The sequence below is a fragment of the Neltuma alba genome, unplaced genomic scaffold (assembly GCF_004799145.2).
Source record: "Neltuma alba isolate B1F8T4 unplaced genomic scaffold, ASM479914v2 tig00012507_pilon, whole genome shotgun sequence".
Lineage (NCBI taxonomy): Eukaryota > Viridiplantae > Streptophyta > Magnoliopsida > Fabales > Fabaceae > Neltuma > Neltuma alba.
The window spans coordinates 1-136,169 of NW_021636975.1; the positions used below are offsets into that span (position 1 = coordinate 1).

A 136,169-nucleotide genomic window follows, 5' to 3' on the forward strand; every position below is an offset into this window, starting at 1 on the left:
TATAATAAATGAGAAAAATAATAAAAGAGGATTTGTGAAAAAATGTGATAAAGGAAATTATGGTAAGGAGAAAGAATAAATAATTAGGAAAACAAATTGAAAAAAAAATGCATGAGATAGTTAAAAGAGTACTCCTTTCAATATTAAAACTTATAAATGAAACTAGAGGAAATAGTTATGAGGAAATATGAATCAGCACTTATTTATGAAATGCTTTTTAATGAAATACGAAATAATTAACGAGAGTTTTATCTTTAACTACAGCAACGCACAAGACCCCAAACTATGTTTTTTTGTTTTTTGACCTTAATCTATGTTGCTTTTGGAAAGCACTTCCCATTACTTTTTGCCCTTCAATGTAAAACTCAACACAATATCTGCTTTTTCCACAACACCGCACGGCTTTCAAAGAGTTTACATTCCCTAAAAACTCCTAAGCTCAGTTTGCGTTAAATGTCTGTTCAATATTAAAAAAGTTTTATATGGCCAATATTTTGAGTATAATATTCTCTCAATTCTTCATATAAGAACTTATTATTAGTATAAGTAAATTAAAAATATTAGTTATATTATTTAATATGATATACCTTTCTGGTCCTAAATATAAGGGTCTTATATTTATGACCAGAAGAGTATATATTTTTAAAATACAGTAATTATCTCCCTTAATTATCTTCCTTATTTTCCTATTTAATTATTATTATAAAAATATCAATAGAATTAATTTTTAAAAAATCGATAAAATATGAAATGAGTCTCACGTAGATGACAAATATCAATTCTTCAGTTAGTTCCTACACCTACACATCAAGCATAACGATCTTTCTTCAATTTTTTTAAAATTACAGAAGGTTCCTCTATATTTTTAAAATATGCACATAAGTGAAATAATATTTTTTAAAATTATCAATTTTACTCTCATATTTTAATTATTTGCTCTATGTATTAAATTTAAATATTCTCAAATGATTGAATATGATAATATTTAAATAGCTATTTAAAAAGTATCGAATTAAATCAATAAAGTTTACAGTTAAATAAACACAAAATATATTGTGTTAAATTTGTAATTTATTATTATTTTTGTTATACGTGTTTGAGATATTATTTTGGCTAATTTCTTAACGACATTCATGTTAAATAGACGTTTTTTCTTATCAAAAGATTCGATTTAATAGTGAATCAACAGTTTGGTTAATGGAAAATGAAATTTTAAAAATAAATGAGAGGTCTATATTATACGATTCTTGATTTTAAGAAAGGTTTATATAGATTTTAAAAATAGAAGAAGGTTTCCATAATTAAAACAAAATAGATGAAAGATTAGTGCAGCCTTACAAACATTATGATGGGAAGGGTCCTTCCTAGAGGCCAGTTATATAATTACAAGCTTTTGTTTTTTCCAACTTTTTTTTTTACCTGGATTTTTGCCAACAATTAAAAGCTCTGTGACAAATACTAATTATTCATTAGGTACAGTGCATAATTTTTAAAGGCGTAACACTGTATATAAGATATTTTGCGCTTCAAATTAGCGCCTGACGTACGTTCAATTATTGTTGATGGAAGCGTTGCCTGATGGAGTTTGATTTTAAATTTAACCCTCGATTTATTTTCTTTATCGTGCTTATTATTCTTTTTTAAATTAATTTATTATAAATTGATATACTTTAATTAATATTATATATGAGTATTTAAAAAAGTTTAAATCACACATATTATAATTAACTTTTTTTTTTGGTATTTGTCAATCTATACGATCTATACACATTAGTTAAGCACTCAGCTAGTTCTTTTTTATAAGCTTTAATTTTATGAATGAGTGTGGTTTTCTTCACAGGCAATACTTTGAAAATTTGTGAATATTTAATACATTCTTTCTATTTTCCTCCAAATTAATTATATGTCGGATTTTTTCACTTATTCTCTTTCTCACCCACGCTCCCATAGACAAAGCCATAAAAGTGTTTTGAAAAAAATAAGTCACATAATTTTCTTACATATTTATTATTTTAACTAATTTTTTAATTTGAAATTTATAAAAAAGATGGAATATATTAGGATGCGAGAGAATATTAAGTTCGAAAAATAAAATTAATAGTACTCTAACAAATCAAGTACTAATATTTATATTTTTTGTCATGTATTCCTTCTTGTCTATATTATAAGAAATCTTTTAGAAGATATTTTTGATTATTTTCACAAGACTTTTTATGAGTTTCAATGAGTATTAAATATTTTTTCATACATGCTCTTATTTAATAAAGATAGTAAGGAAGAGTAAAAATCAAGACGATATTAGAATTTGATGTGGTTAACAATAGTAATGTGGGAAACACTTAACTTCTATGATAAATATAATACTTTTAATTATTTTTATTGGTGTATGTGAATTAGTTAGAAATATTTTGTATCATGAAGTGGGGGACTATATTATTGCATTGTTTTTTTTTAAAAAAATAAAGGAGTTATTTAAATCAACTAAAACTATCCATATAATCTATCTCTTATACGCACAATACACAGTCCACGTCTGAACAAAAACATATCAAGCGACAAGCAGACTTCTAAGCATCCCAAAAAAAAAAAAAAAAGAAGCCCCCATAAAATTCATACATCCGTGCATTTGTGTATATCAGCTGATAAAAAAATATAATTGAATTCAGTTAGTTGGTGAGAGGTGAAATCAAGCTAGTCACTGGCAAGGATGATAAGCATCATTATCATGGTGACCCCCTTAAATAGAAACCACGGAGTTTATGGAATTAAGGACTTCTTCAAGTCCTTATCCTTAAATATCATCCAATGGAGTAATCGCCACATTAATTAATTTCCCTCAATTAACCAAAACAACGAAATCAATCATTTATTATCACCATCCAACTAACTCCCTCCACGACATCCCTTGTTCACTTGGATTTTATACCAGGTCTCGATCAGTTATTATCTTTTGATTAAGTTGCTTAATTAACAATTTTTTGAATTATATATGCCCACAATGTTTTTAATTTTGTTTGCCAACATGTACAAACAATTTTTATGACTCTTAAAGAGCCTGACCATGGATCTTTATAATTATGAGTGCCTGACCAGTAACACTATCTCTTATGCTAATTATAAGATCTTGTTTGTAATTTACAAATAAGGTCTCATAAATAGGATCGGAGATAATATATTTTAATAAATTTATGATATCAGAAATTCAGTGAATGAATGAGTAATTAAAAATGTTATTCATTAATATCACTATTTTAATAGTTAATATTAGTTTTTTAACATTAGAGAGTGTTGTTACGATTTTAAACTATCGGAGTAAATTTGCATAAGGAAAAAATTTTTCGAATACCCAGTGTTTCTGAGTAAAAGCTTTGAGGGCAAGTTTGCATCTTAGTATTTTTTTTTATTTACAATTTTACTGAAATATCCACATTGATTACATGTGATAAGTGAGTTTTTATCAATAAGTAGTTTCAACACAAGTCATTTAAAAGGATATTTTAAAAAAAATAATATACATTTTTAATAATAAGTAACTTACTAAATTAAGTTTTAAATATTTACAAATGATTTATATTAGGGAATGAAGGAAGCATGAGATAGATAATGAAGCATTGCATGTGATGATGTGAGGAGAATAATTGATAGAAACACGAAGAAGAAAGAGTCAACGTTTTCCACATTATTCCTGTTAGATTAGATCCGGCCTTCTGTTTCATCCACGCCCCTATGTTTATCCCATTCACACTACTTCCTACCACGTTCTTGTTACCTAGCCACCTTAACTCTTTATGCTCCCACATATTCCGACATTTATTGTATATATGTATTATATAAAACAATGAGCCAGAGTCAAAATTATTGGTGCTTGGATCGGTCCCAAACACTGTAAGAAGACAAACTGAAGAAGAAGAAAATCCCTAAAAAATCAAATCAACCTTAAGTCATTGTCTTGGAAGTGTAATCTTCATGTGTAGTATCATACTTTTTTCATGCTAGGTTTGAATGTTGTAGGCATGCCTCTGCTTCGTATTAGAATGTGCATATTGAATTTTAAAAGTTTCTTCCCCCCTCTTTTTAAATTGGCATTGCATTGAAAATTAGACTAGACTCTTTGGGTTAGACTGACAATCAGTTATCTGACCAGTCCGTTCAACCCATATAAGCCAAAAAATTTGATTCATACCAATCTAAGAGCAACAATCTAATTAACCCGACCATTTTGATAGGTTAATCCAATGGCCGGTCCAATTTTCAGCATCTTGCAAATTGGAGGTTATTTTTGAAAAGAATGAGACATTTTAAGCACAACCCCTCATATTCATTTCTTCTAACCAAATAACAAAATTAAGATTCCTCCCTCACTCGCAGGTTAATAGAATCGCAGTTCATGTATCACTCTTATTGAGATTGGTAAATCAAATTAATAAAATGTCATTGAAACAAACAACAAAGTGATTAGGCGTGTAAAACCTGTTTGTTGTGCAAATATTTCATGCAATGAACTGGCTAAAGAAAAAGGCAAATGTGATACAGTCACGGAAAAATCAGTTACAGAAAGTATTTTATAAAACAACCAACAAAATGATATGAAGTTATAAACAGTGCAGGGTAGAAATCCTAATCACTGATTTGAAAACTCACAAGTCTAATTATACCCAAAATCACAATTATGAACCGCTCTTTTCCCCACCGGTAATTTCACCAGAGATCCCACTTTCTCACCAACTTCTTCCCTTTCGCATTCACTCTCTCTCTTTTATTATATATCCTCCCTGCCACCCCCACTATCAATGCACACTCCTCTCTTTCCTTCTTCAATGGTTCCCGAACCCAGAAATTCCCTTCTTCTTCTCCCCTTCGCCTTCGTCTTCCTCACCCTCTCTTCGGCTACCTCCGACACCCAAACTCTTCCCGTCAAATCCCTCCCTCATCCGCCCACCCTCTCATGGCCCGAATCCGAGCCCGAAGCTCTCCAATCGGATCTGGAATCTTCTCTTCCCATGTCTCTTCAACTACACCATGTAGATGCTCTCAGTTTTAACAAGACCCCCGATCAGCTCTTCAATCTCAGGCTTCAGCGAGATGCTCTCAGAGCCAAATCTCTCATCTCCATGGCTGCCCGAGCGCGTGCCCATAATGGAACCCGTGGTCCTGGGTCGGGTTTTAGTAGCTCCGTGATCTCGGGTCTAGCTCAGGGCAGTGGCGAATACTTCACGCGTATCGGTGTAGGGACGCCTCCGAGGTACATGTACATGGTGCTGGATACCGGAAGCGACATCGTTTGGCTCCAATGTTCTCCCTGTAAGAGATGCTACACTCAGACCGACCCCGTTTTCAACCCCTCCAAATCGAGATCCTTCGCCGGAGTACCTTGTGGGTCCCCGCTCTGCCACCGACTCGACTCTTCTGGGTGTAACAGGAAGAAGAAGGTCTGTATGTACCAAGTTTCATATGGGGATGGTTCGTTCACTGTTGGCGAGTTCGTCACCGAAACACTGACGTTTCGAGGGACGAGGATGGCGCGAGTGGCTCTGGGGTGTGGCCACGATAATCAAGGACTCTTCGTCGGTGCGGCGGGTCTGTTAGGCCTCGGAAGAGGGAGGCTATCGTTCCCGGCTCAAGCTGGCCGTCGGTTCAACCGGAAATTCTCGTATTGCTTGGTGGATCGGTCTGCCTCATCTCGGCCGTCTGCTATTTTGTTCGGTGAATCTGCTGTTTCCCGAACTGCTCGTTTCACTCCTCTTCTCAGAAACCCCAAACTCGATACATTTTACTACGTGGAACTCCTCGGGATGAGCGTGGGCGGGACGCCGGTCCGCGGACTCTCGGCTTCGTTGTTCCGGCTCGATCCAGCTGGGAACGGAGGCGTCATCCTTGACTCGGGCACGTCGGTCACTCGGCTCGCCCAGCCGGCTTACATTGCCCTGAGGGACGCATTCCGAGCGGGAGCGTCCACCCTGAAGCGAGCACCGGAGTTCTCGCTTTTCGACACCTGCTACGACTTGTCAGGGAAGACGGAGGTGAAGGTGCCAACAGTGGTGCTACATTTCCGAGGTGCTGACGTGTCACTTCCAGCGACGAATTACCTGATCCCCGTGGATACCAGTGGGACCTTCTGCTTCGCCTTCGCCGGAACTGCGGGCGGTTTGTCTATAATCGGAAACATCCAGCAGCAAGGGTTTCGAGTGGTGTTCGACTTGGGGAGTTCTCGGGTCGGGTTCTCACCGCGTGGCTGCGCGTGAGGGATCCTGAGATAGTGAGGTGAATTATTTCGTTCCTGTGTTTTCTAATTATTTCGTTTATTTTAGTCTTTTTGAGATCTTGCAGTTTTTTTCCGGAAAAAAAAATGGGGAAAGAGATGATGACCAAATTGGGTAGCATACGAGGATGTCTCTGTCTATGGCTAAGGCAAGTTTGTTTGTTGTATGATTATTAATAATTAATTATGGGATTGTATACTATAATGACTCTTGGTAGGATTACAGAGTTATTTTCTAAGGCAAGTTTGTTTGTTGTATGATTATTAATTATTATGGGATTGTATACTATAATGACTCTTGGTAGGATTCCAGAGTTATTTGCTTCTGTAATTCAGTTTTAGTGTAATGGAAAGCATGGCTATTTTGTTATGAAAAAAAAAAGAAGACTGTTTAATAACCCAATAGTTTATTTTTAAAAATTTAAATATTGTAATTGGTTTTTTTTGGTACTTTTCCAAAAAAAAATTCCAATGTAATAATTCGCAATCACAGGGGGCGTGAAATATATAAGAAATTTAGGTAAAATATGATGATCACTTTATTTGACGGTTCAGATGATTAGGGGAAGATAGGGTTGGCAAAGGCAATCATGGCTAGTGTCCATTGGCCAGGTTGGTTGTGCACTCTTTATGACTTTATAAGTCAACACATGATGGTGGTCATGTGGGAAACATAAAAATAGCATCTTTGGGATTTATCCTTCTGTAACATGAATTTAGTTGCGTGCCTTTTAAGTTTTTGTTTAATCAACATAACAATTAAGTTTTGCGCACACATATGATATGTGTTACCCAGATCCTAATTCAGCGTTATAGCCATAGGCTTTAATTTTTGGTTTACGTGGACGAGATGGGAGGGATAGGGAAATTCTCATAAATATGGGAAGAAAAGAAAAAATTATACCAGAAAGGGAGACGAAAATATGGCTTTGTAACCAAAACAATATAAAAGTCAGAAAGTTCGGGTCGCTTTTTTTGAAAAAAAAAATAAATAATTGGGCCACGCCGTTGTTCATAGGGAGATAGAGATAATGTTAAAATATATTTCACGTAACTTTTTTTTTTTTTTTAAGAAAAAAGGTCAATACCGTCAACGGCCATTGGCCTGGGTGACTGAAGATAATGCCATTTCAATCGCAGAATTTAATTTTAAATGAGAACCTAAGATTTATACGAGTCTTTATAGCATTATTTCTCTTCGGTCGCCCTAGCCTAACATGACATCAATGAATTTAAATCGCTACAAATAAAATAAGATATAAAGCTTTTTTTTTTGTAAGAGTAAATTGGGACGTGAATGATCTGCGGCGTACGGCAGGAAGTGTCCTTTTCTCATTCATATTTCGAATTCCGTACAGCTAAGCATCTTCTTCTTTTTTTTAAAGAAAGTTGCAGCATTACTTTTTCTAATGGCCTTTCCCTCTTTCCCCATCTGTCATAATCTTTTTTTTTCTTCCAATTTTTGTTTCCCTTTTATCATGAATTAAATAAAAAGTTTAGCAAAAGATCCATATTTAAGAAATAATATAGAATAATTTTAAGAATGAGATTTTCTAAATTTAAAATTATCGTTGCTACTTTTTATGTATAAAATGATGTCATCTAGAAACATAAATTTGAGCACTGATATTTTTTCATATACGAAATCCTGCATAGCATTAATAATTTCTGTGTATAAAAACACATTAGTCTTTTTTGACTAATAAAATACATCAAAGCTGGGATTGTTTTCATTGATTTTGCTGAGAAAAGAGGATATAGCTGTGCCTTGGGGAAAAAAACAAGGGCAATTAATGGTAAACTAGTTGTTTTTGAGCCGGTAGTCCCAGTTCTATAAACGGTGGATGTTGTGAGACTTGTTGAGGTTTCCTTAGAGTGTAATTTTGTTAGCATCCAAGGTTTGATCAATTTTATCAATGGTGTGACGAGGAGATAGTGGATCGTGCAAGTTGAGCAGCAACCCTCCTCGACATAGGAAGCATGATCTTCTAGAAATTGGGGAAATGCAAAGTTCACAAAAACTTTATCAATCTTCTTAGGGAGGTATAGCAAATAAAATCCCATGCTTGGAGCTGCAAACTGGGTGAATCTTCACTCAAGTTTAAAAACATGCAAAGTAGATAAACACACTAACCTATTTGGTTGTGTTTGGATTATTAGTAATCTCCTTAATGTCTTTTTTAATTTTTATATTTTAAAAAAGACATTTATTTGTTTTTATAAATATTTTGAATATGAATGTTTACTTTATTCCATTTTTTTGGATATTGTTATTACCCACATACCAAAAGTGGTCCTAGTTTGCCTTGATAACTTGCAACATTCGGATGTATGATTCTTTCTACATGCTAGAATAGGTGGTGAAAATAGGAAGTTCTCAGTTTTTTGTGGTAAGCGTTGTCTGACTATGGAAGAGGTATTGAAGCTCTTTTTAGAGTTAGATCCTAGTGAGGTAACGTCTACACTCTTCTCCCCTGAAACTTGCCACTAGAACTTTTCAAATGCACTAAAAAATTATTTAAGATCATTTTTCCCCCTTTTCTTAGGTGATTTGGCAGCCATACCAAGTTATGGTGCTCCCTAAACCCTATACCCACCAAAGGGCTTTAAGCAGATCGTGGACCACTGTTGTGCTCAAAGAATATGCTGTGCACCATCTCCCACAAATGGCACCTCAACAATATTTTGATGGGGAGCTTGTTATAGAGGAGGATTGGTTGTCAAAGCTTACCGTGGTCCCACTTAAGCGCGAATCAGCCAGCCCCTCTGTTTTGTTTTCGTGTATAACAAGTTCGAATATGAGGTGGGCAAGATTAGTAGATAATCAACTGGTGATGCCTAACACCTCTACGACTTATAGTTTAGAGGCTGTTGCTACACCTGCCAACCAATCAAAGATGCATAACGCTCGTACAACTGATCATTTGGGGTTCTTTGCTCTACCTACCAACTTACCAGAAATGCCTAACATCCTTCCAGCTGATATATCGACCACATTTGATAGCAATGATGGTGATGGTCATAACACCCGCACAACTGATCATTTGGAGATCTTTGCTACACCTACCAACAAACTGGAAATGCCTAACACCGTTGCAATTGATACATCAACCACATTTGATGGTAATGATGGTGATGGTCAGGATGGTGATAGCAATGATAAGAATGATAGGGGTGATAAAAATTTGACAAGAACTTTAAAGACAAAAGTTTTAAAAAGAATAGGAAACACAAATCCATGATACAATGATTTTGATGTGCCACCTATAGTAGGGGCTCCTAAGCGTAGGAGAAAGGTGAGCTAAGAATCAAAATTTGTTATTTCCCATTTATCAAATTTTTTTGACATGAAATTTTGATCAAATTAGGTAAAACTAGACGAGAAAATGTGAGGGCTAGTGTTTTGCCATAGATTTCCTATTGGTACAACCTGGAAAATTATCAATTGGTATGGAAGAATGTAACAAGAATAAATCCTCGGTAGTCTTCCTGACGGAAACCAGGATGTGTGGCATGAAAGATGAATTCTATGTCAAGCCCAGAGGAAGAGGAGTTGGTTTGGCACTATGGCGGACTAGAGAAGTAGTTGTTAATATCTGGCATGGTTCTGGCAATTTAATTCATGCAAGCATGTGTTCTGCAACTCATAGAACTCTAGATTATATCACTTTCGTATATGGAGCCATAACAAATAAGAAAAAGATGATTGTGTGGAAGCTATGCCTTTCCCTCATAAAAAGGTTAAGGAGAAGTGTTAAGGCTGTGTAGAGGAATGTTAGAAAGGGAGGAGGGAGAATTGCTGGAACTCAAAAGAAAGAAAAACTCAATCCTAAGGATCATGAGGAGGAAGTATAGTGGAGGAAAGATGGTAGTGATGGTGTGGGGGAGATGTTGGCCGAAGGTCTTAGTGATTGGCCTTAAATAGCCACCAAGAGGTCATGAAACTCCTACCATAAAACAATCAAGGCTTGGGGAGAGTCTTGACAGTTCTTCCCGAGAGGCCTACAGAGAAAGGTGGTTCTTAAGAACTATTTCGATAAAGACCTTGGTTTTGATTTTGCTAGGATTTCAAAATCTGAAAATACCTTTGTCGTCATACATGAATTCTAATATTCTTTTCATTTTTGATGAAATTAAACCAAACAAAAGAATACAATACTAAAATAGAACTTTGCAAATTTTTTTTTAAAAATTGAGAATTATAACTTGATAGCAACTTGATTCAAGAGTTTTGTAAGCATAAACACAGAAAACATAAAAACAGCAAATGTTCACAATGTATAAATTGAAAAAGAAACTCAATAATCAATTAATGTCATCAAGGCTACTTTGGTGCTGCTCCTCTTCTCCCCTTAGTTGTATAGGGATAAGAGTAGAAGTAGGGGGTTTTGAGGGTTCAAAGGCAGGAGCAGCGGGCTCTGTAGTAGGTAGCTTTGAAGATGGGTGAGAGAGGAGCTCATCAAAAGTAAAAGAAGGTCCTAGAGCAGACGGGTACGTAGTCACTAGTGTTCTGAGGTCTAACATCTGCCTCTCCAATGCATCAAACCTTTCATGGATGTTCTTCTCCAAAACAACCATAGCTTGTTTATGGAGAGTAAGGATGTCGTTGATGCTTCCCAGCTTTTGACCTATTAGTTCCCCAAACTCCTTGGCCATGCCATACAATCTTGCCTGAAATGCTTGTAATTCTGACTGGAACATATTCTGAATTGTTGCACCGAGGAAGGATGGAGTTGTGGATTACACTAGCCCAGCTGAAGATTGTGCCTCATCTTGTGGCTGAGAGTCAATTGTAAGAGGTTGCTTTCTTTTCTCTTTTTCTCTTGGTAATGTTCTTTATGCAGTAGTGAGAGGGAGACAGACGTGTATCTTGTTTAGATGCGCTGTAACAAACATGGGAATTTGTTCTTCCTTGTCTCTAGGCTCAAGATGTTGGATGTCAAGAATGCTAAGAAAGTAGGAGATGAGATGGGGATATGGCATAGGAGTTGATATTGATTTCCTGAGGCAAAATTTTTTCATTTCATTATAAATCAATGCTCTACTATTGATTTTCTCTCCACTCACTATTCTAGCCAACAATATGCAATCTTCTTGATTCAAGTGAGTAAAGCCTCAACCCTTATTTACCATGCATCTCGAGTAGATGTAGTGAATAACCTTGAAGTAATCACACATCTTACTCGAACTAAAACACAATTGGCCGGGATAGATGTTGCTTTCCTTGAGAAGTTTGTAAGCTTTGGCTGAAGTCACTTCTTTCTTAATCTCATGTTCAAGTGTTCCTAAGATGGTGTTGATGATATCAGCATCCAACTTAATGTCCCTTCCTCTTAGCTTAGAAGTTAGATAGCTTTACATAATCCCTCTATTTGAGTCATTTGTGTCATTAATCTCCATATTAAAGTAGAAATATCTCACAATTTTAGGACTATAAGACACATTGATACTCAACCACTTCATATAATATTCCATTGGATTGGTGAGGGCCAACTTAGTTTCCCCATTGTTCTTCAATTCTTCTAGGTTCAAATAAACTATCGGGGAAAAATTCTCTATTAGCAAAGTCAGCCTTATACTTCCCCATATTAGTCCCACTATCTAGGTTTCCTTTTAGAAATTGTCCATGGAAAATATTAGAAGGCGTTGAGGTACTGGAAGGATTACCTTGAGGAGTAGGAGTAGATTGAGAGGTTTCTTGATTCTTCGTTTGCCTCTTTCTCTAGCTTGACCACTGATCCTTTGAATATCCTTGTCCGTGAATCTTGGGTCAGACTCTGTCTCTGATCCTTCAAGGACTACAGGAAGTTTTGAAGTTTCATGGGAAGTGGCAGAGGCTTTACTTTCTCTGATTTTCAGTGTTCTAGGTTTCTTCTTTGTTGGCTCACTGCTTTCTTTTTGGACCTTTAGCCTAAGTCTCTTATTTTGGATGGGATTGGATTGTTATGGATGATTCTGGGAACTATCTCCATCTCCACTCTTGCCTAGGTTCTTAGTTCTCGCCATTTGTGCTAACCAGAGAGTGCGACTTAGGGATTGCAAATTTGATGAGTTCAAATGTGTTTGTAAAAGGTTGGATCAAGGTGGGTAAAAGTGGTTTTGATCAAATTCAAGAGAGTCTCTGAGGTGAAACTAAGAGAAGGAAGCAGATGAACAGCTTAGAAAGAGCCCACGTGCACCATCCTATTCTCGAGAACGTTAGCGAGAAAGTAGATGAGAGTTTTTGGGATATAATGAAACCATATGGCTCTGCGGTATGGGGGCAAGAGAATATCACATTCTGCATAATATTATGTCATTTTCCCATGTCTGGGCAGAGTCGGAAGCGATATTGCATGTGCTACATGACATCATTTTTCCACCACATATTTCTTCTAACAGTAGGTCTAAAATGGGATGAAAATATATGCACACATATATTTACCTAAAAAGAATTCTAGTGGCATATTATATTTCTACAACAATTTAAAGTAACCATCTATAAAAGAATTAATCTTATTTTCCACTAATGTTTCTAGTTTTTGTTTAATTTAAAGGAACCGCGTGCACTATATGACGTCATTTTCCCACCATGTCTCAAGAGGAGATTGAATGACACTACGTGCGATATTGCTTGTGTTACATGACATCATTTTTTCCACCATATCTTTTTACTAAGTGTTTGTCTTAAGAGGAAATTAGATGATACCGCATGCATAATATTATGTTATTTTCCCGGGTCTGGGCAAAGTCAGAAAAGAATCGCATGCGCTACATGACGCATAATTTTTACAAAATTGGATTAAAATATATATTTACATAAAAATAATTCTAATGATATATTACATCTTTTACAACCATTAAAAGTAGCATGTATCAAAAGAATTATGATAATTTTTTTTTATTAATGCTTATATTTTTTTGTTTAATTAATGAAATTAATAAGTCTTTCTTGGTTGCCACATGCGCTAAATGGTACAAATTCTCTCGTCCCCCACACCGCAAAGCCATCTGGTTTCATCATATCCTAAAAACTCTCATTTGTTTTCTCGCTAATGTTCTCGAGAATGGGATGGTGCGCGTATCCTTCTCTCAGTTCACCTCAGAGACTTTCTTGAATTCGATCAAAACCACTTTTACCCACCTTGATCCAACCTTTTACAAACACATTTGAACTCATCAAATTTGCAATCCTTAAGTCGCACTCTCTGGTTAGCACAAATGGCGAGAACTAAGAACCTAGGCAAGAGTGGAGATGGAGATAGTTCCCAGAATCATCCATAACAATCCAATCCCATCCAAAATAAGAGACTTAGGCCAAGGTCCAAAAAGAAAGCAGTGAGCCAACAAAGAAGAAACCTAGAACACTGAAAATCAGAGAAAGTAAAGCCTCTGCCACTTCCCATGAAACTTCAAAACTTCCTGTAGTCCTTGAAGGATCAGAGACAGAGTCTGACCCAAGATTCACGGACAAGGATATTCAAAGGATCAGTAGTCAAGCTAGAGAAAGAGGCAAACGAAGAATCAAGAAACCTCTCAATCTACTCCTACTCCTCAAGGTAATCCTTCGAGTACCTCAATGCCTTCTAATATTTTCCATGGACAATTTCTAGAAGGAAACCTACATAGTGGGACTGATATGGGGAAGTATAAGGCTGACTTTGCTAACAGAAAATTTTGCCCAGTAATTTATTTGAACCTAGAAGAATTGAAGAATAATGGGAAAACTAAGTTGGACCTCACCAATCCAATGGAACATTATACAAAGTAGTTGAGTATGAATATGTCTTATAGTTCTGAAATTGTGAGGCATTTCTACTGCAATATGGAGATTAATGACACAAATGACTCAAATAGAGGGAATGTGGAAAGCTACTTGACTTTTGAGCTGAGAGGAAGGGATATTAAGGTGGATGCTGATATCATCAACACTTTCTTAGGAACACTTGAACATGAGGCTAAGAAAGAAATGATTTCGGCCAAAGCTTACAAAATTCTCAAGCAGAGTAGCACCTATCCTGGCCAATTGTTTTAGTCCGAGTGAGATGTGTGATTACTTCAGGTTTATTCACTACATCTACTCAAGATGCATGGTAAATGAGGGTCAAGGCTTCACTCACTTGAATCAAGAAGATTGCATATTGTTGGCTAGAATAGTGAGTGGAGAGAAAATCAATACTAGAGCACTGATTTATAATGAAATGAAATTTTTTTGCCTAAAGCAATCAGCATCAACTCCTATCCCATATCCCTAGCTCGTCTCCTACTTTCTCAGTATTCATGACGTCCAACATCTTGAGCCCGAAGACAAGGAAGAACAGATTCCCATGTTTGGTATAGCCCATCTGCACAGGATGCATGTTTGTCTCCCTCTCACTACTACACAAAGGACATTACCAAGAGAAAAAAGGAAAAGAAAGCAACCTCTTACAACTGAATCTCAGCCATAAGATAAGGCACAATCTTCAGTTGGGCCAGTACAATCCACAGCTCATCCTTCCTTGGTGCAACAATTCAAAATACGTTTGGTCAGAATTACAAGCATTTCAGGCAAGATTGTATGGCCTGGCCAAGGAGTTTGGGGAACTAACAAACCAAAAGCTTGGAAGCATCAATGACATCCTTACTCTCCATAGACAAGCTATGGTTGTTTTGGAGAAGAACATCAATGAAGGGTTTGATGCATTAGAGAGGCAGATGTTAGATCTCAGAACACTGGTGACTACTTACCTGTCTGTTGCTCCAGGACCAACCTTCACTTTTGATGAGTTCCTCTCTCACCCATCTTTAAAGCTACCTACTACAGAGCCCTCTACTCCTGCCTTTGAACCCTCAGAACCCCCTACTTCTACTCCTATCCCTACGTACCCGGGGGTAGAAGAAGAGTAGCACCGTAGCAGCTCTGACGACATTGATTGATTATTGAGTTTCTTTTTCAATTTATACATTGTGAACGCTTATTGTTTTTATGTTTTCTGTGTTTATACTTACAAAACTCTTAAATCAAGTTGCTATCAAGTTATAATCCTCAAGTCTCTCTCTCGTTTTTTTTAAAAAAAATCTGCAAGGTTTTGTTTTAGTATTGCATTCTTTTGTTTCGTTTAATTTCATCAAAAATGGGAAGAATGTTAGAATTCATGTATGATGATAAAGGTATTTCCAGATTTTGAAATCCTAGCAAAACCAAAACTAAGGTCTTTATCAGAATAGTTCTCGAGAACCACCTTTCTCTATAGGCCTCTCGGGAAGAACTGTCAAGGCTCTCTCCATGCCTTGATAGTTCCATGGTAGGAGCTTCATGATCTCTTGGTGGCTGTTTGAGGCCAGCCACCAAGACCTTCGGCCAACATCTCCTCTGCAACATCACTACCCTCTTTCTGCCACTGTACTTCCTCCTCATGATCCTTAGGATTGAGTTTTTCTTTCTTTTGAGTTCCAGCACTTCTACCTCCTCCCTTTCTAATATGCATCTGCATAGCCTTAACATTTCTCCTTAACCTTTTTATCAGGGAAAGGTATGCCTTCCACACAATCATCTTTCTCTCATCTACTGCAGCTCTATAGATGAAAGTGACATAATCTGGAGTTCTCTGAATTGCAGAACACATGTTGACATGAATTAAATTGCCAGAAGTGTACCAGATATTAACAACTACTTCTCTAGTCCGCCATAGTGCCAAACCACCTCCTCTTCCTCTGGGCTTCACATAGAATTCATCTTCCATACCACACATCCTAGTCTCTATTAGGAAGACTACTAAGGGTTTATTCTTGTTACACTCCTGTTGGTACAACTTGGAAAATACATCAAAACTGGTGCTTTGATTCCCCTTCCCTTATCGTACCTCTACAAGGGCAACTTGTTTACCTGATCATGCATCCATATTGCCTAACAGATGGCTAGTAGGAAATAGATTTTATACTGAAATTTGAATTTGAATTGGAATAATTCAAAAGAAACAAGCCTAAAAATGCATAACAAGAAGGATAACCATGCTTTGGAGTATACCAAAAAAAAAAAAAGAAGAAGAAAGAAAGAAAGGAAATGATGCAGAGGAAGTACTCATGGAAGTACAAGGGAGAATAAAAAGAGTGACAAATTCCTGAATGAATTAGTCCCTCTCAAGTATAGCGTTTATGTGAAATTTCTTCACAAAAAGTAGAATATGTTTCTAATAACCAATAATGTAATTGCCTACAAAATGTCAAATAGCAAAATTTGCTTAATCCTATATCCAGACCTAAACAAAAATTTTGCAGGAAACCAATTATTTTACTGAGTCACTCTTAACTAGGATGGTGCTCATGCTATGTATTGATATTTGACTATGTGCATGCTTGGTGGGGCATTTGAGGAGGCAAAAAATAGTTTGTAAATATGACAAGTGAGTTTGCAAATTTGGTAACTATTTATAACAATTTTTGACCAATTTAACTTATGCGTCAAATTTTTCTTTTTTAATCAGATTGCAAAAGCACCAAAACCTTACTTGTAACTTATGCAAAAACATCTTTTTAAAATTAAAAGATATTTTTACTCTTATATTTATGTTGTTCTTATACTTCTCTCTATATATTTATTGTACTTCCCAATCAATTTTTAGCTAAGTATTTTAAATATTTTCTTAAGTGAAAATAATTTTTTACAATTTTTATAATATTTTTAATTTTTAATATTATTTTTTATTTTATATTTACATAAATTGTGTAGAATATATCGTCCAATTACTTATGTAATATTATTTGGTTTAAAAATTTTCACACTACTATAATTTCTAATTTAAATATATTTTATTTATTAAATATAACTTTTTCCCACTATAATAATTTAAAATCATTATATTTAATACAAGTCATACCCATTTTGATCATTTTACAAACTAAATTTACTTATACAATTATAATTCAAACAACTTTTCTACTTTATAAGCCGATTTTTATAAAAACCAATTCAAGCATAAATCATATTACTCAATCTAACTTCGAATCTCACCTTTCTAAAAATCAGCTTGAAAATAAGTTGTTTTTTCTACTGCTAACCCAAGCAAACCCTATATATTAATTATCGACGAGATCATGCTGCTGAGATCCTCCGACAGCTGCTTTTTATTGTTAATTTTCGGATTATCTGTTTCCATTTTATATTTAAATATTCGGATTCAGATATTAGAATGTCTCAGATTAAGTAATTAGGACAGAATCCCTTGGATATAAAGAGATTTAAATAAACCTAGAGGCTAATGTCAATAAGTGTCCTGTTTACTCATTCACTTTGAATGTAGAACCCAGAGGCTATTGGCACTTTTAAGTCGGTTTTTCTCGACAATTATTAATCATGAAGAGAATATAAATTCATCATCAATGAATAGGCAATAAATTGTATCAAAATGATTAACCGAATTTCAAATAAAAACATATAAATTGCAATCATCTTGCCTTTTTAATGCCAGGGTTTTTAAGAAAAACCAAAATTATAGGCTCAAAGCTAATAAAAACTTCGCTCAAATTAAATTAATATACAAACCAAACCTGACTTGCTTAGTGAGAAAGCCATTAAGAAGGAGTAAATAAACATCTTACCTGATCAATCAATTACATCCAAGAATGAGATACCGATTAAAAAAAAAAATCCTTCAACAATCCATAGCCGTTCACCTACAGGCGTAGTTGTCCAAGCTCCTCAAACCTTTCTACCATGTCATTTCATTATTAATCTTCTATCTATTAGTGGAGAAGACTGAATCATAACACACATTCTGGCTGCTGAGAAAATTTGACAGCAGCGCATCTGCTCACATTTCGTATGGCCACCATAAGTGCACGTTACTTCCACTTGACAGTTCAATCAGATTATCCAATACTGTATCTATCCAAAGACCAAACTCCATATCATTGAGCAGAAGCAAAACGTCTAGATCAAACACAGAAAACTAACCACGTGTCAGAACCAGTCATATGAACTACATACATTTCGCAGAGATAATCCAAACTAATTATAGTCAAGAATTGTTGCAACACAGGAAAAAACCAAATATTAGTAGCCTTCCTTTACCAAAAAATAATGAATGGTAGTAAATGACGTGAAAAACTTTGATTAAGATGAGACTTCCCTCGTCATTACTTCTTCATTTTGTTCATAAATGCGTGCGAATAAGGACAGCTGTATAATTTTATTTCCAAAGGAAAGTAAATTAGAAGCATTTGTAAGAGAACAGGTTCGGAAAGGAACTCAGATTGTAAAGGATTTGCAAGCAGATTTTGCACAAGATTCTTTCTATGGTCACATCAATTCTCTCGTACCATAATTGACAGGAAAGTCATCCCGTGGCTTCACTACCTCCCTCATAATAAAGACCTGCACAATGTCAATAAGAGAAATCAGTCATATCCTCCTCCTTGCAATGCATGTATGAATTTGCACATGCTACAAACATACACAACTAGAGAGCCGATGCAGTTTAGTAGATATAAATACAAATGTACAAAACAAAATCTCGATAGGCTTATGATCTAGCAAGCTTTCCCGGGGGAACGTCAGGAAAATCTTCTCCGTTCAATGGCTCTGAATTGCAATTCATGCTTAACTTGCCTGAGTCATAGATAGGGAGCAGTTCATGAGATTGCTAAGCCTGAAATTTTGAGTAACATGGGTTGCTTGATGGAGTACTCCATTAAAGCGGTTTTCCCACCTCAACAACTGCTTTTTGGAGGAAGGCCATCGTTTAGTACCAGAGTTGGTGGCTTTAATAAGGGTGCTTTTATGAAGGCCATCAATAGAGGTATTTGAATGGTGGAAGACCAAGTGAAGATATACAAAGTGTAGGTGTTGAGACCTCGGTTTTCAAGGAGTCACCAATTAATGAGGACCAAGGTAGCATAGCATGCCAAAATCCACGTCAAATACTATGGATACAGTTTCAACTAGATTTTAAGGGAGAATAGTTCATCTTGCTTGGATGCCTATCACTCATTAATCCCATAATGCTGGTCTTGATTTAACACAGTATCACCGTCTCAAAATTGAGAGCATTTGATAATTTGTATCTCCAAAATACCTCACTTCCAATGAACCCCACTCGCAGGCCCCAAAACAGAAGAACGGAAAATTTTTTAGCTTTGCACATCACATATTTATAACTGACAAGTTCTGATTAGAGGATGAATATTTGACATCTTAGAAATGGTGTTCTATAGCATTTCATACAAAATAATTGGTTGATTTCATCATCTCATATATTCAAAATATACAATTTTGGTTTATAAATCACTTGTTGAACTCTTGGGATTCCGAAAGGCACAGTTCGAACTATCAGAGTATATCCTATTAAAAACTGAGTACAACGAATATTATCAATTCCACCATATTTGACAACAGGACTTACTTACTGCTCCTATGTTAAAATTTACAACAGAGTTGTATCTTAATTAGTCATTGATAACCCATTCACAAATCTTAAATTGCAGAGGTCATGAACAAGAATGCAGAATTATAAATCACCAATGGATAAGATATTAACCTCTCAATATGAAGAATATTAAAGGCACCTCTGGTTCATCAAAACGTCACACTTAGTTCTGAGCATTCTGCTTAAGAGAGAAGGATAGTGAAGGTCCAAAAGAAGATATTCATTCAACATGACCTCTCAGCGTCATTCAATCACTTCTGAGAATTAAGTCCTTGCTTTCCACTCGTCTCAGGCAATCCTGCTTGATGTTTCCGGTATTTTGGTTGTTGTCTCCAGTACTGAAGTAAAAGAGACCTCACTTTCTTAGAATGATACCTACTAAGAGTATATCCAAGAGACTCCATTCTTTTAACAAGAGCAACTGCATATTCCTTATCAGTTGGAGAAGAAAGAAGGCGCAAGAGGAGTTTGTTTTGAATATGTCTACCCAACTTGAAACCTTTGTCCAAAGCGTAATGAAAAACATCTACTGCTTTATCCAGCCTCCGTATATTACAAAGACACTTAATCAAGTGTCCACAACTTGGAGGATTGATATTGATGTTGAACTCATCAAGAACAGAAAAAATTATTAATGCTTCTTTTACTCTGTTTGCCTGACACAAGCCTATAAGTAAAATTGTATATGGAGCTAAACTGAAATCTTTGAACTTAAAGTCCAGTTCTAATAACCTCCGAATTGCTTTTTCCACTTGTCCTTCATTAAAATATCCCTCCAAAACCTTGGTTAAATCATCTACCCGACCACCAGGAAGGTTATTTAAATACTGCAGCCAAACACTGAAAGCCAGTGAAACCCTTTGCTTCCTGCATAACCAAGTCATAAGTGCTTTATAAACCGAACAACTAGGTTCACCTCCTTTTTCCAACATTTGTTCATAAAGCTTTAAGGCATCCACTTCTTTATCAGCCCTATAAAGCCCATCAATGAGCGTCCCATAAGTAACAGAATCTGGGGAGAGCCCCTTGAGCTTTAGGTGCTCAAAGAGTTTAAGTGCACGATCTACATTACCAGCCTTGCAATAAGCATTAATCAGAATGTTGTAAGTTGTTATGTCTGGAACAACCCCACTATCAATTAGCAATTGGTAGGCATTCAAAATTTGTCCTGATTCACACATTTGCTCCACAGTTTTCCGGAGTCCAATGCTGCCTACTGCCCTATTGCTACCTTGAGAAAGCCGAAGAAACAAAAGAGGACTTTTCCCAATCTCCATCTTGCAAAACATAAGGCGTGCCTCCTCAAGCTGGCCAGCCTTGCAAAGTCCACTTATAAGAGCATTGAAGGTAACAATGGAAGGTAAACATCCTAGCTTCTCCATCTGATTAAATATTTGCTGCGCCTCCTCAACTAGCCCATTCCTACACATGCCACAGATGAGAATGGAGTAAGTGCAAGCATTAGGAAATTCACCATGCTCAGAGATCTCAAGTTGAAGAGACAGAGCTCGATCAAGAAGACCAATATCACAGAATGCTTTGATTACTGCATTGTAACAGTAAGCATCAGGAGTAAGTCCACTCTGAACAATCTCATCTAATAACTTAACGGCTTCACCAACCCTACCTTCTTTTGACAACCCATGTATCATAATGGTATATAGGACAATATCAGGCATAATTCCCTCTTTCAACATTTTTGTATACCATGAAAATGCTTCACGATATCTCCTGGCCCTAAATAAGCCATCGATAATACAACTGTAATTATCAACTCCAAGAGAAAACCCGTCCCTCTCTAACAACTGCACCATGGCTAAGGCTTCGTCGAACCTCCCTAGCTTGCAAAACCCATCAAGTAAAACACTGTAAGTTATTAGATCAGGTTGAAACCAATTTCCTTTCACCTTGTTGAACAATCTATATGCATAATCTACTTTCTTTCCCTGACACAGACCAGAAAGAATAGAAGTAAATGCTGTCATGCTTGGCCGTATGTTACTGCGGTCCATGTCTTCAAGAATTTCAATAACTTCATCACTCCTTCCACATTTACAGAATCCATCAATCAACAAAGAGTAAGTATAATCATCAGGACAGCAATTTAACTTTATCATCAGATTATACAGCGCAAACACTAGCAAATACATCTCTTTCTGCAATAGAGGTTTAATAATTGTATTGTATGTATGGGCATCAAACTCACAATATAATTCTCTCATTTGACAGAACACTGTTATGGCGTTCTTCCAGCCTACCCAGTCTTACGTAAGTCCTCAACAAAATACGGTAAGCTTCTGAAGTTAACAAAACCCGGCTTGTTCGAAGTTGTTCAATAGCTTCTGCGTAGAGTGAAAACCAATTGTTTCTAGTGATTGTATCACAGATCAAGTTAAGTATTGGCCGACTTCTAAGCCCTTCAGCCTTCAATGCAAATAAAATGCAAAAACGGATGCCCAACCGCGAATCAGTCAGCTTTTGGGCAGCAGAGCTATCAATTCTAGAGAAGGGGTCTGCTTGATGCAAGTCATTTTCTGCACATGAATGAGTGAGCCATTTTGTTTCTCTCAAACTACTCTGATTTCGCCTGTGACAGACACTAAGTCCCCATGGGATTTCAAATATGTTCCTGAGCTTAGACAATGTAAGCATCAGGTCAGCATCCACAGTGACTTAAATGATCGAATAGGTTGGAAGCAAATCCAAGTAAATAGCCATTTGTTGTATAGCTGCAGGCCGTCCTGCCAACTGAAAATCACAAAGGCAGCAGTTTATCTGCATTTTTTTTTAATTGTCGTTCAGTCAGTTTTGTGTCAATATCATAGGAACAAATCCCCACTAACATACAAGTAATTATTGAGCCCTGACTCGACAAGAAACACCTCTTGATTCATATCTTCTACTTCTGTTGTTTATTAAATAAAAAGATGATATACAATTTGTCAGGATATCAAGGAACAATGTCAAAGACTCTCAACACCTTTTCTTTCACGTATTAAAATAGACATAGGGAAAGAAAGCCACTTGAGATTCTCAATCACAATGTAACTCGGTAATAAGAAAAAGGACCCCATTAACAGGATAGAGAAATAAAATTGACGACGAAGTATCACCAAAAATTTCAAAGAATTACCACTTCCGAGTTCTCTAACTCTCTGTGTCGTATTAATTCATTTTATCATCAAAAAGCAACTGACACTCCATTGTTCATTTTACAATTTGATAAATTGAAAATCTCTCATCTAATCATTATAGTCAACTGGAAAAGCTAACACTGCTCATGTAATTTTTATGGTCGCACAGAATAGTTATTTGACAACTTTAATGATTGATTAACCATAAAAGATCCGTCGAAGGCCTGTAGCTCAAAGGAAAACAGAAGTAGCCCTTCATTTCACTACATACAAACTCAAAGTGCCCCTTGGTTCCGTTTTGACCAGAGTATCTGAAGAAGAAGAAGGAAGACCTTAACGAGTTTGACCCAATGCTTTTAAAACTAAGGATTGAGTCACCGATTCAAGGTTTCTGAAGACGAACCGCATTCGTGATTAAATTAATTCCTTTCTAATTGTATATATTCTAACACATACAAGAGAGAGCAGAGGAGGGAGAGAAGAGAAGGGAGAGGCTTTCTCGGTATTCATTCTTTGCAAAATGTCAGGCGGCAAAAGAGGTTAAGCACCATTCGAAACCAGGGAGTCTTACAGCATTGGGGTGTTGGAGCTGAAGATACAGTTAAAAAAAAAAAGAAAAAGAAAAAGAAAGAACCGATCCAATTGGACAGAAGCACAAACCGGAGCAGTGGGCCCACTACGTTATCACCGGAGCATCGTACACAGCCTAGGCGCCAGAAAAAGAAGGCGGTGACGGCAAGTTTTCACGGCTGGAGGTAATCTGGGAATGGCGACGGGAAAGGCTCCCGGCGCTCCGATCTCCAAGGCAGAATGGTGCCAACTGGTGACGCTCATCTAGAAGAAGAACGGCAGAATGACTTATGAATTTCGGAGTAATATTAGATATTAGATAGATAACAGGTTGCTCTGTCTAGAGGGAAGCTCGCGGGAAGTAAGCGACGGAGGGAGAAGCGGAAGAACGGCGGGAGATGTCCTCAAACTGTCGTTGAAGCTATACTAGGGCTCATTCGAAACTGAGATCGCCGGCGTTCATGAGGTCCACATACCGGCCCAAGCCTATAGAATCATGCCCAACCCAGCCTGAAAAGACAACCCTGGGCTGGTGCAGAGTAATTTTGAAAATTTGTAATAAATTTTGCATTTAAATGATTGCATCAATTTGTATATAGAAAAAACATAATAATTGTCTCAACATGGAGCGAGCTAAGATTCAAATTATATTTCGAGAGAAGTATTTATATTTAGTATCTGATAGCGTTCGAATAGAATTATTTCAATAAGAGACTACATGTGCCCAGTTAAAAAAAAAATTGTCTTAATATGATGAAAATAGTTAATAAGATTTTATGGAAAGGATAAGAAAAGGCAAAAATGTACAACCCCAAATTCTATCTATAGGGATTAAAATGAAAATTTCTAGAGACTACAAATGAATGAAACCTCAGCTTGGTGTTGGGGTCATCATCTCTCTTTACTCTCAAAATGCTAACAAAATCAATTTATTCGGATTGAATTTCGGTGATCAGCACCTAATGTAAATTGTCTAGATTTATTTTCTTTTTATTTTCATTTTTCAGGAACAATATTGTAATAGGTATAAAATACAAATAAAAATAATTTCTTAAATTTTAGTTTCTCAAAATGACTTATTTTTTAAAATTAGTAGTTAAAAATTTTAAAACGTGTGTCTGTTGAAACTATCTTTAGATGGTATAGATCTTATGGTTATGATTATGCTGAACACTGAATTTGGCTCACACAGCCTACAAATTCTCTGCCTGTAAATGCCTCCACTTTGATTTCAAGCCTGTGCCTTTTTTACACTAAATTACGAAGGATGAATTGAGCACACAATTTCCTTTTGGGTTCATCGTGTTCCCTAATAAACACGTCGTATTGGTCTCACTCTTTGCCAAATACATGATACTGACAAGTGAAGCTCCTACCGCATTCTGTCTCCCCTCTAAATATCAACCAGTCTTAGTGAGTTAAGTATTGCTTATAATGGTATATAGATTAGCTGTGATTTACTATTTTTCCTTCTTCTCAGAATATAACGTTAGGATAAAACCATGCAAGAAAATCAAGATAAAGACATGTCAATAAGAATCTAATAGCAGAGTGGTCATAATAAGATGGGGAAGCTAGCATATGCTTTTGTTTGTTCGTTTTTTTTTAATAAACAAAATTTTAGGTGATTTGGGTCTTAAAGATTTACTAGGACTAAAACATATCTCCATGTTTAGAAATTGCTTACAGAAGTATCTATAAATCACTTATCACCAAGGTATTCATATTAGTAGTGGGATTCAAACCATAACCTTGTAAGATATGAGCTAACTTCTTATCAATTAGATCAACTCTTATTGTCATGTACTTTTGTTTGTTTATTGAAAGAATATGATCAAAAGTGACGATTTAGTGACGAATGTTAATTAGGCTTTATAATCTTCTTCTATTGTACCATTAGGAGGATGGTTTACAATTTTCCCCCCGAATAGCTACATAACGCGTTATATATGCAACGACTCATTTTGTTTATATATATATATATATATATGTGTGCGCGCATTTTTCTTTTTAAATGGAGGCAAACTTGATGGTGAATCAAAGGGTCTTGGTTCTTTATTCTCCTCTTGCGTTCATGAATCTAAAATTAATATCAGATAACATACATACATTCTAATATCAAGTGCATGTAAATTATAACGTTTGCCAAGTATTTATACCTCATTAATGTTTTTATAAACATGACCTTGTATTTTAACGATATTTTTATGCAAACTTTATATATGTGTGTGTATGTATACCTTGTCCCATCAAATGATCATATTTACACCCCGTTAATTCCCTCATTTCCAGCTTGTCTGTTCAACTTTCTTTGGTTCACTTGAAACCCAATTCTTTCTTTATTCTGAGAACTAATTGAGATGGAACATCTCACAATGTCTGCTCATGACAAAGAGGAGGATCCCCGAATCGAAGGCATCAAGTCTACGATTCACATCATCCGCGATTTCCCCAAACCCGGTTTGTTTTGTGGTTTCTCTTGTTACTTTAATGTTCATTTTGTTCGTTTTTTCTTTTGGTTGTGTAAATAATGGTTTGCAAACACAGGTGGTGAGTTTTTGGACGTCAATACTCTCTTGCTGAATCCAAAAGCATTCAAAGACGCCATCGACCTGTTCGTGGAACAATATAAAGGCAAACATATTTCTGTCGTTGCAGGTACTTCAGATGTTAAAGGGGTGTTTTCCTTTTCCTTTTCCTTATTTTTTTTTCCACCCTTTGTTTTTCCTTTGCATGCTTAGATTATTCGAAAGGGTGTTTTTAAAAGAATATAGCGTTAGCGAACACAAATAAGAAGAATAATCCATGCAACAAGACATGCACTAAGGGTGTTATTATCTGACTCTGAACACTGAGGCATATGTTCTGTTCGGTTTTTGGTTTGGTTTATTTCAAGTAGTTTTACAGAGGTAAATATGTGAAAATAATTTTACTTCGTAAAGCTTGAAAGTGATTTTTGAGGTGTTTCGTGGTGAAATTGCAGGAGTAGAAGCAAGGGGATTCATATTTGGGGCTCCTATAGCGCTGGGAATAGGAGCCAAGTTTGTGACTTTAAGGAAACCAAACAAGCTGCCAGGCAAAGTGATGAGGACAGAGTATTCTTTGGAGTACGGGAATGACTGTCTGGAAACTCAAGTCGGAGTAATTAATGATGGCGAGCTTGCTTTGCTTGTTGACGACGTCATTGCCACTGGTGGTACCCTTTGTGCAGCTATCAACTTATTAGGTAAATTGCACCATCATTTGGCTTGCCATGGATTTTTTTCAGATTTGTAGAAATATAATTTTATGGGCCATTTTTCTGCATGATGATGGTTGAGATATGTGTCTGGTGTTTTTGTTTCAGAACGTAATGGAGCACAAGTTGTTGAATGTGCTTGCGTGTTTGGGATACGACAATTAAAGGTTAAAAGTAATTTATATGACTGATTCTCATGATCGGTAAAAAGAATACTCTGAATTTAAATTTTGTTCTCACAGGGTCACCAGCGATTGAATGAGCTGGGGAAGCCCCTGTTTGTGCTGGTGGAGATATGACAAAGGGTCCAGAGCGCGCGCACATACACGTGTGTGTGATCACATTTCCGAGAGATCATATTTTAGGATTATGATGATATTTGACATTGGAAGCCTAGCTTTTCCAGTAGAATCCAGATGATAAACACAGTACCATTGCTCTGCATGGTACATAGATTGTCTTCTAAAATATTAGTACTTTATTTATAATTTCACAATTACACATGGGCCCTTTCTTTCTTCCTCCTTCCAACGTTGATTTCAGCATTTTTATTCCGAGAATGCCACATGACATCTGCAAGAAGTTATGAATAATGGCTGCATTATAATAGAGGCTAAACGGTATGTTGTTACTTGCAAATATAATATGATCAAAACTGGTTGAAGATTGATCGGCTCGGTGACCACAACGCAGGCTCCACAGCAGATGAAGGCAACCAGAGTGCCAAGTAGAGCACCAGCAAGAACTTGAGGGAGCATGAGCCAGAAATTCCTTCAGTTTCCTTTCACTCATTAGATGCCCTTGGAACAGGTATGCAACGATCATATTCAGTACCTGTTTCCATGCGCAACAAATTATTTTGCAACATTACTGAAGCTAGAGAATGGGGGGAAATGGACTAACAACAAACGTGTTTTGTTCAGGGATGAACACTAGCACTCACTGATATTTGAAATTTAAAGCTAAATAGACAATCTAGGAACCAAATTGCTAATTTAATCCAAAGAAACCAAATTACCGAAAGGAATGCTGAAGGGATGTCAAGCACAAAGTACACCAAGTAACAGCAGAACCATATAAACATGTCAAATATGTATCTAATTTTCATGTCCTTTCCTGTCTGTCCATTTTTAATTCTTTCACAATCTTTGGAAATCAGGTATATCGGGCAATCTCTATAAAACAGGGACTTCTTCGAATTAAGAACTCATCCTAGATGGTATTATATTTCTAAGGTTATTCAGTTGAAAAGAAATGGGGATTATCATCCCCATGATATTGTTCTTCTGTCTTTATCAGTAAATAGTGCTGCATGAAATCCTTAGATATGAAGTTTCCTATAAAAAGTGTTAGCTGAATGCATTCAGTCAGAGATCAACCTAAACTAAAGAACAGTAGCAATCCAACATTAAAGCCCCACGAGCTTAAAACAATGCAAAAGACACATCTAGGGATAAACATACTTCGCAAAAATAAACAAGAAATAATCAATATAGAACTTGTCTTTCACAGAACACGTGTGGAGAAGTGCAATTACTGAATGATGCATATAAGATTCACCCATCAAAACTAAAAAGAGACCAAATATTTACATCTGAGTGTTGATTTAAGAAAAGAGCGGATTCTGATCATGCTTTCACTTTAGATTTCAATACACACTGAAAGCATTATACCTTATTTTCCAGCTGTCCCCAAATGCATAGCATGCTCCCCCTTCATCTCTATTCCATCAATCCAATCTAGCAAGTCTCAAAATTCAAAATGAGTTGTCATACAAACAACCTAATGACAGAGAAAGATGTTTCTGACAGCATAATAGTCTAGAGCCTGAGCCAGGTTACAGCATTCCGAATATATGGCTTTAAACATCCTAGAAAACCCTTAACTAACAGCTAACGATACAGCCTAAAATCATATATTTGCAGAGCAATATGAGGTTTCTTTCTTTCAGCAGTAAAACTAGAAATTGTCCACAAATAATAAAAGCCCTGCTCAAGAAGGATTTCTCAGAGGTCAAAAATACTAGTACGTACTACCCATCCACTTTAGCTGATATACATCATATTAACGATCCCAGCCAAATAATTCATGGATCGTTTCTCTAACAACAACTCCATTTTATTCCACTATCAACCTAACATTAATATGAATAACTTATAATCCATAAACCTCGAGTAATTTTTTTCCAAAAAAAAATGTAAAAGAGGGGAAGGAAAAAACATCTGCGAATAGGCTAAGAAGCACAGTCGCCCACATAGAGGACATGGCATAAACGGATGCCCAACCGCGAATCAGTCAGCTTTTGGGTAGTAGAGACATCAATTCTAGAGAAGGGGTCTGCTTGATGCAAGTCATTTTCTGCACATGAATGAGTGAGCCATTTTGTTTCTCTCAAACTACTCTGATTTCGCCTGTGACAGACACTAAGTCCCCATGGGGTTTCAAATATGTTCCTGAGCTTAGACAATGTAAGCATCAGGTCAGCATCCACAGTGACTTAAATGATCGAATAGGTTGGAAGCAAATCCATGTAAATAGCCATTTGTTGTATAGCTGCAGTCCTGCCAACTGAAAATCACAAAGGCAGCAGTTTATCTGCATTTTTTTTTTTTTATTGTCGTTCAGTCAGTTTTGTGCTCAATATCATAGGAACAAATCCCCACTATACATACAAGTAATTAGTTGAGCCCTGATTCAACAAGAAACACCTCTTGATTCATATCTTCTGCTTCTGTTTGTTTATTAAATAAAAAAGATGATATACAATTTGTCAAGGATATCAAGGAACAAACATCAAAGACTCCTCAACACCTTTTCTTTCACGTATTAAAATAGACATAGGGAAAGAAAGCCACTTGAGATTCTCAATCACAATGTAACTCGGTAATAAGAAAAAGGATCCCATTAAGAGGATAGAGAAATAAAATTGACGACAAAGTATCACCAAAAATTACAAAGAATTACCACTTCCGAGTTCTCTAACTCTCTGTGTTGTATTAATTCATTTTATCATCAAAAAGCAACTGACACTCCATTGTTCATTTTACAATTTGATAAGTTGAAAATCTCTCATTTAATCATTATAGTCAACTGGAAAAGCTAACACTGATCATGTAATTTTTGTGGTCGCACAGAATAGTTATTTGATAACTTTAATGATTGATTAACCATAAACGATAAGTCGAAGGCCTGTAGCTCAAAGGAAAACAGAAGTCGCCATTCATTTCACTACATACAAACTCAAAGTGCCCCTTGGTTCCGTTTTAACCAGAGTATCTGAAGGAGAAGAAAGACCTTAACGAGTTTGAGCCAATTGCTTTTAAAACTAAGGATTGAGTCACCGATTCAAGGTTTCTGAAGACGAACCGCATTTGAATTACTCGTGATTAAATTAATTCCTTTCTAATTGTATATATTTTAATACACACAAGAGAGAGCAGAGGAGGGAGAGAAGAGAAGGGAGAAGCTTTCTCGGCATTCATTCTTTGCAAAATGCAAGCGGCAAAAGAGGTTAAGCACCATTCGAGACCGGAGAGTTTTACAGCAATGGGGTGTTGGTGCTGAAGATATAGTTAAAAAAGAAAAAGAAAAAGATAAAAAAGAACCGATCCAATTGAACAGAAGCACAAACCGGAGCAGTGGGCCCACTACGTTATCACCGGAGCATCGTACACAGCCTAGAAGGCGGCGAGGGCAAGTTTTCACGGTTGGAGGTAATCTGGGAATGGCGACGGAAAAGGCTTCCGGCTCTCCGATCTCCAGAATGGTGCCGACTGGCGACGCTCATCTAGAAGAAGAACGGCAGAATGACTTGTGAATTTCGGAGTAATATTATATATTAGATAGATAACAGGTTGCTCGGCTCTTGAGGCAAGCTCGAGGGAAGCAAGTGACGGAGGGCGAAGCGGAAGGACGGCGGGAGATGTCCTCAAACTGTCATTGAAGCTATACTAGGGCTCATTCGAAACTGAGATCGCCGGCCTTCATGAAGCTTTGGTTTCAGAAACGAATATGCTAATGCCCATGCCAGCACTCCTGCCCTTCCCCCCCCCCCCCTTCAAATATTTCCTCCTGAGACCATTTCATCTAATCTAACCACCTTAATTGTATCAAATTTATAGGTTTTAACAGCTAACAAAGTCAACAGATCCTCCATGCAGTTAAATTATCACGAAGCCTTGGGCCGGTCCTAGTCAAACAACTTATTCTCTGAATTAATGGTATTTTACGGCAATATGACAGCAACTTGGGGTTGCTCATGGGGTAGAGCATTTCTCTTCGACGCACCGGGTTCGATTCCCCGCTCCCCACATTTTCAGTCCTTGCGGCTTACAGGAACCCAAAATGCACGCAGAAACGAAGAGCTGAAAGAACATTCTAAAATTCAATCTCAATCTCACACACTAGTATTTCCTACATTTTATTACTTGATTTCTGTAATAAAGACCATAAAATAAGGAATTGGATTGATTTGAAGGAGAATTAGCAATGGATATATTTTGGAGTTCTCCATTAACCTGAATATATTGGAACCATCATCACCCATTAAAATGTAGTATGAACATACTCTAGAAGGTAAAATAAAGTGTGCAGCAATATAATGGGGATCATGTTTGAGCTCCTCGCTTCTGGTTGAACGTGCTTCGGGGTTCCTCAGTCCTGATCCATCGGCCTCTTCATGAAACGGTGAGAAGATTCAAGGGAAAATTACACTCAGGTCCCACAGAACACAATTAATATAAAAAAGGTCCCTCGAAATCGCGAAATGATTCCGAAGTCCCCAGGGACCTGTGTGTAATTAATTCTAATTGTGAAATTACGTAGTTACCCTTGTTAATTTGAACCTATTTACAACCTCAACAGTGGCTGTTAACAACCCAAGAAGAGGTGGTTAACAACCTCAACAACGCCCCTGGTATTCCACAGAGTGAGTTGTCATGAGCACTGCCGAGGTTGTCAATCACGTCTTCTCGGGTTGTTAACAGCACTGTTGAGATTGTAAATAAAATTAGAACCTATTTACAACATCAACAGTGGCTGTTAACAACTCGAGAAGAGGTGGTTAACAACCTCAACAACGCCCCTGGCATTCCACAAAGTGAGTTGTCATGAGCACTGCCGAGGTTGTCAATCACGTCTTCTCGGGTTGTTAACAGCCACTGTTGAGATTGTAAACGAATTGTTGCAATAAAATTAACAAGGGTAAGTAGGTAATTTTACAATTAGAATTAATTACACACAGGTCTCTGGGGATTTCAGAATCATTTCTCGATTTTGTAGGACCTTTTTGATATTAATTGTACTCTGTGGGACCTGAGTGTAATTTTCCCAAGATTCAATGTCCAGAGATCATCCTAATAGCCGCTTAGCCACATTCAAAGACTGAAAAGCATAGTACATAAGCGACTAAGGAATTAAAAGAAAAAAATACTGTTAAAAGTGAATGATTATTGGGGCGATGTTGGAGTGAACCCAAATTATGATTTAAAAAATAATTTTATGGTAAACGAAATAAATATATCGAGGAGTTTGTTTTCATACTGAATGTGAAACATTTATTTGAATGGTGAATCTTCCATATATTTAATGTCTGTCTATGTTGGATTTAAAAATAAATGAAAATAAAGAAAGATATAATATGCTCCATATTGTGATATACCCACTTCTTATTATTTGAAAGGCTAAAGTATATTTTAAATCCTTTAACTTTACATAAATTTTTATTTTGATCCTTACTTTAAAAAGTAAACGTTTAGTCTTCTAATCTTAAAACTGTTAACAAAAAATAATAATATTGAGCTCTTGAATATTGATAAAATATTACTAAATACTAACATATTAAATTTAATTTCAAAACAACCATTGTTGTTACAAAAAATCATCATTTAAAATTAAAAATTTTAAGATTAAAGGACTAAAACTATACTTTTTAAAGTTAAATGACCAAATTAAAAATTTATATAAAGTTAAAGGACCAAATTTATACTTTAACTTATTTGAAATAACTGACTTATAAATAACAAAAAATTGGTTAAAGGCAATAAATAGGCAGTAAATATATTTTTGCTTTCAAATGCGTCTTTATAATAAATGAGAAAAAAGATTAAAAAAAAGTATGAGGAAATATAATATGATAGAAACTTAGAGAGTATGGCAAATGAAAGAAAATTAAGGATAAAATTGAAAAAGATACATTAAATACAGAAATAACCCTAAATTGAAACTTACATGTACTCCATCATCTCCAAATTCAAAGCTTATAATTAGGAGTCAGGAGTACAGCAAATTAAATGTAATCTGCATACTCTCTGTAGTCCAATCCACTATACGACACATTTGAGGAAAAATAATGAGGGTCTCGAAGTTACAGGGGATCAACGTAGTCCATAATTTACTCAACAAAATAATGTTCTAGTCCGAATTCAGGGGTTTTGATCCATTTTTTGATGGTTTAATTTAGTTTAATAATCCATTATTACTATAAACTTAGTAAGCATATTAAAACAATAGTAATAATGAGGAATAATATACCCATGTTTTCGGCCACGGCTTTGATTTCCGCGGTTTCACCACGATTTCTTCGTAACCCCACAATAGCAAAACCAAGAAAATATTAAATGTCTTGTGCCCCTGATTCATAGAAAGCCCTCTGGAAAAAAAAATAAATAAATAAAACGAGAAAACGCACATTAAAATCTACAAGCCTTCAGAACAAAGTAACATCACCAGAAACATATAGCCAGCGTGTATGTCATTGTCTTGTATTCGATCCTCAAGTACTTGAAAAGCTTGAAGTTGAAGAATATAAATCTCTCCCATTATTCATTCATTTCTCAGTTTCTTAGAATTTTGGATTTTATCTTTTTCTAATGGAAGAGTGGTCTGCAACTTCTGCTACAAGGGCTTACCTTGATACCCTTCATCTGGTAGTTTGTTTCTTCCTATGCTTTTCCATCTTTTTTGGCCACTGTCGTTTCTGTGCTTTGATTTTTTTGCGGTCATCACACGGTTTTTATGATCAATCTGTTATTTGTGCAATCTTGTTGATCTTGATCAAGGATTCAATTGTACGTACGTATTAATCCCCAACTGGATAGAGAGTTTCCAAAGCTCTTACGCGCATGTTTTTCCATTTCCATTCCTTGTTAGTTGTAGGAAAATATAGGCATGAATTGATGGCTTTGTATGAGAGAAGAAACTTGATTAGTATAAAAGTAAATCAGGGGCCATATTTTGTCTGCTGCTTTGTTACAGAATCAAGTGTTTAGAGCCATCCCAAATGTTCCTCTGTTATTCATTTCTCGAGACATCAGGGGGTGTTTATTTAACAAACAGTAAGCTTGTGTTCTTTCTCTGCATTATGAACTTATGTATATCTTTCAACAAATAGGATATAAGAACACAGCATAATTTCAGCCCAATAACAATATATTCTCATAGTTTCTTACTGATTTGAATCAAAATGAAGAAATTTGGACCACGATGTGTTTGCTTGGGTCTTGAAGCTCTTGGGGTTTAACAGTATTTCTCAGTTCATGTGTCAGACAATTGATAACATCTTAGTCCTCCGGACTTTATTCTACATTTGATGCTCAAGATTCTACTTTGATGATCAAGTAACTAACTTGTCCTTCATTTCTTCTTGACAGTGTAACAAATATGAAAGACAATTTGAACCTCGGAGAATGCTGGAACCTGGAAGTTTTGAATTCGTGTCAGCATTAGCTGCAGGGATGAAAGCAAAACTGATAGTGGAAGTGACATCGCGAACATCGCCATTGACGATAGCCCTCGCAGCAGCAGCAAGGCAAACAGGAGGCAGGCTGGTCTGCATTCTGCCAGAGCTAGTGCTGGATGAATCAAAAGAAGCTATTAGCAGCTCAGGGCTTAAGGACCAAGTAGAGTTTAGAACTGAGGACCCCTCTGAACTATTGCCTAACTACGAAAACATTGATTTCTCACTAGTGGATTGTGAAGATGAAGGTTACGCAAGGCTGCTCAACTTGCTTGATGTTAATCCCACAAGATCAGTGGTTGTGGCTAACAATTTGGCTGGTGATAGAAGAGGGTTGGAAGGCTACGTAAGAGGAAAGGATGAGAATGTAGCAGTAAGATCACTGAACCATCCTATAGGGAAGGGCATGGAAGTTACAATGATTAGCAAACATAATGTCAATGATAGTATGAGATCCCCAGATTACAGAAATCGTTTCAAGAAAAGGAATAAGAGTCGGTGGGTTGCCAAGATTGATGAAGAAAGTGGTGAGGAACATATATTCAGGGTACCTAAAATTGATTGGTATTGGAATTGAAACTACCAACTTTTAACCCCAAAAGAATTGGGTCATTGATAGAGTTGAGCTTTTAACGCAGAAATCCAATAAGATGGATGGCGAAGGCGCATGCGAATTGATCCCAAAAGGGAAAAAGATTGCAGCTGTAATATAACTGCTGAAAAACAAAGATCATTTTGGTCCTATGAGTGCTTCACATGCTGCTGGGGAATGTGTGGCCTGGTCGTCGTTAACATTTTGTCTCCTCTATCAGCGACCAAACAGTGATCCAATTGAAACACTTCCGCACTTGGTGTTCCAGAAAGCTGCCTTACTTGTTACAGCTAATCAAATTAACGGTTGTATTAATTTCCTTCCTATGATAGGTGAAGTCATGTAACTGTTACCTACATATTATAAATAAGAAGTTGGTAAGCTTCAATTTTTAAAATGTTGTCTTCTGAAGTACTACTACAAGAGTTGCACATGGTAATACAAACTTACCTAATACGTCTATGTATATGTATGCATGTTTTTATTCCAAGTTGTTGTTTCTTCTGGCCTGCAAATTTTATTAGATGAACAGACACGAGGGGTTGAAGGCTAGAAGTTTTGATAGGGAACTAGATTTAGCTTAGAGAGCCCGTACCATTGAAGAAAGAACATCAAAACAAGAGGGAGGTGACTGCAACAAGATACACCTAAAAGGCAAACCTCTTCTAGTGGTGTCAACAGAGGCGTCATCTTTCAGAGGCCTGAGCTTTTTAAAATTGCGTCGGGCAAGCAAATAGTTGGGAAGATCCTAATCTAGTTTAGTGTTAACTAATCACTATTTGGATTGAACATGGTAGGCCTTCAGGCCTAGTCCAACGAAACCTCTAGATTCGAGAAAGTATGGAGAGAAATTATAGGGAGGACCTATTCCACTTTTTGATTCCTTTGTACTTGTACCCTTCTATTTCTTGCAGTTTAGGTCGAAACGGTCACTTCCTTTTTGAAGCATAAACTTCGACTGTGAATCAAAATTCTAATGAGCATGGAGATTTTTGAGTGCGTCAATCATTGAATACAGTTCAATATGGAATATTAATTAACGATAGTTATTTAATGCTTGTTGTTGATCGTGTTAAAATCATAATACAGTCGGCATATTAAATATAAGAACTATTCAATAATTGATTGAGGCCATAGAATTGGCTATAACGGTCACCTGTGCTATATAATCCTATTTATAAAGTACTTTCAATATATTTTACATAGACTAAAGAAAACCTTAAACTACATTAACTTTTTATTAAAGCATAACAACTTTCTAACTTTATCTCTATTTAATATATATACCTTTCAAAAAAATAACTATTTATACTATAATAAATGAAGGACAATATAATACATTTATGATAAAAATTTAATGAAGTGACTTATAAATAGGAGAAAAAAAAACTTCTCTCTGTGCCCTATAAATGGGACCAAAAGAGTGTGTCATGGTAACAATTTTGTAAACTTCTAATTCTAGCGGCTAAATGATTTTTAATTATTGAAGTATGTATATTTAAGAAGTAGCTTCCAAGCAAGCTTTACGAATTGGGTTCTAAGTTACTACCTCTGGTCATTAATATAAAAGCTAATTGACTAATTTGAGTGGATTAAAAAAATTAATTAAATTAATTATTTATAATAAATATGTATTGTTTGTTTTAAAATACCTTTGCTAATTAAGCATCATTTAATGAAACATTTGACAAGTACAACTTTTATAACGACTACCTTAAAAAAAATAGAAAAATATAAAAAACAAAGTGGATTGAGATCTTATATTTAAGATTAAATTAAAAATCAAAATAAATTTTATATTAAGAACTGGAGGTAGTACTTTTGCCTTTCTAAGAAATTAGTAATTCATAAATCAAGTTTCCATCGTGCATTTTTTTAATGGGCTGATGAGAACAATTCAAGCATCAGACATCAGGCCCCAGTTGACACTAAAGCTCCCTCTATAAGTGCTGGTCAAAAAAAAAAAGAAAAAGGCTCCATCTATAAGGAGTTTCTTCCCCACCTTAATATTCTCTTTTAATATTAAACAATGAATTACCATTTTTACCAATTTCACCCCAATATTTCTTCTCAAGATTGAGCATGTTAAACCTTCAAACCTACTCCGTTGACACCTCCAGCCATCACAAGAGCTATAAAGAACTGTCTCTTTCAGAAGAAACTGTTCAAGAAAAGTCTCGTTTACCTAATCGAGTGTCTCTCCAGTTCATCTGAGAAGTCAAGGGGGCCACCGTGTTCGGTGATTTGTCTTCATCACCTACCTCCCAAACGAGCATCTTGCACTACTGTTGTCCTCTCTGCCAGCAACTTGCCGACACACAACTGTAATTCACTGTGTCAGTGAACTTAAACCTTAAAGACAGAAACATTTCTCTATTGTTAATAAACACTATATGCCTCATATTTTAGTAAAGGATAATCCAATACTCTGAGATGAATATAAAATTTTAGCGGTTCAACTTGTTCAATTGCAGGACGGAACAAGCAGATCCAGCAACCTTTTTTCCCCCCCCCCTCCCTGGGTCTTCAACTCTTATTTTTCGGTCCTTTTTTATTCTTGAAGCAATCCTCAGGTTATAAACGTGTTATGATTGAAAGTTTTGAACTTTCGAATCATTTAATTTAAATATGAATGACTGTCGCTAATAATAACATCAGTCAGAAGTCCCGGAGAAAGGGCCTGCTGTTGGACGTTGAACTATGAAGTTTACAAGAAGATGGTGGTGATAATGTCCCTGGACCAACCGCTACCTTAGCCAACAACTACCAAATTGGAATCTTCGTACTCAAGAGACTAATGCCTTGGAGCTACCTTATTGTTATTGCTTTCTATTCACATTTTCTTCCTGTTCTTGAGTTTCTTAGCCGGCATTTTTCCCAGCTTTAGTTAGATCTCAGCTGGGACACTGTATGAATGGCAAATTTCAGATCATTTCTCAGTCTCTGTGTTCTGAATCTTGTGTTGAACTTCAAAGTCACAGCATCAGTGGGTGATAATGGCGGGGTTGGTTCTGCAACAGAAAGCAATTGCAAGAACACGAATTATCAAAGCTTTCTCCCTCCACCATATCAGAACATATCTCATATGATATGCAGACCTGTATGGAATACATATGAACTGAGGGTAAGTTCTTCAGGCCGCATCTAGATATGTGTAATAATTGGCTGTCGGTACTGCCATTTTCCCATTAAATATTTCTTATGAAGCTGATATCGTCGAATTCTTTAGCCTGTTCAACGTCAATTATTCTGAAATTACGGCTGCAACTTTCACGTTTTTTTTTAAAACATATTCTGCATCTCATAGCTGTCCGTTCTCTTCAAACTGCACCAGAACTTACAGCACAAATGCTTTTTATGATTTATTTAAAGTTAGTGTATGGAACGGCAACGCACCTGAATTGAGGGTAAATTCAGACAATTCTAACGTTGATTTTGTGTCTTATCCATTTCGAGAATCTATGTACCCCAAGAAGCTAAATTTATAGGAAACATAATCTGTTTAATCGCATTAATTCTAGGATCATGACTAAAATCTTAAGTTTGAGGGACAAGCAGGTTGTTCTAACAAGATTCAAACCCTAAACAAATGTAGATAATTGAAGTTGACCTTTTGTAGCTGATTTGTACGTTTTCGACTGCAGTTCACTCAAAATGATCCTCAGACCACAACTATCATCCTATCTGCCCCCTACACAGTTGGGTGGGTAGGAATTGGGTTTTCAAAAGATGGGATGATGGTTGGTTCAAGTGCAATGGTGGGATGGATTAGCCAACATGGTCATGGAAAAGCTAAACAGTTTTATCTGCGGGGCAGAAAATCATCAGAAGTAATAGCAGACAAAGGAGAAGTGCCTCTCAACAATGTTCCTGCAGCTGTGGCAATTGATGGGGCTCAAATTCACTTGGCATTTCAGTTGCAGACCACATCCCCACTTGGGAGGCAACCAATTTTGCTGGCTTTTGGTGCTAAAACCCCGCAGAATCATCACCTCTCAAAGCATGTTGATAAAACAGCTATTGTATTTGATTTCTCTTCAGGTGCAAAATAATTTCCCCGTGACACTCTTGTGATACAATAATAGACAAGTGTTTGGTTGGCCAAGTTTTTCTAAGGAAATACTCATTTTGAAGAAAGATAACTAGACTATTCCTAGATTTAGTGTTACACATGTGGATGATTTATTTGGTCTGATACCTGAATATAGCTCGAAACATTTTTTATGTAGACTGCATGTTAACTTACTGTGGCTCGAATCAAAACGGTGTTAACTAAGAATGTTTGAGTCATTTGATCAATGAATAGGGCGTTTCAACTGACTTTTTATATCTCAGTCCTTCTTTCAAAGCATACATATAAGCAGATTAGGTGGTAGCACACTTTAGAATAAACTCGCAGCAATTCCTATAACTTTTCCAGGCAGAAATTAGAACAACCCTTCTTTTCCACAGGTTCTCAGGGTTCTGTATCCAATAACTTGAATCAGATGAGGAAGAGCCATGGAATAGTGGGTATAATAGGGTGGGGTCTAATCTTACCTGTTGGGGCAATTGTTGCAAGATACTTCAGGCATAAGGATCCTCTCTGGTTCTATCTGCACTCGGTGATTCAGTTTGTTGGATTTGGATTCGGACTTGCCACAGTCCTTCTCGGGCTACAGCTTTACTCCAAAATGCAAGTTCATATACCAGCTCACAGAGGCATAGGCATCTTTGTCCTTGTGCTAAGCATTCTTCAGGTTTGCAACTCACCCATGTCTCTCACACTGAAATTTTTTTAGTTAGACCCATCGCACTGTTAACAAAAACTCTGACAGAAGCTTTTTATGAGCAAAGGTCTTAGCATTCTTCTTGAGACCAAACAAAGACTCCAAGATCCGCAAGTATTGGAATTGGTATCACAGTTGGTTTGGGAGATTGGCGCTATTCTTTGCAGCCTTGAACATATTGTTGGGGATGCAAGCTGCAGGAGCAGGGAGTGATTGGAGAATAGGCTATGGATTCTTGCTTAGTATAGTAATTGTTGCCGTCATAGTTTTTGAAGTTTTAGCTTACTTGAAGAGGAAAGAGAGGCGTTCTCTACCTCCCAGCATCCAAATGGACCCTAATGGACTTGCTTCAATTCCAAGTAATCTAACCAAAGGTATGTTCTTTCCTAGCCTAGCTTTAACGCTATATTTCAAATGATCTTCTTGTTGTAGAAACACTCTTCTGATCCAGAGATGGTGTTAAAAATTCTCTCAAAAGTATGACTCGCACATTTTGATGGAGCAGGGTGAATGTGAATTGCTGCTAGTTTTGGGCATCCAGACACAGTAACTTGTCAGATTGAATCACGGCTTTCATCAGGCTATTCATTTGAGGCATATGATTGAACCTGAACTTTGACACCGTAGAAGCTATTCTTTGGGTGAGATCATGTAAAGAAGATACTTGTATAGATAACAAATTAAAGCGACAAGGTTGCTAAGTTGGTTTGGCAAATCTCTTCTTTCAGCTTGAGAAAAGGATTGAACACTTTTTTGGCTTCTTTGGTGGGTTTTTGCCGCTTGGGCGGGAATGTAAATGGCTTCTTGTATTGCTTCCTGTTTACATCATCTAAGTCTTGTTTTTCTAGAGACGTGTGTTGACAAAAATAGTGAAAGAGATTGATGTTTTCGCAGAGAAATGCTTCCGTTAATGATTTTATGATTTTTAGGAGTATTGAATCAATACTTATATATGCTTTTATTATTATTATTACGAGAGAAAACAAGCGCCTAGATCCTCAGTTTCATGCAGGAGAAATGGAGAATGATCATTCTTTTTTCTTTGTTTTTCCCCCCAATATGCCTTAGAATAATCATTCCATTGCACGTCAAGAATGACTTTTTGCTTTTTGTTTTTTTTATAGCTTTCACGGTATGAATTTCATTTTTTTTAATTGAGTTCTAAAATGAATATTTTAAGAACAATTATACACTGATATGCATATGCGTCAATGTTTACATGTACACACATTTTGTATGCATAGTATTATAACGTTTAATAGTAAGAGTCAGAGATTGTTTCTGCAGATAATAGTTTTTTCCTTCCTTATATTTTAGGAAAATTGATTCTAAAAAATATTGTTATGTCATTTATATTATTAAAGTATGTTTAATATGTAATTAATATTAATAAATTATAAATTTATGAATATCAATTTTTTTTAGAAAACTGCATGTAATTTTGAATCTAATTTTTAATATAATTAAAATATCTCTTTTTCCCGCAAAAAAGAAAGTCTTTCTGTGCATGGGCCAAGTTATATGACATTGGATCAAACCACCTCCCACATCTAAGCCTGACGGACTTCGCGTGGAATTCAATTGGTCTGGACCTATACCAAACTCAACGGTTGGTTTGATTCTCACCAAAGACCCTTTTTGGACCGAACCTAAAATCAACATTTAACATTTAGGACATGTTTGGATAACATAGAAAACCATGGTTTTGAGATCTAAACTATGGTTTGGGTCCTAGACTTGCCAAACACCCAGGACAAAACAGAAACCATGGTTTTGGATCAAAACCATGGTTTGGAGTTCAAAACCATGGTTTTAAAAGAAGTGAATCCATTCTGCTTCTGGCTCAAATGGGAGAGTATGATTGTGCCTGTAGAGTAGATCTTAATGATAATATGATTTTAACATTCCTCAATTATTTTTTTATAAACATATGTAATCATATTAATTATATTATTTTATATATTATTAATTATGTTGGTAAAAAAAATATTATTAACAATTTTATTTTTTTCAAATTAAAATATATTATAAAATCTATCTTTTATGTAATTATAATATTAACTTATGTTTTTTTTAGTAAAATTTGTACATATAAAAAATTCTTCTGATAACAACTATCCAAACACTCTCATTTATCAGAATCACTTTTTCACAAAACCTATTCTTCACAAAATCTATTTTTTCCAGAATCTATTCTCCAGAAACTATTCTCCAAACCATGGTTTGGTTTCATCCCAATGCATTAACCCACTTCTAATTTCTAACAGGAGATTAGGTTTAACAAAAGAAATTAGTCATTTTATAATATGATGAATGAAGATATAAATTCTTATTAAAAGAGGTATTCACATTTAATATCCAATAACATCTCGAATAAGTTTGTCCCTAATAAAAGGACACTTATGCGTGGTAAAAAAAATATAAACAAAACATTTCTAATTATTTTTCTTGTATTTTGGTCAATTTATAAACCCGTGACTCTGTCATAATTAGAAAAAATACGGTTCAAAACCTGTAATCTTATAATTTTAGGGAAAAATTAATTCCAATGTTATTTTCAAAATCATGTCCATAATTTGCTAACTTTGAATAGGATAAGCTGGACTGAGCAACAATAATTCAAACACTCAAGTAATACTAAATATCCACATGAATGAAGGCAAACAGGCAATGCCATTTAATTTAGTTTTAATTTTTATTATTCTATAAAATAATTGCATGAAATGCCCCAAATTCATATCAAGTCATGTCATGTGAGTTGATACAAAATTATTTTTATATATTTATCTCATATTTCGTAAATTATAATTAAAAAATTAATTATAAACTATTTTAAACAGGCTTACAGCTACTCTAACTCCCTTCCTCTGGACACCACATACATGGAATATTATTTATTGTTTTTGCACCTCTTTTCTTTTTTTTTAATGAGAATTAATTTCATAAAAACCAGGTCTTAGAATTTTTTTGAAAAATAAATTATAAATACTAATTCAAAAAATCAGTTATTAATTAATAATATTATTTATTTTTAAACTAAGATTCTTAAATTTGTAATTATTTAAACCCCTCCTTATAACTTCTTTTTTTCCAAAAAAATTTGTAATTTTAACTGTAAAGCTTTTTTTTTTTTTGGCGCTAACCGTCATTCTCCTTTTCCGCGCTCATCCTCGATCCTTTCTCAAACTGGCAACATAAAAACGAATTTGGAACCCGCCAAAGGGGAACCCAAAATATCGATGTCCCACTTCACTTGCACAGTTGCCTGGGGAATTTTATCCCGCCAAAAATTTTCCCCGCTGGCGCCTTCCTCAAAACAAATGTTCGGCGCCTCCCTCCTCAGCCAAATCCCTCTCCCTCCCTCCACTCCACAGCGATTACTTTCTAGCTTCCTTATGTTTGTGACAGAGAGATTCCATGTTTAGTTGAACACCCACTTAGGCAGTTACAGAACTTGTTATTCCGTATTTGTCGATTCCCAGTGATATTTCTCGGGCAAATTGTCAGTGTTATACGGGATTTCGCTCTTTGTTCTCTTTTACTGGTTCATAGATCGAAATCAACGCTGATCTATCCGAGGTTCTTCTGTGTTTAGCAAAAGGAAAAAAGGCATTCGGTTTTTCTGCATCACTGCCTGGTTGTTGTTTCATTATTCAAAATTTGGACGGTTTTTGCGTTCAAGTTCTGGGGATTTGTGACGCTGTTGGGGCGCCGAGCTTGATGCTGAATTGGATCGATGCTGAGTAGATTGATGCTCGGCTTTGGAGTTTTGTTGCTCACTTGTTGGACTTATGGCTATGGTGCTTCAATGAGAAATCTAGGTCTTTTGGTGTAAAGAGTTTCATAGTACATTTTGTGGTATCGGATAGTCCCAAGATGATACTTAAGCGGAATATGAAAATTGAAATTCCGAACCTGAAGCGATGCCGATTAGAGGAGCTTGATCCTGAAGACAGTATGTGTGCGGCGAATCCCAAGAAACGGAGGGCAAGTTGGTTCTTATCTCCTGGTATGCCCGCTGAGGATGAATATTTGGGCAGGGGTTCTGGATTTCTGTGCAGTAAAGAATCGCATTGCGGTGGTGACTTACGGTCGAACCCAGATTCCACGAAGTCAAATGCTAAAACAGTACTAAAACCGGGCTCAAAAGTGGTTCGGCCTCCATTATTGCGGTCGTCGCGAGGTCGCCAACAGATACTTCCGTCGAGGTTCAGGGATTCGGTTCTTGATTCTTGGAAGAATAAAAGAATCCAAGGGGAGAACACTTATTCCAGCTTTGAAGAAGATAAGTTTTTAGGGGAAGATAAGTCGAAGCTCAGTGGAATGGAATTTGCAAGACAGAGAGATAATGTTGACTCTAATCTGAAAAATTCAATTTATTATTCCCATACTGAAATGGAGAAGGAAAGAGTCTTGGGTGCCTTAGACTCGAGTGATTTCGACGCCGCGGACACGGAGCATGTGAAATCCTTTAGTACCATGAGAACAACAGTTAAAGAAAGTTCATCGTTAGTTAAATCTCAGAATTATGCGCCGGGACTTAATTCTGAATGCGTTAACCCGAAGACTAATGGGAAAGCTGAAAAGAGGGTAGACATTTACAAACTAGAGGATTTTGCTTGCGGTGACATAGTTTGGGCAAAATGCGGGAAGAGGTATCCGGCTTGGCCTGCGGTAGTGATTGATCCCATCTTGCAAGCTCCCAAATCAGTCCTCAACTGTTGTGTTCCAGGTGCAATTTGCGTGATGTTTTTTGGGTACTCAAAAAAAGGAAAGCAAAGGGTAAACTTCTCTTTACGTTTATGGCCTTAAAATTTGAGTTTTAAAATCGTCCACACTTGAAATCTAAAGTAATAATGATCGGCAGGACTATGCATGGGCGAGGCAGGGTATGGTATTCCCCTTCATGGAATTCATGGAGAGGTTTGTATCTAATCGATGATCCAATATAAGTTGACCGTGTCTTGCTAGACTATTCAACATCTACTCTACTAAACTTTATGTAAATTTAGATTTCAGAGGCAGACTCGGCTGTACAGGAGCAAACCAAGTGACTTTCGAATGGCGTTAGAGGAGGCTTTGTTGGCAGAAGATGGTATTCTGGACTCACATTTGGGAGCAGAGATTACTACTAAAAGTAACGTTGAAGCTCATCCCAGTGCAGATATTGAGGTTACGGGTCCATATCATGATCAGGAGGACTACTGCCAGGACCAGGTGAGCTTAATTTCTCTGATTGATCTTTTCTAGGTGATGGAAACATTAATATGCTGCAAAAAACATTACAGTCCTTTCAGAGAATTTATTTTTATTTGAACTTATGAATATGGGAGACGTGAGTAACCCATAGCAAATAGATCATGACCATCCATAGATGCTGGTGAAATTGAATGCTAACAGAGATAACTAGTGCCGGAATCTAAAAATAGCTATTTCTCTAATAACCCAAATGGAGAATCTCGAATACATGACACATAACAATCATAACTTACTCCTACGCAGACCCCACGTCTATTTATTAAGTGAAAATTCATAGCCAAACCCTAACTGAACTAATAGACTCCTAAACACATTATGACAAGCCTGCTATAACTGCAGTCAACTGGCACGATGTGCTTGGTAACTCCCTCACTCTGTCGCTTCTTTTCTCACTATTAGTTTTGTGCTGTTCTGAAATGCCACCTACCCACTACTTGCCCCTGCTCTAGGGTCTAGGCCTTTTATTTCTCCTACTATAGGTAAATGGAGCTGTCCATGCAGAACTCTGTCATGGGCTTTGTGTTTTCATTTTGTTAGCTTATATGTTTCTTTATCCTACAGTTCTAGTCCAAAAGGCAGACTTGAATAATAGCTGACACTAGCAGTGTAGAAATGTGTGCCTTAGAGTCTGGTTGTTTGTAGGTTCTTATCCAGTGAAAAAATTGTGCAGGATGCAAGACTTTGTGCTGGCTGTGGTTTGATGTTACCGTGCAAAACCATGAAGAAGATTAAGGATTCTAGCGCTCAACTCTATTGTAGACATTGCTTGAAGGTTCTGCACAATGGCCATTTATTTGTTGTCTAGATTAATCTGGGAGAATTGCTATCTGCAAACGCTTGTATGAGAAATATCTGATTAAGAAGTATTTACCAAGTGGTCAATGTGTTAATTGCTCTGTTTAATGTTTCCAAAATGGAAATTCTAAGTCAGAGTTTTTTGTATTGTGTTTTTTCTTAATTAATTGTCAGACGAATATAATTTTTAAATAGTTTGGTCCTTTTTTTACAGTTGCAAAAGTCCAAACAATATTGTGGCATTTGCAAAAAGATTTGGCACCATTCAGATGGTGGGAATTGGGTAAGCTTGTGTGCTTATTTGATTTCTTATTCATTTTTTTTTTAATTTCAATGAAACAATCAAAATTTTAAATATTGTGTGGCCTAACTCTGGGAAATAGGTATGTTGTGATGGTTGCAATGTTTGGGTGCATGCAGAATGTGATAATATCTCCGGGAAGCTTTTAAAGGTATAATGGTTAACATAGCTTTACATATATCTCTTCTGTCATATTTGATTTCCCCGGTTTGCAAAGCAGTGGAAGATCATGGACTGGTTTATGGTTGCAGGATCTGGAACTTGTGGATTACTATTGCCCAGATTGTAAAACAAAAGTCAACTGTAAATCAGAAGAATCACGTCCATCCAATTCAAAAATCAAGTATGCAGTAATTATCTCTTGATTTGTTTAGGCTTGTTCAACATTTTGATCTTATCTTAGCACTGAGGATGGCAGTCTTTTAATCTCGTGACATTTTCTTGGGACAGTTCAATTAAAAAAAACGAGGAACATATGATACCTGAGGAGGTAACGGTGGTGTGCAATGGCATGGAAGGAACTTACATTTCAAGTCTTCATTTGTAAGCCTTTACTCTCTATTGTATTATTGAGCTTAATCAGCTCAAAATCTTTTGGACTGCAATCTTTAGAGGAAATAAAATTTATTATAATCTCTCTGTTGTCTTTCATACATCTAACGTGTTCTCTGTTCCTTTTCTTTTTCATGAATTGCCTCAGGGTCTTTCATTTAATTTTATTATGATTTTATAATGAAATAGTATATTAGATGTTATTTAATGTCTTATTGAAAAAAGAAACTACCTTTGTCTAGATATGTGTAGCAATATGACTGGGTTCTATATTTTTTTTATTATACAATTTTTATTCTGAGCACCAATGGAAGACCTTAAGGTAATTATAAATTATCTCCTTCCAGAAGAATTTCAATAAACTGTTTTCCCCCTTTTCTTGCAGAGTTATGTGCAAGTGTGGTTCTTGTGTGCCAAGGAAGCAGACACTAAGTGAATGGGAGCGGCATACAGGTTGCAAAGCCAAAAAATGGAAATTCAGCGTGAAAGTAAAAAGCACAATGCTACCCCTAGAAAAATGGGTTTGTATCAGTTTTGCAATATGAGGGAAATGGCAATTTTTCTGCTGGCATGTGTGGTGGTCTGTGTGTGCGTGTGTTAGCAGTCATGGGATTAGCGACGATAATTATCACTTTAATTTGTATAATAATGCCTTCGCTACTTTTATTTCCAATCACTTCCATAGAGTATGAAAAGGATGCTCATATTTAATTATTTAGATCTTGCCTTTCCTGTTTTTGTTATTGTTGTGTGCTTCTTTCTCATTTCTGAATTATCGTTAATGCTTCAGATTACTGAGAACAATTCTCAAGCTGGAGTTTCCCTACAGTTGGATCAGCAGCAGGTACTTGCCTTTTTGCAAGGTAAATGTGCATTCCATCTAAACTTCCACGCAATGAAGTCTCCTTATCTTTGAGGTGAACAACAGCGCATGACAAACAAAGCCACGTACTTTCTCTTGAATATATCTTTAAGATGGAAACTAATTTTTTATATCATTTTCTTGTCACAGAGAAGTATGAGCCAGTTTATGCAAAATGGACTACAGAAAGGTGTGCCATTTGCAGATGGGTTGAGGACTGGGATGACAACAAGATTATTATATGTAACAGGTGTTACTATTTTTGTTGTTGAATTTGGTCTCACATTTGGATACGTTAAAAGTTTGCTTTCACCTTAAAGGGCTTCGCAGGGAGCAACGTTGATCCCCATTTGGGCACTTGTTCATTATGCAGATGCCAAATTGCAGTCCACCAAGAATGCTATGGGGTGAAGAACGTTAAAGATTTTACTTCTTGGGTCTGTAGAGTATGTGAAACTCCTGACGTTGAGAGAGAGTGTTGCCTCTGTCCAGTGAAAGGCATGTTATCTAAATCATGAATGATCTGACTCGCTTTTATTGTTTCCCCTACGCAATATATTGAGTTCTTTTTGAAAGATGAGTGGTGAATCTAGCATTCGAATTCTCCACTGAGAAAGGGGCTTCTTTTTTTTAATTTTCTTTTCGGTATATGAAGTACTGACATTCTTCATAACATTAAAAAGCTTGCTTGATTTTGGTGGATTTTCAAACTCTTGTCACCGGACCATTCCTTGCATTCAACCTCTTTGTTGGTTTTCAAGTTTTTTAGTAGAATCTGTTTATAAATTTCATTCAAATGCGGTCATGATTACCTATAATTCTGTATGTTGTGCACTAACTGCTTGCGTCTTTTTTCCCCTCTTGTCATGTTTATGCCGTTACCAGTTTTTGTCACCCAGTGGCGATTTGCTTTTAATATGGAAAATTTCTTTGTAGGTGGTGCTCTAAAGCCGACTGATGTTGACATGCTGTGGGTTCATGTGACGTGCGCTTGGTTCCGGCCTGAAATTATTTTCCAAAATCACGAGATGATGGAACCTGCTATTGGAATCCTTAAAATTCCTCCATATGCGTTTTCAAAGGTACATTTTGCGGAAAGTTGTCTTGACATTGTGATACGTTCACCTTTGCTGACCATACCTATAAAAGGAAATCTAGGAGAATGCTTGATAAGGGAAACACACCTTTTGCTGGTTCAGCTAGTTGACTTGGTATTCCTACCATTTTGGAGTAAGGGACGGCATCCTAGGTGGCTGTAGGGTGCTGTTTAGCTGTTACCTTTTACTTTAGGGTTATTTTGGGGACTGTGTAGCATATTTTGTATTAGAGACGTTGGAGGTGCATGGGGGGAAGATATGGATTATTTTTGAGTGCTGTGAAGTGAGGAGGGGACTGGCCTCTCGAAAGCCAGGAGGGAACCATGAGTGTATATTCCTATTTTGCTGCTTTATTGCTTCTCTTATCATAACAGGGGAGCTTATTTTCGAATATTAATCGCAGTCCAGGAGCTTTTATCAGTTTATTTTATCTCAGTACGTATCACATTGACTTATTAATTGGTTTGAGTTACAATATTTTCTCTAGCAACAACCCTAGAAGTAAATCATGTAGTCTTCCCTCTTTGATGCACAGTTAGAAAAAATTCATGTTTCTTGTGGGGAATCTTAGTCTTGCCATATTTAGATGCTCTTTGTTTATATTGACTGCAGGTTTGCGTTATTTGTAAACAAAGCCACGGATCGTGCTTAAGTTGTTGCAAATGTGCTACTTATTTTCATGTGATGTGTGCATCAAAAGCTGGATATAGCATGGAAGTAAGCTTGATAAATTTTTTTAATTTATTATTGTTGTTGTTGGTACTATTATTATGTAAACAGGTCACTCATCATATACACCTTCCCTTTCCTTTCTGAGGGAAGAGGCATCATATATGTTGCCTTCCTAACCAAGTAGTTTTATGAGAATATTTAACCAAATTAGGATTACTCGAGCCTGTGAAACATGTTAAATATATGTTTGAACTTACAGTTGCATTCCACGGAGAAGAATGGGAGTCAGAAAACAACAAAGCTAATATATTGTGCAGTTCATAGGTTTGACTTTTGAGCTCCAGTCACCTGATTGTATTTGATGATAGTTTCTGCTTGTTTTAAAATCAATGTAATCTTATATCTCAATTTCATCGCAGGGCCCCAAAACCAGATTCAGTACTGGTTGTGCACACACCCCTAGGGGTTTTTTCTCCCGGAACTGAACTTCAAAATCGTAAGGGATGCTTCAGGGGATCGAGGCTAGTCTCAACAAAGGACGTAGAACTTTCTGAAGAGTCCTCAAACTCTGAGATTAACAAGTTTGAGCCATCCTCTGCTGCCAGATGTCGTGTTTACAGAAGGCCTCTTAAGAAGGTCGAGTTACTTCTGTTTTTTATTGCACATGAAATGAATGCTATTGTTTCATTTTTATTAAATTTTATTTCACAACTGGTCTTACTTAATACGTTTTTAATGTTTCCAATTTGCCAGAAAGTTGATATGCCAGTAATTCACTTACTGGGTGGACCAAGACATCATTCTTTAAGTGCAATAACTCAATTGAACAGTTATAAGGTGATCTTCGTGTCTCACGGTACTTTGACACTTTTTGAAATAGCTAATCTAGTTTTATTGATTCGTGGTTGTACTGTATGAATAATAAACCTCCTTTCCTTGTTTTATGATAGGATGTTGAGCATTCTGAAGTATTTATTTCACTCAAGGAGCGCCTTTGTCATTTGCAGGTAAAATATACTAAATTTTATCATTTAATCTATGGTTTTAAGTCCTTTCTCATTATCATTTTCTTATTTTACTTTGATGCTTTGGGTTACAGAAAACTGTAAAGCATCAAGTTTGCTTTGGAAAATCTGGTATACATGGATGGGGCCTCTTTGCTCATCGAGATATAGAAGAAGGAGAGATGGTTAGTTACTATGCTAAGAGTGTCACCAAATATGTAAGATTGTTACATGCTTGGAGATTCTGTTGAGGATATTGTGTTTATGTTAGTTATGTCTGTCTGCAGGTTGCTGAATATTGTGGCGAACAGGTAAGACGGAGCATTGCTGATTTAAGGGAAGCTAAGTACCGGTCAGAAGGCAAAGACTGTTACGTAAGCCCCTTGGCTTTTGATACTCTGTTCTGTACTGCCACGTTGCATCTTTACCCCATCATCCAGTGAAATGTATTTTAAACTCGATATAGTTCCATTTGTGATCTTTTGTCGGTTTATGCAGCTGTTCAAGATCAGCGAGGAAGTGGTAATTGATGCAACAGACAAGGGCAACATAACACGCTTAATAAACCATTCTGTAAGTTGTTACTGAGTCTCCTAATCTGAATCTAGTTCGCGTTAGACTGCTAACTGAATCCGATCTAGTTTTTGCAAAATCTGCTTGGTTTCCTTGTAATCTAGTTCCCCCACTTACCCCGTGATGTCACAAGAATGGAAAATTAAGTAAAAAAGGATACTAATGTTTACTCTGGCTTGCTTCAGTGCATGCCGAACTGCTATGCGAGGATTATAAGTTTGGATGATGAGGAGAGCCGAATTGTACTTATCGCCAAGACCAATATATGTGCTGGTGAAGAACTAACGTACGGTTTGTTCTGTTGTATATCTGCTATTGATAATTCTATAGACCGCTCCACTTTATATAAGGTTGAACCTTTTCCCCCATTAAATGCATCTTGACGCTCATTCCAATATTTTTATAAGTTGCGACTCCCAATTCACTTCTTCAGGCAAAAAAAACAAAAAAAAAAAAAAAAAAAAACAAAAGACTCATTCACTTCATGTTAAAATGGTTCAATCTTCAGATGTAGAGGAAGTAGTTTTAATGTGACGAATCTACATGGAGAGGCGGATTTCTTGTTTGCACATGAGAATTTTGATTTGACTTTATTAGGATTAACTCTTTTCATGTCAATGTTGCAACAGGTATGACTACTTGTTCGATCCGGATGAGCTTGATGAACTAAAAGTTCCCTGTCATTGCAATGCCCCAAATTGTAGGAAATTTATGAATTAGGGTTCCAATTTTTTCCCCCCCATTATGAGAGGTGCACATTGCAATTTGCATCTGCCCAACGATAAACATCTTCCCGATTTTTTAAATAATTTTATTTTTTTTGGCGTACAATTTTTAAAATTCTAATTTGTATACAAGTTCAATGTAATTTGTATATTATACGATTATAAATTATAATAAGAAAGCTCCCACCAAGAGCTGGTGGGTTTTGTTGCCAACCTCATCATTCCAGTCTCGGCGGTTGCGTTGGAAATTCCTATGCAATATATCATGTCAAGTTATAATTATAATATAGGGAAAATGACAAAAAAAAGAGGCTGAAATAAAAAATTGCAGATAAAATTTCATGACAATATTAGTATATGTTTTGATAATAATTTTTGTAAATCAGTCTTTATATACAATTTTTTTATTTCATGGTCTTTTTTTATTATTTTCTTTATAATATATGATTTTTATAATTCTTTGTAATTTTACTATTTATGCATTTATGCAGATTTTTTTTAATTATATATTTTAGCCAATTTTTAAAAATTTAGTTTGTTCATTGCGTCAGTTGTATTTCTCTTTTCCTGATTGTTTTACCTTTCATTTGAATTTTCCCATCTCTATATTATATTTTGAATTTGAACAAATTGGGTTTATGGAAACGCATACTACATAAAAGAATTACCTTGCGGCAGGTTACTTTGTATCAAATTAATATTCGATATTGGATCTTTATACTAACATTGTTTATTTTTAAATAAAACTCAAATAAGAAATCTATTTTGTAGATCACAAGTATTGAGTTGTACTATCTACAAAATTCATAATTCACAATTTTTTAAAATATATGGGCCAAATTTAAGGAGGTATTTATAATACAATTTTATTGCATTGTGATTTTCAGGTAATAAAACTTCTGCTTTATCATATTCTTCCTAATTTTTCCAGTCACTAATTAAAAAAAAAAAGGACTTTTTCGCTCGTTATTTATTTATTGTTTTTTCGGTTACCCGGGACCAGTTATTTTATTTGAATCAGAGCTTTTGGCGCGCCTATATAACGACCCTCACAGAACACCTCGCGTTTCAGACTCGCTACCGAATTGGTTCATCCTTTCTCTGCTTTAGCTTCCGAGTTCAGACGGAGTCGTGGAAGAATCCGATCTCAAACATCTCAGGCATGGGAAAGCGCCTTCAAAATGGTGCTGCTTCTGACGGAAATAGATCAGAAAAGCGCATGCGACGGAGCAACTCCATTTGTTCTTGCAACTCTCCTCGTCCTCCCTTTCTCTCTCCACATTCCAATTTCAACTGGTATTCTTTCTTTCCCTTCCTCTCTAACTATAGACAAAATTGATTTAGCTTTCACGAATTACAGTGTTCTGCTTTGCTTTGAACTTCAATGTGATCGTAAGCTTGTTTGTGTTTCTCTGTAACGGATCGAAGTTCGAGTTCAATCTGATTCTCTGCTTCGAAATGAAGTTTAGCTCTATTGCTTATAAATTTTGAATTAAGATTCATGGTTCCGTTGTTTCATTAATTAATGCATGGAAGCGGTGCTTCGTGTGTGACTCTAGCTGATTAGAAAAACATAGCTAAGTGGAAAGACTTCTGTGTTTGAATCTTGCGTTATAGATGTCCTTATTGAATTTCAAAATGCAAATGAATATAGCATCACAAATTTTCAGCTGATCCATGAACTTCAATTCAAATAGCCACAGTTGCTAAGTTCAGAGTCGATCTTATCCTGAAAACATATTCACATCGATCTGCAGAGCAAGCTGAATTACTATGAGGGTAGCTTTTTGACAGCAAGTAAATAAGAAGCTGCATCAGGAGCTAATACATGCTTTGTTTTCTAAGTTAATTTTATTCTGAACGGTAGGATTGATCGCGGAACTTATTGAAAACTCTGCGCGCGCGTGTCCGTGAAACTCTGCGAGCTGTTTCTGTCCGACCTATTATTTGAACTTTTGAACAGCAATATAGCTCTACTCAGTTTAAGTATCTTTCGTAATCAGCAAACTCTGTTTGATTGCCAGCGAAATTGAAAAGCGATGCTCTCTACCATTGATTTACCGAATTTGGCTTGAAAATGCAAATGATGCATTGATGCTCATGAGGCATTTATAACAACATCTGTTTCTCCCTACATATCCATCTTTGAATATATGAATACGCGTTGTATTTTAGTCTGATTACAAATTATTTCTCAATGTTGAATGAGAAGGTACGAAGAGGACATATGGTCAGAGATTGCGAAGTTTCTGGACGGGAAATCTCTGGTGATGCTGGCAGCCACAAACCGATGGTTCCGCCGAGTTATTATGGACGACACTATATGGAAGTTTGTGAGCCTGCGTGATCTTCAGGTCCCGCCTCCTCCTTCACGTGTGGCGTACAGGTGGAACAAACTGTACACTTCAGCATTTGGTAAGGCTCGATGATCCTTTTATATTTTTTTCCACGTGAATGAAGATTGGCAAAGCATGCAACGCACTGCCACGTCCAGTTAATTACAATTGTATAATGAATTTGCAGATGGGAGCCACTCGTTTATGTTTCGCCAGCAGGAGAAACATATAGGTGAGTTGAAGACTAGAAATTTACCTTCGTTAAAAAAAAAAAAAACGCCAGCTACTAACCTTATTCCTTGTGAATGCTTATCCTTTAACCAAACAGTTCTAGCACTAAAAGCCATAATTTGGTTTTCTTCGCTGAACTTTGCACTTCATTTGATTATTTAGCAATTCTCTTGAAGCATTATGCACTAAAATTTATCTAAGCGCTGATTCGTTCTTGTTTCCGCAATGTTGGAATTAAACCACGCCAATAATATCTTACTGCATAGGCAACTTCGCGTAGCATTTGAGCACGTCATTAATGTACAATTGTACATTGGTTTTTCATATGTAACATCAGATTGGATGCGTATTGGTGCCTTTTCCCTCGACTCTTCATTGGCCCTCCTAGCTGAGAGACTAACTTTTCCGAGGAAGATCAGAAAGGAAGAAACGATGGAAAATATGTTGCAGTCTCACGGCTGTTGCATGTTAGACAATGTTAAAAGTGGGATCTGGATTGCCGGTAATTCCCAAATTAACTCTACCTTGGGTTTGTCTTTTTAAAAAGGAATTAAGTCACTGTCTATTTGTTGATATGGTTAATTTTTCAGACCTGCAGCTTGTACGATGTCCAGTTTGTGATCTCAACACATGCGATGGTAAGTTGAATTACTTTTAGACTTCGTTCTTTTCAAGATATCGTAATTAATAAGAATTTAACTTCTACGATTTGATTAAGGGACAAAAGAATTGTACCATTATAATGTGTCTGCTTATTAACGGCCGCGTGTAAAAGAGAATGGCGAACAATGAGTTATTTCATATAGGAATTTCCCAATACTGTGAGGTAAGATGCCAAAATTAACTGGCTTCATTTGACAATTTCCTATTTAATGCAGGAACAATGCAGACTTTAGATGCAAGGCATATAGAACTTTTCCTCTGTGAAGGCTACCAAAATGGGAGCTGGGAATACAAGCTCATAGGATCACATGATATCAAAAAGCGAGCAGACGGAGCGGCTGGGGCCATTTTTGATTTCACACACCTGAAGGATTCTTCAACTTCTGGTAGATCCTGATACTTTAATTCATTTATTGTTTCGGTGAAAGCCCCCATACTTTAGGATAAGCTCCCTGGTGAATACTAGTGTGTAGTGAATTTACTTTCCGTTCTTATGAATGGTTGTTCTTTATGAATAGATGTGATCCCATTCCATTAATCCGAAACTTTAATTCTGTATCTTAAATAAAGTGGTTACCCATTGATCCACTAAACAATTGTAATAAGAAAACTATTTCCACGAAAAATAGCTCAAGTGGCTTCAGCCTTACAGGTGATTGGTATTTCTGCAATTTGCTCCATGATCTAGTACTTTTGGATTGGCATTAAGGCATAAATACAATCTGTTCTAATTTCCTTATTATATGGTAGCGGTATTTGATTACCCGTCATGGATTGGTAGACATAATGATTGGCAACCGAAGGCCAGGATTGCTCCTCATGCGGTTGCTGTTAACACGAATTTACAAGATAATGAAGGTAAGAATATTTCTATTTTTCGGTTATGTTTCAACCCCGGCAATGAATCCCAACAAACTTCAGAATCTCATTCTTCTTATCCAGAATTCCGCAGGCCATAGTGGTTATTGTAGGATCTACTGCCTTCCTTGCCTACACATCTCTATATGATAGTCTTAAAAATTCTATTCCAGTAGAGTTGCTTCTCCCGCATACTTTTGTTTATCTTGTTTCATAATTTTGTTCTGGTGCAATCAGGTCTTCACGTGAAATACCATACTATGAAGGCAGGGAGTGACGGAGAAGTGGTTGCCATTAGAATCTCTCAGCAACTCCTTTGATTCATTTCTGTCGTGTCTCGAAGGGATGCCTATATCCCATTTTTATACAGCACAACACGCTTTCACACCATTGAAAAAGCATTGTAATCCATTTCTTTAAGTTCCAATTATATAGCTTTAGGCAGAAAATTAGGGGATCGGGATAGACACATTTCTCAAAGTGAAAAGTTACCAATTGGCAACGATTACATGCATAGCATTCTTTTGTATGCTAGTATAAAAATGTACCTGAAGATCATGAGTACTATTGTCTAATCTGTTCAAGTTTGGATGAATCGCTGTCTGCTAAAGCTAAACTAAGAAAACTTTTTAGTACCATTTTATTTCCCAAGCAATTGCCCGACATGGCAAAATAAGAATTCTTAGTTTCGTATAATGTGCAATTTTTTGAGAAATTCAATTTATTGGGCTACCATATTGAAAAAAATTCTGTCACCAAGTAAGGTAGGTGGACATTGATGTGCTATTAACTATAACCCATTAACATACTGGAGAAAATAGCCTCTTATATTTTATTCACAAACCCCTCTGTATCTGAATCACTTGAAGCACTCCGGTATTTTAGCCACAAATCTATGGTTAATATATTTATATAAATCTTTTTGAAAGAAAATTATTGTATCATTTCATAAAAGTTCAATGCATTATTTATTCATTTTTTTTCCTGTCATACCCTTTTCATAAATGTAACATTTACTGGTATATCTGTTCTTTATTTATTATGAATTATAAAACATTAAGGACAAATTTAAAAACATAAAAGAAATTCTGCTATCTTAATCATATTTCTTAATCTCTGTATAAAAATTTAGAAAATTTTATATTTAAGGATAATATGTATCTCCATTCGAATTTAACTGGAATGAGCATGAAGTGAGTGATCCCAATAATCTTGATACACCCACATAATCTTTGAATTTTTCACTTACCAGTCCTATAATCTGTCTTTAATTTGGGATTTGAATGATTGAATTTACTTGTAGCTAACAACAATTATCAAATTATCAAATTTAATATAAAAATGATTGAGGATTGTGAAAAGGAGTAAACTAAGTATATAGTCTTAAAACTTATATTTGATGATACGACTAGTAATTTCTATTGGCATTGAAACACATATACAATTTCTATAATGCGTATTTTGAAAAATTCATATATTTCGCTATATAAGATGTTTTACGTATTTTTAAGAGCGTATAATATCTTTTGCTTGAAAAAAAGAGCAATTAATATTTTGTTGTCTATAAAAATATATTAAAATTATTTCCTTCCTTTTAAGGCAACATTGGAAAGAAAAGTAAAATCTTAACTAACGTAACCGTTTATCTAGATGTGTGTTTATACTACTTCCAGTTTCAATTATAAGACCCCGTTTGCTACAAATGAGGTCTTATATTAGGATTGAAAGTAGTACTCCTCTAGTTCTTAATATAGGACCTACTTGCTCAATTGATTTTGATTTTGATTTTAAATATAAGACCTATTTATTATATTTATCAATTTTTTTTTAAATTATCCCTATAGATACTCTCTCAATCATAATCAAATAAAAAAAAAGAGAGGATATTAAGGAAGATATTATAGTGTTTTAGGAAAAATACATCATATTTTTTATAATTAACTAACTTATCTAATTTCTTTAATCTAAGGTCTTATATTAAAAACCAGAGGAGTAGTATATTTATTTTGAATTTTAATATGATAGTACTCCTCGGGCCCTAAATATAAGAATTTTATATACACTAGTATAAGGCTTATATTTAAGATCGGAGGAGTATATTTTAGGAAAAAGGTAATTAAGTAATTTACATTGATTGTTAAGGACTTTGGTATTCTATTGAAATTTTGATTTTTTTTTTGGGTATTAAATTAAACTTAAACCATTGCATTGGCACTGGGGTCTTATTTTCACCAAAACATTAGTTAGGCTCTGGTTTCGTTATTTTTTCCGCCGAAAATCTCGTGAGATTCCGTTTTTCTGTCAGCTGGGAGGCTGGGACAACACTTTGGTGAACTGCGTTAGTTGGTTAACTCCATGAAGCAAAGGCCATAGGCTCATCTCTCTGCGTAGAGATCATAGTCAAGGCGAAGGAGGTAATGGCCGATAAAAGTCGGACCTTTCCGGCGGATCCGAACCTCCCGCGGTGGCTTTGTCAGAACTGCCGCAACTCCCTCTGCATCGTCGGCGTCGATTCTTATGCTGAGAAGTTCTTCAACGACCCCTCTCGCTCTGGTCAGCTAGGGTTTTCTTTTTTTGCAATCGTATTTGATATGGTTTAATTTGAATCGCTTGTTTTGTGTTTCCATACTTCTTATTATGTTTTCATTTCACTGGGGACGTTGCTGTTACATTCGAGTGGATCTCTGAATTTTCTTATTTATGCCCTTTGATGGGACCAGACTGTATTCAGGATATGATTTTTGCTTAAGGATATATCTCGTGACCAGGTTTGAGTTATGCCTTTGCGGAGTACTGGTTTATGACAAGGGAGAATTTCTGTCCAAAATTTGCAATGCTTGCCAGAATTGAGTCAGTTTAGTGAATTTGTTGCACTGTTTTACTTATCTTGAAAATTGTTCCCGGAGAGGGCAGTACGTGTGGTTCGCTTTTCTGCTCTGTTATAATGTGTGTCGATTAATTTAAAGAGATTTGGGGGGTGTTTGGTAATTTGTTGTGATTTATTATAATGAAGAGATGATGCGCATGCAGGAATGCAAGGATCTTCCATTGATGGAGCTAACAGTGTGCTAAGTACTACTAGAATGGACAATTCTTATGTTGTCTTGCCAAAGCAACGACCTCAGGCTCAAGGAAATTCTCCATCTTGCAGTGCAACTGTTAAGCCAGATACAGGCCAACATGGAAAGGCAATGGAAGAGTCATTTGTGGTTGTGCACAAGTCCGAATCCGCTTCTGATGTGAGTGGAACCCATGCATCTCCTGGGGCTGATCCAAATGGTCCATTGCCACCTCACAGCTCTGGTTTTAGTTCCACTATTACTGTGATGAAACGTGCTTTTGAGATCGCCACAACACAGACACAGGTTTACATAAATGGAATCTCTAATTTGTTTCTATACCCAGATGACTTGCTCGCAGCTGGCTCATTATTCATGTGAATCTCTATGCTTTCAGGTTGAACAACCTTTATGCCTTGAGTGCATGTGGGTATTATTAGATAAGCTGAATAAGGATGTTGAAGATGTAAACAGGGATATTGAAGCATATGAAGCCTGTCTTAAACGCTTGGAAGGGGAGGATGGAGATGTGCTTAGTGAAGCTGATTTTCTGAAGGAGAAATTAAAGGTGCATACTTGTTTACTATATCCATTATATTGAGAATCCTCAAACCACAACTTTTCATGGCTATTGTTTAGATCTATAGCCAGTATCAAAGGCGGGATGGAATAGCATATGGAGTTGCATGCCATATTGATTTACTGTGAAATTTATGACGTGAATGGTTGCTTGGCATAGGTTTGATATGGGAATCTATTTTTTTTCCTAGAAAAGATAATTTAATGAATAGAAGAAAATAAAAGAAAATTGAGGACAAGCAGTCCTCTCAAAACAAATAAAATAAAAATCACAGATAACAACGAGATATCCGTAGGGATACCTCCTAGAAAATTTAACTGCTGAAATTTAGAGAGGCCAAGAGAGTGATTCTGTCTTGAATTAGATGTGATGGAAGAAACCTGCCAGTTAAATACTAATGCATTGCTTTCTAACCAAAGACATCACAGCCACCAAGATTGCACACTGCCAAAGAACTTTATACTCCTTTTTCTAGCCAGTGCCAGCGAACTGAGTGGCTAAGAAAGCTTCCAGATTAGCTGGACACCTATTGCTTCTCAAAGATATTGGACAACCTACTTCAAATCTACCATGCCATGTCATAATGCAAAACAGATTATTGTTTCAGAACCACAAAAACACAGATCACAAACATTAGGAGAAATAGTCGTATTGGGCCTTCAAGTATGAAGCAAATGATTTGCGTTAATCTTTTACGAATATGAACCTTAAGATGTTTAACAACACATTCTATCTCGATGGACCTGAGCGTTTCATTAGCCATGATTGAAATTGGATCCACTATATTCATGCATTCATATATTCAAAAAGAGAGTAACACTGGAAAATGTGACTGATTTTTGGGCCCTAATGTCATCTATACTTTCTTAATCTCTTTTATGTCTGTCTCTATATGAATGCACCATATCCATTCACTTTGGGGTCATTTCCAAGATCAATCCTGTCCAATATGGTGCAACGTGTATAACTTCTCTCATTTCTTTTTTCTCTATCTTCCATTGGGGTAATACATGCTTACCAGAAACTAAAAGAGTGGTGACGTTGTTTTTTATTATTTGCAATGTATATATGGCTTTTTTGTTGTTATAATGTGTTTTGTCCTGCAAGTTAATCTGTCACTAAATGGGTAGTGGATGTGGGATTTTATCTGAAGTGTCATTATCTTAGATTTTACAGTTTTGATTAATATGATGTTATTGAGATTGTCATTAAAATTTCTAATAAAGCCTAATGATTGATTTGATTCATGAGTTCTATTAAAGATTGAGGAAGAAGAGAAAAGGCTTGAAGCAGCAAATGAAGAAACAGAAAGACAAAACGCTGAAGTAAATGCTGAACTCAAGGAGCTAGAGTTAAAATCAAGCCGCTTCAAAGAATTGGAGGAGCGGTATATTTACTGTCTTCACCTTTTGTATATGACTTTTATCAACCAACTTTGTCATGTCCGAAAGTGTTCAGATTTTCTTTATCATTATTGTTCTATGGATATAGATGTTTGTATAATTTGTTTCTTCCTAGTGTTTGTGGACCCTTAATGTCATTACTTATTTCATGTCTTTTAATCTGTAACAGGTATTGGCATGAATTCAATAATTTTCAATTTCAATTAATTTCTCATCAGGTTTGTGGCTGTTTATTGTTTTCTTTTGGATTGGTATCTCTATCAGCATACTCTTCTTGGGAAAATTTATTCTCAGAGTTTTCTTGGTTTGTGCTAGCTATGATACTCTTAAATTGGTCTAGGTGGTTTCTGAAGGATCGTTGGTTCGATTGACACTGCATAGGCAATTTCATTGTTTTGGCGTTGTCAACCAGTGATTATACTGCCACTGCCATTTTTGACAGTAAAATATGCTGTTATTGATGGAGTGAAGGAAATAAAACTGATATTATATTACTGTCATTCAAGAATTATGCTTGATATTATGTGAATGGAACATTTTTTTTTAAACTAATTTTGAGAAAGTTGTGAGAAATCCCCCCCTCCAACTCCAATTAAAATACTTTGATTTAACAGGAGGAGAGAGATGCAATTTTGGCCAGGATTGAAGTTTCACAAGCACATTTAGAATTGTTGAAACGAACTAATGTGCTAAATGATGCCTTCCCAATTTCACATGATGGAGAGTTCGGAACAATCAACAATTTCCGACTTGGAAGACTCCCTAAAGTTCCTGTAAGATGTTTAGCATGTTCTTTTCTTCCACATTATCTTGGACTTAATACTTATCACTGGGTTTCGTGCAAGGCAACTTGGAGCATTTTGAATAATTGGTGAATTAACATGGGGTATAGACAAATTTGTTTATAATGTTATTGGTATGATGAGTTCATCAATGTTTTGTTCTTTGATCTGCGTCAATTTTCTAGTCCAAATACCCAGAACATACAGCTGAGACTGAGAATTTTAGTGTGATGAGCGTGTTGTATCTGGTTGTTTTGTTTACTAACAGATTAAGCCTTACTGATAATTTCTTATGTTAGAGTTACTAGGAAGCATAGTTTTGGTGTCTTCTTAAATCTGTATGCATTCTAACTAAGATGACACACAAGCCATTTCTTAGTATACTTCTGGAAGGCAATCTATGGATAATTTGCTGCCAAAGATGTCAAACTTGAATAATAATTTAAGATGATTTAATTGTTTGTGTATACTGGAAATTGAAGCTTATTATTGCATCTGATATCAAGCAAATTCTTTATTTAGCAAAGAAAACGTTCTTCAGGGAAAAATTGAGCTTCTATGACTCAATTGTTTAGAAAGTGATTTTTGTCTAAGACCTCTATGACATAGCACGGATGACTAATGTAAGGTATGACAATATGATTATTTAGATTCTATGGTGTGTAAGGTTGAGTCTTGCTGTACATATACATAAAATTATGAAACGTTGTAGTTGCATGTGGCATTTGCTCATATGATTATCGGAATAGGGCGTAATAATGCACTTTTCTTCTTGGGCATTTTCTTGGCTTGTTTCTGTTCTTCACTTATATAAAGTCCCCTTTTTTTTTTTTTTTTTTTTCCTTTCGTTATGATATTCTCTGTTTTCCATAACGTACAGGTTGAATGGGATGAGATAAATGCTGCTTGGGGCCAAGCTTGCCTTCTCCTTCATACAATGTGCCAGTATTTCCGGCCAAAGTTTCAGTATCTTTTTTGATTAAGACAATAGGATCATTTTGCTTACTGCTATTTTATTTTGGTTAAACTTTTTCCACGTCTTCATATGAGAGCCATTCATAACTCCAGAATACAGTTCCCATACTTCATTCTTGTCGATCAAGCCAAAGTTTGCTATTGCTATGCACTCTCATTTAGACGTACTAGTACGTCATCCTATTTTGCTTTTGTATGTGTCTAGTTCAACATCCGTGTCTTCTAGAATCCACTGAGATATTTTTCGTTGGTGAAAGAGAATCTGATTGCCGAACCTATTTACTTTACAAGGAGGAACTGTGTCATACTTCTTGGTCTTCTTAGAATTGTTGTCTTATTCTGTAAACAGTAGTACAGGTACTGTTGTTGAATTGAAGTCGCATAGCAAACTGGATCATTCGAGCTCCTACTTGCTATTGTGCAATTAGCTTCTATTTTCATATTATTGTCGCTCTGCATTCTTCATCTGATTTATTGCAAATGACTTGTGACGTATCCTTAATTATTCAATCCTCAGATCTAAAGTAAAAATAATTCCTATGGGTAGCTACCCTCGCATCATGGACAGCAACAATAGCACTTTTGAGTTGTGAGTATGCTTTATACTTCTATTATTGTTTGTTTTTTATTGATACATTGTTAAGACCTCTGTTGGTATCTGTTACATCAATGTGAAAGGCTATGAACAAAATTTACAGACAAAAGCCTATCAGCGGTGTAATTTGATGAAACTTCTGCCTTCGGTTTGTTCCCACACTTGTCCACGGGATCATTATTAATGGATGTCGGGATTTTTCAGGTTTGGTCCGGTCAACTTGTTTTGGAGCACCCGCTATGACAAAGCAATGACTTTGTTTTTGGTATGCCTCAAGGAATTTGCAGAATTTGCCAATTCTAAGGATCAGGAGAATAACATTCCACCTGAGAAGTGTTTCAAATTGCCTTATAAGTAAGTTCTACATATGTGGCAATGGATTTTATAATGTGTCTTGGGATATTAAAGTTACAAATAAATAGAAAGATATCATGCATCTTGATTTTAACAGCCAAACCTGTGTTAACACAATTTAGTCCCCACCCCCAAAATAAATAAATCCTTTCCACATCCACTGTTCTTAAGTTCAATACTTTTTCGTGGAGTGCCAAAATCAGTGAAACAATACTGCAGAAAAGCAGGCTCGATGAATAAAGTAGGCAATCTTGGAGGAAGTTAGAACGGATTTCAAAATAGGAGATAATGAGAAGATTTAGACTACGGGATGACAGATTCATAGGTTGTTTTTGTGTTGCTTTCCTTAGTTTTTGGTCTTTCTTAAAATAGAGTTCTTTCCCCTATTATTTGTTCATATATTTAATTATATTTATTGGATAAATGTATAATATGGTTATCATACTGTGGGATTTTGATCAAAGAATGGGTGCTTACTTTCTAATTTTAGTGGAAGAGAATGAAGGAAAGATGGGGAGTGGGGATCTGTTATGATAATTATGCATTTTTTAATGTGTACAACCTTAAAATACTTTGCTTTGATTATAACATATACATTGGCAATTGATGGAACAAACAAGAAACCTTACTTCCTCACGAAACAACAAACTCTTTTTTTCCTTCCCATTACACACAGTGAAACCCCCGGGGGGGCCCAACTTAAAAAAAAAAGAAAAGACATGGGTGTCACCTGGCATACTTTGTATATGTACTTCTGTCACATATAATGGCGAATTGCTAATTGGCAACTCTGAGCCTGACGGTTTAAATACATTTTGGTCCCTTCTGCTGTGTGTGTTGATGAAGTCGATGAAATAATAGACTGTTTTAGTTTTACTTTGTGCTTATCTTAGAGGAAGTGCTCAAAGTCCAAGAATGGCTGAGGAGCTTGAGAAAATATCTAAATAGTCATATTTTGATTCACTAAAGTGCATCAAAAGTTCTTGTGGTTTATATTTGAGCCTGCAAGAAATCAATTGATCGGTACTGGAGTGCCTGCCCCTCTTGCAAAACATGCTTTATAGTTTTAAAATCCGTTTACTTTTCATGGATATAACTGGAATGTGATTTGTAAACCAAATCAGAACATGAAGGGGTGTGTATAAATGTGGTTTATTTGTATACCTTTTTTTTTTCCCCCCAACAGAACTTGTGTACAATCTGTAACCACTTTCCCCTTTTTTCCTTCTCATTTGTTTTGGTTTTTAGAATGACAAATACCATGGGCTGTTGATTTTGTGGGATTGATATTGACAAATTCGGTAACTACCATTTTACCAAAAACAGCTTCAATTGGCAGGAGTCTCAAACTCTCTCTCCCTTCCCTCCTTTTTTCCCCCCCTTATTTTCTTTTACCTTTTTCAACTTTTTATGGATTGCATTGAAACGTAATTAATCAAAAGTGGTTGCTGCATGTGTTGTAGCTTATACACAACCGAGAACCATCATTAGTTATTTTGGGTTAGAATGACAAATGCCCTGGGCTTGTGATTTGTAGGATTGAAAATGACAAGGTGGAAAACTACTCCATCACTCAGAGCTTCAATAAACAAGAAAGTTGGACTAAAGCTCTCAAGTACACTCTCTGCAATTTGAAATGGGCACTCTATTGGTTCGTTGGAAATACGAATTTCCAGCCTCTTTCTGCCACAGTGCCTTCCCGTGCTGAAGTTCCGGCCGTAGGGTCTTTGTACATGAAGCGAGGTAATGAACCGAGGTCCGAATCTCGGAAGTAAATACATGGTAGGATTTTGGCAAAACATAAATCTGTACAGATCAATACGTAGTATTTGCCATGTCTTTGAACATATACCGTTTCAGTTTCCAAACGGAAAGCAGATTTTTCTTTTCTTTTCTTTACTTTTTCTTTTGTTTTTTTTGGGGTTCTATAGGTAAATCTTCTCTAGCTTCCCCACCTTGTCAGCTCTAGTCATATGCTTCTATTTTCTCAGTGCTTCTGCCTAGCTGGCCGTATGGCAGGAGCGAGGGTTGCTGAATGTTTAGATGTTTACTCTGTCTGTAGTTGTTTAATAGAATTAAATTATGCATGAATAATTTCTGCCACCGCTTTACCACACTAACTCGTCAGAGAACCTCATCATCATGTGGTGATTTTGTAGAACCTATAAGGAACCTAGGAATGGCACCATACGACCCAAATACAAAAGATTTGCAAGTAAATCATGACATGGGCATGTGGAAGGTGAATTTCATCAGATATACATGTCCAATGTGAGTGCATGCGTTCTTGAATTTGGTCCTTTTTTTTGTCCCTTAGCATAATCTATACGTAATCTTTTCCCGGGAAAAAAAAAAAGGGATTCACTTTAATATGGCACCTCTCAATTCGCTCTTTTATTTCTGTATGAGGTGTTGAGAAAAAACGGAATATCCTTATCGTTATATGGTTTTGTGTAGGTTGATGGTGGGTTTCGCATCCTGCCACAATCTAAGTCTAACGTTGATCGTAGTGTGCTCCAATAAGTAATTCCTCGTGTTCGTAATTTTTTCCCAAAAAAAAAAAAAATCTTTTTGCTCATTTTTCCATGGCCTAACAATTCATGTTTTCTTTCTCCCTTATGAGTCATAACCCTGTCGCATTTGATCAACTCTGGCTACCGGTCAATCTTGCTTTCTGAATTACACTTACCAAAGCATACAATTTTGGATGAGTATCATTTTCTTCCGAAAACAGTTATCTGAATTTTAAATGTTGTGTTCTTTTCACCATGAATTTTAAATGTTGTGTTCTTTTCACCATAGAAGTTATATATAGCGGACAATTCGGAATTATTATTTTAAAAGATAAAATGAAGATAAAGATGAGTAAAAAATCTGTTTTTATTTTAACTAAACAAGTCAATTTTAGTAATATAAAAGAAGTATTACAGTCACTGGAAGTTAAAAAATAAAAAGGAAAAACAAAAAATCGATGATAAACTTAACGAACACTATCCAAACAAGGCCTTGTATAAGAAGATAAAAAGATGGTAACATGAGGCAACCTTGAGGTGCGAGGGCACATCCTCTTTGGCAAGAAAATATTTTTGTTTACGAAGGGAGCTTAATAATAATAATAATAATAATAATAATAATAATGATAATAATAATAATAATAATGCTGTGAGGAAAAAAAAAATTAATCCGCACGTCATATCTCTCTAGCTTTACGTCATTTTTAATCAGCTCCCTCCAGCAATTATATTGCAGGAACATCATCAGAAAACTGAGTTCCGCGGAAGCAAGTCACTGAACTTTTCACACAAAACACCAAAACAAATACACCGTCACTCCGAAATGAGGCCGATGCAATTCCTCAATTTGAGTTCCCAGGCTCACCAATTCCCTCTCCCTCTCCCTCCCTCCCTCTCTCTCTCTCTCTCTCTCTATATATATATATATATATATGTTGTTTCCACAATGCATAAAATCATCAAGCGACGAACTAATTCACTCAAACAGACGTAGTGGTTTCTTCAACTTTGAACGAAAATGGCCGGAGCTTCTTCCACTTTCCAAGTGATGGCAGCCATTATGGTGGCCATTGTCGTGGTGATTTCAAGCTCCGAAGCTCAGGATCATGTGTCGCCGAAGGCGGCAGTTCCATGCAAGCGGCTTACTCTGGCGATTACTCCTTGCCGTCGATACTTAATGGGATCGGAAGCAAAGCCTTCAAGACTTTGCTGCCACGGCGTGAAGAACATTAACGAGGAATTACAGAGCAAAGAAGACCGGATCGATGCATGCAAATGCATGAAACAAGCACTGTCCCTAGTGGGCACATATGATCCTAATCGCATTCCTATGATTCCTAAACACTGTGGCTACTCTTTCGCCCTTCCTGCCATTCGTAAGAACACTGATTGCTCCAGGTATGCCTCTCTCTCTTAGCTTTCTCTCACTATATTTCTTGGATTTCATCATGTTTACTTTACGTAGCAACTTGGAAGATAATAACTTTTCTTTTGCTTATGCAGGGCTGTGGAGGGTGGATTTTAAAAAAAAATTGTATAAATAATTACTCTAAATAAAATAAATGCTCCATGTAACTTGCCTGGTCAACGGAACCTGTGTTGCCAGGTGCTTAACTATCCCCTGAAAGACTTATTATTATGAAATTTTCTATACGTATCAGTATCAGTGTTTTGTTTTGAGATTACTATCATCTGGTATCAACTACTAATTTATAACTTAAATAATTTAATTTAATCAGTGACATATCCTTAAGAACCATAAATTTACGTACAAATAATCAAATACCATATCATCTAATTCATAAAATTTTGTTTATGACCTGGTTCTGTGTAAAATTTACTATTTAATTGGCATTGATATCAAATTATTAGTCTGCTAGAAAACACAGCACTGCATCTCTCAGGTCTCTTCTTTCTCTGGTTTTCCTTGATTCCAATCTTGTGGGCAATATTTGAAGCACCCGGCCTCAATGCAAACACTTTTCAAGGCAATTTCAAGGAAAGGAGTAAGAGATCAGAAGAGCGAAACTAAGAAAGAAAGATCTCATACACACTTTATTTTTCATACATAATACCCACTACTGCCACCACTTTTAATAGCCTCTTCTCCTAAGATATTTTCTTGCAGTCCAAGCCATCGCAAGTCTTGATAAAAATTTAGCCTCTAAGCAAACCATCAATACGTTTTCACACAACTTTTCTGTTTGACATGTACATTTTCACATTGTAATCACCCTAAACTAAGATTCTCCTAAAGATTGCGCGGTGAAATCAGGCTCAGTTGGCTTCTGAGGCAGCAGAGGAAGCAATCTCTGAGGCATTCTGTTGTTTCGTTCCCCCTTCTTTCGCAGCCTGCGTAAGGCATTGGCAGCAAACCTTGATGCATATATGGTGGCACCGAAACTTACAGAAGAACCTTCCTCTTTCGCCAAAGCATCTTGTAGCCTGTTTTCTGCTTCACGTAAAGATTTCTCAATCTTCCTTTTACAGTGGCGACGCCAAGCTACTTGTATGAAACAGGCCGCCCATGTCCTCCATTGCAGGGAATAGTACCTGCACAGACAAAAACCAGTCAACTGAACTATATATCTTATCAACTCAGAAAAGTAGATAACTGATCGAGGATGTGGACAAGTATAGAAACGTCATGACATAGGCCTTACCTGAAAGTGTGCTGGATGTGTTTGTTGTGAAGGCGTCGAAATTGGGAAGCAACGAGCTTCAAGTCATTAGCCATGAGAGCGAAGGCTTCAACTTCTGATAAAGATTCTACTGTTCTGGTTGAAATGGGAAGATTTGAGGATGAGTTGGGGTCCAAGGCCCATGTTAAAAGCTCCTCTCCACAGAAGTCACCTGCCTTAATAACGAAAGAATTGAAAAAACCAGTTCTTCCACCATTTGTCGTCATAGTTGCCAGGTTTCCTCGCATAATGAATAGCATTTGATCCACTGGATCTCCTTCGCGAATAATGGCGCTCTTTTCTGTATACAGTACTGGCTTCAGCCTATCACAAAGTGCATCCAACAACTGCTCATCCATTTTCTCAAACATTGGCACCTGAAACAATCATAAACATATGTTCACATGTCAGGAGAAGAGACATGTAAGCATGTTTAACACACTTATGAAGCCCGTATATGAAATATACATATCTTCCTTGATGGAGAGATGGTTAAAGATGATACTCACTTTCTTAAGTAAATCCAAGCAAAGGTGACGCTTTATGTCTCTTCTGAGATCTTTAGGAAGATTTTGGATTAATGTTTCCTCATCCACTCCCCTGTTTTCTTGCCATTTGTAATGCTCATACCGCCTGATTCTTTCCCTCAAGTGCTCAGGTAGCATACGGTGGGACATCCACCGCTCTGCGTCCCGCCTCTTGATTCTCATTTCTTCAACTCTAACAGTCACAGATTGTAGATATTTCTGTAATCATATTCAACACAAGCCAATAAGTCAAAGTCAGGAATTTCAACGTTGCCAATTTTGTAACTTTCAAAATGGTGAAAACCCGGATAATATGGAATCATTAGATTCTCATACTCATTCCTTGCATTCAATATAGGTGCAGGAGCCAATAGAAGCTTAATGAAATGAGGGTGTCAATAAACCTCGCCACTTGAAACATTCAATTTTGTTAGTAAATTACTCTATCTACATCTACCTCTTTCGGATACAGAATTTGTGTTTTGCCTACATGAAATTCACTTGATTTAAAGCTCCTTTCAATTTGCATAACAAAAAGAATTGTGAAATAAACTTCATTTGCTAATAGGGACATAATGTGATAAACTTTTATGAGGAAAATAAAACATCCTATGCATCAGATGAGCAACATGGACCTGTTTCAAATTACAAATGTTTATTGTGTCTGTGGAAAGACAGCTGTGAAATCTGCATTTACTAAATGGTTCGGGTCAGTCTTATTATTCTAATAAATAATCACCTGCATGTTTCCAATGAGCAATGAGAACAAAACCAACCCAAAGACTGCGATGAAGCAAGCAAAGATGATCTCCCGGACATATGTACTTGTCTTGAGATTTTGTCCCAGAGAACTGCAGAGCATAGGACAAAAATGTTGGACTTTTAGTATGTTCTTTACTTCATATAGACGTCGCACACATAAATGAATCCATAAAAACTTAAAGAGGCTAAAAGCTAAGCTAAGTATACAGGTCTGGAATTTATAAATGTGGGCCTTGCATGCGATGTCAGGGACATAGATTACTGAACAACCTTACATTGCGCAAACCCCACCAAAAGCAGAAGAAGATCTTTTGAGGAAAATCCATTGTTGATTCCACCACACGAGATTGTAAAGCGTCGGTAAATATTCCAAAATTGAAGACTCTGGGGTCGTAAATTTTGTCAGGATCCGTGAAGTTACAAGAATTATTGAGACGTGTTATGACATTTGGATTCCGGTTTTCACAGCCCATGTATGTAGTCAAATTAGCATTCTTCAATTCTTTGTGCCAGCACCGAAGCTCTGATTCTACTGAAAACAGGTACCAGAAAGCTCCAACCACCTGGTACGCCACATTTACATGGTGATCAAGGAATCTGGCATAATATCTAGTATTATAGAAAAGCTTTTTTTCGAAAGCAGTAAAATTAGCTTACATGACTCGCTAGCATATAGAGAAAGAGATTATAAGCAGCGCCGGCCCATGCTGTCTCAGTCAGTATGCCAGAAGTTCTAGTAACTTCTGTGAATAATGGATAGATCCGAAGAAATCTGGGGACATATTGGATTAATATTGCGTATTCTAACCAGTCCTTTTCTACAGATGGAGCTGAATGTCTCATGGCTAAAACAACCGCCTGAATAAGAAAACATCAAAAGCGATAAAACAACAGCAAATTATGTCTAGCGCATCAAATGGATGGAAAAACGTGACAACAAAATGCTTTTATTTTGCCTCCTTGGTACCCAGCATAGGAAAATACTGAGGAGGGCAATAATTCTGAAGCCATCTTTTGAGATGGTATCAAAATTTCTATGACCAGATAATTAGGGGTTTGGTCATTATCACTGTCATTCTTCACATTTAAATGTAATTTGATCGCAAAGTCAGTGGGCCTGTGTTTTGTCTACAGTCCAATAAACTTAATGTGAAGTAAAGTGTCAGGAGTTATAATAAGAGACAATCACATGTCTCCACTTAATAACTTTGGACCTAATGTGATACTTGACAAAGATAAAGGAAGATTTTCTTGCTTATTATTTTCATTGCTTTAAATCCACTAGACGCATTCTATGAGTTCTATCACATGCTTACAAGTCTAAAGTGTTCAAGGGTCAAGCGACTTCTAATGATATACAAGGAAGCACTTCAGAACGAGTAGAAGAGGGAGATACCTGTGGAAGTGGAATAATTGACAGGATGTCAATGATGAAGTATGAAGATAAGTATCTTTTTGCAATAGCCTGAGGATCATCAACGAGCTCACCCCTACCGAATACTCGAGAAGGAGGGGCGATAAAGCCCGTTTGAAACTGAAATGTTATGTGGAGAATGTAGAAAAGGTCAAAGAATGTACGAAGAGCACTGGCAATGATCTGCAAAGGTCCATTCATAGCAAGGCATTTTTTGTCGTTATTAATAACTGGGGCGTAAAAGAACAGAGGATCCACTGATACTGCCAGTACACATGTGATCACAAATATTTTGTTCCATTTCTGAAGGAAAGACCCCTGTGGATCAAGAATCTTCCTCTTCGAAGCTGATTTCTTGGTCGCTGCATCACCTATTGGATGCAAATTTATAGGTTTTCTCAAGGTTCTAATTTTCTCAAACCTTCTCTGGATTCTTCTTCTAATATTCTTAAACACAGCTCTCACTCTTGGTCCAACTTTTCTCTGACGATATCCAGCATCAGCAGAATTTGTTATCTCCGCACTGGAAGGTGATTCTGAACTCCAGTCCTTAAACCTAGAAAGAGATGTTAACATAGTAAGCAGCTTAAACCGCAAGTACCAACAATATGTGAGCATCATCTTGTTCACAGCAATGTGCGATCAAGTTTTAAGCTTTGACCAATAAAAAAAACATCAGATTTAGTCTGGTAGATTAAACCAAACTGTTGAGTAATGCATGCTTCAATTCCAAAGTAGACTTGTTCAAATGTAATTAGGGTAGGGCAAGGTTATGACCGAGATAAAGACTACATTGTCATGTTACCTAATCATATGGAAGAAAATAAAAAGAAATGTACAAGACAAGCCCCCAAAAAAAAGAAAAATTTTAATCCTACGAAAGAACACTGTCGGGAGACCCAAATTATGAAGGTAAGTAGACAAGTCTTTCATATCTCTTTCATGATTTTAAGTCCACTTATCTTCTATTTAGACTAATTCTAAAACAGCCAGTTGTCTCATTATATAATCAAACGTTAATAGTCACCCTACTCAGAGTACCATATTTTGTACTGCAACCAAAGTGAGGGACCAAATTGCTCTATTCAGTGTCAAGCTCCTCTACATGAAGAGAAACTCTCGTAAAGTCCATATGAAGAATCAAAGTTACGAGACGTTCCTTTAAAAGTTACTACTCAGGTTACAATTCAGTCTTCTCAATGTTAAAAAGATGTTCTGAATTAGTAATTCTAAGAAGCATCTGAGCTTGCTTTGAGGACCATCCATGATATCTCTGAGAAACTCAAGTGACCGCTTTGGTGGGAACATCTGATTTTTAAGGCGGTTAATTTTATTTTTGCGAAGCTTCGATCCATAGTTGGAATTTTCCTGAAAAATGAACGTTTCATCCAGAAATAGAGGACAGAGGAAGTACAACTGATACAGAGAGGCAGCAGAAAGAAACTGAAATATTCATGTCAAAAAATACGGAAGTAACAGAAATATGTAGAAATGTGTGGGATAAAAATGGTTAAAACCATGACTAACAAACTAACCTCACAATTTTTTGTCCCTTGGCATCCATCATTAGCCCTCTTATTCAGCCAGAGAGAAAATCTAAGCTTCAGAAAGAGAAGCAATTTATTGAGTACAGAACAAGATTCAGGTCGGGCGTGCAAAATCCAACGTTAATTACGAATCACATCTTCGAAAAATTCAGGGTATTGCACACGAAATTGACCCAAAAAAAGCTGGAATGTTAAAAATATATATATATATATATTTTAAGTTAAGAGTCACAGTACACTTGCGCAGTTGGCAAAACTTAACTACTGAGTCAATCAAGTCAATCTACTGAGTCAAACATGAGACACGCCAATTTATGGAGAGAAAAAGGACGGAGAAAGATTCAAAACTAACTAGGACTATTCACTGATGCAGAAGAAACCAAGATAAAGAAAACATGAATCACGTTGCATCACTCAGTAAAATACAATTGAATATGAACAAGCAAGAAACTTCCAACCTAAAAGATTTAACCGGGGCATTTTCACATCAAGTAGAACTTCATGGAAGTTCCTCGTACCAAACATGCGTGCATGATCACTACAGAAGATGAGATAGAAGATAACAGCAAGGCTATACATGGATTTGTGTCTGGCTTCTAAGGAAGTACAGAAAGGTAGAAACTTTGTTGAATGTATTTTCAGCTTTTTCTTGGGTAAAACAAGATTACAATAAAAGGAAAAAACTTGCAAAAAGTTGAAGGAAAAAGAAACACCAACCACGAACATGTGTTGATGGTTTCAAACAGCGTAAAAGGCTTTCTTTCCCAAGGCCCTTGTCATTTTTCCTTCCCTTTCTTGGGAATCAAACCAGAGGGAAAGCACGGAGCAGAGAAGCCAGAAAGACTTAGAAATGTTACATCACAAGCTTCAGAATAGTTTGTTGAACTCGAGAGAAAATCGGAGGAGAAGCGTTCAGAGATGTCTGAGGCTGAGCTTTGCAGGGCAGAGAGTATGTGAATGTGATAGCCGTTTTGCGGTTGCAAGAAAGACTAGGAAGCAGAGTCCACGCCGGAGTCTGGTAAGGAAGATTCATTCATTTAAGTATGGTTTTAAAAATGATTTTAAATAAATACTCCTTCAGTCTTTAATATAAGACATATTTAACTAATTTGATTAGATTAAGGAAGTTAGGTAAGTTAGTTAATTATGAGAAATGTGATGCGTTTTTCCTAAAACACCATAATCATCTTTCTTAATACTCCATCTCCCTTTTTTACTTGATTATAGTTGATGGAGTATCCATAAGAGTAATTTAGAAAAAATTAATAAATATAAAAAATAAATTTTATATTTAGGACCAAAACCAACTCAATAATTAGGTTCTATATTAAGAACTGAAAGAGTATATAAAGTAGCTTATCTTATGTTGCAGCCTGCAGGAAAAGCCAAACACCCCAAAAGCTAGCCTTTACGAGTCCCAAAAATAGGAAATAGGTAGCTCCCATATATTAAAAAAATCAGTGTCGCTGTCCATGTGGATGTGGGACCACCAAAATTTATCTCCTCCTACAGCATTTACACAAAGCTTTTTACTTTTGGCAAAAGGCATAATTCTATCTTTAATTCTAAATATGAAATCCTGTTTAGATTTTATATTTAAAATGGATGATAGTATATTAGTAAAATTTTAAAAATTAAGAATTTTTTTTCCTATTGGATAAAAATAGCCTCATCTTTTTGCATTTTGTCATCCTAACTAATTATTTGGCGCATGGGGAACCGAGGGATTTTAGGACAAGGAAATTATTTCTTATATTTCACGTTTTTATACGAGTATTAGAATTCAAAAAACAGTGAAATATAACATTTGTTCACTTATATAGAGCAAAGTAAATTACAACACTGGAACGCATTATTTCAATTTCTTTTTTTCTGCCTTTCTTCTTCTCCTTGCCTTTTGCTGTGCAATCTTTTAAATATGTGGTCACTGGCTTACGACCCCTCTCTCTCCCTCTCTGTCGGTTTGGTAAATTATTGATGATTGATGATTGATGAATGAGCCTCGATTGATTGATGTTGGATGCTTTCTAAAAAGTGCCATCCAATTTTTCTAATAACGCACATTTCTTTTGTTACTTAGCTTGATGATTTTGATCTCCATGATTGATTAAATCAGCTGCATACATGAAGACGTATCATAAAAGTATATCCCTATTTGATTACTTTAGTATGTGATGCAAAACAGTAAAGCAAATAAAAAAAACATTTAATGAAGAAATAAAATCCTTTCCAACAAATAAAAAAAGTAATTTAAAGTTAACTTCTTTTAGTGAAAAGAAAGGGAGAAATGAATGGTGGTGGGGCATAATGAAGGGCAAAAAAATCTTTATCTTTCGTATAAAGAAGCCATGCGCAATTTGTTTGTCAAGTCTTTTCTCTCTTGCCTGCCTCCATTAATTAATTGGAAAGTAAGGTAAGGTGTTGAATCTGGTTGGCGCAAGGGAGTTTAACACACACAAAAAAAAGGGAGTAAAAATGGGATGGTATTAAATAGGAGAAATAATAAGTAAACGGACCCATAGGATTTTACAAAACACGCCTTATATTCGAATCTTTATAGTCCTCATTAAACTATTTAATACTCCTCTGGTCCTTAATATAGGACTCAATTCTTGAGTTGGTTTTGATCTTAAATATAAGACCCATTTCTCATATTTATCAATTTTATCTAAATTACCCCTATAAACACTCCCTCAACCATAATCAAATAGAAGAAGGGGATGAGGTATTAAAAAAGATGATTATGGTGTTTTAGGAAAAATGTGTCACTTTTTTTATAATTAACTAACTTACCTAACTTCCTTAATCTAATCAAATTAGTTAAATGGGTCTTATATTAAGAACCGGAGGAGTATTTAATTTAGTCCTTTTTAAATGAAAAAAATCTTTAATTTAATCTTATGTCTCATAATTTTCTTCTACACAGTTTGGTCAACATCTTTCTATTTTTCATTGACTTTACAATATGGACTATCCATAATGATATTTCCTCAATCCCAATCAAGTTGTCCGTTGGCCTTTATCATATTCACAATCACAGTAAAAATCACCAGCAACCACCACATTATGAAATTATATATAAGTTTCCTTCAATATATACAAAGCTTTCTCATCCTACTAGGCTTTATTAGCTAATTAATTAGATCACTTTCCCCCTTAGCTTATTCATTGCAATCTGTAGAACAAATACTAAATAATATTTTCCCAAATATTTTATTGAAATATATGGAGAAATAATAAATAAATAAAAATAAAGTCATGCATAACTTAATAAAATATGTAGAGAAAAATCAGGAAAAAAAATGAAATATTGCTGAAAGTGAAAAATAAAACACGCGCGAGGTTTATGGATAGCAGTATGTCACTTTAAGTACATTCTGGAACCTCATGTGGTAGTCATAACAACCATGAGTATTATCGTTACGATACAATCTAGACCATTTAAAATTTGATATGAATTACTTATATTTAAAAGTTTTAATTTATAAATTTTTATAATTTTATTTTTTAAAGAAGCATTAATTGTAAAGTTATCTTTATTTTAAATTACATATCTATCAAAATAAAAACTTATTTAAAATATATAAATTATTTAAATTAAATCTAAGCCATTCAAAATCAATCAGAATGGTTTAGATTAAAATGAACAGTGATAACTCTTACGATGAATAATCCATGATTGGTCCCATGCTATAGGTGGTGTCCATTGTCTCTTTCTCCCTCTTCTCATGAAGAAAGGAGCAAATCTAAGCCAAAATTAATGCAGCCGTCTATTACTTGTAGAATGCAAGAAAAGAATAGGAACGCGTCCCTAATGAATTTTCTGAAACAGAAAGCTTTAAATGGTCATGCACATATCTGTACGTACTTGTCACCCGAATTCTGGAACAAGCTAGCTAAGCACACAGGCACATACACTTGCCAGGTCCAAGTGAAGCGAAGCGCACCCATTGGAGGCATTGTGTGTGTGTGTGTGATACTAGTTTATCAGTATTGCATTCCTAAATTATTTTCGAGGTACGCCGTCACATCGGCTGCATGGCTCACCATTTGGGCTTCTTCAATCGCTGTGCAGTGGCGGGGAACCTGGATGCTAAGCCATGTTCATCATCTGCAAAAGCTTCTGATTTCTCAATCATCGCGACATATCGACGCCAAGCTGCTTGTATGAAACAGGCAGCCCATATCCTCCATTGCCAGGAATAGAACCTGGAGAGACAAAGAACAGTGAATCGTATATCTTATCAATTTAACATCTCTGCCATGCATAACTGGCTCTGTTCTCCATGGACTATACTTAGCTCAATGTAAAATAAGTTTGGATTTAAACCTATCATTTGAGCCCACTGTGTTAAATTCAATATGATTTCTCTGCAAATTGTGTTCTTCACTGCACTAATATTCCACAGAGAAGGAGATAAACACATCATCAAGGATATAAACGAGCAGAAACCTGAAAATATGTTTGGTATCTTCGTTGACAAGCCATCGACTCTGGGAAACAACGAGCTTCAAGTCATTAGCCGTGAGAGCGTAGGCTTCAACTTCTGATATAGATTCTACTCTTCTGGTCGAAAGAGGAAGATCTGAGGATGACCCCGGGTCCAAGGCCCACGTTAAAAGCTCCTCTCCGCAGAAGTCACCTTCCCCGATAAAGGAGGCGTTGATAAGACCAGGTCTTCCACCATAATTTGTTGTTCTCACAGAATTAAGTTTTCCTCGCGTGACGAAGAGCATTTCATCGACTGGATCTCGTTGGTGAACAATACAGCTATTCGCTGCATACAGTAGTAGCTTCAGCCTATCACAAAGTGCATCCTGCAGCTTCTCGTCCATTAATTTGTCAAACACTAGCACCTGAAGGACATGTTCATATGTTGGAGAAAGTCAGCCATGAAGACACACGTAAGCATGTTAAACACTCTTATAGGAAGCCCACGAATGAAATTTTATATAAATAATGCATCTTCCTCGACGGAGAGATGTTTAAAGAGGATACCCACTTTCGTAAGTAAAGGCCAGCAAAGGTGACGCTTTATGTCCCTTCTGAGATGTTTAGGAAAATTTCTCATTAATGTTTCCTCATCCAAACCCTCATGGTCTTGCCATTTGTAATGTTCATATCGTCTAATTCTGTGCTTCAAGTTCTCTGGTAGCTTGCGCTTGGACATCCATTTCTCTATGTTCTGTCTGTTCACTCTCATTTCTTCAGCTCTAACAGCTGTAGATTGCATGGATTGTAGATATTTCTGTAATATACACAACTCAAGAATTCATTCAATGTGAGAGTTTAAACACTACTAATTACCATATTTATCGCTTCCATATGGATAAGTTTCTGTACTGCAATAAAAAAAACTAGCAAATACAATCTATTATCACCTGTATGTTTCCAATGAGTAGCGCGAATAAAATCAATCCGAAGATGGCAATAAAGATATTGAAGAATATTTCCTCAATGACTGTGCTGGTCTTGAGGTCTTGGCCGAGAGAACTGCAGAATATATATGCATGGAAAAAGGGTTTATGGCTTTTGGTGTGTTTTTCTTCACTCTGATATTACAAGCATTAATTTTTTTATTTTTTTTTTTAACCAGAACAAGCATTATTAAAGAAGTTATATATTTTCATGGAATACAAACTGTGAACCTTGCGAATGCGGGGATGGAAGAACAAATTAAACAAGACTATACATACACCAACCTCAAATTGCGCAAACCCCAGCAAAAGCAGTAGAAGATCTTTTGAGGAAAATTGGTTGTGATTCCACCACCCGAGATCTCAGGGCGTCGATAAATATTCCAAAATTGAAGACTCTTGGGTCGTCAATGTCATCAGGATTTCTAAAGGGGCAAGAACTAACAAGAAGTGAGAGGACAGTTGAGTTCTGGTGTCCACCTCTCATGTATATAGTTGCAGACAGATTAGCATTGTTCAACTCTTGCCTCCAACATCGAATCTCTGACTCTACTGAAAGCAAGTACCAGACAGAGCCAGCCACCTGACATATATATGACCAATTTACATTTGAAATAACTTAGAAATCAATATCTAATTATATGGATAATTTATTCATAAGGAATAAAAATCAGCTTACATGGCTTGCAAGCTATAGAGAAGGAGATTGTAAGCAGCAGCAGCCCGTCCTTTCACAGTAAGTATGCCAGCAGTTCTAGATACTTCTCTGAAGAATGGACACATCCGAACAATTCTTGGCACATACTGGATTAATACTATATACTTTAAAAATTCCTTTTCTATCCGTGGAACCGATGACGAATTCATTCTTGGAATGATAACTAAAATAAACACCTGATTAAAAAACAAAAAGTCAGAGTTGTTATTGAATCCCCAGTAAATTTTGTATTGCATCATCTTCTTTTGCCTCTTTTTTTGCTTCAAATTCAATTCATTGGAAATCTAACATCTACAGCATTTCAACTCAGCCTCTCAACTCGTCAATCTCAACTTCATGCACGGGTCTCCGTTATGGAGAGCGACATATGGGCTAAAGGAGGTAAACTAGAATGTTTTGAGTTTTGGCTTGACCGTTGGAAGGGCTTAAAAGGGGAAAAAACTGAGTTAAATTAGAAATAGCAAAGATTGGAAAGTTGGGGGTCTAAGTAAAATGTGAGAAAGTCTATAGGCAAAACCGTAATGTTCACAAAGTTCCGGACACACGTGGATTTCAAAAATTTAGGGTACAAAGTGAGATTCCATAACGTTGAGGGGTTGAAATGAAATTGTGAAAAATTGAGGGCTAAACTACAATTATAGAGAAGTTTAGGGACAAAGTATAACTAAAAAGAAATATGACCATTGACCATGTAAATGATGAGGCAGAACTTAAACCATGCCAGATGTTGGATGGGATTTGAGGCAATTTATGACCATGCAAATGAGTGCAATTTCTTCTAGAAAATTATGAGGCAAACCAGTCCACCTAAATGGTGGAGGGCTACTGATATTGTTACGAAAATTACAAGAGTTCCAGAAAAAAAATAGTGGGTTCTTTCCTAACTAAAGTAATTCTTAGTGATTTGAAAATGGAGGATTTTTTTTCATAGGTCTTTTTAAGGATAATTCTATTTGAGGGACTGCATTTCTACTAATATTAGAAGGATTTTAATTGGGAGCTGTTATGGATTGGATGGACATCATTTTTGTTTTCTCTGGGCATTGAACCCACTAAGCAGAGTGCTTTATAACATGATCAGAGTGGTAGAGAATATGTATGCGGAAGAGAGTAAATGAGAGTGGAGAGGGAGATACCTGGGGAAGTGGAATAATTGATAGCATGTCAATAATGAATTTTGATGACAATAAGTATTTTTTGCGACAGCGTGAAGATCATCAACGAGCACACCGCGACGAAACAGTCGGGAAGAAGGGCCAATAAAGCCAGCTCGAAACTGAAGCAGTAGGTGAAGAATGACGTAGGACAGATCAAGGAATGTGCAAAGTGCACAAGTTATAATCTTGGAGGCTCTGTGCAAAACAAGGCATTTCCTCTTGGCATCAATTTCTGGGATATAAAACATCATCGGATCCACAAGCAGTGCCATTACACTTGTCACTAGTACTATTTTGTTGCAGCCGTGAGGTCTCATTTCTCTGCTTAAATTCCTTCTGAAAGCCTCTGACTTTTACTTCGTCCGTACACTTTGTTCACTGATCAAAGCTAAAAGACGATTCCACACTTTACTATATGCTTCCACCCCGCAAACACTTATTTTATCGAGTCGGTTGAATGAAAATTCAGATGACCAACAACTATCTCTCTTACCTCCTCCTTTGATATTTGTTTCTTATCTTCATGCCTTCCCTTCTGGTCGTCTGCACGTAGGGTGGCAAATCAAACACAACACAGTCACTTTCATCTTCAATGTAACAAGATGGTTCGTTTATGAAGTCATTCTTTTAACGTCTTTTTAAATAAGTTCTCGAAGTCTTTTTATAATCTCGTACCCAGGAATAATGACTTCGATGATGCAGGGGGGAAAAAAGGAATCTTTAAAAACCGGCAAAATACTAATTGTTAACATAAATTTTGTCTGTTGAACATAGAGCAAGTTTATAACCCGAGTCCCTCACAGAAGTTGGAGTAATCATTAATAATATATCTATATAAATTTTGAAAGACAAGAATGGATGGAAATTAAGATGGGATGAAAACAGGGGACTTGAAGTACGAAGTAACCCTGGTCCTTATATTTGCTATGTATGGTGAGAAGGGGCCAAAGAAGGGAAACAAACAAGAAGATAAGAAGGGGGTAAAACGGGAAAGGCGTGATTGACCTCAGACATTCCGAAGATCCATGAATTTTGCTTCTATTTCTGAGGAATCAAAAACAGAGGGAAGCCTCAGAGCTGAGAGGAAAGGAGAGACCTGAGAATGTTTTGCTGTGTGTAAGTGTGCTCTTTTGTTTTGTCGGTGATCAATGGTTAATGGAGTGTTTTAAAAGTATTTTTATATTTAGGAAATAAATACGTGAAAAATTTTGTTTTGTTTTATGAAAAAATATTTTTTAAAAATACTCTTGTGAATTGCCTTAATGATTTGTGTTGGAAGATGAATTTTACTTTCTAAAGTTTCAAAAGCAATGATTTAGCCTTAATGATTTATGCTTTAAAAGGCTATGATTTTATAATAATGATCTGAGTGGAGGCTGAGGCTCTGACGCTTAACAACCCAAATAACTTGGAAAACCATTCAGAGGGTGCTGGTTACGGTCTATTTTGTCATTTTTGTTCATATCATTTTTAGTGTTTAGAATTTGATTTTACTTTAATTTTGGTCTATAAAATTTAAAACCAATAATTTTAGTATATAAAATTTGAAATCTTTGTGGTTTTTGATTCATAAAATTTAAAATAAATGAATTTGATTCTTAAAATTTAATTTTTTTTTTATTTTGATCCTTGTTTCATAGACCAAATTTTTAAACCGGTTAAATTTCAGAAATCAAAATTACTGGTTAAAGAAGTCAAAATCAAAATCAAGTCAAATATCAAAATTCAGTTTCAAATTTCAAAAATCAAAAACTAAAATAACTTCAAATTTCAAGGATTAAAAATCCTATTAATCCTACATTTTTTCTAAAGCTTCTTTTTTTGCTACCGCGGGTTTGACGCAATCGATCGGATCATATAGATATCCTTTCAATACAACATAAGTCATCGAAAAGATCTCGAAGACCCAAAAAAAAAAGACCTAGATACTTAACCACAAATATTTAATATTTTTTTATAAAATGGAATTAGAACAAGCTGATTTTTTAAAAGTGTCTTTATAGAATAAATAATATAGAAAGAAATCTCCATCTCTTTATAATTTTCTTCACACACATTTCTGTCAACGTCACGCAAAGCACGAGAAGGATGATCTCGCAGGCCACGACACATCCATCCATGGCTTCTTTTCTTTCTTTTTCTTTTTGGCTTTTTTTCCTCTTTTTTTTTTTTTGGGTAAAATGAAAGAGATCAGATATGGTACAATTAATAAAGAAATTAAGAAACCAGAGATCGTTTGCATTTAAATCCTTTAAAATTAATTTTCTAATTAATGTGCTTAATCAAGTTGTCCAATAATTGCCCCCATCCTTGTATAATATTCACAATCACAGTAGAATCCATAGCAACCACCCCATTGTGAAATTAATTATAGATAGGCTAATTTATCATGAATCAAACACATGAAGCAAACTTAGTTAAGAATAGTTTATTATTTATCTTTTGTTCTCAAAGAAAAATAATATCAAAACCGAGAATAAAATATTTTAAAATTATACAATTACTTATTATTTTCACATAGTGTGAAGAGATCAATTTGGTTGGCAAAAGAAAAAGAGAACAATTTGAAATTATAAATTAAAAGGGTCTTTATAGCGATTGTAAAATCAACTTTGTAGTTTTTACGTTCGATATATCTAAAAAATCATATATAATTAATTAATATTCTCTTTAAAAAATGTTTAATCAGCCTTCAGGCAGCAACAGTCACAACCAAAGAAATGAAATGTGCTTCATCTCCAAATAAAAGAATCAATCTCCACCGAAGAACAAATGCTGCACTTCAATTCATTTCATCAATGTGTCAGGGGAAATCTGGAGTACAAACCCACCAGCCTCTGCACTGCCATTAATTCAATCCCAACCAATATGCATCCAAATTCATCAATTCCGTCCTAAAATGAGCCCTTAACTCTTCCAAACAATAGGTCTCTCAAATGAATACAGAAGAATACAACTACCCAGTAGCAATGAAATTTTCTATCTGCAGGATGATAGTGAAGGGCAGTTTGCCCACACTTTAATGACAGCAAATAAACTGAATGACATTTATTCGCCCAATTTACCTAACCTAACAATTATCATGCGAAGCACAAGTTGTCTTTCCTTCATCTACGACTTCTGCTCGTCTGACTGAGAGCACTGCGGCTCAGAACTAACAAGAAAGTCATCAACTGAAATAAAAACAAAGCTGTCATTGGTACAAGTTACAATCAAAGCTCGGACCACAGCCAGAGGAAGTAAAAGGCAAGTTTACAAATTGATTCAAGCATATTTCCTTTCCAGAAAGTAGATGTTTGTCATCATCAGGTTTTTACTTCATTACTAACTATCTGGCTTTAAATATTTGATTTCTTTCCCCCCTTTTCTCCTCGAGATATTCATTCTATATGTTTTTAGGTCCTCTTTTGATGTGTTTCATTATACAAAGTTCGATTTCATTCTGATGCATAAGTACCTAGTTCTTAGCGTGTCATGTGAATTTAGTATGCCTATTATTTTTCACCAAAATGATTACACTCAGGACATGTAAAACGACCAAGGAATTCACACACACACAAGCACTTACCATTATTTATATCTTGATCTGGAGATTCAAGCAACATATCTGAATCAGACGGCAAAAATGGCGAACCAGGATAGTTACCAAGGGCTCCCAGATCTGCAAAGAATTCAAGATAATTGATGAAGAAAACATAAGGATGTCCAATTTGTCCAAATTAAGCGGACTTTTACCAATACTGTTAGCTCCCCTGACCACATGAAGCAATTCATTTACGTATGAAGTGATGAAACATTGATTTACTAGAATTCATAGCACTGAAATGAAATTATTGATAACTAATGGGGGAAAAAACACACACACACACACACACACACACAAAAAGAAAGAAAGAAATCATTGATAACACCAGTTCCCCCCATATTGACATGAAAGCTTGGTGCTTCCACTTGCAAGACATCACTGCATCTTTACGAAGGTATTGCTTGTTTCCAAATTCCAACAGCTTCAACTCTGTCACAAATATCTAGAGTACTGCTGGTGTGCCATGATATAATAGAACAATGCGAGTTGTACATTTGAAACACTACATTCCTGGACGAGCTCTGTGATTAAGTTGACTAAATTAAATACATAAAAATGAATTGCACAAGGTCAATAACACAATACCTCCCAAATTAGACAAATCGGCAGTTAGATCAGATAGGCTAAAATTCCATGGAATTTGCTCAAGCGATCTGGAAATTGCTGCGTTTCCATCTGCTGCAAGTTGCAGTCCTGCTGAACTGGCTACTTCAGATGCAAAGGCTGTATCCAGAGCTGATGCATCTGTGTTTATTCCTGATAAATCTGATGTAGTAAAGGGGAAACGACCACTGGATGCTACTGACGTAGGACTCACTGCCATTTCTGACACTGACGACATTGAGTTAATTGATGGAATAACAGGAGCCATATCAGGAGCACTGTGGTCCATCACCATACTTCAACAATGACAAAAGCAGCTACCATTAGCAGATTTTCTATCAAGCAAAATACTTAAACAGATCAAAACAAAGAAGTAACTTAGCATTCCAGTTTTCAACTTTAGTATTTATAGGCATGACAACCATGCTAATAAATAGTAATAGCACATTGATCAAAGCAGTAGTAACTTTTAAACAATGCAAAACCCAATCAAAAATTTCAGACTGAATACAAAAAACCAGTCATCCTAAATCATCTAGAGAACGCCTAAAATGCCAAAATAACAGAGCACTTATAGTACTCTTGTCCAATAAATTTCAAATGGAAAAAAACGGTATGTAGTTGGATAGGTTCTCACTCATTTCCAGAATTCATCTGAATGGAATTAAAATTGCTTGCAGCAGGGACTCCATTAACCACATGACAACTTGACATTCCAGAACCCATGGAGTCAAGATGTGGTTGACCTGTTGCCATATTGGGAGGTTGCTGTAACACGGGGTAGCCCATAGGCAGGTTGTTGACTGCACTGCAAACAAGTGGTATTATAGAATGGTGGGGTGTAAGGGAAAATTGAGAACAGAAGAACTGAAGTTAACACGTAAGAATTATCTAGTTCATCTTATTTTACAGCATATATGATGCTTATTCACTGATTCAGCAACTGAAGTGTGAAGTATTAGCAAAACACTTAAAAAAGATTTTTAGTTCAAGGAAGTTTTCCAAGCATTAATTTGGCAACATAAATCCTCACGGGTCAACTAATGTCAATCTCCAATTCGAACCAAGATCTTTTTGAATAGTGGATACACTGCAAGCAGGGACTTGGATATATTGATGATATCATAAACCATGAAATTTAGTTGGGCAGGATAAACTTCCATAAACCCTATATATTTGCTCAGTATTTGTTCTTTTCCATTCTCAAAAGCCATGATTACCCATAAGAAATATGAACAGATTCAAGTTGTTGGCTAGGATGTTGATGTTATATGAATAACAAATTTTAAAAAACTGACATGTAAGCGCCACTCATCACAATTCACTGTTTGGTTTGCAATATGCGAAGTGGATTAACTCCATTAATCTGAAGCAAGATTTACCAGGCATTGGATGAATTCCATTCTGAATCGGAGCCAATGGAACCTTTGGAGCCATGGAATGCTTCATCAGATGGTACTGATTCTCAAGCAAATGATTGAAGAGGAGTATTTGCTTTTTCAACTTTAATCTTATATAATAGGCCCTAAAGAAATCAGCATTCTCTTCCTCCAACTTCTGCCACACTGAATTAACATAAAGAATGAATCCAAGTACAATTGGAGATGTAGCTGCCAAAAAGTATAATTTTGGACATAAAGAAGGAAAGGAAAATAGCAATAACAACCAAGAACATAATTTTCAAGCGCAATTTGTCCATCGAAGTAGATTGATTTCCATATCATTGACACATAAATGAGAGGGAACCAAATAAAAGGAAAGAAGGAAAAAAACATCAATTATGATGATAAATTTCAATAAATAATATACTATAGATATAACTATTAACTAGAATTGCAACATTTGATAGTGTGACAGCTACTTCAGGGTGCTTACCCAGAGTTGTAAATCCAGGATCTATCTTTGCTCGAGTCAAGAGTGTTTTAACCACTTCATCTTTATTCATATATAATTGTAGACACCTTTCTATTAAATTCTGGACCTACAGAGGTAGTTTCAACAATTAATCAACTTGGAAAAGAAACTGAACAGTTAAGGAGAGCATCTATAAAATATCCCTGTAGAAAGGAACAATAGGAAAAGAAAGAAAGAAGCATGTGGAAATTCTCATAATAAAAGAAAACTAATCAAATGTTTATAAACAGTGGATTGTCTTACAAGCTCAATATCCTGTCGTGAAACCTTTTTGCTGTCATTGCCTGAAGCAGATGCTGAACCAGAGTCCGTAACGGGAGCATCAGATGTATCATTGTTTTGTTGTTCATTTTGTGACTCATGAGACACATGAGTTAAGGGTTCTTCTTTTGGGCTCTGCAATTGCATAAAACTCACATTTAGCTTAACTATAAAATCCACAGGCAGCAATAAGCATTCACCTAGAGAATCAAGCAGACAACGTATCGCCGCCAATTTAGAGAACAGTGGAAATGCGCTCATGATACTGGATGCAAAGGGCTAAAAGTTTGTGAATTTCCTAATTCTTAGAGCATTCAGATGTCCATGCTAGTTTTCTTTACAAAGATGCGTCAATAAACAAACTATACATACATGGGAACTTGTGTGCTTTGCAGGGACATAAATGAAACTCCACAGTTCCTTTGATTTTCACAAACAGGTGAACAATTGCACCATAATAACTTGATAATATCTTCCCACTAATGTCTTTGCTGTTGTTATTTCATCTTCAGATAATCTAAGGAGAAGAGATGTTTTGATTGACCAAAGAAGATAATACCCTTATGGAAAATTTGTCCCAACGTCACATGTGGTAGACCGAAAAATTTGATGACACGTGTATGACAATCATTCTAAATAAGCAAAAAGATTACATAACAATAAAAGGAGTATGACGACTGACGAGAGAACCTGTGAGTTCTTCATTTCAGTTGGAAGAAGGATGGCCACATGTCTTCATTTCAGTTGGAAGAAGGCTGGCCACATGCCTTTGGGAGGAATTTAAATTATTCACCAACTGCCACACTTTGAAGGCAAAACATTTGTAAATGTCTACAAGACCTTCAAATTACAGTAGTTTTTACCTGGAAAAAGAAGAATTATGATTGAATTCCATGATAAATCGCTTATCATCCTTGAACCCAACAAACACTTCTGATGGAAATCCAAATCCATCCTAAAAGTATCCTAAAAAATAGTTCCCGGTACAATATACAGAATCGCTACTAAACCACGGAGATATTCATATGGTAAATTATATATCCCATGGTAGTATCTAGTTTTTTTTTCCCAAACAAAAACTTAACAAAAACAGGATTAATCAAACAGTCAGAAAGCTTTTGGCACGAAGAATGACAACTACATTATTATTTCGCTGGTCCTAAATAAACATTGACATAAAAAATTGGTGCAGTTAACGTAAGGCAACAAAACACCTCATTCGAATTTAAGTATTACCCATCAAGTCGCGAGTTCAAATCGGCGCTATGTTGAACCAAAAACGCCTCATTTGAGTTTGCTTCATCTAAGTCGAATGTCTGAGTTCATTATTCACTTTGCACGAATAAGTGGATCCTCAACCACAGTTTTAAGATACCCTAAAGATTTCTTTTATCAAACAAAGAAATCAGTGTGCTCTAGTTCTCCATAACACTAGGCATTACAACTACACAACGCATGAACATACGAATCATGTAATACTATCATAGCAACTGGCAATATCCCGCTGAGCGTCACGGAAATATTGAAAGTATATGTGTGAACCAGATCTCAGCTGTTAACCAAGTCCTTAGCCTCAGCTGCTTTCATTAACAGCATTTGTCTCGTGTCCTCAAAAGTGAAACTTAAAATTAATAGTGAATAAATTTAAATGCCTTGATAGAACCCGAAAATCCGGGAAGCAAAAGGGGGAAACGAAGATCCAGTAAAGAGAACCTTACACTAAGTTCCTGAATCTCCAGCAGAAAGGAGAACGGAAACAAAATCACTATTTATCTCGGTGACTTCAGAAGCACCAACACCAAGTTTCAGGCTTTTAGCTAAGCAGCTTGAAGCTATGAATGTCTAACTGGTAAATAGAAAGAGAGATGAAATTTCAAAAGCTGCCGCCCGGAGAATTGGCCGGAGGTAGTGTAGGACAAAATGCTCCATGGTACTGAATAGCAACGAAGTTTAAGAGAGATATTTTCCGAGGGGTGGAAAATGATATGACATTTACAAATTACGCGAGATGTAGAAATAAGAACGGGGCTCATGAAATTACAGACGGTGAAGGTTGGCCAATTATGCAAAGGCAACTGAAAAGGGAGAGAAATTCGATCGGAGAGAAACAAGGAGGATCCGGATTTCCGAATGGGCGGGTTCAACCGAACCTGTATATTGGGTTTCAACCCGAGTTTCAGAAAAGGCTGAATGTGGGTTTTGCCTCTAGGCCCAATCGAAAATGTCGACGATTTTTGTAAGTCAAAAGAGGGGCGAAGGTCCAATTTTGACATCTTATTTTTCAGGTGTAATTTAATCTATAATTTTTTAGGAATGTAATTTTACCCATTATCTTATTTTTCAACTGCAATTTTGTCTCCTATTTTTTGTGCAATTTTATCTCTAATCTTTAGGTATAATTTTATCCTTTATGGTCAAAATTGCACTCAAAAAAATCGGGATCAAAATCATACCTAGAAAATAAAATTAAGGACAGAATTGTACCTTAGCCTGGAGAAAAAATCATATCGCAAGTTATTTTATTTTTGGCCAACGCGTATCGCAAGTTATATATAAAATACACGAAACAATGTGTATGCAACTATGCATCTATAAATGTAAAATATCAGTTGCTCCTCAATTTTTTGGCCATCAAATCGATAGGGCCTTGGCTTATCACTTAAAATAATCTTATCTAGCCTTCTTTGGCAAGTAAATAATTTTATCAAGTATTTCCTCTTATTCTTAATATAATAAACTAATTGAAAAGTTTATCACTATTTTAGTAATACAAGGCTTATATTTGGGAGAACCCAGGTACTACTTCTGATCCTAAATATAAGAACTTGCTGACTAATTTAAATAAATTAAGAAAAAAAGTTAAGTTAGTTGTTTGTAATAAATAAGTATTGTCTTTCTTAAAATATTCTTTCTAATCAAATGTATTGGTTAGAACTATCATTATTAGAAAGACTACCTTAGAAAAAAAAATGAATAAATATTATAGACAAAATAGATTTGGGTCTATTATTTAGGATCAAAATAAAAGTTAAACGAAATATTATATTAAGAACCGAAGATAGTAGTAATTAAGAAAGACGATTATGTATTTTAGGATGACATGTCATATTTCTTATAACTAACTAATTTACCTAACTTTCTCAATCTAATCAAATTAGTTAAATAGGTCTTATATTTGAAAAAAAAATTATAAATTTGAGAGAAACCAAATTAATTATTGAGATATTATATGTAAGATGAAAACAAATCATCCCCGAGCTCAGTCACCTGGGCCTCCTACTCAAAGTTTGTGTCGTTAGGGCGTGAGGGTGATTTGGGTTGGCATTACTCCATATTGCGAAAGTTGATAAAGAACTAAGCAGTAGTGGATGGAGCAATTGCACGCGCGTTATAGATTATAGAATCAGCTTTAATTAATTATCTATTAATTTGTTCGAAGAGAGAGTCCAGTCATATAAAGGGCACTTCAATGCACAAAAAAGGTTTAATATAATATAATATAATAGAGAGAGATGTGCTCAAAAGTTTCAATTTTTTACGTGCATGACTGATTTGGAACTCTATGCTCACAAAAGGCAATTTGCCAAATTGATTCGGATTCCCAACTTTTAATACCGGCACAAATATCATTTTCATTGTAAAATATTATTCTTTAATGATTTTTATTTGTTGTATCCTGTCACTCCTTTAAGGTGGATTTTAATTCAGCTGTATGTTAGTTAGAGAAGTTTTTATGTTTAGTCTTGTGTACTTTCCCATAAGTTAGTATCGGCGTATATAAGCTCGTCTTATGTGCACCATATTTCCATAGTTTTAATATGTGACAATTTCAAAAAATCAAATGAATGATAGTTTTTAATAATTATTTATAAAAATGTTTTTTGATTTTTATTTTAATATTTTTGAATATTTATATTGAAAACTACTCATAAATGCATGCAATAAACATGAATAATTTTAAAAAATAATAAAAGACAGAATAAATTAGAAGCCTTGTATTACTAAAATAGTAGTAAAATTTTTAATTAGTTTATTATATTAAGAATTAGAGGAAATACTTGGTAAAATTATTTACTTTGCAAAAGAAAGCTAGATAAGATTGTTTTTAAGTGATATTAAGGACTAAAATCAACTCAATAATTAAGTCATATATTAAATACTAGAATTGTATTTCTCTTAATTGCACATATATTAAAGAAAATTTTTTATTAATAAGATGATTTCTAATAAATGACTCAGGGGTTGTCTTCAAAAAAACATTACACTTCTTACAAATAACTTATTCAACTAATTTTTTTAATTTATTAATCAGTTATATAACTCTTATATTTAAAATATGAGGGAATATCCTATATTTGGATTTTAATTTGCAATGATTAAAACGCACATTGAAAGAGCTGCCTCATATTAGAATGACCCAACAAACCCCTAAACCGTGATTTATCAATGGGTATGTAGTATCAAATGTGTGATATGTTGATATTAAAAAAGTAATATTGATGTTAAACTAAGTCAAAAAAGTTCAACCAATAAACAATTGAGCATTACCTTGACCAGGTTAAAAAATAGAACACAGGCGTGGGCACAAAAAAAAAATTCAGGAGGACCAATTACTGAGAAAGCATTTTAATATTTTTAATTATTATTTTTTTGGTACAAATTTTTAACTGTTGTTTAGTATAGCTTAGGAAAGTTCAGTGACCTGAAAAGGGCAAAGCAACTTCCTTCTTAGTTCTTGGATTGTGGGGTCTGTCCGCTTAATACTCGTTAAGCGACTCTCTTTATCGGCTACAGCATAGTTATAAACTAATTAAACCACATCAACTTTTCAATGTGATTAATTTAAGAATTACGTTTTGTTATTATAAATTTAGTACTCTATAGTACTATCTCTGGTCCTAATTATAAGAATTAGTTGACTAATTTGAGGAAATTAAGAAAGTAAGTTGAGTTAGTTATTTGCCCTAAATAGGTACTCCTCCGGTCCTTAATATAGGACCCAATTAGAAGGTTGATCTTGTAACATCCTTAAAAAAAAAAAAGGAAAAAAAAAGAAAAAAAATATATATATTATATAATATTTTATTTAAAAAAAAAAAAAAAAAACATCACACCCCAACTTTTCCACCAAAGTCGGTGGAAAAGCAAGGTGAATTGAAGGCAAAGAAGAATTTTGACGCGGTTAATTAAAGAGGGAGGAGGAAACATGGGGAAGGATAATAAATGAGAGAAGAAAATTGAGGAAAGACGGTTGGCAATTTGAAGGATAAAAAGAGAAGTGATCGCAAAGAATGGAAAGAAAGAGTGAGATGCGCAGAAGGAGAGACTGAGAGAAAGGAAGAGAGGTGTTAGCAGTTTGAGGAGTCATACAAGCTTTGGGGATCATATAGGTACATAAAAACACTTCTTTCTATTAAATTTTTTTCTTATGAATATTTCCTATATATTTAGAGTTTTATATTAGTAGTATCACTACACTGTTTAGAGAAAATTTTGTGATTTGGGTATAGAGTAAGTATTGAGTTTCGAAAATATTTGACCGTAGAAATTTAAAGATTTATTATTAAGAAATTTTAATCGGTTTAGATTTGTCCATTTATTACCCATGATATTTAAAATCAAATTCATTTTGTTGAAAAATCTGTCACTTATGATATATATCATATTTATACCGATTAAAATTAAGTTAAATAATTTATTTGGGTTGTTTGATATATTATTGAAATTTTAATCGGTTTATAGTTGTTGATTGATTGTTTTGAGAATTTTTAAACTAAGATTTTAGTTGAAAAATGTATTATTCAAGATATATAGAATGTTTTTACCGATTAAATTTAAGTTAAATAACTTATTTGGGTTACTTAATATATTATTGATATTTTAATCGGTTTAAAATGTAAAATAGGTTAAGACTATATTATTAGAAAAATTTTGAAACTGGAAACTTAAGTTATAAATTGAGATTCTTACAATATTAGATAAAAACAATATTTTATAAATATTTATAATTTAAATGAGTTATTTGGGTAGAGAAAAATTGTTATTGAAGTAAGAATTTTTGGATAGTAAATATATGTATAGATATTATTAATAATAAATTCTATGTAATGTAAGTTAATTATTTGTATGTATATTAAATTGTATCTATATTATTTGTAGATTATCTTGTACTTCGGAGTTGGTAATTTGCGCTCTTATTTCTCAAGCTGTGAGGTTAAGCTTGGAGTAGAGGTAACCGGGGTTAATTTATTTTATATACACGCTTTGGATTGTAAGGTGTTTATTATGTTTTTATTTTCTTAGTTAATTTGTAAAAGTATGCCTGTGAATAAAATATATATTTTATTATATGACAAATTTTGGTGAAGTGGGAAGTATGTTGATCTAATTATGTTTGAGTTGTGTTTTATTGGAAATTGTGTTTTCGTGTAGTACTGAATTTAATATACTAATATTATGTTATTAAATGAAATGAAAATGTGTTATACTTTGTTTGAAATTATATCATCTTACTTTGAAGATTGTGATATTTTGATTTATATTGTGACTATGCATGGGGTTCATATGTGGAGGATGGGATTTTGTTATGTGGAGGATAATTGTTCTTGAAGCCCGCGCGGCATGCCTACACTACGGATCCCAGTGTTTGGCCTTATTGTTAGACCCCTGTAGTTCTTCCTTTTCCTTGGCCCGGAATTGAGAATGAACTCTTGGGTAGACACCTCTTGCACCATAGTCCATTCTTGGGCGGTGTAGGTACAGGAGGGGGCCCGTTGCTTGATGTGAGTGGGGTGACCTTTGGCCGGGTTACTCAGCACAGAAAGCCCGGGTCCTTGTCAAGGAGTCATAAGGAGGAGCAAGGTGATGGGAGGGCATATTTCATTGTGTTGTTGCATATATGTACTTTTATATGAATTGTGTTGTGGATGGAGAGATATACTCTTTTTTTTATGTGATTATATCTATTTAAGTACCATTTATTTCTTAAACTATATTTAAGCACTACTTCACCAACTTGCCATCCTACTTGTATATGTCATAAATTAATACTTAGTTACTGGGACTTTACGTCTCACCCCGCTGTTCATCAATACTTTTCAGGAGAGCCATCTAGTTTGGCTCGACGTGAAGGGAAGAAACCAGAGGCATAGGCGAGCATAGCCTAGCAGTCCTCTTTTGGTTTAGGCATGTAATGTTATGTATATTGCCATCTTAGGGCCCACGACTGTGTTGACGTATACTTTCTTTTGTTTGGATGACTGTATTTGATGGGATGCTGTTAAAATGGCTGAAGGCCATAAGACTCTGCTGTATGCGATGTATGACTTATGGGCTAGGTTGAGCACCCTGTTTCTTGTGCCCTAAGTCTTTGTGGGATGAATATTATGTTGGGCTTGTGGGCGGTTACTGTGCCATGAGGCTTTGTTCTACGTTGTTAAACCCATGGGTGTTTTATGCATCCTGAGCTACTTGGGACGTTTTCGAAATAAGTCAAACTCTTTATAACCATGGTAGTAATTTAACACTCTAACTCAATTCTTTTTCTACCATGGTTATCATTTTAAAAATGGTTTTATAATTATGTATTAAGAAGAGGTCTTTTCAGATCTTGGTCCTAAATATAGGACCCCTTTCTCATATTTTTTCATTCTTTCCTAAATTACCCCTATTAGATAATTAAATACCACAATAATACTCATTATTCATTAATAATGGTAGTTCTCGCTAATGCACATGATTAGTAATGATATTTTCAGAAAAATAACATCTATTTATTACAAATAACTAATTTAGCTAATTTTCTTAATCTACTCAAATTAGTCAACTAGCTCTTATATTAAAGATCGGGGATAATATTTTTTTACAAAATAGTCATTATAGTAGTTGCACGTGTTAAAAATTTTGTTAAATAATAGTTCTAGCTAATACATATTACTAGCAATAGTATTTTAGGAAAGATAACATCTCTTTATTATAAATAACTAACTTAACAAATTTTTTAAATTTATTTAAATTAATCAGCCAGTTCTGATCAGGTTTGTGGATGAGAAGTATTTTCACACCTTTTGAAAATTGTTACGGACAAGGGGGGAACATTGCCATTAACAAATAGCGATAGAAATTTATAAGATCTCGTACTTCAATTACTCTTTTTTAAAAAAAAAAATTGGTTTTTAAATTAAAGTTTTCGAACTTTCAGATTAATTCATAGTACGTTTGGATACTTAGGCAGAAGTTTCTTAATATGGAGAATCGGTCCAAAGTTCACAAGAAACTATCACATCCTATATGATATTATGATCGGACGGTGCGTGAGCCAGGAGAATTTGGACGACGTTGGTACTGGAGGAGGCGAGTTAACCAGACTTGAATTTTTTTCAAATGTCAGTTTCTTTTTAGAAGTGTAAACCGAGGGTATTTTGGGATATCTATACTTATTACCTAACTTAACTATCATCCTTAATTTAATCAAAATAGTCAAAAGGGTCCTATATTAAGGATCGGAGGAGTATTACAATATCCTTGCTAATCAAATGTATTAGTTAGAACTACCATTGTTAGAAGGACTACTTTGAAAAAAATGTATAAATATAAGAGACAAAGTAGATTTGGGTGTTATATTTAGGACCAAAATAAAAGTCAAACAAGGTCTTATATTAAGAATCGGAGGTAGTATGACCTATTAAATCAATGCATTATAATTCTGATATAAAAAAAATAATTATTGCTCTCAATATTTGATTGATCTCTTACAAAGTCTTGTATTTTACACATATACATATATATATATATATATATATATATATGGATAGTTATATATGTGATTTAGAGGGTTGGGGTAGGCAATAACGCCTCAGATTACAAGTAGGATTAAAGATGCGACATGCCAACTACAATTAATAGTTACATGATTTGTTGGTGAAATTACATTAAATTATTTTTACTATTATTAATTGTTATAAGGCTGTAGGTTTTTTTTTAATAATGCATGAAACTAAAATTACTTAATCTTTTCACTGGTAACATAAAAATGCACGTCCTTTGGCAAACATGAGTCACTAATTAGCAGCGTTTTTCTCGTCGATTGAAGACTACATATATTCTATTAGCCTTGAAGTTATAAATTAGGTACAATTAAAAAGTTGAGAGAAAATGGCTTAAATTAATTAATTAGCTAGTGAGGAATTTATAATATGCTGACTAACAACCCAATTAGGTAAATGTCTATTTCATGGCGCAGATGGTTTAATATTTATAGTCTTTTTGGGATAACCAATATTTTCGAGGTCCATTATTTTACGGGACATGTGTTTCAGTGACACAGATTTAAGTAATCAAAAGTTTAAAACAAAAGCAAAAGAAAATTAATAAAAAAAGAGACACATAAAAAAAATATATTATCATTCTTTGTATTGCTTTTCTCGTTCACTCACCTTAAAAAAAATATTTTCCTTGGGAAAACCTAATTTCGTAAAGTGTAACGAAGTTGGGATTTGTCCCTAAATATCACTACAGTCAAAGAGCATAAACCAAAAATAGTCGTACTTTAGTTTTGAAAAAATATACAAAAATAACACTCCAACTTAGAAATTCTAAAATAGTCATTTGAATTTGGAAAATCCTAATTTAGTCACAAGTAACCGATTTTACATTTAAAAATTTGCTGAAATGATCATATTACCCTTCATTTTATTTATTGTTTTTTAAAAAATCAAAGCCTCCAGTAGCCGGCGGCCGTCACCGAAGCTCCAACAATAGTCGACAATTGGTTGCTAGAGCTCCGACGGTTAGAGACAATTTTTTTGAAAATTTTTACAATTTCAGAATAACGGTTAACAATTTTTGTAATATTATTAACAACTTCAATATAGCAGTTAATAACAGGTTTTTCGAGAAATTCAATAATTGGTCGTCAAAGCTCCGGCAACCGGAAACAATTTTTTTAAAATTTTTTACAACTTCAGTATAATGGTTATCAACTTTTATAACAATATTAACAATTTTAATATAGCAATTAAAACAAGTGTTCTGAAAAATTCAAAAATTAGTATTTTTACAACTTTAGTAACGCCATTAACAACTTTGATATAGCATTTAACAATAAATTTTCTTAAAAATTCTAAAAAACGGTATTTTTACAACTTTAGCAACTATTTTTACGAAAATTTTTACAACTTCTATATAATAGTTAATAATTTTTGTAACGCTATTAGCAACTTCAATATAGTAGTTAACAACAGATTTTTCAAAAAAAATTCAACAATTGGTCGCCATAACTCCAAAAACTGGAAACAATTTTTTTTGAAAATTTTTACAATTTTAGTATAATGATTAATAATTTCTGTAATACTATTAACAACTTCAGTATAGCAGCTAACAACAGGCTTTTTAGAAAATACAAAAAGTAATATTTTCATAACTTCAGTAATGCCGTTAACAAGTTTCGTAACTCTATTAACAACTTCGATATAGCATTTAACAACAGGTTTTCTTAAAAATTAAAAAAATAGCATTTTTACAACTTTAACAACTACTCTTTTTTTTTTTTAAATTTTTACAACTTCAGTATAACAGTTAATAACTTTTGTAACGATATTAATAACTTCAGTATTGTAGTTAATAACAGGCTTTTTGGGATATTCAAAAACTAGTATTTTTACAACTTCAGTAATGTTGTTAACAAATTCAAAAACATATTGTTAACCGCTATATTAAAGTTATCAATAGCGTTATAAAAGTTGTTAGCCATTATATTGAAATTGTATAAATTTTAAAAAAAATTATTTCCGACCGCCAGAGCTTCGGCAACTAATTATTGAATTTTCTGAAAAATCTGTTGCTAACTACTATACTGGAGTTATTAATAGTGTTACAAAAATTGTTAACTATTATAATAAAATTATAAAAAAAAAATTTAAAAAAATGTTTTCGGCCGCCAGAGCTCCGGCGACCAATTGTCGACCAGTTGTCAGAGCTCCGGTGACAGTCGCTGCTATTGGCACTGGAGCTCTAACGACTGACCGGCTAGTGGAGGCTTTGATTTTTTAAATACAATAAATAAAATGAAGGGTAGTATGGTCATTTTAGTAAATTTATAAATGTTAAATTGGTCACTTATGACTAAATTGGGATTTTGCAACTTCAAGTGACTATTTTAGCATTTTCAAGTTCAAGTGTCATTTTTATGTCATTTTCCTTTTAGTTTTTCTTACGGCTATTTCCATAATCCCGTCAGTGTTAAAATAACAAAAGACTTTTTTTATAAAAAAAAATGTAACACATGCAAAAGGCCACCGCCAATGTAAAGAATTATATATACATTCCATTATTATGTTCTTTAATGCTCTTTTTAGGAGAAGAATAATAATAAAGATTTAATCCTCAAAGCATCCACTTTATTAATGGGAAAGTAAGTGAATTCCCACAAAGTAGCACCAATATGGTTTTAAAATATAATTTATACTATAAAATGGATCTTATACTTAAAGATAGGAGAGTATATTCATATATGACTGGACAATAAGTAAAATTAAATTTTAATTAATGAAAGCAGAGTGAGAGGATTAGAAAGTGATAACTAGTTATAAGCTCTCTAATAATCATTCTCAATACAAACACTTTCTTCAAATGTTTAAGAATAAATACATGCACTATATATGATGCAAAGATCATAAGAATTGATATTTTGTTGTCCTGATCTATCAATTAAAAATATTTAACAGTCATACACACAATTTGCTTTTTCAGTTTCACCCCCCCCCCCAAGATATATATCTTCTAGATCCCCAGTAGATATAAAGGGAACGTTGACATTGGTAGATGAATAATAGTACTCCATCACGCATGCAATTTTTTTTATAGGCACAAATATTTTTTTATTAAAAAAAATCATGTTCGGGGCACTCAAATTAATTCCAATTCTAATAAAAATTTAAATATTAATTCATCACGTTATAACTCGTTTTGTTATAATTTGTTTTATTAGACTCAATCCCGTTAACGTCACGCAGGCAAATTGGTATGATGCGAAACTATTTAAAATTGTTGGGACGCAAGTGCTAATTAAAAATTAAAAAATCAGTTAAATAGCTTGAAGGTACTTTCACCGTCTTTACTTAAAATAAATTATTAATGGGTCCCATTTATAGCGGCCGTTGGTTGGATTATATGCGTCTAATTAAGTGTGTGGGGTACACCTCGACATTGTTGTTTCGAAGTCTTATTTTTAAAACATGCGTGTGTTCGGATCAAAGAGTCAAGCTATAACATACTTTTTCTTATATTGTTCACTTTAATCAATGTCGTGTTCATTATATGATGTTTTGTCAGATGAAGGCGTGCTATGTACTGTTTCTGAACTTTAATATAAAATTTTATTTAATTTTTATTTTGAACCTAATTATAAAATCTCAATCCATTTTGTCCTCATATTTATATATTTTTTTTTCAAGATAGTCTTTCTAATAATAGTAATTCTAGCCAATAAATTTGATTAGTGAAGATATTTTAAAAAAGATAACATATATTTATTACAAATAACTAACTTAACTTATTTTCTTAATCTCCTCAAATTAGTTAACTAGTTCTTATAATTAGAACAAGAAGTAGTAATTAATAAAGTGAGCTTCTTTGTCTAAATTAAGATAACTTTTTTTTAATTTAATTCCCACTCATTTGTTTTTTCATATCTTTTCTTTTTGTCACTTCATTTTCAAAATCTGCGATCTTTTGAAGTGCGGCTGTGAACCTTTGATCGTGAATTTAACTGTTAACTGATTAAGAGGAGCACTAATTAGATGGAACTTTTCTTCTGGTCGCTACAATTAGTTGCAACTTGAAGCCATATCTTCCATAATATTATAAGTGGAACTTTAATTAGTTTGCATTAAAAAATAATTAATCGGAACCAGAAAGGTTAGCCTCACTGCAACAAAAGAATCGCCTGAATGCAATCTAAATATTTGAAGCACAATATTTTATTTTATTAGTACAACTTCCTCTAAGTTATTATATAATATATTGAATAATATGCTGCTAGCGTTAATATTGCAGTGCATTATTTGTTGCCATCATATTATTTTAGTGCGTTATTTGTCTCATTGTTGAACATAAGAATGTTGTAATTTATATAAAAATATTACTCATCATAAATCACGACTAATATAATTAACTTTTTAAATTATGTGCAACACATATAAAACTTATACTCCTCCGGTTTTTAATATAAGAGCTTTTTAACTAATTTGATTAGATTAAAGAAGTTAGGTAAATTAGTTAATTATAAGAATATAACATTTTTTTCTAAAATATTATAATCATTTTCGTTAATATCCTCTCTCTCTTCTGTTTGATTATGGTTAAAAGAGTTCTTATAGGGATAATTTAGGAAAAAATAATAAATATGATAAATAAGTCCTATATTTAGAACCAAAATCAACTCAATAATTAGATTCTATATTAAGGACTGAAAAAGTACTTGTTATATGATTTATGTATCATTTATCTGAACTCCTATTGAGTAAAATTCTTGAAGGATAAGCATTGATTAATTTTTAAATAAAATTTTTTTTTAAAAAATTCTTTTCAAAGTTGCTAGCCCTAGTAATCTTATTCTTCTTTTTCTTCAGAGCCAAAACTGAATTAAAGTATGGTTAAAGTATACTTTTAGTCCTTTAACTTACGTAAGGTTTTATTTTAATTCTTTAATTTTAAAAAGTAAACTTTTTGTCTTTTAACATTGTGTTCTTGGTCATTATTACTATTTTCCTTTCCTTCTTTATGTCCTTTCCTATTTTAAAGAGTAAACTTTTAGTCCTTTAACTTTACGCAAGATTTCATTTTCATCCTTTAACTTTAATGATATGGCATCTCAAGAAATGGCGAATTTTATAACCAAAAGTTCCTTGGCCATTCGTACTGTAAGCATTTAGATCACTAGTTTTTGTGGTAACCTGAGCACAAAGCTTCAATTTAAAATTCATTTGTCTCACGATAAATGTTGAATATTATTTAAATTTTCTCTTTTACATAAATTAATATTATGTAACGAACTTTTTTCACCGTATACCACCCAAGTTCATCTAACCTAAATTGTGCTCTCACCACTAAGATATATTATATAATTGAAATTTATAATCCACTTGAACAGACTCTCATTGGATGTAACAATTATATATATATATATATATATGTATATGTATAAAGACATTGCAGAAAAACAATTTTTTTGTTGTACTACAGAAAAACAATTTGAACCACGCTGCCAATGCTAGAGATGGATGGGTTATGATTAATCATGGGAGATTATAGGAAGTGATGTTCATTTTAAAAGACCTTTAAATAACTTAAACACGTATTAATATATCCATATATACCATCTTCTTTAATACATGAGAAACTACATCTAATACCATTAATTAATATCAATGCATATACATAATGTCAATGTACTTATCCACAATTATATTTTTTGTCGGATACTTGCATGCAAAATCAACCTTAATTATTCTCAAATCTCAAAGGTATATTCTTGTGATCTCCAATACTTGATTTCCTTCCTTCCAAGTACTTCCTCATGCGAACAATTTAGCCAATTCTATTATTGAAATGACTAACTAGATTAAGTTTGAAGTATACATACAACATACTATCTATAATTGATAAATGGTACATTTTTGTATGAATTTTATAAGTATATGATTAAAATGATTAAGTAAAAAATTTTTTGGTTGTTTTAGTTTTACAAAAATTTGACTTCCCATTTCAAATAAATTGTAATAATTGAAGTTACGTATTTATCTTGTAAACTCTATTCGACAAATTATTCATTACTGAATTCAAAGTCAGCGAGCTTAGATTGATAAAGTTGGGGTGTTAACTTTAATCAGAATATGGAAAAACCAAAAGAGGAAAAACTGAATGCTTCCTTTGAAACTAAATGGACCAAATTAAATCGAAACTTTAATGAAGTTTGAGGGACCTCGATCTAGAAGCTGTGTCAACTATAAATAATAAAAAATATAAAAGCCAATGAAAACAAAACTGAAAAGAAATAACCAAAAAAAAAAAAGTTCCACCGCTGAATACAGACAACAAATGACAGATTGCCACATATATGTGTATTTGTATGTTGTGTGTGTGTGTCTCTCTCTCTCTATATATATCTATATCATATGCATGTGTCTATGGCCCGATATTTTCTCTTGTCTTTTTCCATCGATGTGTCTTGTTCTTCTTTTTCTTCTTCTTCTGAGTCTGCCTGTTTTAAAGCCTGTGTGTTGGCGCCATAGCTCAAACTCACTTAAGTTTTGAGTTTGTGTTGTTCAGTCACTACGACTGTCTCTGATACACACTTAACTGGATTCCCATTGTAAGTCTCCTTCTCTACTCAATTCCTTCATCTTTTTTCTATCATACTTCGTCCTCGTTTTCATCAATTCCTCTTATTTCTTATAGCCATGAAAATACCAGTGCTAGCTAGTTATCAGTATTACACATAAAAGGTTTAATATTAACTATCTGTTTCTCTTCTCTGTCCTTCTTTCTGCTATATTGCTTGCTCCATGTCTTTGGTTTATGTGTTTTGCTGTTTTCTCTTAGTTTTTGAGTTCAGTTTTACACAAAAGCTTCATAGGTTATTCGTGTGCTTCATATCCCAAACCTGATGAAATCAACATGGTCTCTGCAAGATTTCTTTTCCTTCTTCCATTGTTTAATTTTCCGGCGATTCTTTTAATTTCTTTGCCTCCTTTTCTTTTTATCCAGTCAAGTTCTTCATTTTCCTCACAGATATCTTGGCGTGGTTTTGATCGCAATTAGGCGCAAATATATCTCATAACACAATTGGGAAATAGTGTTGGTTGGGTATGTTCTCATCATAATATGCTGATTTATTTCTTTCTTCAGCTTTTGTGCTTTTTTTTAGAGCTTTTTGTCCGGATAGAACATAAGCATGCAGGATCGAAGCCTAAAAAATAATAAGTTGTATTGTTTATATATGGCTTATAAATGAATAATGCAGCTTGTTATAAATTATATAGATGTTGATGATTTATATAAAAAATGTTTGGTGTTATCTCATTAATATTTATTTATCATCTATTTCAACTCTTTATAAATATAAATGAGTTGTCTATATATATATGTATGTATATGTTCGGTGTACATATATATTATTTCGACATTGTTATCTTAGAGACATATTTATATGTAGAATCTTATTGGTTATATAGATCTTGTGTTTCCCAATTATTAAAACGTTGAATAACACATTTCTTTATCAATGATTGATATTTATGCACTTAACTTTCTAAAATGTAACATGCACTTCAGATATTCATATACGCATTTTTTGTACGTCTAAAATTTAGAAAACTTTAAATGTCGTTATATCGGTTAATTACGGCGCAAATTTTGGCAGATAAAGGACTCACAATTGAAAGGAATGGTTTGCTAATACCTCGAATTTCATGCCTTTTCCGGCTTATTTTAATTGAAAGGAATGGGTTTAATAATTTATATAAACACAAATTGGTTCCTCTCTCTCTCTCTCTCTATATATATATATATATATTACAGTTTCAAAACGCACACAAGAGAAATGAATATATATATATATATATATATATCTCTGTGTATTTTTTCTTTGCTTTGGTGGGCGGCGATCAATATATTTATACATGCTGCGGTAACAGCAAACAAGAATATATGTGCCCTAAAGATCGCAAAATCTTTTTTGTCACAAAAGATAATATATATAATAGGGAATACTTTCAAGGTAACTGATCTTTCAATAGAGAAAGATCATAATAAGCTTTTATTTTAATTCCTCTTTAGTGGAATTCATAGTCCCTGTCTACATAATAATGTCTCTTTCACAACTTTTATGTATCAACCACCACTCTCTGGGGCCTCCATTTTATATTTTGCCTGCTTCTTTTATATATTTCTTAGTAGTTTGCTTTGTTCTATGTATGCTACTTTTCTTTCCTTTTCTTTTTCTTGTTTTATATTTATGTATAGTCAAACAAGTTATTATTAAAATATCTTCAACGTTGTTCTCGCCAAATTTTTTTAAAAAAATTTTAATTTGTGTCTATATATGATTGTTGATTTTAAAAATTATCCAAAAAAGATCAAAATTTTAGATTAAGACGTAAGCTTTGTTGGGGTTCCCCTAAATTATAAAGAGTCTAAAGAATGAGTTTTGTGGATAATACCACTTAATATAAGTTTTATGTTTTATGATTAATGATTAGTTTTGAGAAAAAAAATTATTGAGAAGAGAGAATTGGACAATTGGAAGAATCAATAATCGCGAGATACAATCTTAATTTAAGTAACTGCCCTTGGCTGGTCATCATAAGAAGAATTTCTCATAATCAAACAATGCGAAGGTAAATTACTCTTTTGATGTTGATAGGAGAATAATCCTAACAGATAAATGTATGAAAATCAAACAATAATAATAAATGTGGAAGAATAAAAATAAACTACGATCTGTATGACTTGTGTTTCTGAATAAAAATGGGATCTAATATTGCGGAGAGATTGTTTGGATTTGAAAAGCTAAGACTGAATTACATACAGGTCTCTCTGCAAGATTCTATTCTGAAAGCTGCGATGGGATTCGAACCTCAGTCATCAGCATACTCGAACCTCGACTCAATCCTAGTATCTGAGCTGCAAGACAATGAAGAAGCAATTTTGTGTTCCTACACTTCATGGCTAGTAAGCTCCTAAACTTGCTCTCACCCAATCAATCATCCATCTCAGAATTCTCATTTAATAAGAAAAAATCTATCTCTTATTTCTCTTCAGTATTCTTTCTGTTCATGGTTTTCTCTTTAAAGGAATTTCTTTACATGATATGCATATGGATTTGATGGTATAATTAGTTCAGAATATAAGCTCGGGTCATATTAAGTATTATTTTTATTTGCGGCCGTAATATCAATGTATTTGAATTTAAATACCCTTGTGTTTGCTCATGGCTAAAATTGCCGAGTATTAGCCTCTCTCTATGGTTTTTCTGAGTTACTTGCGTGTGAAGTAATCCTATGCTGTGGGGCTACCAGGAAAAGCATCCCTTTGCATTGGACAAGTTTGAGGAAATGATGAGCATTGCTAAAGAAAAAGAGATTGTTGTGTTTTTGGACTATGATGGAACTCTCTCTCCCATTGTTGATGACCCCGATCGCGCTGATATGACTGATGCTGTAAGTGCTTTCCATGTCAGCAAGCAACACCATATCATCAGTGCCATTTTTGACAGTTACAAGTTTTCAAAGAAACTGAGAATATACAAGTCTTCGTTTAGAGTTAATGCTTTTAAAAGTTGAAGCGATTAATATTAATTTACATTTTAGACTATTTCTGTTGCTTCGATTTCCTCCTCACTTTACATTTTACAAACATAAATGATTTTGCAGATGCGCACAGCAGTAAATGAAGTCGCTTGCTGTTTTCCTACTGCAATTGTCAGTGGAAGGAGTAGACAAAAGGTGTGGTTAAAAATTGTTCATACAGTACTCAGACATCTTATTTTGAAGCCTGCAAGATTTTCTTCCAGTTTTCTAGCTCTTATTTACAATTCAAAATATTAACTTTGACACGTATAGGTACGTGAATTTGTGAGGTTGAGAAATGTCTATTATGCTGGAAGCCACGGGATGGATATCTCAACCCCAAAAGGCTCTTCGAAATCTGAAGATCAGAAACATGAGACCAAGGCTGTTGATGAAAAGGTTCCTTAAAGTTTACCTTTTTACCTACTAGGCTCTTCAAAGGATACTTGTTTTGTTCTATGCGTTTTTTTAATAAGATTTTCCCTTTCTAGGGTAACCAAGTAGTTCATTTTCATCCTGCAGAAGAATTCCTGCCAACTATCAAAGAGGTAATTTCCCTTTTCCGGTTTTAAAATAACAAGAACAGATTGCGTTCATCTTTTGAAGTTTAACCTACCTTACCGCAATGTACGATCTGAAACAGATAATTCAGGTTCTGAAAGAAAATGTTCCAAGAGTAAAGGGGTCCAAGATAGAGGACAATATGTTCTGCATCACTGTACACTACAGGCTTGTGAAAAATGAAATGGTGACAACACTATTCAGACTACCAGATCTTAATACTAGTTCAGATGCTAATATTGTTGCTTTCAAATGATAGGAAGTTGGTATTCTCAGAAAGATGGTGGAGTCTATTATGGAAGCTTACCCCAATTTTCACATATCAGGAGGAAGAAAGGTATATTCAACTCTTCAAGCAGTCATTCTATGCTTTGAAAACTATTTTTAAGAACATACAGATAAAAATTATTGGATTAATCATTCATAAATAATAAAGCATTCTATGGTTTTCCCAACTCTTGCTCAGGTCATAGAGATACGCCCAAATATAAGTTGGGATAAAGGTTGTGCCGTGCAGTATTTGCTTGGCACTCTTGGCTTTGATAGCTTTGACAAGATCATACCACTGTACATAGGGGATGATACAACTGACGAAGACGCTTTTAAGGTATGCTTTTATTATCTTTTTAATTTTATAGGGGTGTTTTAAACTTGTTACAATCTCTAGTTGAAAATATCTTTGTATCCTCTAGAATACCCTAAAGAAATATGGAGCAAGTAAATCTTAAGTCGTAAGCTTGAGATAAGGGAATTTAACATGTGGATGACTGCAGGTTATAAGACGCATTGGACAAGGTTTTCCGATCATTGTTTCTTCAAAAGCTAAGGAGACCAAAGCTTCTTATTCTCTGCGCGATCCTGATGATGTTTTATCTTTCCTAATGCGTCTTGCTAAGTGGAGGAAAAGCTTGTTATAAGAGCTAAAGCAAATTGACAAGCTTCAGAAGAAGTTATGCAGATAAAAGTAAAACTAGGCTAAATTGCTTGTGCTTTCTGCATACTGAGAGAACGGCAGCCATAGGGGTTTGACACTAACTGGGAGGCATGCTATATAAAGAAGAAACGAACATGAAAGATTGCTAGGTTTTAGGAAAAGTTTTAAGATTTTGTTTCTATTTGTGTAAAGAGGGTAACAACTAAGAAGTTGTCGTAGGCATATATAAAACCATTGAGAGCTTAAGAGGTCGGATACTTGGATGCTTTGCTCCAATACACTAATGGACTACGTAATACCGTTGCAAGGGAATTCTTGTTCATCCGTTTTCATATTTTATTTTTACTGATGTCTTTCACCAATTGACAGAATTGCAGTTCAAGTCTCATTTGACAATCTTCCGTACCAAAAACGAAATATCTAAAACAGTACCAGAAATTCCATTTAGCATATGTATTCAAGAAAACATTTTGCAACCAACAAAAGAGAAAAAAGAAATCAACTCCTTCTACAAATCATATCTACTCTTTCCTCCTATTCTTAATGTAACAACTACTTAATTAATGTAAATTATCAATGAAGTTAGACAAACTAATTAATTATAATGAATGTGACTTGATCCCTATAAAATACACCTTATAAAATACATGGGTGTATTTGAATTATTGTTGATGGAGTATTAATAAAAATAATTTGAAAAAAATGACAAAATATGAAAGACACAGCAAACTAACATCTCATATTTAAAACCAAAATTAACCCAATTAGTTCTTAGATTTAAGACAAGAGGAAATACAAGAAATAGAAAAGAAGCAGCGTCCAAAAAAACAAAAAAGAAAAAGCCTCCATACTTCTCACACAAAAAAGAGGAAATGGTGTTTAAATAACTAGACTTGAGACGAAAAAACAATATCTATTCAACTCATAACTACACTTGAGAGGAGCAGCCTAGGAATGATATCGTAAATGAACAGAACAGGCATGAAAAGAATATGACAAACCTGGCAAAGCAAAAGAAAACTGAAAAGAAGTTGGGACTGGAGAAACGTGGGTTTAAATGACGTATTATTAACTTCTGATATTGTTACTGCTACAGTGTAAAAGGCGCTATGAGGATTCGACGAAGATCTAATGCATCCTCTAAAACAATATCCTACTCCACTGTCATGGAGTGTGGCTGGGAAAAAACCTGTAACTAGGTAAGAAGAGATATCTAAATTCTGAACCTAAAGGCCACTTTTCTACTCTGATACTGTTACAACTGTATCAACCTTCAATGGCAAACTAATCACCAAGTTAGGCATCCCTCTTTTGTCACCGTGGCTTCATCCTTTGAACAAGGTGTTAGGCACAAATATAAACGAAGGTGGTTAATAGCTTGGTAAGTGTACATGATGCAACATCTGAGCCACAAGAGAGGCAACTTTCACATGAAAGATCGACTATGATTCGAACAAATAAATCTTCCCACTCAACTGTGGGATGAGAACACGAATGATGCCTCATTGAGGGTAGTTTTCTCATTGTAGTTTTCCCCACTCAACTTGTCTCCCAGGTCCTAATAAGGAGGCAGAATACCATCCTCCTCTTTCAACCTCGAATTGCTCCTTGGCCGCTGATCTGGCAAAATAATCAAGTTCACCTGGAACGAAGAGGTTAAGACATAAATAAATATCACTGACGTGAAAACTATGATTAAAAATATAAGCTTTAACATAACCAATATGTATCATCACCAGGTAAATTCATAAGTAACACATCTACAAGTAGAGTAAGAATTCACAAAAATTACGTGGATCCAGCTAATTTTCAGAGCTGTCAGATATATAGGTGTTTGCCATTGGGTTTTTTGATAAAACATTCCATGTGTACCATTTTTCCAATTAAGAACCTTACCATTGGCTGCCAGTTCCATTGTCAAAAATTCATTCAAAAAAAAAACTCACCTAAAAACTGGACACGAGTTTTGCGGTCATGCGACCATTTCATTATTGCATGGTCTTAGACTTCTTTGACTATTCTCTTTGGTCCTATCCAGTAAAAGGCATGAGCAGATGGGGTAAGCTACCTTGAGAGGTGGGGTGAAGAGGGTTGATCTGGTGAGGATCGATGAGCAGAACCTCCATGAAACCTTTGCTCCTCAAACGCTCCACCAGATCCGCTTCCCTCATTTAGTGATACTTCATGAACACCTGAGAAACCCATAGATCCAAAAGATCCAAACTCCAGGTGTTCTGCTGGTGAACTGTAGCCAGCATTATGCTGGTAAGGGTACAGCATCACAACTGATGGCATTGCCGGTCCATTTGATGAGACCCCACTGGGGTTCATGCCAGGCAGAGAATACATCCCATATGCCACATTGGAAGAAGTGTTCTGTGAGGAATTTGAGCGTACGGGACCATTCTGAGTGTGGTAAGACATAGAGGAGTCATGTCTATGCGACCGCCATGGCCTTTCAGCTCGGCTCTCACTTGTTGCCAACCTCTCTGGCTTTGAGTTTGGCCTCTCAGTTTGGAAGCGATTATGACCACGTCCAGTTGCTCGCATCTTTGAACTCATGTTCCAGTTTCCTTCCCTGTCACCATGGTGTTCACCTCTCTCATAGTTGTAATTTCCCCTTCGGTTTGCAGATTGTCGGTCTCGAGCAGAGACTTTCTGAAGTAAATGAACAGAAGGCATAATAATATAGAATGTCAAAATAGAAGGACCATAAGTAGGCGGTAACATATCTAATATGCAATTTGTCCAAAAACTAAATGCATAGGATTGCCTGTATGCTTGGCTGATTAATAAAAGAATTAAAAATTTTCACTACCTTAATATTTATATAAAATAATAGCTTCTATTTTCCTGAACGGATATTATTGGAGTTGTAAGTGTTCTTGGGCTTCTTCAATTATATTTTAGACGTGTGTTTGTATAAGAAATGCACAGAACAACTTATTAAAGTTCTTGGAGACGTATCTTACAGGATTTGGCAGGTATGTTCCAGTGCCACTTCGATATCGTGGCATCTCATCCGCAAAACGTTGGTAAATATTGGCAGGTCTGTTCAAAACCGACTGAAGAGGGGCAACAGGAACTAGTTGTGGCCCATAGTTCATAAACTGAGCAAAAAGATTCATGTTAGTTGAAAGAGGTCTTCCAGGACCATCCCAAGGAAAACGACCCTGCAAATAAACAGGAGGCACAGGTGAAGGATGGATCATTGAAGATGGATGGCGTGAGTTTTGACAAAATCGCCCATATTGCAAATTTTGCCAATGGCTCGCAAAGTCACTGTTAAGAATGTCAGACTTGTGCTCTGATGACTCAAAAACAGCCCTTCTAGTAGAATTAGGAGGACTTGACACCTCAGGCTGCTCATACCCCTCAGATGAATCAAAATTCTGACCAGAATCACTGTTATCCATCAATTCTTCCCCATTATTGCTTGTTGATGTGTCAGAAGTTCCTGACTCAGTCCGAAAATTATATACTGGAAGCATAGTAAAAAAGGGTACAGGTGGCCCTGTAGGATAAAATGCAAATGGAACAACCCCAGAATTATCAACTGCCCTTTGGCGAGAACCTGCTCCTAAAAGAACTGGATTTATAGGTATCGGTGAATCTGATCCACTTGTCTGAACTGGTTCAAAGCCAGGTACTTGATGCCTTGGAACATGCGCAGAGGTAACAGCTGGGCCACCAGTACTTCTATCTGCCATGTTAGTTGTTGAAATAGAAGTCCTTTCTCCGTTTTCATCATCTGCCAAATTAGACGACATTTCTGATACATCCTTACCCTTTCCATAACCAGCTGGTACCACTGTGGGTATATTCTTCCTACCTCTTTTATCCTTTGTTGATTTTGAGAACTTTGTGGGTGATCCTTCCCAAGAGCTTTCAGAGGAAGTTTTACTCTTGGAGCTTAAAGGAGCACTGGTTACCCTCAAATTTGACATCCTATCATCAAAACAAACCTCATTCCCTCTGCTATCTTGATATTGAAAAGTATCAATGTTTTCTTCTCTTGAAAATCCTCTGTTTTCTTTAGTGTGCTTCTGTTGATTTCTACCAGAACTACCCGAGCCACTTACGCGCGATGATGAAACAAAGGTATAACTACCAGAAGTTGACTGTTGTTTATCATCCAGAATCTCATTATCAACTTCAACCTCAGTAGCGGAACCCCTTTCTTGCTCATGCCAGAAATCAGTATCGGCGTCTGCTGGATTCATTTCAACAGCACTAAAATTATCATTGCCAGTTTCAATTGTGGCTTCAGGATTTGAAGCCAAGCCTAAGCCAGGGAAACACGGAGTCATTGAAGAAGGAATAAAACCTTGAGGAAACTGCATATTTGTACCCCAAGAAGCGTCAACCAAGGGAATATTACCCACATTTCGCTGTGCATATCCCATTGATGCGAGAATTGTAGGTGGAAATGGAAGTGGCAGATGACCTGGAGCTAAATTCACAGGAACATGAACCTGATCACCAAAACGATGAGCTGTTGAAGATGCCATCATGTTCAAAAGATCCTGCTCCTCCTGAAGCATCATCTGAGATGCTCCTGTTCCACCCACAGACACAAATTCTCCGCCCATTACGCCAGAACCTGAATCAACCTGGTAACTACTTGACCCATTGTTTGAATTAGTAGCATCATCAAGAACACGACTGGGTGATACACGTGTAGAAGATATATCATCAATTCTAACACCATGGCTTGAGGCCATGTCAGATTCAAGATTCCTCCTACGACTATTATCCAACATTGCAGAGGAATTCTGCCCTTTCCCACTTTCTTGGCCTCTTGCAAACCTTCCTTGGGAAGAAACTTCGTCATATGAATCAGTCAGCTCAGGACTGGAGCGGGTTCTTGCAAATAGAAATCTTCCTTGAATATCAATCATTGGGTTACTCGGTTTAACATTTCTCTGACCTTTATCAACATAAGTACCCTGGTTAGAACTGATCTCCCTTCTGACCTGGTCAGAGGTCCTTAAATTGTTTTGGTTGCTATGGGCCTTTAGAGTTTGTGCATGTGATACAGTAGAAGTATCACTACTCTTAAATGAGCTTCCATGATGAGATGAGCCACTTCGTGAACTGCGTGTCCCTTCATCTTGGTATTCATGATCAGTGATATTATCAATTTTTTGGCTGTTTTTCCTGAGGTTATCAGACCCTTGTAACTGATCATGATTAGATAATCTCAAACGCCACAAGTCATTGCTTGGAGCATCAGGCCGCTGGCCATTTCCATGTCTGTCCCAAGTGTTCATAAAGAACTGATTGACTTCAGAATATAAGTCCTCCTTTGGGCAATCAAGCAGCCTAGCTAGCTTTTTAGCCCCAAATGCAAAAGCACTACGTATCCTGTAGAAATTGCCTGGGATATATGTAACATTAACGCAATATTAAAGGCCACAATCATAGTAGGATAGAGTAGTAATTGCTCAAGAAAAACCGAAGCACAATATTAAAGATCACAATCATAGTAGGATGGAGTAATAATTGCTCAGGAAAAAACCTAAGCACAAATAAACCACTGATACTAATACTCGACGAGATTGGTTCCATCCACATAATACCAAGTAGTCCCCCCTGCCCCCGGGGGGGGGGAGCACAGTTTTTATATTTTACTCTGATTAGGTGAACATATTCAAAGTTCATTTTATTTAAACTTCAAGTACATGTGCCAAAATTTCTTATCACCATCAACATATCCAGCAACATTCCATAAAATGTCTACAGTCCCATATATCCACTTAACACGAAAATCCCTCATTAACCTTCTTGAGACTGATGTAAAGACCAACATGCACAAAAAGCCATTTATGAGAATAATTAATCATTAATTCTTTTTTTATATGTTATTTTATAAAATTTTAGACCACGGAAAAATGAGGAAGAAAAACAGATTGAAAGAATAGTTTAAAGCAGAAAAGAAGCAATCATGGAACAGAGATAGTAGGAAAAACTCCCATGTATCTTTAATTCATCCAGCACTCCAGCCAAATGAAATTCCTTATTTAACGAATATGATGCAAAATCACTAACTAGCAATCTGGACAGATCCGCACAAAAACCATTGCAATCCAAATGGAAACATAATAAATAGCAAATCAAATGCAAAAATGAATTAAATCCAAATTTTAAAGTCTAACCTTTGCTAACACTACGACCAAGGTTATTGTTCACACGCAAAGGATCAATAACATTAAAATGCTTGGAAACAAAAGTTTGCCCTTGATTTTCTTGACCGCCGGGAAAAACAGCATAAACTGAGCTACAAGCATCAAGAAATAACTTGCTAAGCAGTAAATCTCCACCATCTTTCCGAGGAGGTTCAGCTGTTACAATCAATAAAACTGACCCAAATAAGCAAGACAAGACTACTTTCATCATCATGAAGAAGCACTCAACCAATTACAACTACCTGTAACATCTGGGAGAGAACTAATGGGTACTGGACCCCATAGACTTACGCAGAAATTATCCCAGTCAAACTTACTAAAAAACTCCAGGAAACGATACAATACCTGCAGTAGCCAAAACAATACTACGTCATAAAGATTGTCAAAAACAATAAATTAAAGTAAGATATGCCATTCTTGGTACCTCAAGTGGTCCAGCAAAAGAATTGTTGAAAACATGAAATATGTAAAGAACCAAAGTTTCTAATGCATAGGTTGAGATGAGTCCATGGTGGGCACCAAGTATACGGCTCTCATAATAACACCATGCTTTTATCAGTATGATACTACGCTTGAATAAATGATTTTGGTTAATCAGATTATCAACCTACAATAGCAAAAATCAGATTTTTGTAAGACTAAAAAAAAAAAAAAGTATATCAAGGTGGCTTTTTCAAAGAGAAAGATGTGATGCGAAGCTTCTATGATGAACCAAATTACCTCCTCAAGAAAACAAAGGGTACACAATCCTCCAAGCTGGTTAAATGATATGTCAACTACAATATTTTCAACAAGACATTTTATAATCTTCACCTGAAAATAAACCAAATCAGAGCAAAGTGTTCATCCCTTAATACTACTGAAACACACCCCACCAAAAAAGAAGAACAAGAACAAGAAGCAAGCTTTATATGCAAGTTTAACTTAAGCAAGAAGCTAAAAAATGATAAGTGCAGAAACAAATAGCTTGTCCTTCAACATTTAGAATATAAGTGCTAAGAAATACATGACAATAAATCTCCCGACCAACAATTTTGAAGTATATAAAATACTTTCAGTAATTACTAGCTACTAATATGAGAAATGGTTTTTCCAGCCAACATATGCTTCCCTAATATTTTTACATCCATAGCACTTGTATTTAATGGCTACTACTATATCAAGAATGGCCACTACCATATCAAGCTCCATATACATAACATACCCAAAATCCAACATGCTTACAACTCTAGAAGACTGGAAACAATAAATCAATAGTAAAATCCAACATGATATCAGACGTGTGCTTAAAAGATCATTCATACAACTTCCAAGAATTGGTGTTCCGTTGATTCTTTCAATATGTATCAAAAACACGCAAGGACATGTGTACATTTATCATGTGGGAAGATGAGCCCCAGATATTATATAGGAAGGTATGATTTGTCATTGTGCAACTTCTGAGTACAAAATAAAGAATGATGGACCATTCCAATCCCAAATTATTTGAAAGAACCGTATCCACAAGCACAGCTTTATCATGACAGACTGACTAGTTCCAAGTTATTATCTTGGTGGTACACATGCACAAGTATGAGCTGGACCCTGGTACATGACTTATAATAAATCATTTCACCCAATATTTTTTATTCTTGAATAAGTAAAATCACATTCGCACATTGCATACTCTCATCTTCTAGAATCTTTAATATACTAATGTAGAAGAGCACAAGACCTCAAAATTTCACTTGGAGTAAGAAGATTCTAAAGCTAAGCATGCAACTTGATGCTAAACCACATTCAGAAAGCAAGCACCATCACCGAATTAGGTAATTTAAGATTTAAAGCAGATTAAACACAGAAATCAACAGTAGATAAAATATTGTGTTATAATGGAACCTACTTCAGCCTGGATGTACTGAACCTCTTTCACATGGAACTCTGCATGCTCATTCTTCTCCGCGCTCTCCAGCATGTCACGAACCTGATGTGCCCATGTATCCTTCAAATTTTGATTTTTACTGAAAGCCGTTAAGTCAATATCTCCATCAGGTAAATAAGTCTTGAGGGGCACAGACCCAAAGGTAAACACCTATAACAATAACACTTAACCAATCAATGATTTATGCAAATAAGTCTTGATGTTTTACAATAATGGAGCAAGAGAACCAAAGGAACTTCATAATTGATAACGCACATTACCAGAACTCAGAGCCAAGCCATACTACAAATTTGTCATATATGCAACTTTTAACCACAATGGCATTTCAGGCTTAGGGTTCTAATTTAGAGGCTAGACAATGGTTAATACTGTTGGCATAAGACGACATTATTCAAAATTGAAACCTTGATTACTATCAAAAAATTCTTTAATGCTGCAAAGATGTCAATTTGACAGCAGTTATAATATGCATAATTTACAAAACAATAGCTCTTAAGTGAGCAATTTAAAAAAAAAAAAAAAGGAATAGATACAGAATATGTCTGCTTGTGCACCTAAGACCCACCTGGCAGGGGAAGCAGTTCGTGATAAGCCGCTGCACATAGTCAGCAACAGCATTTCTACGCTCTTCAGAGGGTGGATTAGGCTGAATGCAGGTAATTAGCTCTGCAGTCCTCTCTTCAGCCTTCGACCATCTCTCTGAGTCAAGCACTCGAATTACCGAGGCAGCTTCATCAGGCAACAGACCATTTGGCAATAGACCACCAGAGGGCTGCGCCCACCCCTCATGTTCGCCCATGCAAGCCTAAGGTTTCCCTTTGCTTTCAATCTTTTAACTTTCAAACTCCCTAGTAAACCTCGCACCCCCGAACAAGACACCGCAACAACAGACTCTTGCTGATAACTGCACCAATGAAACCAATAAAAGTGAAAACATGAAAAGATCAGAGTAGACTATCCCACAAACTCTCCAGCACTAAAACAAGAAAACAAAGAGAGGATTGAATGTCCTTCGAGTTTTAAAAGTTATGATAAGCACTGCAAATTCCCATATAACCAATTCTAGGTATTTTCCCGATAAAAAGGCACAACAGATAGAATCCCCCACTCAATATCAGAGTGCCCACCTACTAACTAATGAATTAGAGTTTAAAAAATAAATAAATACGTATAAAAACCAATATAAACAGTAATAGCAACGTTTGAAAACTACCAACAAACTCAGGCGAGAACAACTTAATGAAATCCAAAAACGGAAAGCCTGAAAACTAATACGGGAAAAAATACTGCAATAAAAAGAATACAGGATAGCTTGGATGATCACAATAAAACCCTAGAGGGAAACGGCTCAATCCCTACACAGTTGAAGTGTTGGCGAATCAGCAACGATAGCGGAAGCGTGGTGGGCACAGATAAACAATATGCGAATGCGGGAACAGATACTTGAGCATCAAATCAAGTGGCTAATACAAATTATACATCGATCAAAAACGAGGCTTGGCAAAGAGGAAAAAGGGGGTAAGGAAATTGGGATTAAAGCAAATTGAGCAAAGAGAACGGGTTTCACGTTGAGAAGGCTTTTGCATATAGCTATGCACATTCCCAAGGGGTTTATGGAATGGAAATTTTATTGGCAAGCTCAGGATGATAGAATCTGGGGAGAGAGCGCAGGAGAAGGAAAGAAATTAAAATTAAAATCATGAACAATTATTAACATTAAAATGAAATTCCAATCCCAAGTACAAACAACAGAAATTAAAATAAAATGCCATTTAATTAACTTCTTTTAAAACGCTTTTACCTTCTTTCCTTACTGGCCTATGTCACTTGAGGAAATTTCGTGGTTCAGGGAGGCCCATCACAGCACCCAGCGTCCCAAGGTGGTTGCTTATCAAACCGAGGCAGGTGAATTCAAGCTGACCCAAAAAAAACAGTGACAATATTGTCAAACTCGCGACGCTCTCAAAGTTTTTATGTGTTCAACTAATAAAATCGTGTTAATTCATTCTTAAACTCATGATAATTGTAAGTTTAGTTAAACTTACCAATTTATTTATCGAGTTTATCGTTGTTACGTTTTTAGCTTACAAAATCGTGTCAACTTATTCTTAAACTCATGCTGAATTTTTAAATTTGATTATGTTTAGTGACTTTATATATGAATTTTATGAAACTTTCTTTGTTGAATGTGATAAATTATGAACATTAATGGATATAATTTCAATTATTTAAATTAAAAATATATTTAAACAAAATTGTTCTCATTTTTTATATATTAATTATTTGATAATATACTTTTAATACCAGTTTGTTAATAAAAATAGACTAATTCGAGTTTACGATTCGAGTTTATATCATTATCACGAGTTTGTTTAAATTCGTGAATTTGACAACCTTAAACAGTGAATTCTTTTTCTCTTCAACCAAAAACATTGAATTCAAATACTAGGTTAAAAGAATCTTATTAAATGTGTTAAATGAAAATTTTTTAAAACTATAGTATATAGAAATAATGAGATATGCAATGTAAAATTAGTACAAGTCGGTATTATGGTTATAGGATGAACTACTTAATTACGATATCAACTCTTTCCTCACATATAAGTTGTATTAGAGTAAATTATTTATGAGTTATTAAATATGCGGTTTATCTTGCAAAACAAAAAGTTCATTACTACTTTTCATCTTTGATATAAGAACTAACTTGATTTTTAATATAAAACATCAATTCACTTTGTCTGTTATAGTTAACTTTTTTTTTTCAAAATAGTCTTTATAGTAATTATATATATTAAGCATTGCATTAAACACTAGTTCTAACTAAAACATATTATTAGTAAGGGTACTTTAACACTTATTTATTATAAATAACTAATTTAACAAATTTTTTTAATTTACTCAAATTAGTAGATTAAGGGTCCGTTTGGATCAGCGATTGGAAAATCAGCTTATTGAAAAAGTAGCTTATGGAGAAGTGAAGTTGGGTAAAAGCTAAATTGGATAAGCTAAATTGTGTTTGGATTAGAGTTCAGAAAAGCTATTTTGTAAAAGTGAGATTGGTCAAAAATTGTTTGGATTATGGTTGAGTAAAAGTAAATTTGGTTGTAAAATGACCAAAATGGGTATGAGTTTTAATAAATAATGAAACATAACTAAAAAAATAATTTTATATAATACAGTGAATTTAAAATAATTTAATATGAAGAAGTGCAATTTAATGAGTGAATTAAATTTTAAAACTTTAAAAAAAATCATGAAAAATATTTTAAAGATAAAATGAAACATGATTAATTATTTTTTTGGAACTAATTTTAGCTAATTAATTATTCTTACATAAAGAGACTAAGAGATTAGTGAAAGGAAATTTTTCTTTACTTTTCTGAATTTTTTAAATTCAAAAATGAAAATTAGACAATCAGAGGCACCCAACTAATGAACGGTCTTTTTGCTCATTAACAAAGGTGACGTTATTCTTTTCCAATAATATCTCACCACATTTCCCAGTATAATTGGGAAAAGACCTCAACGAAGCCAGCACCCAACCTGTACCATTAATAAGCTCCAAAATAAGCTCCTATTCGTAGCTTATTTCCAACCCATGATAAGCCAGCTTATTTTTCAATAAGCCCGATACATTTTAAGCCCTCCCAAATATCATCAGAATTTCTAATCGGGCTTATGCCCAAAATAAGCAGCTTATGGGCTAATTTAAGCTCTGCCAAACAGACACTAACTCTTATGTTAAAAACTAAAAGTAGTAAACCATTAAGTTGTTAGTTGAGATGACAGTGGCCACACCTCCGTAAAGAGAAGAACACAAGTTAGAATCCTGAAAAAAAGACCAAAGGTAGTATACATTTGCCGATACTATTATTGATTTGACTTAATTCAGGTGATTTTTATGAATGTATGAACTCATGCATATACTTGCTTGGCGTAATAAAATCCTGATAGCAGCTTCATTGCTAAAGGCAACAAAAGTCAATAGGATTCCATAAATTAGATCAAGTTTCCTATGCCTATTATCTTTAAGTTTTTTAATTATACATGATCATAGAAAACTTAACATAAAAATAAAAAACTTAATATAAGTATTGTCTTTTTATAAAATCATTTTTTTGTCATGATAATTTTGTGTTCACTTAAGTTAATTAGATGCATTAAATGGTTTGGTTTTTGAAAATGTTTGACACGACGAAACATGCAACATGTTCACAATCAATGCAAGTCGGTGCTGTTGTTACAGGCTTCTTTAGATTAGTAGTGATAAAACTGGTTTTTATTTTATTTGACTTTTGTAAACATAAATTATGATAAAAATCAATTAGTGCAATGTGATTTATATTTGGATTTTATTTTATAAAAGTCAATTTGATAGGTTGAAACTTATTTAGATAAGTAATGAAACAATAAGTTTAAATGTAAAATGATTGAAAAGGTATTATTTTTTTGGGAACTAATTTGCCTGACTTTTAAATTGATTTGTAATCTAGTGATATATATAAATATTTTAGAAAGATCATGTAATATAAAAATATAATTAAGTAATTTATTTAGCTTTCATAATCTCTTCAAATCAATTCACTCGATCTTATATTAAGAATCTGAGATAATATACCATATGTATATAATTTGATAAATTTAAGAAAAACAATAAATAAAAAAATAGTTAAATTATTATTGAAAAAAAATCAAACTATTGGATCAAGATATGACCCACTTAAATATCTTTATCTTTCTTTTCATCTTCACTTGCTTTCCCTCTCCATGTTAGCAACCGCAAAAACTTAGGCCTCATTTGGATTGCCGTTGCAAATGGTAACAGGGAAGCGTGAAACTGAGGTTTGTGGCTTATTGTGGCTTAGAAGATTGTTTGGATGGGGCTTCTTTTTTAACTGACTTATGAGAAAAAGTAACTTTTCTAACTAACTTATCCAACGCAATCTGGATCAACTTTTCTAACTGACTTATGAAAAAATTGTGCAAAGTTTACGATCTAATTAGTTATGTGATTCCATTGACTTTAATTAGAGACAAAATGAATTTTAATTTATATTCATGTTTGTCCATTATGTATATTTAATTAATTATTTACAATGTGTTTTCAAATTTTTCTCCGTAACAAATATTTTTATTTTATAATTTCACAAATAAACTATTTATATTTTATCACAATAATTTTACGTGTTTTTTTAAACTATTATCACATTAAAAACATAAAATTTCAAATACTACTCTATGCCCATTTCAGTCATTTTACAACTAAATTAACTTTTCTATTAATCATTCAAACAACTTTTAATTTTTTCAACTGACTTTTTAAAAGCACGTATCCAAACATAAACCGCATTACACTAATTGACTTTTACTTTAACTTCAGTTACAAAAGTCAATTGGGTTAAAAGTCAGTTTTGCTCAATGCCAATCCAAACATACCTTTAAAATTTAAGGGCACGTTTGAAGTGCCATTTGAAGCTATAAAAATGTCTGGGAGTCTATAAAACTAATATTTGGAACTTATTTGGATGGGCTTTTAACCCAACTAACTTTTGGAGTAAAAATTAGGGGGTGTTTGGGCAACAAAAAAAGTACTTCTCAGAAGTACTTTTTTACAAATCAAGATAAACTTCTCTACATACTTACTTCGTATACCATAAAAATACTTTTAAAATCATGATTTTGATTCCATCCAAACATTCCTTTAGTTGCATTTCAAAACTAGTAAAAGAAACTTTTGGCTTCAAGAGCATGGAGAGAGAAGAGATGATTATGAGAGGAGAGATGAGTGTCTTAGAGTGGGTTTTACTTTGCTTTAATAAAAATAAAAAATTACTCAAAAATACTCAATAATTATATACTCTTTTGGTTCTATTTATAAAGTGAGAAGAGAAAGTTTTTCTCAATCTTATTTATAAGTTAGTTCACTAAATTTTTGCCATGGATACACAATTTTACTCTTCATTTATTATAGTATGTATAATTGTTTTTGAAAGCTGTATATATTAAGTATGAGTAAAATTAAAAAGTTGTTATATTTTAATAGAAAGTTAATGCAGTTTAAAATTTTTCTTAATCTATACGAAACAAGCTGAAAATTATCTATAAATAGAACCAGAGGAGTATATTGAGAAAAGTATCCAAATAAAAATAAATAAATAAATAGTAAATTTATAAAACAAATTAGAAACAAATCTTCCTTAAAAATTTAACTTGTGAGAAAGACTTAATAAATTTTTATATAAGCCCTTTAATTTACATCCTTTTTGCCAATTTAAAATTCTTGTTACAATTTTTTATTAACAAATATTTTTATTTTATAATTATAAATTAAATTATTTTTTTGACAATTATTACATTAAAATCATATGATATAAAATATTACTATTCAATAAAATTTAGTCGCTCCAATTCTCAATATAAGATTCATTTTGTAGTGCAATTTACGTTACAAAATAAGTCTTATATTTAGAACCGGATAAGTATAACTTTTTTAGTCATTTTACATCTAAATTTACTTTTTCTATTAATCATTTGAATAATTTTCAACTTTTTCAGCTGACTTGCTTATAAATGTCAATTCTTGACATAAATTATATTATACTAATTGACTTTTATTCTAACTTAAATTTATAAAAGTCAGTTTTGCTGTAACTGATCCAAACACAGCTTAAGCGTTTCTTCACAACCACTTTTAAAGCAAAAGCTGGTTGGACAAAAAACCCATTTAAACAACCCAAAAACTGCAATTCATCAATCACAAACATTTGTTTTATCAATTCCAATGCACGTTTTCTGCGGCGAAGGGCAATCCAAACAGGTGTATAATACTAGCATTATGTTCGTGAAATATACATAATATTAATATTATACTACCAAGAAAAGCTACTTAGTTACAATATCAACTCTCAACATATGCATAAGTCGCACAGAATCAAATTATTTATGACTTATTAGTTATGCGACTCATCTAGTGAGAACAAGAGCTTTCAACCTAATGTACAGATATATTGACTGGGCAATTAAAAATAGGAACAATGATAAAAAAAGAAGTCTAAATTTTGTAAATGCTAAATAAGAAATGTCAACAAAAATTTATCGTTATTTACAAATTCAGACTCATCAATGTCAAATAAAGTTGTGCTGTCAAACTAGATCTGGGATTTGCAATTTCTAACTTCTTTTTCTATCATTCTTCCTTAAAAATGCTATCATCTAGTTTCACATAATTTACACGGTTTTTATAAATATGTAACTCATGCGTATGTTTCTTTGGTGTGCCTTCATTACTCAGAGCAAATGAAGCTAATAGGACTCGACAAAGGCATTCCTTCTTATGACAATTTTGTGCCCGCCAAGGTTGTTTTTGAGTCACCATGGCACTCTTGCATTCTACCTTATTACTTGCACACGTCTATTTCAAATTCCTATGATATCGCAAACAACATGACCACAAAAGGTGCGTGTTTTTTTCTTTTTCCTTTCTGTTTTCTTTTGGGTTGTCTTGTTTTAGGGATGCTTTGATTTTAGCACCAAATTAGGGATCAACTTCAATTGTCCCTGAGGGAATGTTTCGGTGATAATTGTAGAAACGAGAGTCGCGGGCTGCCAAATTATGAAGCAAGTTTTATATATATATATATATATATATATATCTTTTCATTAGGTAATTTTATTCAAGACATTATCAAATATTAAAATTTGGGTGTTTCTCCCCCACAAAGATTTGAACATTAATTCATTACATTGTGAGAAATCAATCCCTTCTGTTAGACTTAATTCTTGTTCGTAACTATGAAGCAAATAAATAGGATGCGCCTTATAACCTTTAGACCAATCCCAATAGCTGCCATTAATACTACTAACATTTATTATGCATGTATATAATGTGATAATCTTAAGAAAAATATTAAAATTGAAATTATAATTTTTTTTTAAAACAATATATTTTTTGGAAAAATTGGAAATAATAAACACCTAATTAAATAAAATAATATTATTAAAATAATTATCATTAAATTTGCAATTTTTTAAGGAAAAACCAATTCTCATTAGAGAAAATTTTTTTGTTAAAATTTAAATAATATGCAATATAAATTAAAGCACCTAGGCCTTATGTCAACACAAACCAGTGGAGAATATTGCTAGAGGGCTACAGGCTTAAGACTTGAGAGCATGTTCATACTCCACTACAAAAAAAAAAATTCTTCAATTTAAAAGTCACTTTTACTCATAAGCAGTTGAGCTTTTCGATTTTAATGTAAGAAGTATTTGGATGAGAACTAAATTATAATCTTAAAAATGATTTGGGGGGAGTTTTGTCTCTATGGTATGAAAAGCACTTTTTATTTGAAGAGAGTTCTGTTTCCGTCGATATGAAAGCGCTTTTTATTTGTCAAAAAAATAAAAATAAAAACATTTTTTATAAGTGCTTTTTATTTTACCAAATACGCTAGGAATACCATGTTTACATAAATCTAGTGATTAATGATCTTCTCAGTTTTATTCAAAACTCAATTATACGATGTTGACAACAGATAACGTTATATTACCTCTACTTTTTAATATACGAATTATATAATTAATTTTTGAATATTAAAAAAATTAGTTAGATTAGTTATTTATAATAAATATGTATTTTTTTTAAAATGCTCTCATTAATCATACATATTAGAATGAATATCCTTTAATATATGTGATATCACAAAAACTATATTAAAATTTTATATTTAAGACCAAATTAAATTTTTAAGTCTCGAGATAGTATAATTTTATCTGTTTTAAGAAAAGCAGCTTTTTGCCCCTTAGCATGGTCTAGAGTTCAAATACTGGCTTCTTCTACGTGTACATGTTTTTTGTGTTAAATTAGGCTTTTAATTTTTTTTATCAGTTAGAATAATCTTTATATCAAAATATCTAGAATAATAAGTCAATAACTCTTGGGCGTGGTCGTTAATTAATTTAATTTCTAAAAATCTTACCAGAGCAACAAGACTTTGATAATCTCAAAAACCAAAATAAACGGAAAGAAGCGAAATTTTAAAACACTTGACGTATATGCTGACGGTGAACGGAAAAATCATAATTTGGTTTGTCTGTATACTAATAGAGGCATGAGAAAAGGATGAAAAATTGAATTGTCTAACATCCAATAAATTAGTTTCCGTTCTAAAAATATTTATCTACCATAAAAATTGTATGATATATTTATACTTAATAATTATTAAAATTAGTTTTTCGGATTTTTGACCAATTACCATTTTTTTGGGCCAGCGATTTACACTTTTCTTAAATAACTCGCATTTTGGGCTTTGCATGATTGACAGGCCTAGCCCCTTGCGCCTAGCCCAAAGGCCCAACATACTTGGGCCCATTATAATCATAAGAAAAGGCCTCATCTGGATCATTCCACAATCCACAATCAATGGGTCCTATACACATGGGGTTAACCTCAACATTCCAGATTCGCAAAACGTCCGAATTCTTCTTCTTCTTCTTTTGTTTTTCCCGTAACTTGGTGTCTCTCAAGTGGCAGCCCTTGGCCGTAAGGGTAAAGATCAATTGCGGGAAGATTCAATGCCAGCTTCCTAGGGGGTGTTTTAGGGTGTGTTTGGATTGGCAGCTGAAAAAATAATTTTTATTCTAACTAATTTTTGTAAATTAAAATTAAAATAAAAATCAGTTAGTATAGTATGATTTATGTTTAGATTGGTACTTATAAAAAGTCAGTTAAAAAGACTAAAACTTGTTTAGATAATTAATATAAAGTGAGTTTAGTTGTAAAGTGACTGAAAAGGACATGAATTTTATTGAATACTAATGTTTGATATTAGACATTTTTAATGTAGTAATAGTTAAAAAATACTTAAAATTATTATGATAAAATAAAAATAATTTTTTAGGAAATTATAAAATGAAAATATTTGTTATGTAGAAAAATTTAAAAAAATATTGTAGATAATTATTATGATAAATAAAGGAGGATCTCAGATTTATTTAAAAAAAGAAAAAGGTAAAGCTGTGCGTTTTCATTTAGGGCAAGGGCTCATCATTATCATCGTCTCACGAAGCTGGAGGGAGCAGAGCAAAGAACGCCCAAACCGAAGAAAACTAAATAGGTGGGGATCTAGATCCTAAACACTCTTCAGCAACTAATCTCCTCAGATGAGAAGGACATTAAAATCAGCCGGTATAGTACGATTTATATTTAGATTAGTACTTATAAAAACTCAGTTAAAAAGACTAAAACATGTTTAGATAATTAATATAAAAGTGAATTTAGTTGTAAAGTGATTGAAAATGACATGAATTTTATTGATAATAATGTTTGATATTAAATATTTTAATGTGGTAATAGTTAAAAATACTTAAAATTATTATGATAAAATAAAAATAATTTTTTCATGATTATAAAATAAAAATATTTATTATGTAGAAAAATTTAAAAAAATATTGTAGATAATTATCATGATAAACAAAGGAGGATCTCAGATTTATTTAAAAGGCCAAAGCTGTGCGTTTTCATTTAGGGCAAGGGCTCATCATTATCATCGTCTCACGAAGCTGGAAGGAGCAGAACGGTGAAAGGCGAGGATTATTCTTCAACGGAGCCTTCTCATGTGTATGACCTCACACACGCAGCCTTCCGAGGAGGGAAAAAAAAAAAAATTCGCACGCACCCAAGACCCAACCTCACCGTCCTTAATCATCTTCATCACTCGCCATCTACCAACGCATACCACGCCCCCCAACCATGACCATCTTTTCCCTCGTTCATCGTCTTCGACAGCGAGTGGCAGAGCAGGACACGAGACCATCATTCCCTTCCCACCTTCACCATCGCCCTGCTTTATTACCGTTCGATGCCAGTTTTCTCTGTATGAGTAATATTGCCACCTTCATCTCCCTGCTTTATTTCTAATCATCGTCCATTGCCCTGCAAATTGTATACTCTTGTTAGGTATTTCTTCCCTGCGTACCATAATATAGTTTTCTGGGATTCTTTTAGTGCCATGTCCGCTTTAGAGTGTCACTGATTTCAATCAAATCAGGCTTTTTTATTTCCCTAAGACTTATTTCTGATTAGGCACCCATCTCCGTTGGCTGAGTCGGTTAATTGTTTTCTGTCTATTTTGTGGGGATTTTCGTTGTTGTTTCTGGAATATTGCTTTCATCACTACAATTCTCTGGGCATTGCAAGTCGTGGTTGAAGCTGTGTAATTAGTTTTCATGCATGGCTGATTCTGGTGACCTGCCGAAATCTGCTGACAATCAACCGTCCGAGCAAGGTACAGTTGGCTTCTTTTCAACTTTTTAAACCCAAGCATTTGCATTGCATCTTCTTGTATAAATCTGTTTGTTTTGTTGCAAGCTGTACAATTTTGGCTGTCTTCTGTATTTTCAGTGTGTAATTTCTTCAAGAAACCGGTTAATAGGAAGAATTTAAGAAAACGTACTGTTGATGAAGAAGATAACGAGGAGGATTCAACCAATGAAAGCTCTTTGTTACTCAGTCAGAAAAAACAGGTGAAGCCTGATAATAAGTTGTACTTTTCCACTGGTCCCTCAAAAAGCACTGCATCTAAAGCACAAGAGGAGCCTGAGAAGCAACTGTTCCATTTCGAGTCTTCAAAAGAGATTCAAGTTCAACATGATAACAAAGCAACAGCTATTCTTGAGACTGAAACCGAGTTTTCAAAAGATGCTCGAGCTATTCGTGAAAGGGCCCTTAAGCAAGCAGAGGAGAGTTTGAAGGGTAAAGCCACTAGTTCTGGAGAAGAAAAATTGTACAAGGGCATCAATAGTTACAAAGATTACAAGGCTGGCTTCCGTCGAGAGCAAACAATTTCTAGTGAAAAAGCTGGTGGGGCACATGGTCCTCTCAGGGCATCAGCTCATATAAGAGTTTCAGCAAGATTTGATTATCAGCCAGACATATGTAAGGATTATAAGGAGACTGGTTACTGTGGGTATGGTGATTCGTGTAAGTTTATGCATGATCGAGGAGATTACAAGTCTGGGTGGCAGTTGGAGAAGGAATGGGAGGAAGCTGAGAAAGCTAGGAGAATGAGATTGGCTGCGGGAGAGGATTCAGATGAGGAGGGTGCTAATTTGAGTGATGAAGATGATGATGATTCATTACCATTTGCATGTTTCATTTGTAGAAAGCCCTTTGTGGATCCTGTTGTAACAAACTGCAAGCACTACTTCTGCGAGCATTGTGCGTTGAAGGTATGTCTATGTTCTAATAGTTGGCTAAACTAAGTTCATTCGTTGATATGCCAATATGAAGAGTTGATGGAAAATACTTCCTCCCGTCCTAGGTATATGACCCTTTTGAGCATTTTGCTTTGGTCCTATATATAAAAGCTCATTCATTTTGTCTTATTCGTTAAATGTTTCTTTCACCAAAAACCCCTGGCTAATTCTCAGTTTTTTTGGTAAAAAGTCAGTACTAATGAAGATATCTCATTAAATGTTGGGGATAGTTGTGGAAGAGCTGTATAAATATTTGACATATTAATTACAAACAACAAATTTAACTACTTTTCTTGATCTTTTAAGGTCAAATTTTCAATGGTTTATTGTGCCATACCAGATAAATGTTGCTATAATACAAGTGGTTGCAAAAGTTATGGTTGATTGATTACTGGTTAACTGCATCATGCAGCTGTTCTTTGTCCATATCCATCCCGCCCGGGGCCGTTTTTTATTTTTATTTTGTGCTTGAGAATAAGGATGTGTCCTGAGGTTGATTTCATTTTAATATTTTTCCTCTTCTTTAATGTTAATGCCTTCTTTTCATTTGCAGCATCATGCAAAGAATAAGAAATGTTTCGTGTGCAACAAGCCTACTCTTGGCATTTTTAATGCAGCTCATGAGATACGCAAGAAGATGGCTGCAGAGGGTAAATGATTGTCACTCGGTGCTACCATGCATCTCTTTGCATAACGGAATTTATCTTGATGTTGTCAGTTTTGTGAGCCTTCGTTTTATTCTCAACAGGGGGAAACATATAATGAGACGATGACAGTTAGATTTTGCTGTCAGATTAGTTTTTATTTACATTGCTGTACCTGTTTGACTAATGGATAGATTTCAGGATATTTAGAAATGTTGTAATCATATAAGTTAGACCTTTTGTATTCATCAGTCATATGGCAGAAGGGCTTTAGTTCTTTCATCTATTCACTTTAATCGGCAACATACGCGACTGCAGTTCTTATAGTAGACACGTATGATCATCATTTTGGATTCATCAAGAATATAATTCTGTATTGGTGGCTGAGATGATTGTATGACTTAATGGAAAGGCTTCTAGAAAACCAAATACCTTCTACTTGTGATGCTTTTCTTTTAATGGTGCAAGACTGCAGGTTTAACCAAAAACAACATGATTGCTTTATAGTGGGTCTATTAAACAGAAAGTTGACCTGCTAAATTCCCTTTGATGATGTCTGTCTCCGGTGACTTTCTGATCTGAGCATTACAGCATGAGATTTTACGCCTCCGTTAGTATGTCTTTAGCACGCATGTTTATCACTTCATTTCTATCTTTAGCTCGTTCCTCTTGGCACTGGGTGGTGGGTGGAGGGAGTGACAAGGTTGCAGATGGTGGGAGGTAAAAATTCTTCTCCCATGTAACTACATCTTTCCTGAGATTAGGGTTATTTGCTTTGAGTTTACATTTACTAAACCTGGCGATCAGCGGATCTCAACTATGTTGCCTAACGTTTTCTGGCTTTGAAGATACATGGGAAGGGGGGAAAAAATATCAGAATATTCTCTCTGGATTTTGAAGTGAGATTCATTTCTCTGTGATTGGAAATGTGCTAGAAAATGATGTAAAAGGGCTGCAAAATTCATAACCTGATATTTAAGATCTTTTTGAAGCTTTGTGATAAAGGAGTTAGACTTGTGTCATTATCTCCCTTGACATCAAGCAGCATCAATCCAAGTCCGTTCATGGCTTCATGAATGTGGTGTTGGCATAGTCAACGGTGGCCACAATACATTAATCCCCTGCCTCTTTATTCTTGGGACAGCTCTTGAATGGCTTCTTAAAATGGTCCATTACGCTGCATTTGGTATCACGTGGGGATGAGAATGAGAATGCGAGTATGAAAGCATGGGAGAGGAGCTTCCCTAAAAACCTGTTTTCCTAACTATGATTAGAAAGTGTACCACTCATTGTTAACATATCAATCACGTATCAATCATACAAGTTTAACCTTTTCTTTTCTTGTTTTCACTCTGGAAAAGGACTTCCCTTCTTATCAAACGTACCAGAAGGTTGATGTTAGCAGATACAGCAATCTCATGAGCTACAGATGGTTGGATCCAACACACTTGCTAAGTAGTGACATCCGTTAGCAACATCCACCCACATAAGTGTGGTGTAAATGGAGATGAAATTACAGTATGGCATATGAATTCAAGCCACCATGTATGGTCTACAATTCTCTCGCTGTTTCTTGCACACAACTCTCAGTAATTAATTTGTTAGCAGTTGTCATTTAGTTTCTCCGTTTGTGAATTAGCATATTATGGTTTTCTATGCGAAGGTTTTTTATTGGCTGCTACAAAATTGATAAGCAACATTGCACAAGCTAGGTTCGGAAGCCACAAATCGTTTCTGAATTTTGAAATCCATGAAGTTATTTAGTCAACATTAAAAACAATTCTTTCCAAACATTGATATCAATCAAACCCAGAGGCCAAATAAATTGCTTCCATAAGAATTGTTTTGTCCGTAAAACCTCTTTTCATTTAATTAAGTGGTGAGCTTAACAACTGTGGTAACTCGTAACATTCTTCTAATGATGTCATGAACCTTTTGTATAATCTCAGAGCACGTAAATTTGGTGGCGTGAAAGCAATTTCGTATCTTGATTTCTGTAATCCACCCCAAAAAAATTTATCATCCCCTCCCCCGGGGGGATGTGATTGAAAGGCATTGGAATCCGGAACATAAAATGGAACCATAATAACAGGAAATGGGGAAAAATGATTTTTTTTCCCCCTCAAAAGATGGAATCTTGGGCAATAACCAACAATCTTCAGTTTATTAAGTACATATTTTGGTTAAGTGGTGAGAGCTCAAATAAGTTTGTTAGAATCTAAATAAGTGATCATGAAGCATGTTTATTTTGTTGGGTAATTTTTATAAAATACCGATGAATCATGATTTTATTTTTTCACTACATTTTATGCGTTTGAAAAATTCTGATCAAATCGATTTTTTTCAATCTACCCTTCCACACTCTTTCAGAAATCTCTCACCAAATGATTATTTTTGATAATATTTATATTAAATTCATGCCTTTTTGGTAATTATATATCCATAAATGATTTTAATAAATGAAAACTAATCATAATCACAACTCTCAAAGTTATAAAAAGAAAAAAAGCATATACAAATAGAAATTATAATTAACCAACATCACTTATAACTTGTGTTACTTATAAAATTTATGATTATCTAAAATCACAGTTGTTTATTGCTAATCTCAATCATAGTCCAACGAAAGTTTATCTTTAAAAACAATATGACCGGAAAAAAAAACGAGGCGAAAAAAGAATATATTAAAAACAATCTCATTATGCTTTTACACCCGGGGTAAAAAATCTCGTTAGTCTCCCCCAAATAGGAAGGTTGCCGGCCCAAAAGCGCACTGGAATGCCACCGGAGATATTTTCCCACATTTTCTCGTTAATTTTCCATATCACTCCCACCTCCCACCCACACTCTCACCCTCACTGTCGCTATCATCTCTCGTCCCTTTTCTTTTTTAAAAGGGGTTTCCCCGCCACGCCAGAAGGAATTCGCTTGAATTCTCCTGCCGGAGCCGAACCCTAATTTCCAGTGAAGCAAGCAGAATCTTCACAAAAACAACAAATACAATATGCCCAGAGAGATCATAACGCTTCAGGTTGGACAATGTGGGAACCAGATCGGCATGGAGTTCTGGAAGCAGCTCTGCCTCGAGCATGGCATCAGTAAAGACGGCATCCTCGAAGACTTCGCTACCCAGGTCCTTTTCTAGCCTTTCGTCTATGCCTTCTTGTGCTTGCTGTGTTGATGCGTTGAAGATAGGTGGATGATTCTGTGCTGGGCACAGTTGATGGTTCATATCTGAATGAAAATAAATTTAATATTTTGGCGCTATGACGGTTTCTGATAGCTGACACTTTAGCTAATTTTCTGGAGGACATTTGGTGGAAGGGAAAGAAATGGATTTTATAGTGACAAAATGAAAGATCAATTAATATCTTGAAAAGTTTTATTTCATTTGCCCCTATTTGGGGAAAACTTCTGGACTTCGGTCTATTTCTTTTTCTTCTGTGGCTTTAAATTATGACAGAGCCACTGAGTCTGCACCACAGCTAAGGGCGAGGGAGGAAAAATGGGGTTGGGGTTTTTTTTTGGGGGGGGGGGGGTGGTCAGATGGAGCTAGAGCGAGGCCTGGGGGTTTGCAGATGTCATGGGTAAATGAGTAGGCAGGTAAGGATGGGAAAATGGAAATAGGGGTGGCTCAAGTTCTGTCTGACCAACTAAAGATTCTAACTTACAGTATCAAGGTTTTTCAGTGAACGATCTGACAGTTGTGTTCATTTTAGTTGTCGAGGGTGTTGGCAAAAGATGCAGAGATTGGTGCACAACCGAAAGCAACAAATATGCATTATTATCTGACTAATCTATATTCTTATTTTGGTGAAAATGCTGCAGGGAGGTGATCGGAAAGATGTATTTTTCTATCAAGCTGATGATCAGCACTACATACCACGAGCTCTATTGATAGACTTGGAGCCAAGAGTTATCAATGGAATCCAGAACAGTGACTACCGAAATCTCTACAATCATGAAAACATCTTTGTATCAGATCATGGAGGGGGTGCCGGAAACAATTGGGCCAGTGGATATCATCAGGTTCTTTAATAGATTGTCCCATAATTAAGATGCGCATCATCCTTCAACAACATTAAATTTTCTGCAACAAAATCTACTTCCACCTCCAAAGTTTCCAGTAATTTGTGTGATGCTCATGAAAATCTACTACTGATTAGGTGTTTGGCACATCCATATAGAAAAATAATGTAAAATAATAACATATTTCTACTGTGGCATTTGGAATTTGTCATTTGCCTTTTTAAAGCTTAGAGGAAGATCTTTCCCTATTTGGTCCTAAAATCTGAATAGTTATGAGAGGTCTCTGTTTCTTTTTATGAATGCAAAATAACTTGTGGGGCTAATGTATTTGTTGCTTTCTGACCAGGGAAAGAATGTTGAAGAAGACATAATGGACATGATTGACAGGGAGGCAGATGGCAGTGACAGTCTTGAGGGTTTTGTTCTGTGCCATTCAATTGCTGGAGGAACTGGTTCAGGTTTAGTTACTCTCCTGCATCTTTTGTTTTCCATTTCTTCATTTCCTTTCTTTTTCTCTTGATGAGGAGTTTTGCATTTGGTCATTTGGTGCATTCATAGAATTACAACGTTGGCGACAGATCCTTTTAATTTGCACCTAGAGCATAGCTGTAGTATCCTAACCAAAATTAAGTTGTTCTAACACTCTGCGATATGGAGTTGCGCCTGTTGGCTTAACACCTCCAACTTAAGTTTAAAAGTGCTCTAATATACGTAGATGACTTGGATCTCTATCTAGCGTTGGGCAAGGTATTGAGAAGTTGGAAATTTGGGAATTTCTCAAATATTTCTTGCTCGTTTGGAATAAAGAATACTGACACAGACACGAGCCACAGTACTGACATTGATTTGGCAACATGACAAAGGCTGAAGTGTCCTTGTGAAATTTAAGGTGTTGCATACTTGCATTGTTTTTAATATCAGTGTGTGCATGCTGCAGACAGACACAACCCCTTTTTTAAAGTGTCCTTGTTTCATAGCTTTCTTGGGTTCCTTTTGTTACAAACAATAGTGCTTATGTTCCTAGTGCTTTTTTTTAATACTGATAAAGCCATACAGGTATGGGTTCATATTTGTTGGAGGCTCTAAATGATCGCTACAGCAAAAAGCTGGTTCAGACATATAGCGTGTTTCCTAACCAAATGGAGACAAGTGATGTGGTGGTCCAACCATACAATTCACTTTTGACACTTAAGCGGCTCACACTTAATGCAGATTGTGTTGTCGTTCTTGATAACACTGCACTAAATAGAATTGCTGTTGAGCGCCTTCATCTGTCAAACCCAACTTTTGCACAAACAAATTCCTTAGTTTCTACTGTGATGTCTGCTAGTACAACTACTCTTCGTTATCCAGGATACATGAATAATGACTTGGTTGGTCTTCTGGCCTCTTTGATTCCAACACCTAGATGCCATTTTCTAATGACAGGATATACGCCTTTGACAGTGGAACGCCAGGTGAGATGAATATATTATGTTTGTATTTGATAATTCTTTAGAGCATGATTTATGGAGCATTAAATGTTTTGTTTAAGACCCACTTGTGGCGAGTTTTGTTGCATTATTGTAAAAAATGATGAGCTGGAATGAGTCTATATTGGGATTACCAACTAATCTCTTTTTCAATGTCTTCTGCTGCCTCTCTTTTTTTCCCCCCTTTAATTTTATTGATGTGTGATTGTGCGTGTGCGTGCTGCAAATAAGTTGTGATTCTTCGTATTATATATCTGAAGAAATATTTGGAATCTTTGATGATATCCTGGCAGGCTAATGTAATTAGAAAGACCACAGTGCTTGATGTTATGAGAAGACTTCTGCAGGTACCATTACCACTTTAACATTTATCCATTTAAATGGCTTTTCATTCTGCTTATATTAATGATCCTGGCAGGCAAAGAATATTATGGTTTCTTCATATGCTCGTACAAAAGATGCTAGCCAAGCAAAATATATTTCAATTCTCAATATCATTCAAGGAGAGGTTGATCCAACTCAGGTAATGTTAGTTTTTTTTTTTTTTTGGGTGAGGAACCTCTATTCTAAAAGTTGCAGCAACTCATTTCACCTGCCTGCCTTTTTCTCTGGATATAATGCCTTGTCTCTTGTATTATTGAATCCTTCACATTGCACTTTATTGCTTGTTTGGAGCATGAATGGAAGCTACTGTTTCTTAGCTTGGCTGAATATGGCTTAAGTTTCATGCTATATCTTGAATCTTTTGATAGAGCATGAGTGCTGTGCTTCTGATTGATGAGTTTGAAATTCCTTGAAGTCATGCTTCCTTCAATTTCTGAGCAGTAAGCTCAAATATCGAGTAGATGACTTGAAGGTAGTGTTTGCTCTATAATTTCCCAAGTACTTGGAGATTTACGCAGGATAAAACAGTTCATAATTGATGTGTTGTTCATGTCCAATTATTGACTCCCCCGCCCCCACCCAATATAACTCTTGCCCAATCATTTTTGGGTAAATTTTAACTTCCATGGACCTGGTAATTATTGATTCCTGTTGAGTTGAACTGTTATGTCTTTTTGTGATCAAAGACTTGCATGCCTTTTTCTGATTGATATAAATTTTACAAACAACCCTTGTCTTGTACTAGCGGAGATCATTAATAGTGTATTTGTTTTTAGTTTTTGTCACATCACATCGCACTGTGTGGCTTCCCATGAAATGTTTGACCCCTTTTTTTTGTTTTCTGGTTAGTTAAACTTTTAACTGTGATACATCATTTTTCCTTTGGATTCAGGTTCACGAAAGTTTGCAGAGAATCCGTGAAAGAAAGCTTGTTAACTTTATTGAATGGGGTCCTGCAAGTATACAGGTGTCGCTTCTGTGGAAAAGAAACTGAAAGTAGTGGCATTTACGTAATCTTGTCTCCTACATGTGGTTATTCATGGTAGAAATTGATCTTATTTCCTTCTTTCATGTTTTGCACTTGTGGCAGGTTGCATTGTCTAGAAAGTCACCCTATGTTCAAACTGCACACAGGGTACGACTCTATCCTTCCACAATTTTTTTTTTTGGGGGTCAATTTCATATTTTGTTTCGCTGGGATAACATTGGATGTTGGTTCATGCTTCTCTTAAAAATGACTGCTATTCCTAGGGAAGATATTGAACAAATTAAGAATAGAGATAAATTTATGACCTGTACTGTCTCTGGTAGGTTAGCGGGCTTATGCTAGCAAGCCATACAAGCATCCGGCACCTTTTTAGCAAGTGTTTGAGCCAATATGAGAAGTTGAGAAAGAAACAAGCATTTCTTGACAACTACCGAAAGTTCCCTATGTTTGCTGTAAGTGGACCAACTTCATGACAACAATGCTGCATCTGTTGAGAACTTCCTGGACCTCATCTGATGTTAATTTTCAAAACAACCCCCGCCCCCCAAAAAAAAAAAAAATTGCACAGGATAATGACCTGTCAGAATTTGATGAATCGAGGGACGTTATTGAGAGTTTGGTTGATGAATACAAGGCCTGTGAATCCCCAGATTACATCAAATGGGGATGGAGGTAGGTGCTATTTTCATTCAACTTCTTCATTCTACTCATCTTGCGTGCTGCTAATTTTTTCCCCCTCGACTTATATAGGACCCAAACAATATGCTGACTGGAGAAGGCAACGCTTCAGGAGCGCTAGATCCAAATCAGTAGTGTAACATGCCAAGTAAGCTATGATGAGCTATGATGAGGCAGGCTATATATCTATACATACTGCATACTGACCTCATTGTCTGGGTCTCATTCCACCTTCTTTAACTCGTAGAAAGAATTGAGTATGAAAAGACGAGGAAAGTTTAACTGTAATTCTTGTTGAACTTTGGTTTGCTGGTTGAGTGTGCAAGTATGCTTTGTATTCTTTATTGGCTTGTGAACCAAGCATTGAAGTTAGGACGTTAGAACATACTACTCCGTGCAAATGTTCTATTTTATTTATTAATTTCCGCCTCCTCCCAGATCAAATCAAAGCCTAAATTATCTTTCGGATTGCCAAGTGATCAGTTTGAACCACTTATTGCAGGCACAATTGATAGAATGAGAGAATTGTGTCGAGACTCAAGGTTTTTGACGAGCTTTTGTATCAGATGCTCTGTGGTGCTGTATCCATTTCTTGTACCGCTACCCATCTGGACATCCATACATGCAAAGACTGAGTACAGGATCTCACTGTATTTACATTATAAGAGTGCAGAAGTTTGATTGATTGCTAGAATGTAGAGAATTAGAGGATCGGATTTAATTATTTGGGTGATTCTGCTTCTTGTGCGAGTGAATATTAGGTTGTTCAAATTCAGTAGAACGTATTGTTAGCTGTTTCCCCACGTGGAAAGGTGTAATACGTCATCTGGTGTATATCTTAACTTGTTATGAGTCTCCCAAACTGGCATTTGCTTCCACAAAAGGCGGCGATTGCTTCCCCACTATTGCTTGGCTGGTTATGGAGCAAGTATATGACTAGGAATTAGAAGAATTTTGTAAGATTGACATGCTTGTGTTTCATGTTAGAACTTGAGTGCTCTCAAAGGGATAATCAATGACTCGAAAAAACAAGTTAAGGTACATTCAGCACTCGAAAGTGTTTTCTTGAGTACATTCAGTATTTGAAGTAGTTGATTATACAATTTTAATCCTAAATTAATTTTTATTGTTCAACTCTAATAGAAATTTGACTTTGACTGTTAACTTTTGATAAAAATTATCCAGGTGTCAGCTAAATAAGACTGCTTACATAGCAATATGTATTTTTAATAATTTTTCCCTCAACCCCGAAGTCGCCAGACACGTTTATGCTGGAAATTTCAAATTATTCACCCGATTCGGTAGACGG

The 136,169-nt window shown here is 35.0% G+C and overlaps 12 protein-coding genes, 1 long non-coding RNA gene and 3 pseudogenes across 18 annotated transcripts; 11 read left to right on the plus strand and 5 right to left on the minus strand.

Moving 5' to 3' along the window:
* The first annotated feature begins 4,766 nt into the window (after nucleotides 1-4,766).
* Nucleotides 4,767-6,458, plus strand: LOC114727732 (aspartyl protease family protein 2). Its single transcript, XM_028914448.1, has one exon. It carries the CDS (start codon nucleotides 4,791-4,793, stop codon nucleotides 6,240-6,242), a length of 1,452 nt encoding a protein of 483 aa, XP_028770281.1. The 5' UTR covers nucleotides 4,767-4,790; the 3' UTR covers nucleotides 6,243-6,458.
* An 11,251-nt stretch (nucleotides 6,459-17,709) lies between these two features.
* LOC114727737 (pentatricopeptide repeat-containing protein At1g79540-like) lies at nucleotides 17,710-21,880 on the minus strand. The gene is made up of 3 exons (XM_028914451.1): nucleotides 19,756-21,880; nucleotides 18,539-18,593; nucleotides 17,710-18,104 (listed from the first exon to the last, which is right to left on the minus strand). The coding sequence occupies exon 1, from the start codon at nucleotides 21,864-21,866 to the stop codon at nucleotides 19,896-19,898; it is 1,971 nt and encodes a 656-aa protein (XP_028770284.1). The 5' UTR covers nucleotides 21,867-21,880; the 3' UTR covers nucleotides 17,710-18,104; nucleotides 18,539-18,593; nucleotides 19,756-19,895.
* A 3,837-nt stretch (nucleotides 21,881-25,717) lies between these two features.
* Nucleotides 25,718-35,310, plus strand: LOC114727739 (adenine phosphoribosyltransferase 3-like). Its single transcript, XM_028914453.1, has 6 exons — nucleotides 25,718-25,808; nucleotides 25,896-26,006; nucleotides 26,332-26,574; nucleotides 26,695-26,753; nucleotides 26,829-26,873; nucleotides 34,972-35,310. Exons 1-6 carry the CDS (start codon nucleotides 25,724-25,726, stop codon nucleotides 35,032-35,034), a joined length of 606 nt encoding a protein of 201 aa, XP_028770286.1. The 5' UTR covers nucleotides 25,718-25,723; the 3' UTR covers nucleotides 35,035-35,310.
* A 2,003-nt stretch (nucleotides 35,311-37,313) lies between these two features.
* Nucleotides 37,314-40,649, plus strand: LOC114727738 (cytochrome b561 and DOMON domain-containing protein At3g61750). Its single transcript, XM_028914452.1, has 5 exons — nucleotides 37,314-38,037; nucleotides 38,558-38,954; nucleotides 39,366-39,652; nucleotides 39,750-40,056; nucleotides 40,188-40,649. The coding sequence occupies exons 1-5, from the start codon at nucleotides 37,828-37,830 to the stop codon at nucleotides 40,190-40,192; spliced, it is 1,206 nt and encodes a 401-aa protein (XP_028770285.1). The 5' UTR covers nucleotides 37,314-37,827; the 3' UTR covers nucleotides 40,193-40,649.
* A 2,927-nt stretch (nucleotides 40,650-43,576) lies between these two features.
* On the plus strand, nucleotides 43,577-51,613 carry LOC114727733 (histone-lysine N-methyltransferase ATX3-like; annotated as a pseudogene).
* Nucleotides 51,614-52,684: 1,071 nt separating this feature from the next.
* On the plus strand, nucleotides 52,685-55,930 carry LOC114727734 (probable F-box protein At3g61730). Its single transcript, XM_028914449.1, has 8 exons — nucleotides 52,685-52,818; nucleotides 53,735-53,937; nucleotides 54,046-54,090; nucleotides 54,427-54,591; nucleotides 54,680-54,727; nucleotides 54,968-55,138; nucleotides 55,503-55,610; nucleotides 55,848-55,930. Exons 1-8 carry the CDS (start codon nucleotides 52,685-52,687, stop codon nucleotides 55,928-55,930), a joined length of 957 nt encoding a protein of 318 aa, XP_028770282.1.
* Nucleotides 55,931-57,887: 1,957 nt separating this feature from the next.
* On the plus strand, nucleotides 57,888-65,461 carry LOC114727741 (beclin-1-like protein). Its single transcript, XM_028914456.1, has 10 exons — nucleotides 57,888-58,163; nucleotides 58,641-58,975; nucleotides 59,067-59,237; nucleotides 60,512-60,636; nucleotides 60,822-60,870; nucleotides 61,267-61,425; nucleotides 62,315-62,400; nucleotides 62,927-62,998; nucleotides 63,209-63,358; nucleotides 64,896-65,461. The coding sequence occupies exons 1-10, from the start codon at nucleotides 58,028-58,030 to the stop codon at nucleotides 65,131-65,133; spliced, it is 1,521 nt and encodes a 506-aa protein (XP_028770289.1). The 5' UTR covers nucleotides 57,888-58,027; the 3' UTR covers nucleotides 65,134-65,461.
* A 1,428-nt stretch (nucleotides 65,462-66,889) lies between these two features.
* Nucleotides 66,890-67,396, plus strand: LOC114727735 (non-specific lipid-transfer protein 3-like). Its single transcript, XM_028914450.1, has 2 exons — nucleotides 66,890-67,269; nucleotides 67,375-67,396. Exons 1-2 carry the CDS (start codon nucleotides 66,890-66,892, stop codon nucleotides 67,394-67,396), a joined length of 402 nt encoding a protein of 133 aa, XP_028770283.1.
* Nucleotides 67,397-67,880: 484 nt separating this feature from the next.
* On the minus strand, nucleotides 67,881-72,885 carry LOC114727740 (cyclic nucleotide-gated ion channel 1). The gene is made up of 8 exons (XM_028914455.1): nucleotides 72,791-72,885; nucleotides 71,238-71,811; nucleotides 70,499-70,699; nucleotides 70,112-70,404; nucleotides 69,819-69,930; nucleotides 69,062-69,298; nucleotides 68,535-68,929; nucleotides 67,881-68,424 (listed from the first exon to the last, which is right to left on the minus strand). The coding sequence occupies exons 1-8, from the start codon at nucleotides 72,820-72,822 to the stop codon at nucleotides 68,112-68,114; spliced, it is 2,157 nt and encodes a 718-aa protein (XP_028770288.1). The 5' UTR covers nucleotides 72,823-72,885; the 3' UTR covers nucleotides 67,881-68,111.
* A 3,690-nt stretch (nucleotides 72,886-76,575) lies between these two features.
* Nucleotides 76,576-81,216, minus strand: LOC114727743 (cyclic nucleotide-gated ion channel 1-like; annotated as a pseudogene).
* On the plus strand, nucleotides 78,056-78,726 carry LOC114727745 (uncharacterized). The gene is made up of 3 exons (XR_003738614.1): nucleotides 78,056-78,142; nucleotides 78,683-78,686; nucleotides 78,716-78,726. It is a non-coding gene; the product is annotated as an uncharacterized LOC114727745 (long non-coding RNA).
* A 1,698-nt stretch (nucleotides 81,217-82,914) lies between the features above and the next one.
* On the minus strand, nucleotides 82,915-88,458 carry LOC114727742 (uncharacterized). Of its 2 annotated transcripts, none has more exons than XM_028914457.1 (9): nucleotides 88,178-88,458; nucleotides 87,150-87,322; nucleotides 86,442-86,594; nucleotides 86,160-86,265; nucleotides 85,667-85,849; nucleotides 84,922-85,087; nucleotides 84,267-84,580; nucleotides 83,664-83,756; nucleotides 82,915-83,268 (listed from the first exon to the last, which is right to left on the minus strand). In XM_028914457.1, the coding sequence occupies exons 2-9, from the start codon at nucleotides 87,162-87,164 to the stop codon at nucleotides 83,207-83,209; spliced, it is 1,092 nt and encodes a 363-aa protein (XP_028770290.1). In that variant the 5' UTR covers nucleotides 87,165-87,322; nucleotides 88,178-88,458; the 3' UTR covers nucleotides 82,915-83,206. The 2 variants fall into 2 exon arrangements, with proteins under 2 accessions (XP_028770290.1, XP_028770291.1); XM_028914458.1 differs by having other exon boundaries at nucleotides 88,173-88,456.
* A 13,216-nt stretch (nucleotides 88,459-101,674) lies between these two features.
* Nucleotides 101,675-106,631, plus strand: LOC114727744 (probable trehalose-phosphate phosphatase 3). The gene is made up of 10 exons (XM_028914459.1): nucleotides 101,675-101,829; nucleotides 104,049-104,189; nucleotides 104,537-104,677; nucleotides 104,891-104,962; nucleotides 105,080-105,205; nucleotides 105,298-105,354; nucleotides 105,450-105,554; nucleotides 105,627-105,704; nucleotides 105,834-105,974; nucleotides 106,141-106,631. The coding sequence occupies exons 2-10, from the start codon at nucleotides 104,082-104,084 to the stop codon at nucleotides 106,282-106,284; spliced, it is 972 nt and encodes a 323-aa protein (XP_028770292.1). The 5' UTR covers nucleotides 101,675-101,829; nucleotides 104,049-104,081; the 3' UTR covers nucleotides 106,285-106,631.
* A 714-nt stretch (nucleotides 106,632-107,345) lies between these two features.
* Nucleotides 107,346-116,228, minus strand: LOC114727747 (uncharacterized). 5 transcript variants are annotated; one of them, XR_003738615.1, is made up of 10 exons: nucleotides 115,770-116,114; nucleotides 114,976-115,314; nucleotides 114,372-114,560; nucleotides 113,210-113,302; nucleotides 112,914-113,096; nucleotides 112,732-112,834; nucleotides 112,460-112,645; nucleotides 109,274-111,681; nucleotides 108,248-108,959; nucleotides 107,346-107,943 (listed from the first exon to the last, which is right to left on the minus strand). XR_003738615.1 is itself a non-coding variant. In XM_028914462.1 (10 exons), exons 2-10 carry the CDS (start codon nucleotides 115,207-115,209, stop codon nucleotides 107,940-107,942), a joined length of 3,990 nt encoding a protein of 1,329 aa, XP_028770295.1. In that variant the 5' UTR covers nucleotides 115,210-115,314; nucleotides 116,212-116,228; the 3' UTR covers nucleotides 107,346-107,939. The 5 variants fall into 5 exon arrangements, 4 of the variants coding, with proteins under 4 accessions (XP_028770295.1, XP_028770293.1, XP_028770294.1 ...); XM_028914462.1 differs by lacking the exon at nucleotides 115,770-116,114 and adding an exon at nucleotides 116,212-116,228 and having other exon boundaries at nucleotides 108,370-108,959; XM_028914460.1 differs by having other exon boundaries at nucleotides 108,370-108,959; nucleotides 115,772-116,114.
* An 8,795-nt stretch (nucleotides 116,229-125,023) lies between these two features.
* On the plus strand, nucleotides 125,024-127,791 carry LOC114727748 (zinc finger CCCH domain-containing protein 1). The gene is made up of 3 exons (XM_028914465.1): nucleotides 125,024-125,695; nucleotides 125,812-126,638; nucleotides 127,219-127,791. Exons 1-3 carry the CDS (start codon nucleotides 125,641-125,643, stop codon nucleotides 127,321-127,323), a joined length of 987 nt encoding a protein of 328 aa, XP_028770298.1. The 5' UTR covers nucleotides 125,024-125,640; the 3' UTR covers nucleotides 127,324-127,791.
* A 2,314-nt stretch (nucleotides 127,792-130,105) lies between these two features.
* Nucleotides 130,106-135,741, plus strand: LOC114727749 (tubulin gamma-1 chain-like; annotated as a pseudogene).
* The last annotated feature ends 428 nt before the right edge of the window (nucleotides 135,742-136,169 follow it).

Coding starts and splice junctions, on each gene's coding strand:
- LOC114727732 (XM_028914448.1), top strand. CDS start 4,791: ATGCACACTCCTCTCTTTCCTTCTTCAATGGTTCCCGAACCCAGAAAT.
- LOC114727737 (XM_028914451.1), bottom strand. CDS start 21,866: ATGAGAGAATTATATTGTGAGTTTGATGCCCATACATACAATACAATT.
- LOC114727739 (XM_028914453.1), top strand. CDS start 25,724: ATGTCTGCTCATGACAAAGAGGAGGATCCCCGAATCGAAGGCATCAAG. Junction 25,809..25,895: donor CCGCGATTTCCCCAAACCCG/GTTTGTTTTGTG, acceptor TTGCAAACACAG/GTGGTGAGTTTTTGGACGTC. Junction 26,007..26,331: donor ACATATTTCTGTCGTTGCAG/GTACTTCAGATG, acceptor GTGAAATTGCAG/GAGTAGAAGCAAGGGGATTC.
- LOC114727738 (XM_028914452.1), top strand. CDS start 37,828: ATGGCAAATTTCAGATCATTTCTCAGTCTCTGTGTTCTGAATCTTGTG. Junction 38,955..39,365: donor TGTATTTGATTTCTCTTCAG/GTGCAAAATAAT, acceptor TCTTTTCCACAG/GTTCTCAGGGTTCTGTATCC. Junction 39,653..39,749: donor TTGTGCTAAGCATTCTTCAG/GTTTGCAACTCA, acceptor TTATGAGCAAAG/GTCTTAGCATTCTTCTTGAG.
- LOC114727734 (XM_028914449.1), top strand. CDS start 52,685: ATGGGAAAGCGCCTTCAAAATGGTGCTGCTTCTGACGGAAATAGATCA. Junction 54,592..54,679: donor AAGTGGGATCTGGATTGCCG/GTAATTCCCAAA, acceptor TTAATTTTTCAG/ACCTGCAGCTTGTACGATGT. Junction 54,728..54,967: donor TGATCTCAACACATGCGATG/GTAAGTTGAATT, acceptor TATTTAATGCAG/GAACAATGCAGACTTTAGAT.
- LOC114727741 (XM_028914456.1), top strand. CDS start 58,028: ATGGCCGATAAAAGTCGGACCTTTCCGGCGGATCCGAACCTCCCGCGG. Junction 58,164..58,640: donor CAACGACCCCTCTCGCTCTG/GTCAGCTAGGGT, acceptor ATGCGCATGCAG/GAATGCAAGGATCTTCCATT. Junction 61,426..62,314: donor GAAGACTCCCTAAAGTTCCT/GTAAGATGTTTA, acceptor CATAACGTACAG/GTTGAATGGGATGAGATAAA.
- LOC114727735 (XM_028914450.1), top strand. CDS start 66,890: ATGGCCGGAGCTTCTTCCACTTTCCAAGTGATGGCAGCCATTATGGTG. Junction 67,270..67,374: donor AAGAACACTGATTGCTCCAG/GTATGCCTCTCT, acceptor TTGCTTATGCAG/GGCTGTGGAGGGTGGATTTT.
- LOC114727740 (XM_028914455.1), bottom strand. CDS start 72,822: ATGATGGATGCCAAGGGACAAAAAATTGTGAG. Junction 71,812..72,790: donor AAGGGACAAAAAATTGTGAG/GTTAGTTTGTTA, acceptor ATCTCTTTCTAG/GTTTAAGGACTGGAGTTCAG. Junction 69,931..70,111: donor TGGGGTTTGCGCAATGTAAG/GTTGTTCAGTAA, acceptor TATGCTCTGCAG/TTCTCTGGGACAAAATCTCA.
- LOC114727742 (XM_028914457.1), bottom strand. Junction 86,266..86,441: donor CACGACAGGATATTGAGCTT/GTAAGACAATCC, acceptor CTACCTCTGTAG/GTCCAGAATTTAATAGAAAG. Junction 83,269..83,663: donor AGATCAAGATATAAATAATG/GTAAGTGCTTGT, acceptor TTTTTATTTCAG/TTGATGACTTTCTTGTTAGT.
- LOC114727744 (XM_028914459.1), top strand. CDS start 104,082: ATGGGATTCGAACCTCAGTCATCAGCATACTCGAACCTCGACTCAATC. Junction 105,355..105,449: donor TCCTGCCAACTATCAAAGAG/GTAATTTCCCTT, acceptor GATCTGAAACAG/ATAATTCAGGTTCTGAAAGA. Junction 105,975..106,140: donor CTGACGAAGACGCTTTTAAG/GTATGCTTTTAT, acceptor GGATGACTGCAG/GTTATAAGACGCATTGGACA.
- LOC114727747 (XM_028914462.1), bottom strand. CDS start 115,209: ATGGGCGAACATGAGGGGTGGGCGCAGCCCTCTGGTGGTCTATTGCCA. Junction 113,303..114,371: donor TTCAGTACATCCAGGCTGAA/GTAGGTTCCATT, acceptor GTTTATTTTCAG/GTGAAGATTATAAAATGTCT. Junction 112,646..112,731: donor TTCTCTCCCAGATGTTACAG/GTAGTTGTAATT, acceptor TGATTGTAACAG/CTGAACCTCCTCGGAAAGAT.
- LOC114727748 (XM_028914465.1), top strand. CDS start 125,641: ATGGCTGATTCTGGTGACCTGCCGAAATCTGCTGACAATCAACCGTCC. Junction 125,696..125,811: donor CAATCAACCGTCCGAGCAAG/GTACAGTTGGCT, acceptor CTGTATTTTCAG/TGTGTAATTTCTTCAAGAAA. Junction 126,639..127,218: donor GCGAGCATTGTGCGTTGAAG/GTATGTCTATGT, acceptor TTTCATTTGCAG/CATCATGCAAAGAATAAGAA.